This window comes from Onychostruthus taczanowskii, unplaced genomic scaffold (genome assembly GCF_017590055.1).
Source record: "Onychostruthus taczanowskii isolate IOZ18803 unplaced genomic scaffold, ASM1759005v1 scaffold110, whole genome shotgun sequence".
Taxonomy (NCBI): domain Eukaryota; kingdom Metazoa; phylum Chordata; class Aves; order Passeriformes; family Passeridae; genus Onychostruthus; species Onychostruthus taczanowskii.
The window spans coordinates 217,100-341,020 of NW_024497630.1; the positions used below are offsets into that span (position 1 = coordinate 217,100).

General features: G+C 49.4%; 3 protein-coding genes and 1 pseudogene across 16 annotated transcripts in view; 3 read left to right on the top strand and 1 right to left on the bottom strand.

The window, feature by feature from the left end:
• Nucleotides 1–43,710, bottom strand: part of DOT1L (DOT1 like histone lysine methyltransferase) — a 76,320-nt gene extending 32,610 nt beyond the window's left edge. For 6 of the 9 annotated variants that reach the window (XM_041423342.1, XM_041423287.1, XM_041423325.1 and 3 more), the window contains exons 1-10: nt 43,521–43,710; nt 26,492–26,535; nt 24,043–24,117; nt 21,742–21,805; nt 19,250–19,478; nt 17,552–17,646; nt 14,829–14,891; nt 6,352–6,407; nt 3,599–3,678; nt 2,010–2,078 (exon numbers count right to left, since the gene is read on the bottom strand). In XM_041423342.1, the coding sequence (XP_041279276.1) occupies nt 2,010–2,078; nt 3,599–3,678; nt 6,352–6,407; nt 14,829–14,891; nt 17,552–17,646; nt 19,250–19,478; nt 21,742–21,805; nt 24,043–24,117; nt 26,492–26,535; nt 43,521–43,601 (856 nt within the window). In that variant the 5' untranslated portion in view covers nt 43,602–43,710. Of the gene's footprint in view, nt 1–2,009; nt 2,079–3,598; nt 3,679–6,351; nt 6,408–14,828; nt 14,892–17,551; nt 17,647–19,249; nt 19,479–21,741; nt 21,806–24,042; nt 24,118–26,491; nt 26,536–40,602; nt 41,306–43,520 lie in introns of those variants that run through there. The other 3 variants (XM_041423315.1, XM_041423296.1, XM_041423352.1) reach the window with 3 other exon arrangements.
• An 11,340-nt stretch (nt 43,711–55,050) lies between these two features.
• AP3D1 (adaptor related protein complex 3 subunit delta 1) lies at nt 55,051–97,762 on the top strand. 3 transcript variants are annotated; one of them, XR_005954038.1, is made up of 33 exons: nt 55,055–55,531; nt 68,740–68,835; nt 69,648–69,728; nt 70,310–70,390; nt 72,244–72,351; nt 72,697–72,826; nt 74,140–74,279; nt 74,531–74,604; nt 76,311–76,360; nt 77,878–77,927; nt 78,319–78,367; nt 78,811–78,956; nt 79,683–79,831; nt 79,917–80,147; nt 81,548–81,779; nt 82,166–82,311; nt 82,437–82,578; nt 83,323–83,394; nt 84,168–84,243; nt 84,974–85,173; nt 85,821–85,894; nt 88,146–88,356; nt 89,583–89,645; nt 90,273–90,371; nt 91,126–91,275; nt 91,395–91,442; nt 91,779–91,968; nt 93,026–93,114; nt 94,067–94,152; nt 94,572–94,693; nt 95,424–95,503; nt 95,656–95,909; nt 97,348–97,762. XR_005954038.1 is itself a non-coding variant. In XM_041423457.1 (32 exons), the coding sequence occupies exons 1-32, from the start codon at nt 55,436–55,438 to the stop codon at nt 95,749–95,751; spliced, it is 3,657 nt and encodes a 1,218-aa protein (XP_041279391.1). In that variant the 5' UTR covers nt 55,055–55,435; the 3' UTR covers nt 95,752–97,762. The 3 variants fall into 3 exon arrangements, 1 of the variants encoding a protein (XP_041279391.1); XM_041423457.1 differs by having other exon boundaries at nt 95,656–97,762; XR_005954040.1 differs by lacking the exons at nt 93,026–93,114; nt 94,067–94,152; nt 94,572–94,693; ... (1 more) ...; nt 95,656–95,909; nt 97,348–97,762 and having other exon boundaries at nt 55,051–55,531; nt 91,106–91,275; nt 91,779–91,871.
• A 3,083-nt stretch (nt 97,763–100,845) lies between these two features.
• On the top strand, nt 100,846–115,064 carry MOB3A (MOB kinase activator 3A). Of its 4 annotated transcripts, none has more exons than XM_041423491.1 (4): nt 100,846–100,908; nt 110,876–111,418; nt 112,997–113,199; nt 114,059–115,064. In XM_041423491.1, exons 2-4 carry the CDS (start codon nt 111,001–111,003, stop codon nt 114,086–114,088), a joined length of 651 nt encoding a protein of 216 aa, XP_041279425.1. In that variant the 5' UTR covers nt 100,846–100,908; nt 110,876–111,000; the 3' UTR covers nt 114,089–115,064. The 4 variants fall into 4 exon arrangements, with proteins under 4 accessions (XP_041279425.1, XP_041279434.1, XP_041279414.1 ...); XM_041423500.1 differs by lacking the exon at nt 100,846–100,908 and adding an exon at nt 105,653–105,765; XM_041423480.1 differs by lacking the exon at nt 100,846–100,908 and adding an exon at nt 106,247–106,711.
• On the top strand, nt 114,396–115,063 carry LOC121346058 (annotated as a pseudogene).
• Nucleotides 115,065–123,921: the final 8,857 nt, after the last annotated feature.

Here is a 123,921-nt window from a genome sequence, read left to right on the forward strand (position 1 = left end):
GCTCAACTGGCAGAGGTAGCCAGGGCTGCTCTGAGGTGAAAGAGCAGCACATGCTGGCCTCAGTCTTCCAAATGCAGCAGAGAGAGAAGGAAATGGGAAAAATACAGGAAAGAAAAGGTGTGAGAGGCCAAAGCCCTGTATTTTTGTGGGCAGGTCTAATCGAAACCTCTCCAAGGCATTTTTGGATTTCCTCAGGGTCTGGTGGGCTCTGCAAGAGGGCCCAAGCTTCACTCAGGCTCTCTTTGCCTCATGAGCAAACTGACAGCCTGGCCCCAGCTGTGGCTTGAGGAGTTCCAGGAGCATCATTCCACCCTTTTTCCCTTTGATTTTCAAATCCATACCTCCAAAGAACTGGCAGTCCAGCACCTAAGGTTCAACAAGGTTCCAAACCACATGGGGTCCAAAAACAGAATTTCAAACAGGGAAGAAAAGTGCAGGTTTGGGTGCCTGATGTGTGGGACAACCACAAGAATTTCAGCTTAAAAATAACTCCCAAGGGCACAATTTACTTCACGACAGTCCAAAAATTACTATTCTTCAAAAGCAGCTTAGGCCAAAATTAGACAGCACAGCTTGAGATTTGGAACTCAGTGTGTTGCTCCCCATGTTTGCACAGGGAGGGAATGAGGGGGGTTTGATTTAAGGGAAATTTAGCACTGACACAGTAAATACATGCAAAGCCCAGCTTGGACTGCCCATCTGCTTGAGAAATTTCATTTAAAACCCTGAACTGGAAGGGACCCACAAAGAACATCAGTCCAGCTTCTGCACAGACACCCCACTTTCGACAGTGGAAGTCTGAAAAGGTCAAAACCAACCACATGGAATGTCCCAAAACCTCCTTAAACTGCAGCTCAGGACAAGGCTGCCAAACACAGAGTCTGGCCTGTTCAGAAGAAGGAAACCACGACCCTGTGCTGGCAATGAACCAAACCCAGGGCCTGGGTGTGTCTGGGAGAGGTTTGTTTGCTCAATACACAGCACAGGAGATGTTCAAAGTTGAACATTTCACACAATCCTGGAATGGTTTGGGTTGGGAAGAACCTCAAAGCCCATCCAGTGCCATGGCAGGGACACCTCCCACTGTCCCAGGCTGCTCCCAGCCCTGTCCAGCCTGGCCTTGGGCACTGCCAGGGATCCAGGGGCAGCCACAGCTGCTCTGGGCACCCTGTGCCAGGGCCTGCCCACCCTGCCAGGGAACAATTCCTGCCCAAGATCCCATCCAGCCCTGCCCTCTGGCAGTGGCAGCCATTCCCTGTGTCCTGTCCCTGCAGGCCTTGTCCCCAGTCCCTCTGCAGCTCTCCTGGAGCCCCTTCAGGCCCTGCAAGGGGCTCTGAGCTCTGCCTGGAGCCTTCTCTTGTCCAGGTGAGCACCTAGAGCTCTGGCTCCAGTGCAGAGATGCAAAGCAGATTATTTCAATTCCCAGTTCCTGCTTCCAGCCCTGGTTCCCCAAGGATTGAGCACATCTGAACACATTTCTGTCCTCACTGAAATCAAGGGCACTGCTCAAATACCTTGGCTTGGGATCTGCAAAGGGCTCTGAGCACTCCCCAGGGCCTTTTCTTGTCCAGGTGAGTACCCCCAGCTCTCCCAGCCTGGCTCCATACCCTCTGAGCCTTAGGAATCCTGCCTGGTGGGATTGACCTGCCTGGATTTAGGGTGTAGGGAACTCCCCTGTGAGTCAGGGCTGCTTTTTGTGGCTGAAGGAATGAATCACACCCTTGAACTCCTGATTTCTCTGCAGCTCAGGGACACGTTGATGGAACCAACACCAAAACACAGCAGCACAAAGCCCATCAAAAATGTCTGCTCCTCTCTTTAAATAAATTCTAAATTGATTTTAAATTGTCCTCTTCTCTTTTTAAATTGATTTTAAGTACCTGTCACTTAGCGTGCCCTAACAATAGCATTTTCTACTTAAACAGCTCTAAAAAGCAGTAACACCCCCCAGACATTTTCAGATAATGAACATCCACAACTGTAATGAACAATAAAAAGGGCAATCATACCACTCAAGTTTCGACTGTTAATTCTAAAATTTAGAGGTGCAAAAGGTTTTGAGGACACAATTCTCCCACCTGGAAAAAGGAAAAAAAAAAAGAACAAAAACAAAGAGCACAGTCAGCTCCATTATTTGTTCTAGAAGTAACTACTTATTAAATATAACCCAGTACAGAGCCCTAAAGAGCAGTCCTATAAAACTGCACCTTGTATGGCATTAAAAAATAAATAAATTCCTTAATTCTCATTCTGAAAGCCCCAAGAAAGCCAATCCATGATTCCTGCCAGGTGACACCTCAAGGATCTTTTAAAATGACAGATTTGAAACACTTAGAATAAAAAAAGCATGTTAATTCTCTGTGGCAATCTAAAGAAATTTCAATTATCTCCATCCTACTTGGGATCTTTTATACACAAGCCCCCAAAGCCCTTTAATTTAGAGGCCACTAATCTCCATTTCATGGGTATTTGGGGTCATTCAGCAGAGCCTGAAGCATACTCTGGGAAGAGAAATCAGGTTTCATCATTTTAAAGGGTTCTTGAAACATCTCCACCTTCCCACTGCTCTCAAGCCACCATTAAACAAGTTTGAAAACTAAAAAACAATCCAGTTAAATTAAAGAAAACAGCTTAAGTTTGGGGGTTTTATGGTTTGCAGCAGAGCCCAAAAGTCACATTATTTATTTCAGCACGAAGCTGTGCCATGGGAAGCCACAGCTGCTTTGTTCACACCACATATTTTTCTTTTCAGAAATTGTTATTTCTGTCATTTCTGCCACAACCAAGCAAATTGTTACTTTTCCCAGCGGTTAAGAGCAAAGGAAAGACACTCAGGGCAATGGAGAGGCCACGATGGGGTTTGGGGGTGTCCCCAGGCTGCAGTGTGGCTTCTCAGGAGCACCCAGTAACACTGTCCCAGTTTTTATGGAATTGTGGAACCATTAAGGTTGGAAAAGACCTTTAAGATCATCAAGTCCAACCATCAAAGTGCGTCCCACCAAACCCTATCCCCAGGTGCCACCTCCCCACAGGTTTGGAGCTTTTCCAAAATCAGGAGTTAACACCCAGCTCTAAATGAGCCACCTCGGAACAGGAGAAGTGAATTCTGTATGGAATTACAGATTAGCTTTCCAAAGCTGTGCCTGTGCAGCCAAGAATCATGGAATGGGTTGTATTGGAAGGACTTTAAAGCTCATCCAGTGCCCCCCCCTGCCATGGCAGGGACACCTCCCACTGTCCCAGGCTGCTCCAAGCCCTGTCCAACCTGGCCTTGGGCACTTCCAGGGATGCAGAAAGTTTGGCCTTGGCTGCTGGGTGTTTTGTGGGCTCCCAAAAGAGGGAAGGATGGACCAGCAGCTGCTCCCACCCCAACCCTGCTCCAGAGCTTTCCCAGCAGAGGGGATGCTCCAAGGAGCCAGGGAGGTGTGGGCAGACACAAAGGGGGAAGAACAAATCCCACTGTGGTGCAGCCACTTGGCCCCAAGGCACAGAACAAACCCCAAGGCCTGGTTTTGCCAGCTGGAACTGAGCCCCTCTCCCACCCCAGCTCCCACAGGAATCAGGAAAGAAGGGGAAAATCATTTCCAGTTGGATTTACCTTCCTTCATGTTCGCAAAGCGCTCCTTCAGCTGATGATCCACCTCGGGCCCGAAGGCAAAATTATTCACAAAAATAACACTGCAAAACAATGATCCAGGTAAAGATCAGGGAGCCAGGAACAACCCATAAGGACCCCCAGTCACACCACAGCCACTTGGAGCCCTCCAAGCCACTCCTGCCGTGGACAAACCTGCTTGTCCCCAACTCTACAGCTCCCATCACCCAAAACATGGAGAGCAACACTCAGGCTTCATCCTGCTGCTTCTTGGTAGGGACTTAAAATCTTACAGCAAAATATCAAAATGTATTTTAGAATGAAAAAATTAGGTTGGAAGGGACCTTAAAGCTCATCCAGAGCTTTAAGGTCCCTTCATGGCAGAGACACCTCCCACTGTCCCAGGCTGCTCCCAGCCCTGTCCAGCCTGGCCTTGGGCATTTCCAGTGATCTGGGGCAGCCACAGCTGCTCTGGGCACTCTGTTTCTCTTCTAGCTCCAAATTCCCCATAATGCCAGAAGACAGTGACATCTTAGCACATTTCCCCTGTCCTAACCCCAGCACTTCAGCCCTACCCACAACAGAGGAGTTACATCTTTGCTTCTGGGTTAAGAAATTCAGTGAGGGGAGGGGTTGTTCCTGGAAAAAAAAACCAATCATATGGAAACAAAGAAATCTGCACAGAGGTAGAATCCCACAAATGATAAAAGGGCTTGGGAAAGCAACAGAACATGCCACAGATTAGAAAAGAAATACCCCTTTAGTTAATAAAGTCTAATCTGGCCTAATTGTCACTGGTGCCCATTTGGTGCCCAGGCTGCAACAAGAGTCCTCAACACCTCTTGGAAGTGGTTGAGCTCCCTGCTGAATGAACATGCAGGGCTTGGCATGGAGCTCAGGGAAAGGTTCTTGCCCCCGAGGGTGCTGGCACTGCCCAGGCTGCCCAGGGAATGGTCCCAAGGCTCCCAGAGCTCCAGGGATGCTCAGGGCGGGGTTGTTGGGGTGGCTGTGCAGGGACAGGGGCTGGGCTGAGCATCCCTGGGGGTTCCTTCCAGCTCAGGATACTCCAGGATTCTGTGAAGTGTAAAAGCCATCCTGGCCTATTGTTCCCACAAGAAGAACTGATTTCTTTGCAGGAAAACTCCCTTCCCAGTGCCTCCACACATGAAACGTGTTCAACAAGGACACAGGGAATTTAAGAGCAGCACTCAAAGCTATTAAAAACCACGAATGAAAAAAATGTTTATGCACCAAGGGAAAAAAAGTTATTCTTGCTACGCCTTGCTCTTGGAAATTTGGGAAACCCTGCCTGGCAAGTAAAACTAGCAGGGGTTTCTTCCTCCTCCTTCCCATGTGCCAAAAAAAAAAAAAAGGCCTTGCAAAAGAGCCAAACATATTAATGGGACTAGAAAACATCCAGGAGAGGAAGGGAAGAAGCCAGAGCCTGCAGATGTGTTTTTATAGTGCTCACTCTGGCACAGGATTCTGTGTGTGCGTGCAGGGCACAGGAACCCCGAATCCCCTTGGGCTCAGCCCTCCTTCCAGGAGGTTTTGCCAAGCCACAGGAACAGGGATCCCCTGGAACACACAGGGAACCATGTCTGGTAGCAGCCCCATCCCTGGAAGTGTCCAAGGCCAGACTGAAGAGAGCCTGAGGTACAGGAAGCTGTCCCTGCCCATGGCAGAGGTGGCACTGATTGGAATTTAAGGTCCCTTCCAACCCAAAGCATTCCAGAATTCCCTGATCCTGCAGCAGAACGAAGTGGAGCAGCACTGAGACACACAGTGAGTGCCATGCCACACAAACCAAACATCTCCCAGCACTTCTGGGTGCAGCCAGAGCTCCTGCAGCCAAAAATTTCTCTAAAAAATTTAAATTAATTCAGAGGAAAGTTGCCCGGGCAGCAGAGGATCGTGCACTTGGAATAACAAGCAACAAAGCCAAACCCAAGTGTGCTGCAAGGCTGGGACAAGCCTGTCCACAAATTAAAAGGCACCTCCAGAAGAAAGTGAAGGGCAGAATCTGCAGGAGTCACCAGCCTGGCAGACGCCTCCTCCAGGCTCTGACAACCAGAGCTTTGGGAGCAATCCAGAAATTGCCACAACTCTGAAGGCTTTCAGAGCTCTCTTTGACAACTGCCTCCCATTCCCCCACATAACAGGGTGGCCCAGAAGGTCATATAAAAATAAAGAGGTTTTTTCTACCCATAAGGCTGAAAGAATGCAAAGCTTTAAAAATACAGACTACTTTTATTGCTTTTAACAAATTTACTCCCTTTCTGCTCCCTCAGAAAGGAGCCCAACCCTCTGCATTTAGTTCTCCACATAAATAAATCTTCAAGACAATTAGTTTAAATGAACTTTCAATTTAAGTTGAAACAAACTCACTTGGGTCTTTTCCTTTTTATTAGAGGGAAAGTGAGCCTGTGTGCCCCAATAGCCAAGAGAAGAAGTGTTTTGCCAGAATCCCTGACATGAACTACAGGGATATGCAAAACAAATGGAGGTTTGTGCTCCTCTTATAAGCAGAATTTATCTTGGATACACCCTTGTATGGAATATCATGGGACGTGCACTCCAAGCCATTCTTCTAGTCAGAAAACAGGATCTAAAGAGGCCAGTGTAAGAGTTGGCAGATAGACTTTGGGTATTTGCTATGGAAATTCTATATAAAAAGCTGGCCAGCCTCCCAATTTCCATTATACAAACTCCCAAATATCCAGCTCAGAAAGCAGCATTCAAGTGCTGTACTGTACCTTGTGTTTGCAATCCTCTCCCTCCATTCTTCTGAAAGGAAGTCACCTCTTTCCAGCTGAAAACAAGACAAAGAACAGAAACACAGAGGGGTTAACAGGGCTCCCTCCTGCTCCTTCCAGAAAGGCACAAACAGGCTGACCCCACAACAACCAGGCACAAGTGAAACCTTTTGGAAAGCCAGAGGTGGAGCAGGAAAGGCTGCCCCTGAGGTTTCTCCCTCCCTGCTCCCACCTCGTCCCCTCTCCTGCGTGGGAAGAACAGGGAAGGGTTCTGCTCTGTGGAGAAGCCAGAAGTGCTGGCACTCACTGTAAAACTGATCAGCAAATGCCTCCTGAGGGCCCCCAGGGCTGGTGATCCCCCCTCAGCCCAGGGAGCTGAGCATGGCCTGGGAGCAGCTCCTGCTGGGAGCCCTGCTCCCAATTCAGGCTCTTGCTGCACTGCATAAACAACAATCTGATTTTTGCGCTGCTAAATATAAACCCTGAGTACTTCTAACACTTTCAAGTTGGAAATGAAGTAACATAAAGGCCTTGTTTGAAAATCAGTACAGTTATGACTTCAGTGGTTGTGGAGCTCTGTGGAGCTCTCTGGTGACACCACATGCAGCCCCAGGTGAGCACAGAGCTCTGGCACAGACTGATGCTTCCTCAGTCATGTTCTGGAAACGAGAGAGGAGCCCATGGGCCACGCTTCTGCTGTGCCACAAGCCAGGCAGGAGGAGGGCTGGGGGAGGAAGATAAGAGGAGGAGAGAAAAAATGAAGTGCAAGTCTAATTAATGCTGATGACACCCTTTGAAGATGATGGTTTGTGCCAGAACCTCAGGAACATCAAAGCAGCTGCTGAGGATCCTTTTCCTGCACTGATTTCTCTGTCTGGGAAGGAGTGAGAAGGATTTCACATGGCAGCACTAATTCTCATTAGTGACAACTCCAAAGTGCCAGCACTGCAATGCAGACACTGGGACAACTTCCATCCCTCAGGGCTGGGAACATCCAAAGAGAGCTCCTGGTGCCACACGGGGACACAGAGGGGGTGACAAACCTGCCTGAGCCACAGTGAAGGACAAAGCCACAGGTGCCAACAGGAATGGGGCTGCTTCCAGGAGGAAAGGAAGGGGGAAACCACCAAAATCTCCTGCTGCTACACAAGTGGGCTGAGAAAAGTGGACATCCAGGGTTCTCAGGAAAGAAATCAAGAACTTTGTCAAGAGCCTGAAGTGCTAGAAACTCAACAGAGCAGGTTAGATTAGCTGAAGTTATTCAGAAATACCTGTTCCACCAGCTGGGCTGAAATCAGAGTTAAACCAGAATTGCTCCCTGTGATCTCCCACCTGCAGGGAGGGGAAGCACCTTGGACATCCCTGCTGTAATAAAACCAAAGGAGGAGCTGGAAGCTGAACTCAAAGATCCAACCCAAGGACATCTTGTTGGGTACTGTCAGAATCTAAACCAGAGACTCAACATGAAAAAAGTCCTAAGAAGAATTTTTCTCATCTATGGAAAGATTTTTTTTTTCTGGATGTCTCTATGTGGACACCACCTCTAGATTGATTTTAAGAGATAATTTTGTCTCAGCCTTATCTACTCTTATAGTAAACAGCTCCATGGTTGAGTAACCAAGACAAAGTCAAGGAAAAGTTTATTTTCTAACAACTTTTGCAAGTCAGCTTCTCAATGGCGTCCTCCACACCACCAGTTTCTAAAGTCTCTACACTAACAGGGAAAGAAAAACATTGGGAAAACCAGGAACCACAAATGTCACAGTCTGCAAGAGAACAGAGAAGCAGAGTAACATGTAACAATTTTGTTTTCTAAAGTCTCCACAGGGTTTTCCTACACTAACAGGGAAAGAAAAACATTGGGAAAACCAGGAACCACAAATGTCACAGTCTGCAAGAGAACAGAGAAGCAGAGTAACATGAAACAATTTTGAAATGCTAAACTTCATAAAAGGTCTTGAAATTCAACCTATGTGGCTGTTAGGCCTCACTTGGGTCCAGTTTCATTGTGTGTTTGCCCTGTCTGTGTGGTTAGAAGAGCACTTACAACCAAAATCTCCAGGTTTTAACCTGATATCACCCATGGAGGATGAACACTTTGCAAGCCAGAGCCATTTAACAATTCAAATGAAGCACAGCCCAGCCTAAACACATCTATTTTTGTGTGGCACTGCTTCCCCAGCTCATGCTTAGCCAAGAGTCAAGGGAAGAACTTCACCAGGGAAAACACTGGAGTACAGAAATAATCAGATGAGCAACTATGGCTGGGAGAAAATGGGTTATTTTTCCCTCTGGAAGCAAGGCAGTGATTCCTGGATGCTCCTCTGCAGTAGGGACTGAGCTGCCTGACCTTGTAACCAGCTCCTTACCCACTGTGCTGGGGCACTGATCAATAATTGATACCCTAAAAGAAGGAAAGGAACTCTTTACCCATCAACTGACACAGAGAATCCCCAAAAATTTCCTTAAAATCCCACTCAGTTTGGTGGTTTGTAGTAATTTTGAGAGTGAAACAAGAACTGGGAAGGAAAATCCAGCTGATTAAAAGCCTGCTGAAGCAGCAGAACTGCTCCATGCTGGTGACTCAGGAGGAAGGGGACACATCCACACGGTGACAGCCACAGGGCCACACTCAATCTCTTCCTGCACTGTCCCCTCCCTCACCCTGCTCCTCCTCTCTCTCAGAAACTTAATCTCCTTAGTGAATAATGAATGGAAGGGACCATCTGTAACACAGATATTTTCATCTGATTAGACAATGCAGGAGATGCTTTATCTAACAGGATAATTAGCTCAGAGAAATCGCCTCCAGAGCTGCTGCCTGCATTGCTTCTAAATTTAGAAGCCAGGCCAGGTTTTTATTCAGGTTTTTCAAACAGCCACTGCAGGAATACACTCAGCAGCATCTGATTCCTGTAACTCTTCCTGCAACTGGATGGAAAGCAGCAGGTCCCAGCCTGGGGGAGGCAGCCAGAGGTACACAGAGGGTGTGAGTTCAAGTGACTGCAGAACAAATGAGACTCCAATTTTGTGTGGAAACCTGGCTCAGGAGGTTTTTTTTTTTTATATATATATAATTGTGGAAAAATCTGGAAAGTACAGTGGAAATACACCTGGATAATTGGGGTTTGTTTTAAATGTGGCACTGGGCCTTGCTCCCCAGAATTCATGTCCAAGCTCAGAACTTCCAACAAACACTAACAAGAACAATCCAGTGGGGAAGGCCAGAAGCTGAACTTGAAGGCTGCAGAACAATTTGGTGAGGTGACAGTGACTGCCCTTCTCTCCAAGGGAGCTCAAACACAACTTCATTGTTTGCAGAGTTTTGGGGGTCCTGGGGTTTTCTGTGTTTACATTCCTAGCAACTTTCTTTTAATGGAAATCTGAAAAAATCCTGCTGGATTTGAGGCAGGTTACAAAAGCATCCTGAGGTTCTGAGTCCCTTGGACTGCTGCAACAGGCAAAAAGGACAGAAAATATTTCTCAGCAAGATTCTACCAGGTGGGAAGACAGAGATGGTGGAAAATCTACAGAGATAACAATTTCCCAAGCAAGAGGAGCAGAGCAGGAATTTGGGAAGGTCAGGCCCCTGTGCTGGGGAGGAGGGCTGGGTTCTCAGCCCAGTGCTGGCCAGGGAAGCTCTCAGCTGCTGGAGCCATAAATTCACAAATTCAGGATGCCTCACTGCAGCCGCCTCCGTGCAAACACTTGGCTCCCAAAAACCCAGCATTTCTGCCTGGAAAAGTACACATGGTTATTTTTAGGTACTTGTTCTTTTCAAAAATAACCAGAGGCACGAATCCAAACCTCCAAAATGTGGCATCATTTCAAAGCCACAGGGGACGTTTGGAGGGATTTTCAAATGCCAAAACAGCAAATTTCCTGCTGAAATGGGGAGGTCAAAAATACCAGGAGCAAACAGCTGGCTCATCCTGCCCTGAGAGCAGCTCCTAGAGCAGGAGGTTTTCAGCTGCAGGTGATGTCAGTCATCACCACAAAGCAGCTCCTGGGCACTGGAACTCCCACACAGCTCCCTGCTTCTGCTCAGAACAGGAGAAATATTAAATAAAGCAGGCAGAAAAGCAACCCAAACTTAGCACTGATGCCAAAACTCACCCCTGATCCTCAGGGCTGAACCACCTGCAGCCACCAGAAACTCCTGGGGTTTCCTGGGAGCACACAGGCATCCATCCAGCCCAAATCCCACCTTTAGGAATGCTGAGTTTGATAGCCACTGCCACCCCCTAAAGAAGCTTTTCTGGAGCAGGGCAGGAATTCTGTTATAACAACCCTGAGTAAATAAACACAAAACTAAGCCTGGTTCTCAGCAGAGTCCAACAAGGGACTGCACCAACTCCCAACTGCTCTGAGCTCAGCCTGGGATCCTTCAAGTTGTGCTTATTTTGTCTCTAACATTTGGAATTTTGGGACTTCATGAAGTATTTTGCAGGGACAAAGTTTTCAGAAAGACAAAGATGCTGGGCTTTCCATTCCACTTCTTCCTGTGTCCTCCAGCAAGTCTGCTCTGTGTTTTCTTCTCTCAGGAAAAGGCAACAACAGGTCACAGGCATTGAGAACTCAACAAAAACCAAAAAACCACCAAAAACTTTCTCCAAGGGGAGCCCAGGAACAGAAGAACTTTGTGCTACTCAGCAATCTCAGCCTCCTGCCCCAGATACCTGAGATGGCTCTGATTCTGAGGCCACATGAGGATATTTACAGTTAGAAACCATGAAAACCCATCTGCCTCTTAATTGCCATGCAGGGTTTTAATTGGATGTCTGCATATATGCAGGAATTCCCCCAGAAAGACTCGCTAATTAGCCAGGCCTAATGACCTTCCCAAAGTCTCCAGCTTCCTTCAGACAAGTTTACTTGGAAAGAGTGGGATAAAGTTAATCTTGGAAACTTCTCAGATCCATGGGAAGAGAAAGGAGAAGATAAAAGGAGTTGGAACAACAGGACATGTAGTGGAAGTGGGGCATTCTAGTCCAAAAAGCTGAAGGAGATGATGATGAAAAGCTCTGGAGGAGGAGGATCCTCCCCTTGGGATGCAGGAGAGAAGAGCAGCAAAGAATCTGATTTTCCCTAAATGAACAGGAATTGCACATTCCAAAGAGCAGGGCATGTAAATATTCATTTAAGAGGATTATGAGACTCAGTGACCAAAAAGAGAGACCAGCTGGAGATCAGGAGCCTCCCAAGGCAATGCATGAGGAGCAAATCCCTCCCACTCCTCTCATGCCCCACATGGATCTTCTCCCTCTCCAGCTGTGGCTCTGCAGCCTTGGGCATCCAACATCCCCAGGACACTTTGTCATCTGCAGCTGGGGAAGTTTAATGTGCTTTTATCACCAAGTGACTACAGAACAAATGAGACTCCAATTTTGTGTGGAAACATGACTGAAGAAGGGGTTTTTTTATACATAATTGTGGGAAAAATAGAGTGGAAATACACCTGGACAATTGGGGTTTGTTTTAAATGTGGCACTGGGCCTTGCTCCCCAGAATTATTTTTTTATATATATATATATAATCGTGGAAAAATCTGGAAAGTACAGTGGAAATACACCTGGATAATTGGGGTTTGTTTTAAATGTGGCACTGGGCCTTGCTCCCCAGAATTCATGTCCAAGCTCAGAACTTCCAACAAACACTAACAAGAACAATCCAGTGGGGAAGGCCAGAAGCTGAACTTGAAGGCTGCAGAACAATTTGGTGAGGTGACAGTGACTGCCCTTCTCTCCAAGGGAGCTCAAACACAACTTCATTGTTTGCAGAGTTTTGGGGGTCCTGGGGTTTTCTGTGTTTACATTCCTAGCAACTTTCTTTTAATGGAAATCTGAAAAAATCCTGCTGGATTTGAGGCAGGTTACAAAAGCATCCTGAGGTTCTGCTGAGTCCCTTGGACTGCAACAGGCAAAAAGGACAGAAAATATTTCTCAGCAAGACTCTACCAGGTGGGAAGGCTGGAGATGGTGAAAAGCTACAGAGATAATAATTTCCCAAGTAAGAAGGAACTGTTGAGATGCACAAACCCCAACAAGCATGGGACACTCTGCAAAACTCAACTTTTCAGCAGATCACTTTTCAGGAAGAACCCAAAATCCATTGGAATTGGAAATCTCTAACTGTGCTGAGATCTTGACTGTTAAAATAACCTAAAAACCCAGCATGGCCCTGCAGGGCATCTCCAGGATTAATTGCTGCCTTATGCATCTCAGTTTTTACTTTTACAGCAAGAGGGAAACACCATCCACAAAGTTCAGCCAGAGCTGCAGGTGGGATCCAAAATTCTCCCATTGAACTCCCACCACGCCTTCCCCTCCCCTCCAGCACTTGATTCTTCTCAAAACACTGATTTTTCATATGACTGCCTCTAACACTGGAGTGAAATTCACAAACTGAGCTCTGCTGATGACAAATTATTTCAATTTGTGCTTATTTTGTCTCCAACATTTTGAATTTTGGGACCTCACAAAGCATTTTGCAGGAACAAAGCTGTTTTTCAGAAAGACAAAAATGCCAGGCTTTCAATTCCACATCTCCCTGTGTCCTCCAGCTGCATCATGAGCAAGTTTGCTCTGTGTTTAACAGTCACCTATAGCAGATGCTGCTAAGGAGTTCCTAAAGAACATAAACTGCCTGGCAAGTGTCTGTTTGATGAATAAAAACTAAATAAAATCTGCCCTGTGTGCCTCCTGTAAAAGTCCAAAATCTGTGTTCAAGCATCACTCCAAGGTGACAGGAAACCAACTTTCCTTCAGACAAAAAGTGCTGCAAGTGTTTAACTCTTCCCAAAAAAACCCTCAGATTGCATATTCAGGGAAATTTTACTCTAAACACTGCAGAAAACAGAGTTATAAAAGCCAAAGAACCTGGCAAAAATAAATAGCTTTGTTTCAATATAGCACCAGACTCTGTCACTTGGAATGCTCAATATGGAAATGCTGCCTAAGGCAAGCAATATGCTTCCAATATTTTAGTCCAAGTTCCTCTCCTATTCCTTAAATTACCCAGCCCAGAAGCACAGCATCCTCAGGAACAATTCTTTTCAAGTCATGCCAGCTGGGTGACACAATGGAAAAATGCCATATGGCCACTTCAGGAAAAGTAAAGCACTCCCAGTGCTTCCACAGCAGGAAGGAATTATCAATCCTGCTGCAGAGCAGGCCCAGCATCCCTGGAAGGGAATCCCTCTTTCCAGAACAGGAATTGCAGGAGGGAGCTGCTAGGGGCAGGTGGGACCATCACCTTCCCAACCTGCTTCCCAAGGGAGAGCTGGAGCAGCTTCTCTGCAAGATGAGGGCAACAAGGGTCCCAGCAGACAGAAAATTGGGAAATAAAGGCTAGTCAGCTCCAATTGATCCCACAGTGCTGGGATCCACATGGATCACAGCATCCCAGGGACATGGCAGGAAGAGGAGAAGGGAAGGGAGAAGGGAAGGGAGAAGGGAAGGAGAAAAAGGCAGTTCCCCATTCCTTGCTCACACCTGGATGCAGGACACATGGCCAGCTGCAACCTCTGAGCAGTGACATAGCTTCCCTGGGATATTTGGGGATATCCCTGATCCACCCAGACTCTTCCCTGACCATAGGAAAGTGACAGAAACAGAAATAGAGGTGTTTTCAAAACTCCCAGTGGGTTCCTATTGTACATCCATTTTCTGACTGTGAAGTGATTAAGCAGAGAGTAGATTTTCTTATAGACAGTTACAAAGGGGAAGAAAGAGAAAAGGGAATGAATGGACAGGACAGTGCATGGATTTGCACATTCCTCACATCATCCTTGGAGGGCAAAACATCCTCAGACATAAAGAAACATCAAATTTCAACACAACCCTTGCCCCAGGCAGGAAGACTCCCCATAATGATCCTCCTGCTCCAGCTCCACCTTCAGAGCATCCTATTCCAAACCTTTCCAAACCAGAACCACCACCCCCTGAGAACCATCCAGCCTGTAACCTGTTCCTGGAGCTTCCTGCTCCAATCTCCAGCCACCCAGAACCTCCCCCCTGCCACCCCATCCCCTCCAGAACTGGGCCCAGGTGGCCAAACCTTCCCCTGCCTGCAGAACCAAAGCTTCAGCTTTTATTTCCAGCAGGAGAGTTCAGAACCCCAAGGAGGAGCTGCTATAACTGGCAAAAACCCCAATCCATGGAGAGAGGGAAGGGAAAGGGGATTTAACACAAACAGAAGACTCACAGAAGCCCCAATCAGAACAATATTTTAGAAGAAAAAAATCTTCCAAGAGTTTCTGGAAAGACCTGGAAGTGCTCCCAATAACACCATGCCCCACATCAGGCAAGACAAACAGAGGGTCTGGAAGGATATATTGGAAACACCATGGCCAGGATCAATACAAGAACCAGGGAGCAGCTGTGCCTCAGCTGCTGGTGCCTGTGGAAAGGCTGGAGGGGACTCTACAAACTCTGCATGAGGGTGTGGATCCCAATCTGCAGCTGAGTGTCACTCACTGTGTATTCTGCATGTTTCTTCCCATACCATTTCATCCATTTTCTGAACTCTCTGTCCATCGTCTGCAAGAGGGAAGAAAACCAAAACCAGCCATTAGGACATCTCACATTTCCAGTTCCATCACAGCAATGGAGACACAGCTCTGAAGCACTCATTGATCCCCAGGAATTCTGTCTGGTTGGAGGTTTTTTGCCATTAACATTCCAAGGACAGGCAGACACAGAGCTCCTGCTGTTCAGTTTCCTTAAAAAACCAAACCCTCACTTCCTTAGGGCCAAGGCAAAGCTGGCATTTTCACCCCCCCTTTTCATGGAAGTTCCATGCTCTAAGAAAAGCCCTTACACTGCCCAGCACTAAAAATAGCCCAGCCTTAAATTGTGGTGCATAATCCTACCAGGAGAAGGGGGGTGAGCCCAGCCTAAGCCCAGGGAGCAAAGGGACAACCAGGACAAAGCCAGGTCTGCTGGGGTCACTGAGGAGGCAGAAAGCAGCAGGAAAAGCATCCCAGCAGCAAACAGGGAGAATCCTGCAGCAAATCTGCTTCCCATGGCAACTGGGAGTGCTTCAAACTGCACCCAAACACACAAGGGCTGCAGAGCAGGGAGGGCTCTGCTGGTTTTTATTGTGCAAAGAAGGGAGAAAGGAACAAAATCCCATACCCAGACAGGTCAGTGCCCCACACACTCCCACACCACCCTGCCAGCAGCCTGCCCCCAGCTGATCTTTAGGATTTGGGCCAAACTGGGAGGTGAGCCTCCCTGGAGACATTCCAAAGCCACCTGAACACATTCCTGTGTCACCTGACCCAGGTGACCCTGCCAGAGATCCCTTCCAACACCAACTGCTCTGTGATTCTGTGTGAGAAGCCCAGCAGAAATTCTGATCCCACTGACAACTCAAGCTGATGGTTGATCAGCTGCCCCATCAGCAGCTCAACAAAACTCTGTGTGTGGACAGGCATGTCTCATGCTCAAAGGCACTCCAAAGCTGAGCAGGAAAACTCAAAAATCCTCAGTATTTTTATGTAGAAACTTACATTTAAATTTATTAAGGCAACGTCACTAAAATAAGTCTGTAACATCCTTCCTCTTCAGGTGAAGCTTTCCAAATTTTATTATCCATCTATTATCATGGTACCCATAGATGTGGTGCCATAGCCAGTTTAACTGGAAACTCAACCCAACTTCTTCTACAAATATGTGGAGGAAAACTGGGCCCTAAGCAGAGGCCCAAGGCAACTCCACACAGTCTGACACTGCAGCAGCTCCTTGGTTGTTAAATCTGACAGGATTTAACCAGGGAAGTAACACAGAACATTTTGTTCACCCAGTAATCTCATGGAAGACTGAAGGTACCTCAGCAGTGATTACCCCAAATTCTCCATTTGTAGGTCATTCTTTTGTTTGCTGTTTTCACCAAAGCCTTGTGTTTGCACAGTGAGAGGAAGGGGCATTAGTGAAAGAAAGAATTTCACTTTTCCTTACAAAGCTGATCTCTAATTTAATGGTAAACACAGAGGGGATTCCTGGTCTTGTAAATGCCCCAAATCAAAACCAGGATGTTCACACAGAGGGACTGCAGAGCCCTCCAGGTAAAAACTTGCACTCAGTCCTGGCAGGGAAAACAAAGTGGATTTGTAGGTCCTTGACTGATGGTCCTCACCACTGTGTTTATGCATTTTTGCCCAGATCACTGAAAAAAAGGACCAAGGAGTTTTATTTATTCCCTCCCTCCACGATGGATAATTTTCTAGCCTGTTCAGGCTGAATCTATGTTTTGACAATTCAAAGGGATCAGTTTCTGTTCAGGCTACTGAAGGAAGTAAACTTCTTGTAGCAAGCCATGACTGACCTTCCCTGTTTGCTTGTGGCCTCCCAGGTTTGCCTTGAACTCATCATCTGTCTGTGTCTCATTGGCACAGAATTAGAAATGTAAAAAAACCTCACTAAAGAATCCTTAACATAAATACTAAAATATACTAAAGAAGCCTGACTAAACATTATCAAACAATCATGGACTGGTTGGGTTGCAAGGGACCTTAAATATTTAGTCCCACCTGCCATGGGACACCTCCACTGTCCCAGGCTGCTCCAAGCCCTGTCCAACCTGGCCTTGGACACTTCCAGGGATCCAGGGGCAGCCCCAGCTGCTCTGGGCACCCTGTGCCACCCTCACATCCAAGAATTCCTCACTAAACTCTAATCTAAATTGCCCCTCTTTCAGCTTCAGGCCATTTTATGGTTTTCCTCACTAAGGTGCCTCATAAGCAGTTGCACACCCAGCAGAGGCCTCAGGAGGAATTCTGGTGGCTTCATCACTGAAAAAGGGGCATCACCACCACAGGCAGAGACATGGCCTTTAAAATACTTAACAGCTAATTGTTTGGTGAATTTACTCCAGGATTTGCTGCAAGCTGTGGCCTCTGGGAGCTGCATTAGGGCCATTCCAGCCATGGAATGACTGCAGGCATTTGGGTGAAGCTTACGCTGCACTCCCTTTTGAACAGGCCCTGGCAGTACTGTTAAAAGAGCTTTCAGGGCCTGAAATCACTCCAGAAAGATGCTTCTGGACACTCCAGACTGGACACACAAGCACACCCTTGCATGGCTGATATTCCCCAGCTCCAGGACTGGCTGAGCTGAGCAGCAGACACCAGCAGAGATGGAATTCTGCTGTTCCTGCAGCAGTGAGTTCTGCCCCCGGCAGCCCCCAGCTCACTCACCTCGGCGTACTTGGCTGGGATATCGGCTTTCTCCACTCCGTAGTGATGTTTGCAGTTTGTGGCTGCAGCCACTTGAAGCACCACCTGCCCCACACCTGCAGGGAAGGAACAAAAACCCCAGAGCTGAGAGTTCAGGGAAAGCACTGCCAGGGGAGAAAGGCTTTTAGAGCACACAAAACCAGCAGGGGAACTGGGGGACTGGGCAGGGCTCTGACATTCCCACTGCCCTGGAGCTGCTCAGCCCCAAGACAGAGTGAGAGAAACAGCTGATTTATTTCTGGGGATAGCACATTGAAATATCTGCCATGGGCCTGAGACCCAGCCTGCAGCACTCCCAGATATGATCTTCTTTAACCTTCCTGGACAAACAATTGTGAGAATCTGTGGAGGTTTTGTTTCCCTCCAGATGGAAAAGAGTTTCTCAGCTCTGATGTCTTTCTAAAGGTCTCATCTGAGCATCAGTCCCTGACAGAAAATTTCAGTCAGTCCCACTGAGAGAGGAAGCAGAGGTAAGAAAATCACTGAAGAGCCTGTATATATATATATAAATATCAATAGATTTCTGTGTATATATATATATATATATATATATATAATACATAGATATTTAAATTTTTATAAATATATATTTATATATTTTATTTGTTTATATATTATGCTTATATATTATTAATATAGTGCATATCTTATGGGAAATATACCTAATATAATATAGTTTATATTATATATTACATATATTATGTACATTTTATCTCATATATAAACTATATTCTTATATTACATAATAGTATACTATTTAATATTTAATTATTCTACCATCTATTGTTTTACTATGTATAACATAGATAAATATTTACTATTTATATACAACTGGTTCATGTTTAAAATATACTTTCAAATTTAAAATGCAAATTTTAAAAATCTATTTTTCTTCAGAAGTCCTGTGTGACACATACTTGTTTGGGTTTAAATGTGTTAAAAACTTCAGAACACATCAAGCAAGAGGGGAAATTCTTATTACTCCTTTCCTGTTCTGAACCAGATTTACCAAGAAAAAGAACATTTTCTTACTCAGTGTCTTTGTTGCACATGTGCTTGAGTCATACCTGGTTTCCTCACCAACTAGACACATCAATTTCCTTTTAAAACTCTACTCTGTTGCAGATGTGGGTTAGATTTTGTGGGGTTTCACAACTGTTCAAATAAACTATAAAAGCTTTTTTGACACACTGACGAGTCAGAGGCAAAAAAATCCTTCATTTTCAGATTCCACACAAAGTGTTTCACTTGGGAAGGGTCAAGAAATCCAATTTTCAGATATGAAGGGCATAAAGCAAATACAATGAAAACAGATGAATCCTTAGGAATGCAACATGATGGGTCAAACATCATTTTTAACATTGCTTCTTCTTCACAAGAGTATCCAACAATACCAACACAAACAAAGGGGTTTGTAACAAGGGTTTATTGCATTCAGGCTGATATTTCCCTGCCACCAGAAAAGAGGTCTGGGGTGTTTGTCTGGTCCATTTAATCCTGGCATAAAAAGCAGGAGCATCTTTGGGGATTATCTAGAAAAGATGTTTATCCTGTAACACAACCCCCAGCCCTCCTTGGCTTCCCAAATATGGAGTTTTTAAAGTATAAAGAAAAAGAGAAAGCAAAGCAAAGGAGAAAAAGGAATTACTGGTCACTTACCACTGCCCAAGTCAACGAACAAATCATCCTCTGTCATTTTAATCTCATCAATCATTTGGGCCACCAAGTCAAAGGAGGTTTCTCCGTAGACCTCGGGGGAGAAGGGCTCGTAGTTGTTGAGTTTCTCAGGGTCGGTGACTGAGTGGTTGTAGACCTGCTGCAGGATGTGCCTCAGGAGCCCGTTGGAGGGACGAGTGTTCAGCTTCATGGGCTGTGTCGTCCCCTTCCACTGCAGGGGACAGGGGGACAGGGGTGAGCCCACCACGGGGACAAGGACCTGGCACCAAACCCACTGAGGAATGAGGGACAGGCCCCTCCCAGCCCCTCGGCCTCAGCTTGGGCTGCAGGTGCTGCTTAAAAGACAAAAAGAGTGAATAGAACTGGAGCCAGGCTGGGGGAGCTGGGAGTGCCCACCTGCACAAGAAAAGGCCCTGAGGAGAGCTCAGAGCCCCTTGCAGATCCCAAGCCCTGTGACTTGAAGCCAAGGTATTTGAGCAGTGACCTTTATTTCAGTGAGGACAGGAATGTGTTCAGATGTGCTCAGTCCTTGGGGAACCAGGGCTGGAAGCAGGAACTGGGAACTGAAATAATCTGCTTTGCTTCTCTGCTCTGGAGCCAGGCTGGCAGAGCTGGGGGTGCTCACCTGGACAAGAGAAGGCTCCAGGGAGAGCTCAGAGCCCCTTGCAGGGCCTGAAGGGGCTCCAGGAGAGCTGCAGAGGGACTGGGGACAAGGCCTGGAGGGACAGGACACAGGGAATGGCTGCCACTGCCAGAGGGCAGGGCTGGATGGGATCTTGGGCAGGAATTGTTCCCTGTGAGGGTGGGCAGGCCCTGGCACAGGGTGCCCAGAGCAGCTGTGGCTGCCCCTGGATCCCTGGCAGTGCCCAAGGCCAGGCTGGACAGGGCTGGGAGCAGCCTGGGACAGTGGGAGGTGTCCCTGCCATGGCAGGGCTGGCACTGGATGGGCTATAAATCCACCCCAACCCAAGCCATTCTGGGATTCTGCAGAAATTGCACACCAGCAGTTGCTCTGCACTTTGTCACACCTGAGTTAACAGGTAATTTCACAGGTGATAAAGGAGAATTTAAAGAAATGCCAGAAACAATTGTCAATGCAAAGCACAACACTTTGGAGCGGGTGTAAAGGTTTGTTCACTACTTTTTTCTTTGCTATCCCCACTGAACTGATGTTGACAACACAAGAACAGGTTAATTTTGCTCCAGGAGCTGTCACATGGGAGGGATCAGATGCACTCAGACAGGGAATGGCAGGAAAGAGATGGAAATCAAGCTTCCTTTCTTCTTCAGAAAAAAACCCATCCTAAGCAGAAAAGTTGTTAAGTTTTAAAAATGTCTATCTCTCCCTTTGATAAAAACAAACCAAAAAAGGGCAATTCCAGTACCCCTCCTAAACTTTCCTGTGAGATTCAGATGGGAAGGAAAAAATTAAACCCATCAGGTTTGCCAGTTCAGATAGCAACTGCAAATGCTGAATAATATTTAGCTATTAACCAACGCAGACATGAAGGTGCCTGAATCCAAATAAACACAAGTTTTTATGGCCCAAAATATTAAGAAAATCCCAGCAAAAAAGGCTTGTTGCCATAATACTGCATATTTCAAATAATTCCCACAAGCACAGCAGAGGAAAAAATCCACCTATGCTTTCAAATTAAGCAGAATAGTAACATTATTCATTGTTCAGGTTTTGCTTCCTCCAGTTCAACCTTTTTTGGGGGTAAGAGAACCAAAGGGCTCATTAAATGGGCCTGAAAAGAGATTACATTCTACTTTAGCCAGTGATCCCACAGGCCAGAGCAGCTGAACTGTGGCAAGGAAATTCCTAAGCCATGGATCACTTCCACAACACACAGGAGAGTTCATATGGATTATTTAAGTACCCATAAGTCACAGATTTCCCTGTGCAAAAGTCAATCTTTATGAGAAATCCCTGTGTTAAATGTAGATAAACCTTTCCTTCCCCCTGAAGGTATGTCAGTTGTTTCCAAGTGCCAAAATAACAGTGCCAGAAATGCACAAGGAAGAGCAGCAGCTCTGAATTTGGGAACAAAAAGTGGTGTTCAATTCCCTTTCTTTCTGTAGGAATATCCCTCCAATACTAACTCCTTGACTGTCCAGGTGTGATCAAGAAAATAAATTTAACACCAAGCTCGAGCCCCCCAAAAAGCTGGATATTGCTGGAACATCACATTTGTCACACCTCAATTGACAGGTAATTTCACAGCTGATAAAGGGGAATTTAAAGAGACACAAAAAAAAATTGGCAATGTAAAGCACAGGACTGAATAGAGTTGGGGTAGGTGTAAAGGTTTGTTCACTCCTTTTTTCTTTGCTATCCCCATTGAAGTGATGTTGAACTGAGTAATGATGCAGAACTGAGTCAGTCACAGCTTTCTGCTGTTGTTCACTAGCTGAATTCAGAGGTGGCACACAAAAACCATGGCAGGTTTTTTGCCAAATTCAATACTTACCAACTGGTGGATGCTGTCAATGGCTCGGTTGTACTTGTCACACAGTCTCTGCATGCTCTCAAAGCTGGGGGGAGAACACAGGGGCAGCTCAAAACAGGCAGGTTTGAAGGTAAAACCTTGGGCTTTTCCATCCTCTTGGCTAGTAGGCATTTAGGGCTTGCTTCTCTCAGGATATGTAATTACATACATAGATCTAAGACTTCTTTTCCTTTAAACAAAATCCCCAGTAGACCAGGAGTACATGACAAGTAATATTAGTTCCTTTATTGTAAATCATACTTTGAGTACAGCCCTTTTCCTGGTAAAGTTCTGTATTCTCAGAACCTCTTCTCCATATTTTCAGCTACACAGAAATTTAAGAGCTCTGTATATTTTTCTCCTTTTTGCTATCATCTCTCCACAATAATCAGTCCTGAGAAAAGCAGATGCTTTTCCAGAAATTCACCCTGAAACTGAAAATGCAGACAGAGCCAGAGCCAGCACACAGCCTAAACCATCACCCATCAGGAAAGCCTGGGGATTGCTGCAAGGGCTGCCTGGGATTATGGTCAGCCCAGGCAGATGCCCTAATGACACAAACTGAGAGGATTAAATCAATTCCTCTCAGGCCAGGAAAGAAAGTATATTCCTGGGAACATCAATGGTTATGTAACCAGACCCACAGAGCAGCAGCAAAAACAACACAAGGGGTTACAGGAGTGACATCTTTAATCCATGGGCATTCCCAAAGCTGGGAAGGGATGGGGGGCCAGGGGACATCAGAAGGGACACTTGAGTCTCTTGTGATCCTCAGGGTCACCACACCAGCCAGGACACCTCTCCCATGAGTTCTCCCAGCTGCCTGTGCTTGTTCCCATGCTGGGAAAAGAAAGAGGCTGCAATGGGTTTGTCTGAATTTCCATAACCTGCTGCTTCTTTTTCACATCCCTGGCTCAGTCCACCTGCTGCCAGGGATTTTTCCAACAAATTTTTTTTCAAAGGAAGAAAAAATACTGAAATCATTACCAGAATTCCAGTTCATGACTTTCCTGAAAAGCTTCAGGAAGACAGTGGGGAGCGACTTGGGGCAATAGAGGGATTTCACTTTTATTCAGGATTGCTGCCAACCACACTGATGGTCCCCAGTGAAACACACCCAGTGAGGATGCCAGAAGCACAAAAATACAGTAATGCAGTTGCTGGGTGTAATCCACAAACCCAAATTAATGGATTTTAATGACAAGGGATGCTTGACCTTGATTACTCCTGAATTTTCCAGGAGGAAGGCAGGGACTAACAAGTCTTTCAATGAAACAATTGAAAATGGAGAGAAGAGGAAGCAATACCTTAAGCAGATCATGACAGAAGTATCTAGTGATGGGGAGGGTTAGGTTGGGAAAGGTTCTTGCCCCCAAGGGTGCTGGCACTGCCCAGGCTCCCCAGGGAATGGTCCCTGCCCCAAGGCTGCCAGAGCTCCAGGAGCTCTCAGGGTGGGATTGTTGGGGTGTCTGTGCAGGGACAGGGGCTGCACTGATGATCCCTGTGGGATCCAGCTCAGGATATTCTGGGATTCTACTCACAGCAATGCAGTTTCATCAGTAAACTTTCTTCTAACAGTTTAATCATTCTGTGGACTTGGATAAATTCAGTTTTTCCCATGAAGGCAACCAGGGAGGGTTTTGTAAACTGCAGCTTGAGCATCCTCCCTTTTCCCAGTGTCAGTGGAGCTAAGTCCAAGCACAGAACCTCAGAAGTCACCACAGACACACCACAAGTCAGGATCTGCCTCTCCCAGCCAGGAGGGGAATATCCCATAAGAGACATTCATTCTGAACTGCTTGTGGGTATGAACTCCATGGAACTGAGGCACCCCTCCAACTGCCCACAACACTCCTGGGAATTCCACCTTTGAATTCAGCCCCCAGCCAGCAGGAAGGGGAGGAGGGGAAGGTGCAGCTCCCTCTGGCACCCAGCTCTGCCATGGCCTGCTGAGAACAGGAATTCCTGGTTACTACAGGAGCAGGAACCATTGAGATTCCCAGGCTGGCCCTGCTCCAAGGGCGCAGATACCGATCATTGTTTCACAGTGAGTAATTCAACGTACAGCAGAGCTGCACTGGAGCTCGTGGAGTTTCCAATTATGTCCTTAATCCAACTGCCTTTGCCAATGTTGCTGTTACACATTTCCTACCAAAATAACTCCAGCAGAGCCTGAAGCCAGTTCTGAGAGAAAACTTCAGTTGGTAGTGTCTAAGAATAACCAGTTACACACTGGTTCACTACACCCTGAACTCCTGCTGGGAACAAAAACATTCCTCTCACCTTTTTGTATCATAGTCAATTAAAACATAGTTTTCCATGGCAAGCTTGAGATCTGGGATTTCTTCACAGACCCACCTAGAAGGAGAGAAGAAATAATGAATAGAGGTATTGCCAATTAAGTGTAATAAGGTCGTTTGTCTCAATTCGGACTGCTTTACATGAAGAGAGGACACTGCAGCAGCCCTGGGAACTCAGTATTGTTAGGAATAAGGCAGGCATCATGGGAAACTGCAACAGTTCACATTTGTACTGAATAAACAGCAAGATGCCTGCAGACACTGGCAGGAGCATAAAGCTTCAAAATGAGGTGATAAATGTATTCCACGTGTCTAAAAATACTCAAAGTCATGGCTGATGTTAATCTAACATAAAATGCAGAAGTGCAGCATTTCCAAAGAATTCTGATGCTGCAGGAAGCTTTGACAAGGCTGAATGTGGAGAAGACATTTCCCACAGCAGCCCAAAAACCCTGTCATCAACCACTCAGTGTCAGGATATTCACCTCTGGGGGGTGTCTAAACTGCTCTTACACCCTACACACCCAACAAAACCAGATTTTTAGACGTTCTTTTGATAAAAGACTCCTTTGGTCTGCATCTAAATTAACACAGCCCTGTGTGTTGTGGCCAAAAGAAAGGGGAAGCACATGCCCACTTGCAGTGCATCCAACAATGGCAGCTCACAGGAGAGAGCTTCACTTGTGGAATGGAGGAAGATTAATTTCCTTTAAAGGCAATTTAAAAGCCACAGAAGCTTTGCACACAAATTTCCTCCACAAATATCAAATTGAAAAGCACTGTCAGCATCAGAAAAACCCACATCACAGGATGAATTCCAATCACAGAATTTCTTCGTCATGAAGTTTGCTCCATTCTTCACTACTAAAATGGTGGGAAAAAAAATACTGAAGATCCAACAGTTCTGTTCCTTCTGGCTGATTCACATATGGTTAATAACTACACAGGCCAATAAAAACCAGAAATTGGACATGTATGACTGGCCTTCCTCTGGTATCTCACATCTCCCCTAAAAGCACCAGGACTCTCCCTGCAAACTTCTTAAATCCCAGGAACAGGCAGTCAGCAGCTGGATCCTTGTGCCCATTCCAGCCTGGGATATTCCATGACTCCACTGCCTGATGAGATAAAGGCTTCCCTGCATTCTCTCACCACCACTTTCACAACACTGTGGGCATTTTGCACAAGGCAAAGGCAGCATGAGAGCTTCTGACACCGAGTTCACTGCAGCCTTGCTGAAAACAGTTGTGAAACATTACTTGGCCCAACTGCTTCCTCAGGCAGCTTCCCTTTGCCTCCAGCACAGAAAGCACCAACCACTCCCCAGCCACCCCCTCTGAGCCCCTTGCAAAGGGCCTTCTCCACACCCCAAAAATGATGCCACAAAACCCCAAAACACAGGATCTTATCCCCACCAGTCCAAGCAAACTGGCAGCACCAGTGGCAGTGTTTTGTAGACAGAAAAAGAAAATCATTTGGGAGAAAAATGTTCAGCTCCAGCCTCATTCCACATCCTCTGCCACCCCAGCCCATGGGAAATGCTCTGATTTCATGCATGTGAGTGATGTTATCAAGCACTTGGCTCTCTCACACTCACACTGGGAGCACACAAGGCTCACTGCTACCTTTTGCTTTGCCATCTGTGACCAGATTTTGAGCTCAGGTGGTTCTGCAGGTAAAACACCTCCTCCCTCACCTGTATCTGCATCACCCAAGCACTGAAAGCTGCTGCAGACACAGCCCCGAGCTGAGCCAAGGGCAGCCTGTGAGGATCTAAAACAGTTAACAAGAGCAGCTTTGTAATGGGGATAACTCATCCTCATCCCTCAGGTGTTTGGGGAATTCGTGTAGCATTTATTAAAAGTTGTTCTTTGGCAAGTCCCCTCCTAATCCTGCTGAAATAACAGCAAGTCACGTCCTGAGAGCCTGTGTTGGGAAATCCTCTGACTTCCTGCTCCTCACAGTTGTCTTTCACCTTTATCCTCCCATTTTCCCCACGCTGTTCCAACTCTATCAGCAGGATTAGGAGCAACGCTACAGGGAGATCATTGCCAAACAATCCAAATGCTGCAAAATCACAGCAACAGGGGAAACAGAGAGGGTGGGCAGAGGCAAGATCAGGACATAACACACCAAGCCAAGGATGCTCCCTTAACCTTGCCTGTCCACAGCTCAAATACCCACTGCCACAAGTATTAAAGCTGAACACCCATTTTTAACTCTGTTCACAACAGAATGGAATATGGCAAGATTAAAAAAAAAAACCTCTTTGGCAGGGAGCTCTGTATTGCAGCAAATTCAGCTTAGAAAAATAACTCAGAGCTGCTAAATGGTAACTGCTGCCCTCCTGTGTGCCCTGACTCCAGCCATCCCTTCCCAGAGCTGCAGTGAGGCACAGGAAGGGTCCCAGGCAGGCTGCACTGAGCACTTACCGAATTGTCTCAATAATTTCATGAGCAGCATCGTGGTGTTTGTCCTGAAATTAAACAAAAAAAAAAGACACATCAGGTGCTGCTTATCAGAGGTTTACAAGAATCATAGTTTGTTTAGTATACAGGTGCCAAGCATATAGAAAAAGGAGTCTTTGAATTCCACCCATTAAAGGCATCAAAATGAGCCCTCCAAGAAAAATAAGGCTTAAGGAAATAAATTTCTCAAGTGTCTGTGACTGATATGAAGGAAGTGTCATTCTACTTATTTCTCTGTCATTCCCTGCAGTCAGGGGCTGTTTGGCTGAGGATCATGGGACTGAAGCCTTTGGGATTGCTAGGATGCAGCAGGTACTTGCCTGCAAGTTCCCAATGAACAGCTGATTCCCTTGGCCCAGCATCTGGCACAGGCTCCCAGCTCCAGATGGGCAGTGAGATTCTTGCACAGGGAATGGCTTTCCAAAATAAAGCATCCAATAAACAGTGGGAGCAGATGTCAGTGCAAGAAAAACAGCCTCAGAGCACACAGAAAAAGGCCTGGATATGCAGCCCTGCTCATGAACTGAAAGCCAAAACACACCAAACCCTGAGCATCACACATCCACACCAGGGTGAGACATGGAGGTTTGCTGATTTCATTTGGGAGTTTATTCAGGAGCAACAGAAGCACAAGTGGATTTAGCAAATTATTACAATTCCATGCTAAAAAGAGCTCTAGAAGCTGCATTTATATGCACCACTGTACAAAAAAGAGTTCTATTTTAGGGAAGCCACAGGAGTTCCTCATACACATTGATGTATCCAGTCTTAGTTACCACAGCCCATCTGGACAAAGCTGGGGTTATATTTAGACATTTGTTTCTGCAAGTGGCTTTGACCTTTCAATTAGGAGTCTTGTATCTACAGCCCTTCCAGAAACACAAGTGCAAAGGCTCCCTTAAATAATTTCCCTTGCTTTGTGCTGCAGAAATGTCATTTCTGTAGTTACCAGGAGAAATTCTGTAGCAAAGGGCAGAGACAGGTAACAAAGCAGAGGACTGGGGGCAGGGGAAGGAAGGGAAGGCAAGAAGAAAACCACTGATGGTTGATAACAGAAAATGCTTGGATTATCTCATTTTAAGACATTGAAGGACATGATCTGAGTCAAATGGAAGCATTTTCCATCATTATCTCAGCTTTCCTATTTTCAGGAGGAAACACATTTTCCCTTGTATAGCCAGTTCATGCACGTGGGATCAGCCAGGCCTGCAGAAGTTCTCATTCCAATAAATTTGTACACAGCCCTTTCAATGCCTAGTTAAAAATTTCAGGACAGATGGACAGACAGGCAAGAATTTCTGAGGTCTGCCATTCTTCCAGTGCCTTAAAGGGGCTCATAAACAGAAGGGAGAGGAAATTTTAATATGGGGAGTTAGTGACAGGACACAGGGAATGGCTGCCACTGCCAGAGGGCAGGGCTGGATGGGATATTGGGCAGGAATTGTTCCCTGGCAGGGTGGGCAGGCCCTGGCACAGGGTGCCCAGAGTAACCTGGATCAGAGGTGTCACCCTGTGGCTACCCCTGCATCCCTGGCAGTGTCCAAGGTCAGGTTGGATGGGGCTTGGAGCACCCTGGGATGGTGGAAAATTGAACTAAATGATATTTTATGTCTTTCCAACCCAAACCAGTCTGGGATTCTGTACTAAAGCGATGAGAGAACATCGCCAGGAAAAAAGGTCTTGTTTTCAGATGACAAAAAGTTAACCCCAAATCTAGAAGTCACAAGGAAGGTTAATCCAAGAAAACCAAATTATTCCAGTTGCAACATGGAGAAGGAGAAAAAAACCAGCCAACAGCAGTAGACAGGACACTTGGGATGGATCACACAGAGCCTGGAGCTGAGCACTGCCCTGGCCACCTTTAACAAGCTGCTGGTGCCACAGCAGCAGCCCAAACACCACAGAACAGATTTGGGGCTGTGCTTCCTCCAGTCTCCTGGGCTGGGACAGCCCAAAACCTACAGAAAACAGCAGCATCCATAATCCAGTCTCCCAGGAATGTCAGGTAATTCTTTTGATAAATGTTGGCCTAGAAACCAGGGAAGCAACCAAACTGAAACCTGTTCCTGCCTCTCAGTGCACAAATAAAAGAGAATGTGTTCTCTCCTCTTTTCTCTGTGCACTGAAAGGAGGGGACAAGGAGGGAGGAGAACTTCTCTTTATTCTCATTTCTTATCTGCCAAGGGTAAGAATAACCCAGGACAGCAGCTCATCCATAAACATCTCCCAGAAATGTTCATGTTTCACTCCATGCAGAATTATCCCAGCAGAGACCCCTGGGCTGATGCAGCTCTCCCAGTAAACTGTGTTCCTGCAGAGTCACAATTTGCTTTATCAACATAAGCACATTATACCAGAAAAGTGAATTCAGGCTTATTCTGGCATAACCATTTCCTGGGAGGAAGTTCTATTCCCCACTGCTGGGCTGGACACTTGCAGTGTGAGCAGAGCACACGACAGCCCCCTTGTCCTACAGCCCTCTAAGTGACTAAAACTGTCTATTAACAGATTCTTCTGTCTTGGCTTTAAAAAGCAAAAAAATCAACTAAAAATAGTAATATTATATCAGAATTCACATCTACAACTACGGATCATCCAATTTAAGTGACTGCACAACCTCATGTGGAAACTCCAGGCACAAGGGGCTTTTGAGCTTAGTTTGTGACATTATCTAGGAATAAAGAAATCCAAACCAGTTCCACATCTACTGCTGCTGAACTCCCCGTGCTGAAACACTTCCCAAGTTTACTTCACTCTCTAACAGACTTTGGCTGAGCAGAGAAGCTCCCAAGGTCTCAAGCAAGTCTTGCAAAAAAAAAGTCATAATTAAAAATCCAGTAGGATCTTCTGCATTTCTTCAAAGCAGAGCTGGCTGTGGAAAATTGAGGGAAGGGGGAAACATATCTGAAGGGGGAAACATATCTGAAGGGTGTACAGAGCAGCTTCTCTTTTCTTAGAGAAACTCCCAGCCCCGTTTCATCATTATGGTTGTATGATTTAATCAGAAAAGACATTGAACAGCAACAGGTATCACATCTGTGTTCAAGCAACTGGTTATGGCACTGACAGGGAGTCTGAGGCAACCAAAAGGGAAATGGAATAGAAACTGTTGGATTATGCTCTTTTCTGACCCAGAGATGAGACAACTGAGAGGTGCTTTAAAAACTTTTATTCTATTTTTAGTCTCATGTGAAAGGTGAGACAATACAAATGTTATAATTCATCACATTTAAGAAACCAACTATTTCCTAATTACAATACATTATAAACATTTCTTATCAGTTTTTGCCACACCATGCTGTAAATGCCTCAAAGCCAATAATCTAAAATTACCCCTTGTGGGTCCTAATACAATACATCTTTCATGATTCTATTTCTCCAAAGTATCTAATCTTACTTGCAAGGCCATCCTCTGAAACTTATTTCTAGTTCCATTTTTCTCTCAACATTGTCTGTCTTATTCCATGGCATTTCTAAGTCAGCATTTCTTATCTCAAAGTTTACATACAAACACATCCTATATAAACCTTCTATCACACTTTTAAAATCCTCTACAAATCCACCCCCCCAAATCCTGACCCTGCTCCATCAGCACCCCAAGTAGATGCAGTGGTGCAGGGCAGACACTCAGCAGAGCTGGGAGCAGCAGCTTTATCCCAGATAGCTCCAGGGGATGGATGAACACTGAACCCAGCAGCCTGGGAGGATGGATGGTGATTGCTGCTCTGCTGATCAACCTCACCCTCCAGCCCCAAAGGTGGCCTGAAGCTTCTCCTGCTCAGCCAGGGGTCTGAGTTTGGGGTTTTTGGCTCAGTTCAGGGGGTTGATATTATTTTTCCCAGCTGCAGTGCCCACGACTCAGGTTGCAGGCAGGTTGTGCTCGTGTGTCATGCTGGACCCTGACACCCACAGGGCTTTGGCAGCGGCAGCTCCTGGGGAAGAGCCTCCCACACACTCCATCAATGCTGGAATCCCGTGTGCAGGAGCCTTTTGGCCGAGGCTCAGGCAGCCTCTGTGTTCTGTTCCCAGTCACGAGATGAGATGATGCCACCACGGTGCTCCCTGTCACAAAGGGCAGCTCCATTCACCCTCCTCCTGCTCCAGGCTGCTCTCCCTCCCTCCCTCCCTCCCTCCTCCCTGCACTGGAGGGGATGGAGCACACTACGTGCTGCTCCTGGCCTGCATGTACTTTCCAATGTTCCTGTACTTATGTTGTCTGAGAGGCCCTTGGAATATTCTGAGCCACATAAATGGAAGCTTTTCACAATCAGCCTTATCTCTTTAATGTGGAAAGTATTTAAAGTAAAGAGTTGCAGTCTGCAGTAATTACTGAGACTGCCCAAAGCTCTTCACAAGTTTTAAACAAACCAAGCTTAAACACACATTGAGTTACTGCAGCCAACTCTCTCCAGATGAACTTTTCACAGAGTTCTGGTCTCCAACCTAAAGGCTGAATTTTAAATTGAAACGTGAGTTCCCAGAGAAAGTTTGATAGTTTTTGCCAAGACATTTCATTGGAAAAAATAACAGAAAGAAAGCAGACACTTTGTCAAAAGTCATGTCGAAGAGCATCCAATATATTCTATGGAAAAGTGGAGCACAGTTTCAGCCAGCAGGACTGAACAGCTTCACCCTTCTGATTCTTACAACCAGTTTCTCCAGCCACACGTTCCTACAACTCCGAGCACAGAGTTTGAAGCCAGAAACAGCCCCACACCAGTGGCCCCAGCACACAGAGCTCCTGTCACACACACACACAGAGCTGAGTCCTCCTACAGACACCAACTCCTGTCACCCTTTAGGCCATGGAGGTTGGACCACAGAGCAATTTTTAAGAGTTCAATCTTTCCCTTCACCTCCTCATAAAAAGACTTTTTGTATCTTGCAGATATGAGAAAACCTAACATGTCATTTGAAAGCCAAATAAGACAGTGCCCAAAAGCTCTTTCCAAATACATATATTGAAGAAATCATTCTCATTTTCTATAATCATATTCTTTTTTTGTTAAATCAAATTTTACAATCACCAATACGACCAGAACTCAGTGTGCTGGGCACTGCCCAGGCTGCCAGAGCTGCAGGAGCGTTTGGACAGCGCTGCCAGGGGTGCTCAGGGTGGGCTTGTTGGGGTGGCTGGGCAGGGACAGGGGCTGGGCTGAGCATCCCTGAGGGTCCCTCCCAGCTCAGGATATTCCAGAACTCAGCAGCACTCACAGCTCTTCCTCTGCCACCAGAGTGAGAAAACTAAAGCAGCCCCAATAACACATTTTATATAGACAGAGATCACAGTGTGCATGGCATGATCAACCCCAGCCACAGCTCAGTAATCTGTGCACAATTTTCTTCTACAAAGCACCAAATTCCTACTAAAAAACCAAATCAAACACTTCTACAGGACACTCTTTAAGAGCAAGGTAAGGTACAAATTAGAGTTGGCAACATTTTTGCCACAAGTTAGCTGCTGGAACAGTTTGTAAATCCCCCTGAACACAAAGCCCAATACTCCTCCTCCTGGTATGGCTGCTTTGGTTACATCAAATTTTCAAACTAACATCCCTTAAGATACTTAAATGGCAAGATTTTGATTTAATTCTGCTTTCCAATACCATATCCCAGACTCCTGGGTGTGTTTGCACAGAACAGTTAACCCTCCAGTGCAACAATCCATAGTCTAAAGTGAATCTGTAACCTAAAGCAACAGTTTTAAATGCTCTGGTTTCCATCCTCAGACACAAAGAATTTGTTCAGTTAAATTGGGCAGCCAGCACTACCTGGAGGCAAGAAACACCACTCCAGTGCCCTTCCAAATTTACATCTTTTTTTATTTGAGTTCTTCTTATGAAACTGTGCTTAGCCTTGGGGTAAGCCTAAATTGGGGCTCGAAGGTGAACACCATATTTTTCTAAATTTTATTTCTCCACATGCCAAGCTATGCCTCATCCAGGCTGGACAGGGCTTGGAGCAGCCTGGGACAGTGGAAGGTGTCCCTGCCCATGGCATGGGTGGCACTGGATGAGCTTTAAGGTCCCTTCTAACTCAAACCTGGGATTCCATGATTCTCTGAAAGAGGGATCTTTGTGAGATCTGATCATCTACACAGCATGGGGGGTGAAAAGGCAGCCCAAAAGGCTTGCAGACCTGAGCAGCAAACAAATGGTTTGAAAACCTGGGTAAGTTTTGGCTGACCAGACTAAACTGTCCCACAGCAAAGCAACCCTTGCCCTTTCAGAGCCATTTCTGGCTCACCACACCATGCTTCCTCCCCTAAAAACAGGCCAGGTGACCAAAGCAGCTCTTCAGAAATGTGAAAAGCAGCTGTGGTCAAGCAGGGGCAGAGCAGGAGGGACAGAGCTCCTGCAGCTCTCCCCTGTCCACCAGATGTGTGAAAACCAAAGCTGAAACAAGCCAGTTACAAATAATTCAATGGCAACCTTGCATACCTTTTAATGACCTGTCTGGATACAATTCTAGCCCTCCAATGTAACACCAGCTCCTCCCAAATCCTGGACACTGACCCCACTCATGGATTAACAAAAGTCATAGGGATTTGCCAAATTCTGATCTCCACATGACCCATTTAACTTGCAAAACAAAAGAGGTCAGTCCCACCAGCCCCTGGATTTAAACAACAGCTTGGTTGCCTGCAGTGGCAGCTCTCTCTCCCCAGGCAGCAGTCCATAAATCCAAAGGAGAGGATGTTACAGCTGCAGACAAGATGGTTAGCAGAGATCAAAAAGATGGATTAGGAAAAGCCAATCAATCTTGCAGAAGGCTGGTGGGACAAGTGCCTCTTTCAAGCCCCTTGCTTCCTTCCATCTGGGGAGGATGATAAGGGTTTCTCTGGACACCAGGAAAAGCAAAAGGAGCCACTGCAGCTGCAGCTTTCCTGGGAGCCAGGAAAGATCCAGCATCCTGCACCGCACACGGATGCCCTCACAAACCAGGGATTTCAGCCTGTCACAAGTTTGTGTTCCTCCTCCCACGGGGTTTAATTTCATTTAACCCACCAGCACAGTCCCCTGCCCAGGGCACTTCCATGGCCAACACACCTGAACACAAGAGGGTCACAAGAGTCTTTGAAAAGCCAAAGCACCTCCAGCCACTGCAGCAGCCAGGAGCTGCTCAGTGAAGGGAGGATCTCAGGCTCCATGTCCTGCCAGCTCTGCCTTGTGTTCAAATGCCAGTTAAACCCTGGGTAAGGGAAAGGAAAGCCTGCTCCATGCTGTATTCCACACTGGATAGCAGGTCTTGTTTTAATGTTACCAGATTTTATCCCAAATCAAGATTGTGCCATTTTAGCTTCCTTAGCGACAACCATAGCGCTATTTTTCTTACCAAGAGAGACAAGAACCAAAAGTCTCCTCTGAACCACCCAATTACTGTCATTCCCTTAATCAAGAAAGCACAGGGACATTCACAAGAATACATTTTTATTAGAATGTATAAAAAGAGATCTCCTGCAGAGAACACCTTGTAACCATCTTTCCCACCCAGTTCCAGGGAAGAAAAGACAAGGGAAGGAAGAACTCCCAAGACTGCATTTGGAAGCCCATCTCCCACACAGCAAGAAGCAGACAAGCCTGAGGTAGTTTCAGTAGTTTCTAGGTTACTGTCACACAAAACCAACTGGAAAACATGGTGGTCACTATGGCCTCCTTAATGGCTACATAAGGACATTTAAATAAAAAGAAAAGGTTGGTCCAAGGTCCAAAATAAACTAACAAAGGAAACAGACATTGAGAAAGAAGATCCAAACTGCTCTGGATAATCATTTAGCATGGTTGCAATAGGGATTGCACTTTCACTGCTGCTGCTTCAAGCACAGTAACAGTTTTGCCTTTGCACACAGCAATCCCAACTGTTGCTACGGACACTGCACAGATGCAGGAGGGAATGGTTCCCCTGGTAGTGCAGGAGGGGCTGGGTCAATCCATTAACATGCAAGCAGCCTGCAGGAGTGTTGGAGGCACACAGGACAACCATAGCAGGATGAGCCAGACAAAAGAAGTCATTCCACTATGCAAAACAACAGCTTAAAACAATGTTTATGTTAGAATACATAACATAATGGATTCTAACATAAACAGAATTTATAGGGGAATGCAATGATTCTGGTAAAACAGCAAGTCACTGGTGCGTCCTACTGCCCTCCCAGGTGAGTTTCAGGCAGTGGCACACCCTGCTCACACCAAGGCAGCTGCAGGCAGGGGGCAGATGCTGCAGTGATCCCACATGCACATGCACAAGAACCCAGCACTGCTTGTCTGGGACAGGGAACTGCTGGGCTTTCACTCCCTGGAGCAGAGGAAGGCAGCCCTGCCACCATTTCACAGCCAGTTTAACCCCACCCAGCCACCTGCCCTGCCAGCACTTCCCCAAAGTCACCTCTTGCTCTGGGCCAGCAGTGCCTGTGCTCACATGCAGCAAAGGCAGGGGAGGTCTGAACTAAAACCAAACCTTCATGGGGTTTTGGCTCAGTTCCCTTTCAACCAGCCCAGTTCACAAACACTGCTCCAAGGGTGAGAGCAGCTCAGCACAAGGGAACAGAGATGACAAGAGTTATTTCTACCTGCAGATGTCCCAGCTGCAAAGCTGCACCCCCCCAGGAGCCACAGCTGTGCTGGCAGGGAAATACCCACCCTGCAGTACAGGAGAGCACAAGGCATCTCTGATCACCCACACTGCCAGAAACAACCCTGCACACAGAACCCAAGGGAAGGAATCAACACACAGCCCCAAAACTGTTGGTGATGAAAGCAGCCACATCTCCTTCTCAAGCCCAGGGTCTTCCCACAGCCTCGGAGGAAGCTCATGGCACAGCCTGAGCCCCATCTCCTGCAGGGAAAACTGATGAGACAACAGCTTAAATAACCACTTTATATTCTGTAAAGATAACTCAGTCTTGGACAGCTCAGAAATTCTGCTCCTACTTAACACACATAAATATTCCACATAACAGAAATTAGCAGTAAAATCCTGTACTCTTTCTGAAGCTCACTGGGCGTGGAGTTTTGTTAGGTACAAAAAAAAAAAAAAAAACAAGAATATATATGGGTTTTCCTTTATAAGATTCAACTTGTGGAGCAGAGCAGTGATCCAGTGGAGGCTCTGAACAGCAGACATCAACTTCCAGCCAATCATTTCCACAAGCCATTTTACTTTAAAGACTTATAAATGACCCTACAATATTACAATGCTTTCTTCACAGATTGCAGAATTTCAAATTTGCTGTAATGATCAGGGATGGAAGCCCAATCATTTTACTTTAAAGACACAAGCCATTTTACTTTAAAGACTTATAAATGACCCTACAATATTACAATGCTTTCTTCACAGATTGCAGAATTTCAAATTTGCTGTAATGATCAGGGATGGAAGCCAAGATCCACAAAGACTCCAAACCCAGCTCTGGAGGTCAGAGGCCACCCTGAGGCAGCACCTGATCTCCCTGGTCTTGTTGCCAACAGATGTGGGAACCAGAGGGAACCACCTGCAGCCCAGTGGGAATCCCACTGACGAATGAATGAGAAGCCTCAAAAGCTCACAGTTTTTAGAATTCTATAAGTATCAAATATTAATAATATTGCTGAGCTCCAAAAAGTAAATGACACATTAATGACATAACCTCAGGAAACTGGCCTTCACAGTACACAGAAAATAACAAACACCATTAAAATCCATTCATTTTTACTAAGAAACTTAGTTCAGAACTTTCTGTAGGATTTGGTCCAGAAAAGTTTTCCAATGCTTCTTTTATCTGTCTTCAGTAGTTCCTTAGACTTTTCATCAAACACTACAAAGTCCTTTCAGTGTAAATTTTTAGAAAACTCTCATTCACTCGTGAAATGAAATAAACCAAAATACTCTGAACAGGAACTTTTTCGTTATTCGCTGATCTGCTCCTATCTATGAAACCATCATTTCCTGCTGTAAAATATACTCACCCTCTTCCTATGCTCTAAAAATAGTCCCTACTTGATTCGATAGCTCTAGCAGCATGTGGCCAACTTTTCTATTCAGTTTTATTTCTCGTTCCTCTTCAGAGTTAGTTTTGTCTTTAATAATTACCATGAAAGTAAATATGTGCACAATCCCTAACGTGAACTTTTCCTCCTTCTGTGGATCCTTCTGTTAGGAAGGAGAAAATAACTGAAGCAAAAATATGTTGAGACACTTTATGATTATCAATCTGTGATAAAAGACACTGCAAGGGACAAAAAAAAATTCACCCCACCCCTGATCCTTGTGTTGATCAGTGCAAAATCTTAATCAGACAGTTAAAGGTTAACTCAAAGCAGGAAGAAAAAAAAAAGCAAATCAATGAGAAAGGGGGAAAAGAAAGAAGGAAGAGTACAAAAGTAGACATATGGATGTCTGGGGAGAAGGGTGATTAAATCCCCCATAAATCTCACATACCAAGAGGTAAGATATTTTGCTTAAATTCCCAGAGGCAACACAATTCAGTCCTGTATCTGAGACTTGAAAAGATAATCATCTCCATATATAATAAGGCTGCCACGAAGGACAAGAGCTGGAGCTGCATGTGGGGGCATGGATTTCCCTTGGCACACTGAAAGCTTTCAGTGCTGTGTCCAACTGGAGCTGATGGGTGAATTTTTAGGTAGATAAATTTGAATTGCCTGGGCTGGAACTTTGGCCTGGACAGGAACATTAATCCTCACTCATCTGTTGATGAATGAAAGGGGGAAAACAAGCAATCTTGGACAGCTACTCTGTCTTTCAACAGTTGCCTTTCAGATAAATCAGTTATATAAAAAAATAAATACTAGTATGGTCTTTAAGATGCAAGACAAGAGACCAACTTTCACTTTTCAAACTGGGCAAAAAAAAAGTCTGTTAACTGAACTCATGATTTATCTTGTATCCAACGGGTCAGGGCTTGGAACAAAGGAGTTTGAGAACTGAACAAGCACGGATTGTCACTCAGGGCAAGTCCTACTTCAAAGGGTAAAGCCCAGAAGGAAACTGCTCTTCTGCGCTGCCCACGTGCTGCACAATTAACGCTGTAGGGCTCTTGTGCCCCCCAAGAGCACATCCCTGAGTCCCTCTGGCACTGGGCAAAAGGGCAGGAAAAATGATCTAACTGTGCCAGCTCTGTGATCTGCTGGGCAGCAGAGAAACCCGAGTGCTTTTGAAATGACTGAGTCAATATTTCCCAGCTTCACGGTGCTCTCCCCACTCCAGGTGTTTTTACAACGGGGGAGGGCAGGCAGAGAGAGAGAGGTGCTGAGAAATCGGAACTGTGCTCAAGTGTTCAAACCTTTCCTTCACCAGACAAGCTTGTTCTAAGTGATTAGTCATCCCCACAAGCATTTCCCAACGAGCTGCAGCAACAGGGAAAACCCCCCGGACTCAGCCACGGCTGCCGAATTTCTGGGCGATTACTCAGGGGGTGAGGAGGCTTTTGCCTGGCAAAGGCAGAGCAACAGTTTCCTCCTCTGCCTCCTTTGTAGGGCCGGCTGCCCCGGCAGAACCTGACTCACATTTCACAGAGCAGGGCGGGGGGCCGCCTCTGAAAACACTGCAACATTTTTTTCCAGCCCAGATATTTTCAGCGATCCCGTTCCCAGAGCCGCCCCACACACAGCTCCACGGGCACCGACGCTCCCAACCGCAGGGAGGATCAGGGGGCTTCACCTTCCCCCTCCCGCACAGGCTGGTCCCATGGAAAAGCCAGGAGCACGAGCGAAACCTGTTTTCCATCAGCTCATCCCACAGGAGGGCAGCGGGGTATGGAATAAGGACCCCAGGGGATGGATCTGTGGCAGAGGGAAGCATCACAGGACCACCCTCAGCAGCAGGACAGCTCCAGCCCCAAGGGAACAATTTAGCTCCTCTTTAGGTCCTTACCAAAATCATCTACAGCACCCTTCTATGGCACTCTCACACCTGCCTCGATGCCTGGGAAGTCAAAGCCAGGCATCACAGAAACTCTTCCCAGGAAAGCTGAGTGACATGCACAAAAAAAAGAAAATTAAATTCTCAGACAAGGTTTGTTATTAATCTCCACCGTTGATCTTTAATTTCAAAGGTGACAATCCCCCCTGGGCTGTGATTTTCATTAACACTCCCTGCCCTTGAGGTCTCCCTGCACAGCACATTCCTTTGGTGACAGAATGGTATCAGCTGGATCTCGACAGTAGAGGAAAAAAAAAAAAAAACAAAACCCACACCCTGCGCCCTCCCACCTGTACAAAATCTAGTAGTAAGAAGCTTGTATCCCATTACTCCCAGTAGCAGCCACACACATACACCTCCAGGTGCAGAGTGATCCTCTGACAACATTCAATTAGACAATGAGAATCTTCTTGCCATCACAGCTGAGTGGAAAGTCAGCTGTAACAAGGAGGAACACAAACAAATAAATTAATTATTCAAGCCAGACTTCTCATCACAGGTGCCGATTTAGAGGTTTAAGATCCAGCAGCTCAGGACAGAGGTACCTCACCCTGGTAAGATGTGCACAGTGGCACAACCAGGACTGTCCCCTCCTGGGACAGAGTCAAAGGCTGGAAGAAGGGAATAAAATTCACAGATTTTAAAAAAATTGTATTATCATGTGGTAACTAGGGCAGAAGATTAATTGATCTCTGCGAGAGGGGGAAGGCCCTGGCACAGGTTGTCCAGAGAAGTTGTGTCTGTCCCATCCCTGGAAGTGTCCAAGGCCAGCTTGGACAGGGCTTGGAACAACAACCTGGGACAGTGGAAGGCGGTGGAACAAGATGGGCATTAAGCTCCCTTCCCAGCCAAACCAGTCCATGATTCTGTGATCCTATACCCAGAGTGCAGCCTTACTGGGATCCCCAGGGGCTGCAGGAGTTCCCAGGTGCTGTCACAACTCAGTCCCTTGGCCCTTGCAAGTCCAACAGGGAGAGGGGAACACAACCCACAACAACCTGATGCACACGAACACTTGCAGGGCCTTCCATGGGAATGCCACCCAGCAGGCATCACAGCACAACAGGCAGATGGCTCACTCTGGACCTGGAAGGGACTTGCACCCCATTGAACGCCTGCAGCCAGCGGGGCCAAGGACACGGTGGCACAAGAGCCCTGCACAGGCAGGGCCTCCCTCAGCAGCTGGCTGTGCCTCCTGTGCCCACTCACAGTGACACTGAGCACTGCCAACCTGCAGGGCAGGCCGCCTTAAGGAGAGCAAATGAGTGAAGCACAGTGTCCTTCCACTCTTTGACACACTGCAAACAGGCTTTTCCACATTCACCAACTCTCTGCTGCAATAGGGCACAGCCCAGCAGATATGGATTTTGGGGACAATTATCAGCTCCAGCAGCTCTGAACCTCTTGTTACTCAGCTCTCTATGCAAGCAATCCCTCTCTGGTGCCACAGACATATCAGCAGAACCCTGCCAGACCAGACTGTAGAGCTGATCCACCCCACAACACCCCCACCCCTTTCTCCCTCCTGCACACACAACAGCAGCCTGCCATTCTAGACAGGAACTTGTCAGGAGTTCAAAGTACAACCTGAGACACCTCACAGATCAGGCAGGCCTTACTGTGGTATAAAACGAAAAATCTCCACATGCCTAATCCATATTCAAACTTAACTACAGCAGAAGTCAGAGACAAGAGAATGAACCATTTTAGGAAAAATTCTCAGGGAAAAAAAACTAAAGCTAAAAACTGCAAGTCTTAAAACTACACAAGGGGACTTCACTCCTCATACCCTTCAGATCTAAATGATGAGTACCAAGTTATGCTTAGCAACACGAAGTATGACTGAAAATGCCATCCTCCACCAGCAGTAGCCTATTTAAGACTAGTTATATCCATTAACTCTAGGCTTTCACCCAAACACTCCCTTTATCCAGGCCTGTATCTTTCGTAGTGTTAAAATCAAAATTTTAACACCATATCCCTGGGTCTCTTGACAACCTGGCACCAGCAAAAAGTGGGGCAGATACGTGGGAGCCGAGGAGTTAACCAGCACACAAAAGAGTACACTCACTTCAGCTCTGATTAAGCGGGGCAGTCACAAAAACAGAGGTCAACATCAGAAAATATTTTGTGAGTCATGAGGAGAGATTACTCACCATGCACTATTCAACTTACTCATCACAGTGTGGCACGGCCAGCACGGCTCACCACGGCTTCATTAGGGCACCGTGGCCTTTCCTTTGAGGCGGCGGAAGGCGGGGGAAGGAGCCGCACTTTCAGTTTTGTGTGGAAGCCAGTGGGAGGCTGGAGCTGCACCACCGCCGCCGCTCTCTCTCCTCCCACGGCCCTAATTAGACTCGGAGGGAAATACATGTTTCACATCAGCCTCCCCGGCTCTTTTAGCATCCCAACAAGCGCCGGGTTGTCAGCCGGGCTATTATCCGGACTCGGCAGTCTGGAGAGACCCCCACTTTTCCTATTACACACGAAATAAGCAGCAGCCCAGCAATAAAGAGACACGGTATTAACCCAGGCGTCCATTAATAGGAGAGACCAGCCTTCAACGCACCAACACTGACGCCGCTAATTTAAGATGTAGTAAGAGCATAAAAATAGCCAAGTTACTCAAGGCAGGGTTACATCACACCACGGAGCCCGGGCACACAGCAGGTTCACACTACAGAGCCTCGGATGTTGGGAAAGATGACTCCCTGCCACTGCTGCTGCTCTCACCAAAAATAACCTGCCGGGACCGTGAGTTTCCCGTTCCCTTTCCCTACAGCCCTCCTCGGAAAACACATCTCACAGAGTACAACAGGAAGCAACCAGAACACTGCTAAATAAAACTCCCTGAATCAGCGTGGCGTGTTGTTTTTTTTTTTTTCCCTCCCCTCAGCTATCCCACCTTGCTTCCTCGGAACCACGGGCGGTGAAACTAAGAAATGTTCTGCTTACGTCAAAGCGAGCCGAGCTCTCCCGGCAGCTCGGGCCGCGCCAGCGCGGGGAAAGCGCGGCTGCAGTTCAGCAGAGCACGATGTCAGCAGGCCAAGCGCTGCCACGGACACAGGGATTTGTTTGCAGAGCCCCAGGGTTCAGCCGGAGCCGCGGCCAGCGCCGGGGCGTGCGTGTGTGCCAGCACGCCTCGGCCGCGCCGCAGCGCTGCGCTCCCCGGAGCTCCCCGGGCCGCGATGCTGCTCGGCTCCGGTGCAACATCCACTCGGGAATCACTCTGGAAAGGCTGGCGATGCCAAGCAGACGGTTTAAGGGCAGGATGTTTGGGGTTTGTGGTATTTCTCAGTACATGGGGGATCACAAACCGCCCCCCCCCCCCCCGCCCACCACCACTACCCGCATTTCTGATTAACTGAGAAGAAATTCTATTTATTCTGTCATCCTCAAAAACAGCTGCTCAAGTTCTCCCAAATCAAGTAAATTCTTTATTTCCCATGCTGCAAAACACACGTTTCACCCTTTCACCCTTAAAATAAAGGGGTGGGGGGGGGTAGTTTTTACCCGCATTTCTGATTAACTGAGAAGAAATTCTATTTATTCTGTCATCCTCAAAAACAGCTGCTCAAGTTCTCCCAAATCAAGTAAATTCTTTATTTCCCATGCTGCAAAACACACGTTTCACCCTTCACCCTTAAAATAAAGGAGGGGGGGGGGGGGAGGTTTTTCGGTTTTTAAGCCCGTAAGAATCTCTGTGAACAGACATAAAACCATCTCTCCCTCCCAGAACAATCCCTATCCCGCGTAATCTTTAACCTCCGCTTCGCACAACCCGCTCGGAGAGGGGGGTGGAGAGGGGGGACACGAGTTAATATTTGGCGAGGAAAACCAAACCCGGTCATCGCTTGTACTTTCAGTTTCTGACAATTTGAGCAGAGCGCGCGCCCGCCAACACTGACAGAGCTGCCCAAACAGGAAAGGCTGCGTTTAACCAGTGTGCGCTGGGAGACACGCCGGGAACAGCACTGCATGGAGGATGTTTTGGAAAAGCACGGCTACAGCAGCAGCCCCGAAAGGCAGGCGGCAGATAGGAGCAGGCAGCCGTCCCCCCCTGCCACGAGCGATATATTCCTAATCACTCACACACCAGCGATTGCCAAAGCGAGCAACAACATCAGCAGTATCAGCTGCCCCAGTCTGTGCGTCCCAGCGTGTTCTCGCCGGGAAACAGCTCACGTACAACAGCACAGCCTGGAACGCAGCATAATCAACAGTGCCTGCGCCAAGTAAACATATAGAGAGACGTTTTGCCTTTGCTAACTGTGCTCCGAGGGGCTACACGCAGTCTGGGAGAGAAATTGCTCAGGGGTTGATAGGAAACCTACACACATCCAAAAATACCCTCCCCGGAGCCTTTGGCCTCTCGTGGGATTGTCACTAATTTGAACATGGACATTGTTATCAAGGTCACACATCGCTCGTCCGGGCTCGGGAGAAAGTCAGGCAAGTTAAGGAAAAACGCCGCTCGGTAGCTAAGCAAGGACAAGTGACATTTTATTTGGAAGCACGAGGATTGCGGCTGGCAGGAATTCTACTCGGGATAAATAAAAGGGGAGCTCCAAGGGCACGGCTGGAGGGGAACTGGCGGCAGCCCCAGACACCAGCGCTGCCTCCAGACCCACAAGCGCTGCTGGCCGCTGTTTATTCCCACTGTGCGGCTGGTCCTGGCGTCCCCGCGACCACCCGAGGCCATCCATAATTTAAGCGATATTCCCCCATCCAGAATCTCTGGATTCCACCCCGCTCGCGGCAGCACCGGTTATTAACCAGTTACACGAGCCCAGCGCGAGGAAAACACGAAAACTTTTCATTAACCAGTCCTCCTCCTCCCCGCCCTTCGGTTTAGTCAACCAATTATAAAATGAAATTGGGGATTTGACTTCCAGGCGAGCAGCGGCGGCACCCGGGGCCGGGGCTCCGGGAGGGTTCCCGCACGGGGGGCGATCATCCCGACGGATCCCGGGAAGGGCCGGCGCTGAGGGATCGCCCGGCGGGTGCCAGGGCCGGGGCAGGGCCGGGGGCGCTGACAGGGCGCGGGGCAGGTGCGGGGCCGGGCCATACTCACGTAGACGGGAAGCGGCCAGGGGTACACGGCGGGCTCGGCTCCCACGGGCGACTTCAGCCGCAGCTCCAGCCTCTCGCCCATGTCGGCAGCCGGAGGACGAGGCGGCGGCGGCCCCGCACCATGCTAGAGGGGCCGGCCGGGGCGGGGTGCGGCGGCCGGGCCGGGCCGGGGGCGTGGGCGCGGTGCGGCGGGCGGGCCCCCGCACCGCGCGCGCTCCCGCGGCCCTCTCGCGCGCGCGCGCCCGCAGCCCCCTCCCCCCATCCCGCGCGGGGGTCGCGGGCGGGGGTCGCGCGCGGACGAAGGGGGGGTCGCGCGGGGACGGGACCCCCGGACAGGACGGTGTGACACAGGGGTGGCACCCGGCGCGAGAGCAGGACGGGCTGCGGCGGCAGACACGTGTGACAGGGCCGGGGTGGCACACGAGCGCAGGATGGGCTGCAGTGACACGCGTGTGACAAGGACGAGGGTGGCACCTGGCACACGGGAGCAGGATGGACTGCAGTGACACGCGTGTGACAAGGACGAGGGTGGCACCTGGCACAAGGGAGCAGGACAGGCCATGGTGTCACACGCATGTGACAGGGCCAGGGCAGGACATGGCACAAGAGAGCAGGATGGGCTGCAGTGTCACATGTGTGTGATGGCATGAAGGTGGCACATGGGCACAGGAAGGGACAGGCCACATTGTCACACATGTGTGACAGGGTAAGGGTGGCACATGGGAGCAGGAGGGTCTGTGGTGTGACATATGTGACAAGGCAAGTGTGGCACATGCAAGCAGAACAGGTTGTGGCACAAAGTGTGACACACATGGCCGAGGTTGGCACATGGGCACAGGAGTAGGACAGGCCATGTTGTCACGTGTGTGATGGAGAGAGGGTGGCACATGGGAGCAGGATGGGCTGTGGTGTGACACAGGTGACAGGGTGAGGGTGGCACATGGCACATGGGAGCAGGATGGGCCACATTGTCACATGTCAAACGGGGCGAGGGTGGCCATGGCACTCAGGGTCTGTGTGAGGGTGGAGCACCCATGTGACAGCACAAGGCTGGGACCCTCCATGTGACAGCGTGGAGCTGGCACAAGGCACTCAGGGCGTGCCAGGCTGGGACCCCATCATGACACAGCAAGGGTGGCATATGGGACCCAGTGGTGCCACACACGTGTGGCAAGGCAAGGGTGGGACCCGCTGTGTGACAGCACCAGGCTGGTATGGGACATTCATGTGGCCTTTCAGGGCTGGGTCACTCGTATGGCAGTGCAAGGCTGGCACTCTTGTGATGGCACGGGGCTGTCACTCATGTGAGGGCACAGGGTTGTGGCACACATGATGGCACACAGCTGGCACACACATAAGAGGACACAGGGCTGTCACACATGATGGCACAGGGCTGGCACACTCGTGATGGCACAGGGCTGGCACACATGATGGCACACAGCTGACACACCTGTAAGAGGACACAAGGCTGGCACACTCGTGATGGCACAGGGCTGGCACACATACGATGGCACAGGGCTGGCACACTCGTGATGGCACACAGCTGACACACCTGTAAGAGGACACAAGGCTGGCACACTCCTGATGGCACAGGGCTGGCACACTCGTGTGAGGCCAGGCTGTGCTCATGGGTCACTGGAGCCCCCAAAGCTCCTGGTGCAAAGTCTGCACACAAGTGACTTGTGAGCCTTGCCCGGTGCCACGCGGTCACAGTCACAATCGTGGGGGTGTGTCACGCGTGGGGGCACAGACGGGGCATCCCCATTGCACGCGGGTGTGTGTGCCAGGCTGGGCAGGGGGCTCCGCAGCTCCGAGGAGGAGCTTTACGGCACGGGGGAGCAGAGCTGAGCCCTGTGCGCAGCAGTGTCCAGTGGGGACAAGGGGACAACGGGACAGGGGGACACGGGGATGGAGGGACATGGGCACGGGGTCCATCAGCCACAGACACCAAGCACTGTGTGCCGAGAGCTGCATCGGGAGCTCTGTGGCGGCGGCTACAGCCTTACAACACGGTGTAACCTGGGAGTAGGGCTGAGTGCACCCCAGCTGGGCAGCGACAGGAGCGGGAAGTGTCCTGGGTGGGGGCTGGGAGCTGCATCTCTACAGAGGCCGGTGATGGGCTCAGTGGCATCGTTTTCCATGTCTATAGGTGGCCGCAGGGCAGGGTGACACCGTTTGCATGTCTATAGGTGCCCAACTGGGCGATAAAATCGGGCCGGAGCTTCCTCCTTCACAGCCTTTCGGGTGATAATTTCCCTCTTCCCGGGACATGCGCATGCCCTGGGGTGCAGGGACATCTGGGGGCCCTGCCACCCGGTCCTGCACTCCAAGAGAAGAGCACCCAGCACCACTACAGCACCCACACCCTCTGCTCACACCGCACTGCCGAGGGGCCCAGGGGACAATGACATCGTGCCGGGTGCCATGCTCCATCTGAGGGCTGGAAGAGCAGCTGGGAGCCAGGGTCTGCTGGGGATGAGCATCCCTGCGGGACAGGAGCAGCCTGAGGACTGCCATAACCCAGCTGGGCATGGCTGAGCCCAGGCTCTGACCTGCAGCCGGGTCCAGCAGAGCCAGTTGGCACCTGGGAGGAAAACCAGTCCTTCCCCATCAAACTGGTGGTGGAATTTCTGCTGGCAGCTGCTGCCCTGCCATGCCAGTGTGGGCTGGGACCTTTTCCCCCTGCGGTTCCTCGCTTTCTCAGCCAAAGACAAGTAAACACAGCTCAGGGCAGGATGCTTTTGCCATCTGGCTCTCCTGGCTGTTGTCCCCAATTTATTAATCCCATCATTCTTTTATGGTGCTGCAGAGGATGTGGCTCAGCCATGCTGGGGAGCTTGGGGGCCACGGAGTTCAGCGTTGGTGCCCCTGTGCCAGTGCCATCACATCCACTCTGCTCCTGCTCTGGGATGTGGCTCCAGGGCCTGGCAAAGCCTCCTGTATTCAGTGAACCTCTGCAGATCCTTTGGGATTAAGATGTGGCATGGAGACATCCAGTGTCTGGGCTGCAAACTGGTGTCCTGGATGGGGTCACTGCCTGTGGCCCTGTGCTCCTCAGGAAGGCAGGGAATGCACCATGCCTGAAATGCATCCAGAGCCAGCGAATGCCAGAGCAGGATATTCCCTGCACAGGGATTTTGTACATTATTTAACACCTGTATTTCCTGACAGGTCTCTGCCTTCAGCAGAGACAGGAGCTGTTTATTTGGGGCAGCTGCACAGTTCTGTGGTGGGGGCTGGGATGTGCCCCAGCTCCTGTCCCCATGGCTGCTCCCTTATCCAGAAACTGCTCCAAGGCTGGCTCCAAACCCATCCACTCCCCTCTTTGTATCCTTTTTCTCCCCCTTAAATGTCTGTACGTGCAGAAAGCTCCATTGCTAGGAACGCTTTTCTAAGGAAAACACTAAAATCATCAAGTCAGCAGTGCTTAAACTGCTCTGACTGCCTCTTAAATAATCAATTCATTTTTAATTAGCTTACCACAAAAATTCCATTAAATTTAAATAAATAGACATGGCAGGAGTTCTCCAAGGCACAGCAGGCTCCATTTAAAGAATTCTCTTTGAGTTCGTTAGGTTGGTCTTTAATCAGTTTGTCGTCCAAGTCCTTGTGTGGCCCAAGCAGGCTCCTGGGCTGCTAATAAATAGTAATGGAAGCTTCCAGGATCTCCCAGATGAATCCCAACCATCTGGCCACCATGCAGGGGTTCAATGCTGGAGCTGATGTCTCCTGGCAGGTAGCGGGGAGTGGGTCATTTTTGAAGCACCTGCCTGAATCAGGACATCTTTTCACTGATTTCTCTGAGTTTTACATCTGGAAGAAGAGAGGGAAGCAAGGAAGGGCAATGCCCTGTTTTCTGCTGGTTCAGTGAGCTGAACTGACCCCTGAGAGATGTGAGAATCCCTGAGAGCTGGGAGCCACTCCGTTCCCTTGGACAGCTCTAGATTTTTGCTTTCTTAGGTGCCTTGGGGGTTTATAAGAAATCTCAGGAGGGACTTCTGACCAGAGCATGCAGTGACAGTTCAGGGGAATGACTTCCAAGTGCCAGAGGGCAGAGTTAGAAGGGATTTTGGGAAAGAATTCCTCCATGTGAGGGTGATGAGGCCCTGACACAGGGTGCCCAGAGCAGCTGGGGCTGCCCCTGGATCCCTGGCAGTGCCGAAGGCCAGGCTGGACAGGGCTTGGAGCAGCCTGGGACAGTGGGAGGTGTCCCTGTCATGGCAAGGGGTAGGACTGGATGGCTTTAAGGCTCCTCCCAACCCAAACCATTCCCTGCTTCTCTGCCCACTCACCCTGTGCTCTCCTGCACCTCTTCTCTGCTCTGCACCAGGACACACCAGGTCCTGCCAGGGTTCCACAGGCTGATGATTTTCCAGGGACTCCAGACAGTGACCTGCAGCATTAGCCCTTCCAGAGAATCAAGAATCCAAATCGGCAGCAGTTGAATTTTTCCAGTGTGGGGGTTTGTGGGGTAGAGGTCCCCATCTCCTCCCCAGGTGTGCTGGTCCTGCTGCATCCCCTGGCTGCAGCTCCTGGCTCCAGGCTGGCTGAATTTTTTTTTTTGCCACCACCAGATGAACCAGTTTGGATAGGGAGGAATGGGGAAGATCTGCACAGCTCTGTGCACACAACTCTACTCCTGTAGCACTGGAAAAGAGATTTTTCCCTGTCAAGAGGGTACAGTGGGCAGCTGGTGCCCACAGGCAGCTGACACAGCTCCTCCTGCCCTGCTGTTCCCACATCCCACCTCTGCTCCCCCAAGCCGCAGCCAGGGATCCCCTAGATCCTTGGAGCTCATCCCACACTGGGGTTACCCCCCTTGGACCATGGGGTCAGCTTCTATCATGTTATGGGGGTCCCGACTGTGCAGGTGTGGGGGGACACAGGGAGGGCATTAATGCACCAAGGACACTTTGCACAAGCAGTGCTCTGACCCTCGGTGCACAAACCACGTGCAAAGGCACCTTTGGAGCTCATCCCACACTGGGGTTACCCCCCTTGGACCATGGGGTCAGCTTCTATCATGTTCATGTGGCCATAGACCTTCAGGCAGGGCCAGTGCTTGGCACAGGGGCTTGATGTGCACATCAGCTCCTCTGATGTGAACCTGCCTTCCAGCAAGAGCTCCTCTTCAGTCTTGACCCAATTTAGCTGACAATAACAAGCTGGATCACGAGGCAGGTGTTACTGCAGGCAACTTTGTTCCTATCAGATGAAACATCCCAAGGGGAGCCAAGGTAGTGGCAGGGCAGGATACTGGTGATCCATAGCCCCAGGGATGGAGTCAGCTCTGATGGCCATGCACAACTTGCCTTTCCCTTGTGCAAAATGCCCCACGTGCAATTTTCCAAGCCCCACTTTAATTTCTTGGGGTTAATCCTGCATGGCACCAGGGAGTTCCCTTCCACATGAAGGAGCAACATCTGTCCTTTCCATCTGTCCTGCCAGCTCTCTGGGCCAAAGCTCTCCAGGGATGCTCTGGCTGCAGTTGCCACAACAACAGTGATGCAACAGTTTCCTCTGCACTGGGAGTCCTGTTGATATTGAGGACCTGGGGTGGGTGAGGCACCAAAGCTGTGCTGGTGCCAGTGGAGGTCCAGGCAGGATAAAGTCACTTGTGGTTGTCAGTGTCTCCCTTTTGCTCCTGGAACTGGTCTCAAACTGGATCTGAGCCCAGTTTGGGAGCTTTTTCTCCCTATGGAGACATGGCTGACACTGCTGGAGCCTCCCTCACACAGTGATGGAAGCACTGTACATGAGCAGCCAGATTCAGAAAGGAACGAGATGGACAAAACCAGGGGCACTGCCTGTGCCAGGCACTGCTGATGGCAGAAGAGTCACCCACTCAGCCTCCCGGAGCAGCCCTGAATGCCAGTGAAGGTACCAAGAATGTTTTCACTGGAACACAGTAGCCCTCCCACCCGGCCCTTGGGAGTTCCCATCAACTCTGCTTTGCCAGGGGAAAACAAATCCAGCTTGGTCCTTTTAGGCTCTGCTGGAGCTTGAATCGGCCAGTGCTGCAGTCCTGGCTGTGTCTAACCCCACTCTGCCAGAGAGCTTCTGGAGAGCCCTTGGTGCCATCCAGGGAGCCTCTGCCCTGCCCTGGCCCCTGGCCCAGGTACCATGGGTGGGCTGGGGTGTCTCTGCTGCTGCCTCCCACCTCTCTCGCTATTTTTTTGCCCCCTTCTTTGGGGGCAGCCGGGGCTGGGGACATCCTGGCTCCATTTCACAGGCAGAGGGAGGCAGTGCCCAGCTTTCCCCTGGCTCCGGGCTCTGCCCAGCCTCCACCTTGCCGGCCCGGCCCGCTCCAATGTGCCATCGTTTGGGACAGATTCCAAGCATTTTATCAGATGTGGAATTTGTGAGCACGAGGCGGATGTTTAACCCTCGGGCTCCATCCCCGCTGCGTCCAACCCCTATTTCAGCTGGGAATGTGGGGGAACAAAGGCTCTGGCTGGGTGGGGGCGAGGGGACCGTGCCAGCTGCACGTGCAGCGGTGCCAGACCCGAGTCACCCGCCTGGGACCCGGAGCACCCGAAGGCAGCCGCGGCACACGGAGCCTCCTGAATGGGTCCCTTGTCCCCGCAGCGCCGGCTGGCCACGTGTGCCACCCTGTGCCTGGCCCGCGGGGACACCGGCTGCCCCCGCGCCCCACCCCAGAGCTCACCCGTCACCCACGCCCTAATGTGGGGTGGGACCATATGTGGGTCACCCTTAATCTAAATGTCAGCGCCCATCACCTCCACCCGAATGTGGGGCGCCCATCACCCCCAAACCAGACACCACAGACGCGTCACCCCAGCACCACACGTGGGGCACCCGTCACCCACACTGGGTGCCCGATGGGGAACCCACCGCCCCCATCCAGCCACAGTTCACCCATCACCCAAACTCGGGACATCCATCGCCCCCCGCACGCCCTAAGGCGACAGCCCTGCCCCCGACACAGGTCCCCCACGCGTGTCCCCCGGCCCGGCAGGTCCCGCCGTGTCCCCCCGGTTCTCCCGGGCCGCAGGCGCCACCTCGCGGGGACGAGCAGGGACCGGCGGAGCGGGGTCGGGGCAAGGCGGACACCCCGATACCGGCACCCCCATGGGGGACCCCAAAACGGGCACCCCGGCATGGGGCATCTGGACATGGGACCCCAATAAGGGCACAGCACCACGGGCACCCCGGTAAAGACATTCCAACACAGGCACCCCAATATGGACGCTGGGGCATGGGGCACCCCAATGTGATTCACGCCAAAACGGGCACCCCAAAATGGGCATCCTGCCGCGGACACCTTGGCATAGGGACTGCAACATGAGGCAGCCCAATATGGGCACTCCAGAACGGGCACCCCAAAACGGGCATCTTGTCACGGACACCTCTGCATGGGGACTGCAATATGGGAGCACCCCAATATGGGCGTTCCAGAACGGGCACCCCAAAACGGGCATCTTGTCACGGACACCTTGGCATGGGCACTGCAATATGGGAGCACCATAATATGGACACTCCAGAATGGTCACCCCAAAACGGGCATCTTGTCACGGACACCTTGGCATGGGGACTGCAATATGGGCCCAGTTTGGGCACTCCACTATTGTCACCAGGGGCAGAACACCCTGGCACAGTCATCCCATGCTGAGCATCAAGGACAACCCTACATGGGACACCCCAAAAAAGGGAATTCTGACATGGGCTTCCCAGCAAAGACATGCCAGCACAGGTGTGCCAATATGGGCACCCAGGCATGGGGCACCCCAATGTAAGCACCCCAAAATTGGCATCCCAAAACGGGCATCATGTCACAGACACCTCAGCCTGGGGACTGCAACATGGGGAACCTCAATATGGGCACCCCAAAACAGGCACCCCAGTGTTGTCACCTGGGGACAGGGCACCCTGGCTCAGTCACCCCATCCTGAGTGTCCCATAAAGGACACCCCAAAAAGGGCATCCTGGCAAGGACACTCCGACACAGGCACCCCAATATGGGTACCCAGGCATGGGACACCCCAAAACAACACTCCAAAATGGATATCCTCTCATGGGAACACTGGCTGGACCCTTGGAGGCTGAACAGCCCCAATTTCATGTTTCTTTCCTTCAATTTCATGTGTCTTTCCTTGTGATTTACATAAAAATCACAATTAACATAACCAAGTACAACCACTTTAAACATCGTTGGGATGTGAAACCCACAGAGTGCTTTGAGTGCCAGGAATGGGGAGAAAGCTCTTGGAAGCACTGCCACGGGGGCAAACCAAAAAAAGCAGCTCAGACTCAGATCCATCGGGATGTGATGGCCGGGATTGTGTTTTCCCACTGACACTGGGACTCAGCAGCTCCTCACAGAGCTCTCCCAAGGCACAGCATTCCATAGGGATACTCTGTCAGTGGCTGGAGAGGGAAAGTTACTTTCCTGGGAATGCTGCCCGTGTAAGTGCAACAGGAAAAACAGGAGGTGGCGTAATTTATTTTAAAAAAAAATAAAAAATATCTGAGCTGCAAAAGCCAGCAAGGACGAAAGCTAGGAATTTTAAGATTTAGGTATCACCGATGGTAGCAATTAGGTTTAAAGCAATGCTCTTAATTAAAGGTGATCATAAGGGGATTCCAAACCCTTCAGTATTTGCAGGAAGAAGAGTGAAAAAGTCAATTGTGTCCCAAATTCAATTTTTAAGGCTGAACTAAGTCAGGCTGCCTCAGGAGGAGAAATCCTTGGAAATTCAGTCGGGATGGATCAAGTCTTGAGTCCAAATCCATCTGTAGGAGGTGTTCCCCACACCTCGGGGTGCTGCATCTCCCAGCCTGGGCTTCCCTGCCTGGCGGTGTGAGGGTGTGACAATGTGATAGTGTGACAAAGTGACGGTGTGACAGTGGCTGAGCTCCGCTGCGGAGGGCTGGGTTAAAACAAGGGATTTTCACAAGGTTTTTGGGGATCCCCTCGGAGAGCAGCTCAGTCAGAGGCAGGGGGACAGTGTGGGGACAGTGACAGCACAGGTGGGCACAGCCAGCCCTTCCCAGCCACAGCCTCATCCTGGTAGCTGGATGTTCTCCATACCATGAGGACTCCAGCAAACACAACTCTTCCCTTTGACTTTTTCCCTTAAAAAGGGAAACCTCCTGCCTAGGGGCTGATGTGTGCAGCTATTTCTGAACAAAACCAACAAAACCCCCGAGCTGGGCTCCTCTCTCTGCCCTGGGGCCAACACAAACAGGCTGCAAAGCCCAGGCTGAAGGAAGAGAACAAAGGGAAAAACACTGGGAGCAAGAGAAATCCTTTTCCTTCCCCTGTTGTGCAGCGGCTCAGAATCCCAGGTGGATCTTGGCAAGGTCATGTCTCCTTTTTGTTTGCAAGCTCCTTTCTCTTTAGTTTCCTCCTTTCCCTGATGCTGGAATCCTGCTCTGGGGATGAAGATGGGGTGGGAAAGCAGCTCCTGTACATTTTGTTTTCCCTCTGCTGTTTCCTGTCACCACCCACCTGCAGTGGGGACATAGCACCCACGGGTAGGGGCTCGTTCAGGGGCACGTGGATAGAGGACAAGCTGTGGTCACAGGGACACCAAACCACTGCCCACTCTGTGCCCACGTGTGTGAGGACACTCACAAAGTTCCATGTTCACCTGGTTATCACCTGTCACCTGTCACAGCCCTCCCACACCGACACTGGTCACCTGGGGCAGTGGGTGATGGTGTTTAGTGGGTGCTCAGGTGCGGCAGCCTGTGGAGCTGCATCCCCAATACAGACATGGCCCAAAATTTGGCTCTATTGACTGTGCAGCCACTGCTGACACCCACGGGCAGAGGGGAGAGGTGCAGCTCTGCCAGCCCCACTCTGTGGGATCCCCATCCCGTGGAGGGACCTGCAGCCCCACGGTGGGATCCCCATCCCCATGAAGGTACCCTTGAACCCACGGGGGAGCTGTCAGCCCCAGAACGGACCTGCAGACCCATGGAGGTGTCTCCATCCTTACGGAGAGTTCCCCAGCCCCAGGAGAGACCCCCGGGCCCATGCAGGAACTCTCAGCCTCAGAAAGAACCCGCAGGTCCCCGATGGGACCCCCATCCCCATGGAGGGACCCCCATCCCCAGTGACGGCTCCCCGTCCCCACGGAGGGATCCCGTCCCCACGGGAGGACCCCAATCCCCATGAAGGAGCCCCAGCCTCACGGAGGGAGCCCCATGCCCACGGGGGACCCCCATTCCCACGGAAGGATCCCTGTCCCGCCCGCGCTGCCACGTGGGACCCGCGGGAGTGCCCAGCGGGGGGTGTGGCCAAGAGGGGGCGTGGCCCCGGAGGGGCGTGGTCAGCGCTGGGACAGTGACAGCAGTGGCAGCAGCGACGCGGCTGCGCCACGTGGGACCCGCGGGAGCGCCCAGCGGGGGGTGTGGCCAATAGGGGGCGTGGCCCCGGCGGGGGCGTGGCCAGCGCTGGGACAGTGACAGCAGTGGCAGCAGCGACGCGGCTGTCGCGGGGCGGGGGGGATGAACCCCAGAATAGTTCAAGTTTGAGTGACCACACCGGGCCATCAGCTCCCACCTTCCTGCTCCGGCAGGGCCATCCCGGAGCACAGGGCACAGCATTGTGTCCAGACGGTTCTGGAATGTCCCCAGTGAGGGAGACCCCACACTTTCCCTGGGCAGCAGTGCTTGGTCACCTGCACAGCAAAGTTCTGCCTCACGTCCAGGTGGAAGCTCCTGGGCATCGGCTGCTGCCCGTTGCTCTGGTGCCGATGCTGGGCCCCACGGGGCAGAGGCTGGGCCCTGCTCTGAGCCGCCCTGCAGGCACACAGGGCTCAGGGCCCCTCTCACCTCGCTCTGCTCTGGAGGCTGAGCAGCCCCAGCCCCCAGCGTTCCTCGTACGAGAAGTGCTCCAGTCCCTTCATCATGTCCACAGCCCCCACGGGCCCACTCCACGTCTCGCTGATCCCGAGGAGCCCAGAGCTGGACACAGCACTCCAGCTGAGCCCCAGCAGGGTTGGGGAAGGGGCAGAAGCAGCTGCCATGTCCTACCACCGATGCTTCTCCTAACACAGCCCGGGATCCCACCGGCCTCTTGGCCCCTAGTTCAGGTCTAGCAGCTCATTAAATACTCAGTATTTGCTCCAAGCGCTTCCAGGGCTGGGGTTTTCTGTCCTGCGTGTGCAGGTTTGTTGTTTCCATCCCAAGGGATGAGAGCAGCAGGACTCCCCTCCCGGGCCTGAATCCTCCCGAGGGGGCGAGTGAGCGTGGCTTGGGAAGAGTGGGCGGGGCCGGCACGAATAGTGGGCGGGGCTTTGCTGAAGGGGTGGGGCGGGGCGGGCTCGGGGCGCGGTCAGACACCTCGAGGGGCGTGGTCTGGGCGGAGTAGGCGGGGCTGGAGAGCGGCAGTGAGATGGGTAAGAGGCGTGGTCAGAGAGGGAAGGGGCGTGTCTGGAGAGCAAAGAGGCGGGCAGACAGGGCAGGGGCGTGGTAAGAGGGCGTGTCCAGACAGTTGGAGGCGTGACCAATGTGACTGGGCGTGGCTGGAGAGCGGCGAGGCGGGCGGGGGAGCCAGGACCGTTCCGGGGGCGTGGCCAGACGGAGGCGCGGCCCGGACGGAGTGGGCGGGGCTGGAGAGCAGCCCGGCGGACGGCGTTGGCCCGGGGGCGTGGTCGGTCGGTCGGGGCGTGGCCATGACGGGGGCGTGGTCGAGCCCTCAGCTGACCGGCCGCCATTTTGTCGGTGCCGGAGCCTCAGCGCCGCCTGGAGCAGTGCCCGCGGCCGGGGTCGCCTGTGCCCGCCCGTCCGCCAGGGCAGCTCCGCCCGTGCCCTCCCGCTCCCCTCGGCATGTGAGCGCCCCGGCACCGCTGCTCTCACCCGGCTCGAGCGGCAGCAGCACCGCGGCGGCCCCCTCGGCCGGGCCCGGCCCCTCAGCCCGGCGCAGGCCCCGCCGCCGCCGCCGCCATGGCGCTGAAGATGGTGAAGGGCAGCATCGACCGTATGTTTGACAAGAACCTGCAGGACCTGGTGCGCGGCATCCGCAATCACAAGGAGGATGAGGTGAGGGGACCCTTCCCCGCGCTCCGGCCCGGGGATGTCACCGCTGGCCGCTGGGGCCGTGTCTGGGAAGGGAATGTTGGCTTGGGAAGGGGGAAGCGGGAGTCAGAACGAGGAAGGTGACGCTGGGGTGTGGGGCAGGAGGGACAGGCTGGGTGAGAGCAGGAGAGCTCATAAGGGAGGGTCATGCTTGGTGCTCACCTTTGCATTCAGTGTGTTGTGGTGTTGAGATCTGTGATACACATACGGAAATGTATATGCACACGCAAATGTATACATGATTATTATGGAGGAATAATGTAGAGGAATTCCTTCCTCTCCAGCCCTACAGTCACGTGCTGTACTCAGCTATGTATTCTTCACCCTGAAGCTGTTATGCAGGAGAAGTAAGCTCCTAATTCAGCTTTCAGACCATTCATGTTTAGGATCTCCTGACTGAAACGTCCTTCTCTCAGAGCTTTTCTAGGCAGCAATCAGTTCTCCGTGTTGGCCTGTTATCCACTCTTGTGTGAGAAGCACGTGATCAGGAAATTAGTATAGGTGAAATAATTAGTCATCAAGAACGTGTTATGTGAGACTCCACAGTGAAGTGTCACATGGTAATTGAGAAGTAACGGGCCCCAATGTCATTTATGTTCATCTTCAAGTAACTCCTGAAGCCTGAGAAGCTTTCTTAATGTTGGTCTAACAGCTGGGCTTTGCTGGTGTGGTGGGGGGTGGCTGTGGAGCCAGTATCAGCTATCAAAAGCTGAAAAGTTGTAAACATGTAACTAGATGAAGAACTTTACTCGGAAAACTGTTCTTACTTGCTGCTGCTATTGAACTGAAACAAAAAATACAACTTCTAAAATCTCTGTGAAGCTGCTTGTGCGCATGACAAGGGTTTGTTTGGTAGTGAGAATACCTGGAAAATTTCTGTTTTTAACAGAATATGCTGAGTTGGAAGTGACCCACCAGGATGATTGAATTTATTTCAGTATATGTTAAATTTGTGGTATTGGTTTGTTGGCAGAGGAAGGCAGGGCTGCTTGCAGTGCCCTGAAAAATGTGGGAAACACCATGAAGTGGCAACAGCAAATTTGTATGGAATTTATGAGCCTAGTGTGTTCTGCCAGAGCAGGACCTGGTGAGCAGTATTCTTATGGTGCTCCTCCAATGTGTTGTGCTGCTTTTAGTAAATCTGCTTTATTCCTTTGTGCATAGGACAGAGAGTGTTTCATCAGCTGTCAAAGCCCTGAGGATCCTCCTGGTGAAGGTCCAGGCCTTTGTGGCACCAGTTCTTTGAGAAGAATTGAATGGTTTTTCTAAAATAATTTTGTGACAAACAGCTTCATAAAGAGAATTGCGAGCCACACCGAGCTTGTGTTCAGTCTGTGAGAAGAAATGGTTAAAATGCATTGGCTTTGGTGCCCTTTGGAGTTAGGGAAAAACATTCCTTGGACAATTTTGTAGGGCTCTGTGTACTTGTAGGAAGCTGTTACTGGGGTATGTGCACACTCTGGGATTCAGTGAGGTCAGAGCAATCTGTTGTCTCAGAACAGTTGGGCTGCACCATGATGGGAGTTTAAACTCTTCAGTTTGGAGTACAAAAGGTGAGATTTTGAGATAGATAACTATAGGCATAATTCCTTTTTATAGCCTCATGAGCACACAAAAATTAAAGCCCATACCAGGATGCGTTCAGCTGATTAAGACATTGCACTGGTAAAACCTGTGTGTTTGGGAATCCTTCAAGCATTTATCTTAATTCCAGAGAGTGGCTGTAAATCCAGGAAAGGACTGTGCCTTTTCCTGGCTCAGCTGGAGAGAGCTGTAAACCTGCTGTTGAACTGTTGGGTGTGGATTCAGTGCTTTCCAGGCAGTGGCCAGGGACATTGGCTAATTTTCAGGTGATGTTACAAAATCAGAATGCTGTTTTAGAGGAACTAGCTGCAGAAATTCTTCCTCTTTTCCCTACAGTGTTTCCATTGTTCATTGTATCTGTTGAATGTTGCTCCAGTGCTGTAGTTCAACCAACATTTGTGTGTCTCAAGATAAGTGTCTAGGCCTAAGACAGGCACTCTATCCTGTTCAGAAAAACAAATTTGTTTAAAACAAACAGTGTGCTTTAGTGGGGAGGATATTGGCTATTGGTCTTGGCTCAACAGGAGTTTCTCCAGGAAGAGTTGTCTCTGGAAAGTAGCTACTGTGGTTGTTAAATAGCAATGATATGAAGAGAAATGAAGGCAAGATTGTTGTTTTGACTTCTGATTTACTTGTACTTTTTGCAGTAGGTTAGTTTATTTACATGTCTTGGGTTTTGTGTTTTGGAATTTAATCACATGGAAAAATCTGCCATCACTTATTCCCTCATCTCTCTGGGCAGTCTCTCTTGGTAGATCTGAGATGGAAAGTTTTATTCCTTTTTACTTCTTACACAGGTATCACATGAGCATGTCTGGTATTTCACAGCCCATCGAGGCCGTAGGAGTGCTTGACACCCCAGTTCACAGTGGGTTTCTCAGTGCAGTTCTTTGACAGCCCCACTGTCTTCTTGCTTGGTGGGTTTGTGTTCTTCCTATGTTGCTGTGACCCTAAATCTCACACCTCAAGGTGTGTCCTGAAGTCAGAGCAGGCCACATCTCTTCATTGATGATATTTGTGTGCTCCTCAGCTCCTTAGAGGAGCTGAGAGTGCTGGAGGCTGCCTGGCCCTCAAGCTCACAGCCTCTGCAGTGTGTTAATTCCCTGTCAGAGGCATTTCGTTGTGTGACCCGTTTATTTTGCGTTTAAAAACTGAAGGGATGGACTCCCCCAAGGATGCGAGGCGGGAGAGAGGAGGTGGTAACAGAGGCACTGCCCTGTGCAGGCTCAGTGCCCGTTTCCGGTGTTCTGGGGAGCTGGAGCTGCCCGGTCCTTCTGCAGGGAAGTGCTGTGTGCAAGGAGTGAGGTGGCAGAGCAGCATTCGCTCCCTCCCAGCTCTGACACCTTGTGTTTACTTTCCAACAGATGCTTTCGTTCCTGTGGTGTTTCCCAGCACCAGCTCAAAGCCAGACTTGATCCTACTGCGTTTTCCTGACTTTTCACTTCCAATACCTCATTCTCTCCCTTTCATTTGGAAAAGGGATGCTTTTGCTAATGGAAGTGGTGTTTTTCAGCAGTTATTAGATGATTTTATATACTGTGGAGTAACTTCTACTTTGTGCCTACTGCCTCGGGATCTGCTCCACAGCATGCTCAGGAGAGGAAGGCCTTGTACCACAGGCTGTTAAAATACACTGGATTTTTGCCAAGATAGTCCAAACTGATAAATTATATCTGTTCTCCTAAATGTGCAGTAAGGGACAGGATATTTCTCTGATGCTGTTTGGCCCTTGCACAGTGTTTTTCATTCACAGGTAAAAGTTTATTTTTCCCCAACAAGGAAGCTCCTGTCAGATGCTGATGTGAGATGTTCCTTTAGAAAACTGAAATGATTAAGTAACAGAAACAGGTATTAATGAGTATGCTTAGGCTCCTTCAGGCAGTAGCTGTCTGTTTCAGGTGTCTTTGATTTACTGCAGAACACTTAAGGAGAGAGAAGGGATTTTAAAAAGTCCTGTACTAAATATCTTTGCACCTCACTTATAATGTGAGAAGATTGTCCCCCTCTTTTCTCAGAGACTCTGCTGTGTGTGCCTTTGTGTTTTTGGTAATTGATACTTGCAGGAAAAATCATATTGAAAAATTCACATTTTCCTGTCTTTGGTGTTGGGTGATAAGTATTTCATTGCTGGTTTGCACCCTAAACTGTTTCAGAAGAGTGAAAGGAGCAATCAGTGCTGCTGGCTGGGAAAAAACTTAACTTCAGTTACTAATATAATGCTAAATGGGAGGAGTGTTGTGTGTCATGCTGTGCAATGTGTGGTTTACTGTCAGCTCGGGCTTTCCAACCTGCCAGTGGCTTCTTGCCACTTACTGAGTGTTACCTGAGGACAGGGTATTTGTAGTGTTAAAAAAGATTTTTCCCCCTAAATAAAGGGCTGCTGTGTTCCATGCTGATTTCCAGCTTCTTCTGACACATTTTCAGGTGAAACCATGTGGAGAGTTTTGAGGAATCTTTTCATATCACAAAACTCTTCTGGGCTCAGCCTGCCCTCAGTGAGGCTGAAGGCCTCCTTATGATGGCCTGGCCTCAACCACTGGTGCAGTATTAGTATTTGATGGCAAAGGATATGGGATGGAACATAATCAGGGAATTTTGAGGAATGCTGAGCAGCTTGTTGGTGCCTGACAGAACAGACCGACTGCTGGGCAGTGCAGTTCATTGGTGACAGACAGCTCTTTCAGGCACTGCTGCTCGATCAGTTACTGTGTGTCATATACGTGTTGGTATCTTTGAAGGCAGCTCATTATTCCACCCACTTCCAAGTGGATCTAGAGTTGCTATTGTTAATTCTTCCCGCGTGTGAATCACTGCAAAAGACAGAAGCAGAAACAATACACAAAGGGTTGGATAAGGACCTCACAGCACTTGGTGAGAAACCAGTCTGGGACTGGCCTGCAAGGCCCAGTGTGACCTGTCCTGTGTTACCTGCTGTGTCACGGCCACAAAGGGCCTGGAGCGTGGCACATGAGCCAAGATGCGGGCTTGTTCTCCTGTGATTACAGGCAGGAGCAGCTGAGGCTTTGCATTAGTGCTGCCTTTCATTAGCTTCTTGCTTTCCCCTGTATTAAATATTACTTAATTGACTGTGGCATAAGTGGGGATAATAGCTTTGTTCCCAGTCCTGATCGTTTTATAGCTGCCTCTGCTGAGGGTTTGAAATGCTCCAGGCAGATCTGTGCTGGCACATTTGGAAGTAAATATTGTGTCCAGGGGATAGGAAGAGCTGTCTGGTACCTAAGAAATGGAGTGACCATCCACTGTTCTTTTGGTGAGGCCAGGGGAAAAGCAGCCAGAGAAATCAAAGTAAAATATGGATACAGATTACATTTCTGCACTGTGATCAACTGCAAAGAGCTGTTTATTTGGTGCTTTTTGTGGCAGATCTTTGTCCAGGTGCTAAGTGCAGAAAATGGGATTTTTTTGTGGTTTCTTTCCATCAGTGTCATTGAAAGTGACTGAAAACCTCTTCCTCCACAGTGTGAGTTAGTGATGGCATTTGTGTACAGACAGCACCTTTAGGTTTTTCACTTGGGAGAGTTCTTGGGAGTACATCCTGCTCCTGGTGCCCTATGAAGGGCAGTGTTACATGACAGGCACCAGAAAGAACCAAGTCATGGGACCAATTACAAGGAAGCATTTGTGTTCATTGGGTTATTAAAAACTGCTGATCATTCACACTGAGAAATTGAAATGCTTTGTTATCTAAGGGGTAGTCTGCTAAAATCCAGGTGTCAGGAGGCATAAGAATATCTGAATAGGGTAAAAGTTGCAGAAAATAACATTGGTGGTAGTAGTTTTAGTAGCTCAGAAAGATGATTGAGTGGATTTTTTTAAATAAGAAGCAAATGTTGAAAGTAACTGAAATAAGTGAGCCCTGTTGAATCCTGAATGTAAGTGGGTATTAGAAATGTTTGGGTCCTGCCAGCCCCCCCTCAGTCACTGCCAAGCACAGTCAGTTTGTAAACCTCATAGTTGAGTGCTGGTTTTTGTATTAGCTGGGGTTTTTTTGTTGTTATTTCCATGATGACTGAGGTGTTCAAACCTGACAACTTCTGCTGAGAAATCCCTGTGTTGGAAGCTGTATAAATGGAGGGAGGTGTCAGTGTGGGAATGTTGAAACTTCTGGTTGGCTCAGTCTGTGGCAGAGCTGTATAAAATATATTACTCCAAATGGATCACTGTGTTAATCAGCTTCAGCCTTGAGAGTGGATGTTTGTTTAGTGTGAGTGGTGTGATTGTACAGCAGGGAGGAGGTGACCAAACTTACTTTAATTACACAAATATTTGTGCTGAATTTAAGAAGTCAGGAATGGCCATGAACAGTCTTTTTCATTGTCCTCCTTACCTTTCCATAACTGCACAGTATTCACAGCTGTGCATGAATCAGTGTTAGAGCTTTGTAGTCCTTTCAGTGTTACATTTGTATTTGGTATTAATACGTCATTAAGCATCTTTTTTTGGTTTCTCCCTGAACTACTTCAGTCATCTGAGTCTCAGCAACAATAGCTACTTTAGTTTCCCTGGAGGAAGTGACTGCTTCCTATGCATCCAACAAAGCACGTGCTTTGATGAAGCCTGCCTTTATCAGAGCCTGAAACTGCACAGAGATGTCTGGAACAAGCAAGTTGAAAAATCTACTGTAAAAACACTTGCATAGCTTTTTACATAGTAATGTAAAAATAAAACTTTGGGTACATCTTGTATTTGCAAGGATGAGCACTTTTATCTGACACATCTCTCCAGGCTTAAAAGTTGTCTGCTCGGATATGGCTTAGACAGCACAAATCCCTGAGGATTGTTTAATTGCTGTGCAATTAAATTAACAAATACTGTGATCAGACTGGAGATGTGCTTATATTAAGTGACTGATCAGACTGGAGATAATTAAGGGACATCTCTAGACCCTTGCTGCTGCTGCCTCTTACTGATTTACCGGTGTTTGGGGCTTGCTGATTGCCACTTTCCTCATTCCTTAGGTGCCAGCAGTGATCTTGGCCTTGCCCACCTGGGAGGGCAAGGTTGGCTCATGTAAAATCCTGAATTGTCTTTGAGTAAACCACCAAAGAGGGGCTGTCCATGGGAGACTGCCAGAACACCCCAGTGCTTGGAGGGGTGCTGCAGATGCCTGGAGTCACTTTGGACAAGCAGCTGCAACTCTACACCTGTTCCTTTCCTGCAGCCCAATCTTTGTGTTACAAACCTGTTCAGAAGATCCTGTGTGTTTTTCTGCCATGCCTTAAGGGGCTGTAGTGGTTGGTCTGGGGTTGGATATCTGCCCTGAAATTGGTGCACAGTACTTGCATAGATAGCATTTCTCTTTTTTAGAATAAGGTTCAAAGGTTTTAATTGGCTTATGAGTCACTTTAGGATGGATGTGTGCATGCATCATTCCAGACTTCAGTTGGTAAGTGTGTAACTTCAGCAAACATTAACAAAAGGAAAAACTGTAAACCTACTTTTTGCATTCCTTCCTTTGTGTTGCTTGGCCAAGGAGTCTTGTGACCTCACTGTGCTTGTACCAGACAAGGGGGCAGTGGGTAATGCATCATGTTTCTAATAAATAATATAAAAGTCTGCTGCAAATGAACCAGCAGAACCTCGTGCCTCTGGTGTTGTCACTCAGAACATTGGGCTGGGATCTTAAGCCTTCCTCAGGATGAGCCAGTAAATCCCTGGAAAGCTGGGTACCAAGGACAAAACTAAGGCATGTTAAAACATGTACAGCAATGCTGTTTATCAACAGCTGAATGAAAGATAAGCTTGGCTTTCTGAAAATGCCTTTCAGTTTCCTGAGCCCTTTGTTGCAGCTGAGTGCCCTGTGTGCTGCTGGACTCAGGCTGTGTAAACCCATCAAGATGAACATTGTGCAGCTTCCCACTCAGTGCTGATCCTCTCTTCTGCTCTCAGCTGCTTTGCCACGGTTTTCGTGAAGTTACTTGTGAGGAGCATGTGTGAGAGCACATGCCTTGGAATTCTTTCTATCCAGCCGTGGAGTAGCTTTAACAAAAGATCCTGTTATTTATCTCAAATAGCTTTTTCTGCGGTAGTTAATACGGTATTTTAATGGAAATTAATAGGTTGATCTCTACTGCTGAGTCCAAGTCAGTAGGAAGCAGCACATTTTGCTTTTTAATGCCCTTGTCTGTTACTTCAGTTGATTCATTCAGTACAACGTGGTACAGGTACTGCAAAAGCCAGACGTGTTCTCTGACTGGTTCAGTGCTCTTTGATACCAAGTGCTGCCTTTGGGGGTTTGAGAGAATCCTGGCAAGTGATAAATATTTCTTCCCAGCCTTCTTTCCGAGGCAGCTGATCTGTGCTGTGAATGGGATCTGCTGCCTGAAGCATGAACAGGTCTGGAAGTTCCTTCTCCTCCGCAAGGTGTTTTGGGGTGTGAGTGCCTTTGGTGCTGAGCATCGTGGTCGTGTTAGGAAGTTTCAGCAGTGGGCATCTTCCTCTCATGTGAGACCATCATGTGCTTGTGCTCGGCTGATCTCATGGAGTTCATCTCAAAGTCCTACCAAAAATTGATAAATCCTATAGTGCTTAAAACAGAATAAATGTTATATTTTGTGCTTATTTATTTTTATGTTCTAAGTATTCCAAACATTTGTTTTACCATGGTGTAGTTCAGACATATCAGAAAATGTCTTGCTTCTTGTGGCATTCACCGTTAATAATTCTTTCCTTAAAACACTGTATTTAACCCTGGAAGTGCAAGAGAAATAACAACTAATGTTCACTGACATTTTGCTTTTTCATGTGGATGGAAGCACTTGGATGTTGCAGTGACAGGTTGAATCTCAAATCAAGTGCATTTGGTTTGCTGGACTGCAATCTGAAGTGGTGGGAATGTGAGTTTGCCTTCTCTTGAGTTTAGAAGGTGGTTTATGGCTGAGATGAAAATACAGCTTCTTAAAGAGTACTGGAAATTAGTAGTTTGCGTGATTGAATTTAATGTAAAGGTTCTGCAGTGATCTCCATCCCAATTATTGGTGTGTTCCTGTCAAGTAATGACAGAAAGTACAGCATGGAGAATCACATTTCTTAGGAATGTAATTGTTGTACAGATTTTAACTTCACATACTGCTTGCTTGAGAAAGATAAGTCTTTTGTGAGCATCTTTGAAATTGTCAGCAAACCCCAAGTTCTGTCTTGGCTTGGAATAAAGCTTTAGTGTTTTTCAAAGTTAAGTCAAAAAACATGGCTGGAAAATGAAAAATCCTATAAAATGGCATTTTTGGCTTCTTACCATGACCCACTCTCCCCTTCCTTCTTCCATTTCAAGGAGACTGTGTCTTTGATTCATGATTCCTTCTTTCTTATTTTAGCCACTCACAATCATTTAAATGCACATATTTTCTAGGTGAGATCTTGGAATTCTTGAGGAATTTGGGCTTGTTTTAAAAAACAGCTTGTGTATTTTGTTAATGGGTATAAAATATTCCATCCTCTCGTTGGTGGCATACTTAGAGAAATGCAGTTGTGACTGTGCTGTTCTCACAGCTCTGTTGGGTGTTCTCTGCGCACATCTGCAGGCTGCACTTGGGTTTCAGCTGGGCTGCTCCGGGCGTGTTCCTGTAACGCTCCTTGGGAGAGAAACAATTACCAGAGTGGTTGCTATAGCACTTCATTAAGGACCCTTTCCACCGAAGCAGGGAAGGCTCCTTTCCCATTTGGCAGCCTAGCAGGAATAAAAGAGAGCCTCAGCTCCTTGCCTGCTGCTCTCAGAGCCTTCAGCTCTGCTGCTGGCAGGCAGCTCTGCCCCTGCTCCCACCCTTCCTCCTGGGTGGGTTCCTGTGCCTCATGGGGCTGCCTGAGCATTGCCTGGCTCCCTCAGAGCCATCTGGCTGGGCACATCCACAGGTCTGTAAATGTTGGGGCTTAGAAATGCTCCTCAGTCAACTGGCCAGGATGTGAGCCATCAACACAGAACTGCAAATTGTACTGTCACAGAATTAGTAAGGAATTAATAGCTAAGAAATATATTGATATTGTAATGAATACTGGGAGCATAAATGAACCCTGGGCACTGTCTTGAATCCTGGGGTCAGGTTTGGGCCCATCCTGGTAAGAAGGACAGTGGAGGGCTGGAGTGTGTCCAGAACAGGGACTGGAGCACAAGTGTGATGAGGAGCAGCTGAGAGAGCTGGGGGTCTCAGCCTGGAGAAGAGGAGGCTCAGGGGGAACCTTGTGGCTCTGCACAACTCCTGATAGGAGGGGACAGCCAGGGGGGGTTGGGCTCCGAGGCAACAAAGGGACAGGACAGGAGGAAACTGCTTCAAGCTGTACCAGGTGAGGTTTAGATTGGGTATTAGGAAAAATTGCTCCATGGAAGGGATGGTCAGGCATTGGAAGGGGCTGCCCAGGGGCAGTAGTGAAGTCACTGTCCCTGGAAGTGTTAAAAAAATATGTGTGGATGTGGCATTTGGGGCATGTCCTAGTGATGAGCATGGCAGTGCTGGATTAACAGCTGTTGAACTTGTTGGTCCTAGAAGGCTTTTCCAACCTCAGTGATGCTGTGATTCATGGGACCTCAAAAGCGTAAAGGAAAAGCATTTAAGGAAAAACAGAGCTACTTCTATCCTGGGAAATATTTGGTTTTAATTACCACACTAGGAAATTCCTATAGTAGAAGGATTTATGCAAAGACATAATCGGTGCTGGGCAAGATACCCATATTTTTTTTGCTGTGTCAGTATGTAAATGTTAAGGGGTTTTTTTCTTCCAAATATTTAGGCCTTGCTGAGTGACTAGAATTTTTTTTCATTGCATCAAGTGGTTGTTGTCCCTTTTGCTGTGTGGTGTGACCCCACTGAGCAGCTGTGGGCTGCAGTGGGGGCTGTGGGTGTGGGTCAGTGGGAAGGGCTTTGGTGCAGGTCGCTGTGCCCAGGTCAGGGTTGCACAGCCACAGCCTCTCTAAGGATCTGCTCCCACCTCCGGGTTCCCTCCCGGTTCTGTGGGTGTGAGATGTGGCAGTAGATCCAGCTGGGCGTGGTGCTTGACTTTCAGATTTAGGAGGGAGGCTGAATAGATCAGTTTTCCTCATATTGCTCATTCATGGCAGTGCCGCTCCACAGGATTAACAAAAAGTTAATACCTGCTGATCCTGTAAAGCTTTCTATATATAGTGCCTACCGTTCCTTGGAGTGTTTTGGGATTTGAAGTACAGCTGTTTCAGAAGGACTTCTTTCTGCTCTCTCTAATCCCTTTTTTCAGTTGCAGATCTGATTCTGAGTTCTGTAATTTGCTTTTCCAGAAGCTGGACTAACTGGTAGGCAGGGATTTTCCTGTGGGATGCTGGGGCTGGTGGCTCTGGAGCCTGTGTTCAGCTGTGCCAGGCTGGGCACTACTGAACTTCTCTGTACTCTTATTTTTTCCACCTCTCCTGCTCATACAGTGGTTTGTGCTCAGCTCTGAAGAGGTTGCCAGGAAGATGAAGCTAATGTTTGAATAGTGTGGGGATAGATGCAGTGGGAAATAAGTGAGGCTTTTGGTTATGGATGTAAAGACTGAGAACCTGTGTGTCAGTGTCCTTCTGCCCTGAGAACCATCACTGGCCTCGCTGCCCAGGATGTGGCAACAAGATACACACGTGAAGGATTCTGTGACACTGTTCCAGTGTGCTCTTCTGTGAGCATAAAATATTCAAGGCCAAGTACAATATATTTGTGGATCAGTTGCATGTTGTGTAAGTCATTCTTTCAGAATTTTTAATGAAGTATTTTCTACCCTCAGAAATTATTTTTTGGTTTATACTCAAGAGTTTGAACTTCCCATGTGAGTTGTCAGGACCTGAATAGCTCTCAGGTGAAGGGTTTACAATCCCAGAGCTGCTCTTGGGTAAAGTCACCTGGTCACTGTGTTGTTAAGTGTTTGGGGGTGATGGCATCTCCAGTTTTGGCAGTTGTGATCCACTCACCTGTATCCAAGGAGAACAGAAGGGATCTGCTTACAGGAAAGGGTTGTTTGGTGTTTACAGTGCCCTTCTTTAACAGGAGAATTCCCACTGTAAGGATAGTATGTCTATCCCAAACACAGGCATTTAGGAATAGCCTAAATTCCCTCAAGTTCATTCATGTGTCTTCTAAACACCCCCAGCTCTGCCAGCCTGGCTCCAGAGCAGAGGGGCTCCAGCCCTGGCAGCATCTCCGTGGCCTCCTCTGGCCTGGCTCCAGCAGCTCCACGTCCTCCTGCTGCTGTTCCCCAGGGCTGGGGCAGCTCTGCAGCTGGGCTCTCACCTGAGCACAGGGGCAGAGGGGCAGAATCCCCCCCTGCCCTGCTGCCCACGCTGGGGGCTCAGCCCAGCACAGGGGGGGTTTCTGGGTCAGTGCCCATGGCCGGGGCAGGCTGAGCCTCTCACCCACCAACACCCCAAGTCCTTCACCCCAGGGCTGATTTCCATCCATTCTGCACCTGCTGGTTCTAGCAGCAAGCTTTTGTGACGTGAATAGTGTCACTCCAGGATATTTGTAAAAGACTAAAAAATGGTTGTATCAATGCACAAAAATTAGTGTAAAGGGGAAAAATGTTGATTAAAGTCAGGCCACTAGGTGCTTCTATGCTGAAAATATAATTTTGGAGGAAGGTGGTGGTATTCAGGCAGGGATTAGGTAATCTGGTTCTGACCTGGTTCCTCTGGCAGTTAGGAATGTGAAATACCCTGGTGCATGAATGGCTTTGAAAAGAGAGATTATTTATTTGCATTTAGATTTTCATGATTCCTGTAGCAGATGCCTTCAGTACTTAATTGTGAACTGGAAGAATCTTTGGCTGAGCAAGTTCTGCTTATAAAGTAAAATCTGTACAGATAATTTTAAATCACATGTTTGCCACATCCTTCCCACAAGCACAGATGTGATTGCTTGGAAAGATGTGAAGCACCAATATTTAAATGTAAACATTGTGACATTTGGCTCTTTGAATTGCTGAGAGATTCATAGAAATAACTGTTATTTATCAAAATGTGTAAATGGCAAAAGGGCTCCTGGAAGCTGAGAACCAGAGAAGGGGTTCATGACTTTCCATGGAGGTTTCCATGGCTGGGGGATCCAGGAAGCACCTGTGTCCCATCCAAGCCTCGTGTTGTGTCCCTGTGTTGTGGGTGCACACCCACAGTGTCATCATTGGCAGCATGTCCAAAAATGGGGTGTTCTCATCAGTCACCTTTCATTTGTGGGCTGTTAGCAGTGCTTGACAGTTTCTTCTTGTCACGTAATGAGCGGGTGTTCTCTGACGTCCCTCCGGGGGCAGTGAGTTTTCCAGCAATGGTGAACTCTGTTTTTGTTCAGACCTCTGCCTACTCAGTCTTCAGATTTTTGAATCTAGAGCTTTGGAGTGAGTGGTGTAATTGTGAGGGAGAGGCAGAAGGGACAACCACCAAAGAAACATCTCCTACTTTTGGTTTTATAAGGAAATTGTGGTGGCTCTTTTTAATAAGTAATTTTGTCAGAATTAAGTACTTACTAAATAGTGTGTGTGTGAGATTGGTGCTTGCAAATGGAGTTCTGCTGCTTCTCCCCACCAACATGCTGGAAACTTCAGAAACTGGTGGAGGAGCTCAAATTTTTGTTTGTTTTCCTCAGGCAAAATACATCTCGCAGTGCATCGATGAGATCAAGCAGGAGCTGAAGCAGGACAACATCGCAGTGAAGGCAAACGCAGTCTGCAAACTGACCTATGTAAGTGCCTTGCTGGGATCCCGTGGAATTGCAGCTGCATTTTGTTCTTTTCAGCTGATTTGGAGCCAGCCTTGGGTCTGGGTGCCTGCTCTGCCTCGACTGCTCCAAGTGCAGGCTGTGGGGACAACGCTCCCCCAGCTCTGACGTCAGAGGCTGCACTGCACGTTCCTGCTCAGTTTGGTACCACTGGATTTAATTGTGATGGGTCAGGAAGTGAGTCTCATTTAAAGCAAACAAGTTAAAAGAAATTGTTTTCAACTGGATTGGTTCTTATGGCATACTGACATGAGCACTTGAAACTGGGTTTGTTTCTCTTTGCTCAGTCCTTTGTTGACAAGAAGGATACAGAAATTTTGGTAAAGAATTCTTTTTGTGGCTCTTATTATTATGGTTTTTATTAAAAAAAAATCAGGAAGAAAACCCTTCACACCAGTGCTTATATAACTGCATATCATAGAATCACAGAATGATTTGAATTTGAAGAGACCTTAAAGCTCATCCTCCTGCCATGGGCAGGGGCACGTTCCACTGTCCCAGGCTGCACCAAGCCCCATCCAGCCTGACCTTGGGCACTTCCAGGGATCCAGGGGCAGCCACAGCTGCTCTGGGCAGCCTGGAACAAATGCAAACTGTTTAAAACTTACGTTGTCTTTCACTTACTGTGAGTGGTGAGTAGTACATTGCTCATAAACCTCTGATGCCTTACAGTATCATTTTCAGACTCCTGTTGCATCTTCAATTTTGGGACATGTCTTGACCTATTTTCTTGAGTCTCTTACTTGACAAGTTTATCTTGGCTTCTCTGCTAACAGTTACAGATGCTGGGCTATGACATCAGTTGGGCTGCTTTCAACATTATTGAAGTTATGAGTGCTTCCAAGTTTACATTCAAGGTGAGTTCTCTGTAAATGCAGCTGTCCTGGTCAAGCTGTCAGATACCTTCTGTGAAAAGCCAGGGTATTTTTATGTGAAGACCACCTGAGATTCTTAGTACCAGGCATTTTTTATTTTGTAATAGCTTTTTAATTTTTCTTGAAAGATGTATTTTATGTTCTATTGCAGTCCTTTTTCACCAGACAGGTGGAATGTTGCTTCCTAAGGAATGATTTCCAAATGGGGCTTTATACCTGAAACTCAGGAGTCAACACAGACAAAATAATTGTAGTAGATAATCCTACCTTATTTCTGCAGCTTCTTGGTCACTGAACTGTGTTGTAACATAATTAGAGAAGGTGAAGGTGGTTTTATTACCCCTAAGACAGATAAATTATCAGTAGACCATTACTTGTCTGAACTTACTCTTTTTTGATATAAACCCCCTTTTCTAGGGGACCCCTCTCATTCTTCTTCTGTTATACAAACCTACTCATTCATCTTTTTAATATTGCTTATAAAACCACCAGCTGTCTTCCACTTAACATTGTCTAAATTGACTTAAAAAACAAACCTTGTTTTCCTCCTTGCCTTTTCCCAGCGCATTGGTTACCTGGCTGCCTCCCAGTGCTTTCATGAAGGGACTGATGTCATTATGCTGACAACTAATCAGATCCGAAAGGTAAATGTTCAGTTCTTCATTTCTTCTTGCACTCTCTCCCTACTTGTACTTTCACATCTGTACTGAATATTTCTCCATGAGGAATACAGAAGTGTTTAAGTAGAAGTCTTGATTTGCAGTCTCCTGTCATTCCACAAGCAGAGGGATTAATGAAACACTCAGGAGCTGTGCACATCTCTCCCTGTGCTGTCTCATACCAGCTCTGTGTTTGTTCAGCACAGAGAATGGTGACAGAAATAACTTTGCTGGTCTCTAGGCAGTGCTTGTAAGAATGTAGCAGGCAGGAAAACTGTCCCCATTCCTGAAGTAAAATGAGCAGTGGCTCAGGAGTGACATGGCTCCACAACACTTCTACTTGTGAGGGATCTTTTTGTCTGTAATTCCACATCAGACTTTGACTTCTCTGGTAGAATTGGGTGTAAAAATGGTGAAGAGTATATGGAAAGTTTTATTCTGTGTTCATGTACCCACGTGTGTATTCATTTTCATAGAGCTAGATGACTTAGAGTTACTGCTGTGCAGCATAGTTTTCCCATTCTTGAAGCTACAGATATTTTTTTAAAGCTTTTAATTTTCATTTTTTTAAGTATCACTGCTTTAAAACTTGACTGATCAAGTACAAGATGTGCCTACATTTTTACCATCTGAGAAACTGAAATGTGTTTTCCTTGCTTGAAAAGAGCAGTGGGATGTTATCCTGTATCTTCCCTAAAGAACTAGTGCTTTTCCCATTATCTTTTGAACTATTCTGGGCTCATGTGAATATCTATTGTCTTTATTATGGACTCTTTATTTTACTGAATTTCAATCACTTACTGGCTACTTCCACTTAGTACCCAAGTTTTTATGTAAAAGATAAAAATCTCTGTTTATGCCTTTTCATGTTTAATTGATCCAACACCTTGAGATTTGAAGGATTTATCAGTTCTCAAAATACATTAGAGCCAGGATGAATTGCAGTTTTTTGCTCCTTTAAGAAGTAGATTGCATTATTCTTAAAGTAGACTCTAATTTCCCACCACCTGCAGCAGGTTTTTAAATGAGATGTAAATGGCACAGAACCCCAAAGGCCTGACTGTGTTTAGCTCTCTTGAAGCAGCTTCAGTATCCATGTGAATCTGGACTCTTAATTCAGCAGTCCATGTGGGAATGCTCTATGCAGCTTCTTCAGTTTGTGTTTCCTGATACACAGTTTATAGTTTCTACTTGAACACACACTTGAACACATAAATTAATTTTACTATGGGTGAGTGACTTAAGCTTAGAAAGACCTGAAAGACTCTGGAGGGCTGGGTAGGATACTGACTACAAGTAGATCCAAGGGAACTTGGCCAATGAACGTGTTCCACACACATAACTTGTGTCCTGTCTTTGTGGACTGGTAGTTGTGGTGCTGCCAGCAGCTCGGGAGAAGAATAATCTTATTTCTCTGCTAGATTAAGGTGGAACACCACTCACCAAGAGTGCTTGTTCCCAGTGAAATTGATGACACTTGGAATTGGACTTAGCAGGGTTAGTGTTTAATACCAGGTTTTTAGGGCTTCAAATATGTTTGTGGTCCTGTAATGAGTGTTTAAAAACTATTTCTATTCCCAAAACACCACCAAGGTATGATCTCTCTGATTACTTTAATGTTGCAGTCATCCATCTCTTGTTTAATTATGGTTCTTTGTGCCCAGTATTAAACCCCAGGCTGGCTGTAGTTTAGCAGGTGTTAGTAGTTGATATATAAATATTCCCATGAAGCAGAAGCTCTGCTTCATTTATGTTGATTGAATAAAATCAGTCTGAGGAAGTTGTTTCTTGACATTCTGTGTGATCTTAAATTTTTGAGCGTGTTTCTCTTTTTTCAGGATCTGAGTAGCCCTAACCAGTATGATACTGGAGTTGCACTGACTGGCTTGTCCTGTTTTGTTACTCCAGATCTTGCCAGGGACTTGGCAAATGACATCATGACATTGGTGAGTTGATAAGGTTGAAATAACTTTACTCTATAATTACAGAATGTTATGTTATTCAAATCTGGTAAATATCTTAAATTTAGAACTGATACATGTGAAACCTGCTGCTTCATTCATGTGGGGGTTCTGGGAAGCTTTTACAGACCTTAGTTAGATCAAGAGGATCACTTTGAAATACATTCATTAGTTTTGGTGATAAACAACAGTATTTTGCTTTTGCCTCAAAGCTGAGTTTTCAAACAGCAGTTGAGTCTCCCAGGAAGAGCTTTGGTGACAGCAGTGTGAGCGCAGGAGCTCTGGAAACACAGATGTGCTCAGAACCTGACTGCAGTTGTTTATTCACAGATGTCTCACACAAAGCCTTACATCAGGAAGAAGGCAGTGTTAATCATGTACAAAGTTTTTTTGAAGTACCCAGAGTCCCTCCGTCCTGCATTTCCTCGCCTTAAAGAGAAACTTGAAGATCCAGATCCCGGTGAGTGGATTTGAGTGAATTCCTTCTACCCTCACACATGGAGGTCCTTGTGCTTGTAGAGCTTGTGGGGAAAAGTGTGCATGAAAAATGCTGTAATCATCTTTTGGGCACTGACTCACCTGTTTCAGGGTAGATGAGCATAGGAGAGTTTTGACAGGTGTTGCCATATTAAAAATACACTCTTTAAAATGTCCATTTCTTCAAACCCAAAGCTACTGAAAATGTATCAGTGAGTTAAATCTTAATGGACAAAGCAGCTTAAAGTTTCCTGATTTGTTGCTTACTGAACTTTGCTATTGAAAATATTTCAGTTGATTTCAGGGTTTGGGGTTCTGGTTTTGTTACTACTTGTGCTTTTTTAGCAAGCTGCAGCTGTTGACTTGCCATGGACACACTTAAAATTATTTAACATTCCTCAGTGTATTTTTTATTTATTTGATTCCAAACTCCTCTTTGAGCCCCTCAGGACTGTGTCAGTGCAGGTCAGCAGCAGCACAGGAAATGTGCAATTGCTGAGTATCATATTCACAACTTTGCTCAGTCTTTAGGAGGTGCTGGTGTTCCCTCACTGCACCAAAACACTTGTTTTAGCAATTCTGTGTGTGGTGTGTCTCTGATCTCCACTTGACTTGTATCTGCAATTACAGGGAGAAATTTAATTGCATTTCCTGATTTATTGCGGGCATGGAATATTCATCTTCCAGGGACAATGTTATTAAGGAAAGAAAAATCCCTCACCTGCAGAGAGAGGAAGAAATTGCCTGTTAAGCTTTGTGGAGTGAAGGATTGCTCTCTGCTATCAGACCCAGCCTGTCTAGACTAAAACATTCCAAACTGACAACAACCCATGTCAGAGGCTGAGCAGTGAGAAGGGAGTGAACGTGTCCAGTCAGACTGCTTAAGGAATTGTTATTTTTGTTTTGTATTTAAACATTTTTGAGTAATACATCTCAGAAGTCAAGAGTGATTGGAAACTTTCTGGTGGGTGATTGATTGTGTTGTCTGTGTCCCACAACCAGCTCTCCACAGTCCAGAGCAGGGATGTGGCAGTGTGCTGTTCTTTCTCATGCTGGACCCCAAGCAGATACCTGGCGTGCTGCTATATTAGAAAATAGCCAGAATTAAATAAAACCCTTTCTCAGTTTGCTTTTGCATCCCTGTATTTACTGCCTCAGGGTTGGGAATGACGCCAAACCATTGGACACACAGGTCTGAAGCTTCAGCTGCTTTTGCTGTGGGGGTTCTGCACCAGAAACTTCAATTATAATGAAGGCATTGATGAGATTTGTGCTTCTCCCACTTGTTTTGCCCAGGTGTGCAGTCTGCTGCAGTAAATGTTATTTGTGAGCTGGCTCGACGCAATCCCAAAAATTACCTTTCCCTTGCTCCGCTTTTCTTCAAGTTGATGACGTCGTCAACCAATAATTGGGTTCTCATTAAAATTATAAAACTGGCAAGTATTCTGCTTTTTGTTTACAGGATTAGGGTTCTCATTAAATTACCTTGGGTGTGAAAATGGATTTCTTGCTGGGAGGCATAGTTACCATTCAATCTGAATAAAAAGAAACCAGGACTATCTTTTAATGTTTGTGAATGTAACCAAAGAGAAAAATATGTTAATATAGCTTGGTTTAAATACAGTGAGCTGTAATTTACATAATGTTGAAAAGCAGCTATTAACTCACTTTTCTTCTCTTTGAATAGTTTGGTGCTCTTACTCCATTAGAACCAAGACTGGGAAAGAAACTGATTGAGCCCCTGACCAACCTCATCCACAGGTTTGTGTGACAGATCCTGCCTTGTTCAGTCAGGACTGGGGAAGGGCCTGGTGGGTGGGTCAGTACCTGTGGTGAGGATGCATTTTATAATTTTTATTGGCTTTTGGTATTCTGGCTTCAAGTATCAAAAGATAATTTTAGATCAGGGTTGTTTCTGGAAAAACCTGAGTGAGGTAAAATACCTTAAAGGAAAATCTCTGGGTGTCTGACTGTCAGCATGAATTCTTCCAAAGGATGGATGAAAATTGGAGCAATTTGCTTTCCTTTCACTGCTTTTCAAGCCAGAAATGACTGTAGAGGATGTATAAAAAGGCTCAGCTGTGTATTTGCCTCTCCTGTTCACCTCACACATTTGATTCCTGAGTTTTGGGAGTGCCTTACCCACCAAAGCAGTGTGACAAGGAATATATTAAAGCCCTTTTGCATTTGGCAGCTCAGATGTGTTTTGAAAGAGGTTATTACAACAGATATGTTCTAAATGTAGATTAAATAAAATTGAAGTTATTTCCTTGTCCCTTGTCTGTTGCTGGTATGTGATGGTGTAGTAGTTCTAATTCTGAGCTGAAATCAGGAAATAGATGCCTTGGAGGGAATACATGGATTCTCCCTGTTATGAAGAGGAAGTGTGATCTTATGGAAGAGTTGTTGAGTGAAAAAGTTTATTTCTTTTCATGTGACAGAACAAGGTTTTAAGCCTTGAGAGCAGCTCTAGCCAGATGATTTTTGTCCATCCTCATATTCCTTTAAGGCCAGGGTCAGGACAAACTGGCATCCAGGTACCTCCAGGGAGTTGTCAGCAGTAACAAATAGGTACAACCCACCAGAAAAAGCAGGAGGATGGACAATCCCACCTCCTCTCCCCAGCTCACACATTAGTAATTGAGTTGTGGGGACTGAATCCTCTTTGGCTTGGTCTCCATTCAGTCATTTTGGGTCTCATAATGAGTCACAGCACCCTGAGATGTCCCACCACACGGCCAGGGAGCAGAAGTGTTGGTCTTGGTTCTCAGCATCCCAGGCTGACCCTCAGGGGATCACTGTGCCACGGGAGCTGTGCTCCTTCCCTGTGTGCCCTGCTCTTGGAGCCTGCTCCTTTGGGGCTTGAGAGGTTCCTGGTTCCCTCTTGTACAGACTGGGCTTTGTAAGGACCTCTGCAATCCTCAGAACAGCACTATCTGTCTGTTCAGCTGGCACAAGCAGCCTTGAATTTGAGTTTTGGGGGAAATCAGGCTCTGGAAATGGGTTGATGATTTCCAGGGATGGGAAGTGTGTTCCTGCATCCCAAATCTCTGCTGCTGGGGCGTGACTCACTCGCTTGGAGAGAGACTTGAGCTTCTCCATCTGCCTTGTCATGAATTTTTGACCTTGGGCAGAGGATTTAATTTGATTCTTGGACAAGATTGCTTCAGTATTGTGTGACTGGTGCTGGAGTTTGAGTAACCACTTCCTTCCGTATTCCTTGTGTCACAGTGCTCTTACTTGCTGCTTTTCCAGAAAGATTTTTGAGTCTTTAAACATTTGTTTAAAAATTCCTCCCCCCAACAGTTTTTAAGTGAGAATCATTTCATCTGTTTGAAGGGATATGGAGCAGAATATTGACAATGTCTTGTGAAGTTCAAGGTGCTAACTAGCTCCAAGATAGTGCTGACAACTCTTCAAAATGTGCTGGTTCATTCCTTATTTAATATACCTGATTTCTTTTTCAGCACCTCAGCCATGTCTCTCTTATATGAATGTGTGAACACAGTAATAGCAGGTGAGAACTGAAACTTGGAACCTAGAAAAAAAAAACGTGATGAACTTTGTCATCAACTGACACCATCTGTAAACCTTTTTTTCTTTAACTTAATGTATTCTAAAATGCAATGAGTCTCCTGGCAAACTTTGTGTTACTGTGGGGCTGAAATCCTTTGTTGTCAGTGGGTGAGGCACAGTCGCTGCAGCTGTGTTGTGTTTGCTGAAGGCAGGTACAGACAATGAGATTATTTATATGCCAGATCCTAAATGTTGCTACAACTACAAAATGTACCAGCAGCAATAGAATTAAAACAAGTGATGTGTCTTGCCAAGTTTTCTTATGTGATGATGGATCAGACTTTTTTTTTTTTTTTTTAAATTTTGCAACTTTGCAGTTTAAGAATGGGGTGTAATTCCTTAGAGGAGGCAATTGGAATTACTGATTGGCAGTTTCAGTTTCTGGGGAAGGGAGATGAACTCCATAACTGGAAGGGTGAGAGAAAACAAAGGCAGAAAAGGATAACACAGTATTGCAGCTCAGGCTTGGCTGCAATATCAAAGTGTGGAGCAGAGGGTTATTGACATTCACAGTTGGTCTGTCTGTCTCCTGTGGGTTCTTGGGATAATGGTGCAGAACTTGCTGTGCTGGGTCAGTTCAGAGAGGGAAGAGAGATCTGTCACTCACTGTGTATTCCTTCAGGGAAATGAGGTGTCATGATGGGAGGCAGAATAACACAGAGGGGAATTCCATTGTGTGGTGAGAGTGGCCTTCACTGAGATCCAGTGGGGTCATCCTGTGGGTGGAAGGGGAATTCACCCACCCAGGATACCTCAGGGATGGTGATGTCAAACTCAGAGCCAGCAAACGAGCCCTGAAACACCAGAGGAGCACCTGGCACCTGCCAGCTCTGGAGGTGACAGTGTCCAGCTCAGCTTACCTGCAGGGTCTGAGGGCAGCACATGGCACCTGCTCAGGCACAGCTGGGCTTGGCTTGGCTGTGCTGTGCCAGCAGCAGCTCCCAGGTGAGCCCACCTTTCCTGCACTGGGGCTGTGTGCTGCCAGAGCTTTCAAGTGTCCCATGTAATCAACAATGGCTGGCTTGATTAAAGCTGCAGTCTAATCACATTAAACTCCAGGATCTGTTGCTGCATCCCATTGCATTAGGAAAGTGCACAATTAAAAATTCAGCTGTACAGTAGCTGCTGACATATTAACAGCCTTGACTGCTGTGTGATGTCAGTGAAATAAACCCTAGTGAGAACAAAAAAGAGCAGCTTTGACCTGGCTGTTGCAGCTTTTTCCACCTTTATGCTTTTTTTCGTGCCCTCTTATTATTACTGTTACAGTATATGAAATTATAAGTTTATGTCACAACCTTCTCTTCTTCCCCCAGACCCCCAAAAGTCCAGGCAAACAGACAAACAATAATCTAGCACCTTTCCCTGAGAGCTGAGCTGGCTGTGGGCTGTTGGGTGTTGTTGTTGCAGTCACTCCCAGCACAGAAATACTGACTGGAATTTGTGCTTCTGTTTCAGTTCTGATCTCTCTGTCCTCGGGGATGCCCAACCACAGCGCCAGCATCCAGGTGGGACCCTGGGTTTAGGGCTTGTTTGTTCTGCTCTGCTGTGGGATCCCAAGGGCCAGGGAAAATGGGATTGTGTTCCTTTGCCAGAATTTACAGCAGTAGCTCCCTGAAGTGCTCTCACTGTGCAATCCTGCAGATTGAAGCATTCCCTATATAAATTCTCCTACTTAATTCTAAAATGCAGAGTTTGAGAGTTTTCCCAACTCTTTATTCCTCTCCTGCTATCAATACAGTCATACAGAGGTTCCTTTTGTTTGGAAGCCTCTTAATGCAACAAAACCCTGGAGACCTCAGGTCTTGGTCAGATACTTCCTTGTGTATTGAGTAAACTTCATGAGGACTTACTTTTAATTAAGACCTGTAATAAACAGGGTGTGGTCATTTTTTCCAGCTTTGTGTGCAGAAGTTGAGGATATTGATAGAAGATTCTGACCAGAACTGTAAGTATGGTGCTTGTCTTCATGGAGCTGTTGGCCCCCAAGCACTGGGGAGATGCTGCAGCAGCCTCAGAGGGGTTGTAGTGCCTGATGTGCTGTGAACAGTTGCCAGGGGGTTTAAAAATATGGAAATAATTTTTGATGGTGAGCAGTTCTTTATAATAATATTTTTAAGAACAAATGACAGCAATTATTACTGCTCTTTGTGGTCTTGTAAATCTAAAACAGTTCTTTCCGTGCTCTGGGATTTCCCTTTTTATAGATTGGCTGCTTGGAAAGCAGTGACAGCTATTTTCAGCAGAGTGAGCATAATAGTAAAATGCAAGAGTGTTGACTTACTTTAGTGACTGAAAAGAATACTGGGGAATTTTTAGCTTTAAGATTTCATGCTCAGCCCAAAACAGTGTTTCTATATTTGGAAAGAAGTTTTATTTTGTCTTTCACAGTGAAGTACCTGGGCCTCTTAGCTATGTCCAAAATCCTGAAAACGCACCCTAAGTCAGTTCAGTCTCACAAGGATCTCATTCTCCAATGTTTGGATGACAAAGATGAGTCCATCCGACTCAGAGCTCTAGATCTCCTCTATGGCATGGTACGTTCCTGCATTTATTTCCTCAGCAGCCCCACTGACTCTTTAGGAAGGTGATGTGTAAGGAGAACATGCAACTTTCTCTGCCCACTCCACAGCAGACTTTTGATAACAGCTCCCATATCTTTTCTGGCACTTAGGACAAGTAAAATATCTGGCTCAGCATGAGGGCTTTAAAAATTCTGATTTAGACTGGATGGAGTTTCTCAGTTCAGGCTCTGTTGGAAATCACCTGTTTTGAAATCAATTCCATTGGATGTCAATGACTCCTAAATTTGTTTCCTTTATAAGCAAAGATGTTTTAAACTCTTAAACTTTGTAATCTGGCAGTAGAAGATTGGCTTTCTCTTGGATTTCAGTATTGCTGATAGTAATTCTGATGCTCAGCTTTCCCACAGAAAGGTCATCACAGAATTAGCTGGGTTGGAAAAAGCCTTGGAGATCACCAAATCCAACTTAGGGCCTAACACCCCTTGCCAGGCCATGGCACTAAGTGCCACATCCAGTCTTTTCTTAAACACCTTGTAACTTGTGCTGGCTCTTCTTCAACAAAAACACTGAACAGTATTAAACAATATTATTCATTTTTGAATTGGGGCCCACAGAAATGGTTCTAGTTTCTTGTGAACATGCTATGAGTCCAGCAAAGAGCCAGCAGCAGCTTTACTGGGACTGGAAGGCCTTGGCTGTGTAGGAAAGTGGATGAACCCTTCACCACCTCTTTAACAGGTCTCCAAGAAGAACTTGATGGAGATTGTGAAGAAACTGATGATTCACGTGGATAAAGCCGAAGGGACGACATACCGAGATGAGCTGCTGACCAAAATCATAGACATCTGCAGCCAGTCCAATTATCAGTACATCACCAACTTCGAATGGTCAGTGCTTTCAGCTGCCAGCTTGGGGCTCATCACAGAGGTAGTGCAGGGCTGTGCTCTGATTCCCAGCCATCCCTTCCCATAGGTACATAAGCATCCTGGTGGAGCTGACCCGGCTGGAGGGCACGAGGCACGGGCACCTGATCGCAGCGCAGATGTTGGATGTGGCCATCAGGGTGAAAGCCATCCGCAAGTTCGCGGTGTCCCAGATGGCCATGCTGCTGGACAACGCCCACCTCATCGCCAGCAACACCCAGAGGAACGGCATCTGTGAGGTGCTCTATGCTGCTGCCTGGATCTGCGGGGAGTTCTCTGAGTAAGTGCACACAGAGTCTGGTGGGCTCTGAGGGGCAGCTTTTGGGCAAAGCTTTTGGTCACTGAAATGTGGTTTTGAGAGAGGGTTCAGAGTATGTACCTTAATGCCACCGAAGTGATTGTTTGTCTCTTGTTCCATCACACTATTGACTCCTCAGCTCTTTCTAGCCAAGACATTTTTAACTATCTGATAATTTTTTTCTGTCTCTCCAGTCTTGCCCACTCACAAAGCCGTAGTAGTGAATCATAAATCCTGGAATATCCTGAGTCAGAAGGGACCCACAGGGATCATGGAGTTTAACCCCTGTCCCTGCCCAGCCACCCCAACAAGCCCACCCTGAGCACCCTGGCAGCGCTGTCCAAACGCTCCTGCAGCTCTGGCAGCCTTGGGGCCGGGACCATTCCCTGGGCAGCCTGGGCAGTGCCAGCACCCTCGGGGGCAAGAACCTTTCCCTGAGCTCCATGCCAAGCCCTGGCACAGCTCCAGCCCTTCCTGGCCTCCTGTCCCTGTCCCAGAGCAGAGCTCAGCCCCTGCCCCTCTGCCTCCCCTGGGGAGGAGCTGCAGCCCCCGAGGAGCCTCCCCTCAGTCTCCTGTGCTCCAGCTGAACGAGCCAAGTGCCCTCAGCCGCTCCTCAGAGCCTTCCCCAGCTCCGTGTCCCTCCTTTGGGCACTCTCCAACAGCTTTGGATCCTTCTGATATTGTAGGTATAAGCTGTTGCATCTTAAGACATTGAAGGAACTCCTTAATCATGAACATGTGCAACCACCATGTTTGAATTAGTTCTTTCTCTCCTCCCTATTTTGCCATTGTTGAAAGGTTTTTGCAGAGCACTATCTTCCTGGAAATTAAAAGTTGTCATCTTTTTGCACAAAATTTTTCGGTGCCCACAGTAGCACAATTTTCAGTGTTCTTGTACCAGTATGTTTTTTTAGCTTCAGCAGGTGTTCTTGTCTCTTGCTTGTGCAGATATAGCTGTTACCCAGCTTTTATTCTGGTAGATTGGACAGGTGTGCTACTGGAGTCTCCTCTTACTGGCTAGTTTGGTGTATCCTTCTAATTGCCATTCTGAACACTGGCTCCAGTTTAAATTCACACTGTAGATGTGATACAGCTCAGTCTTTATTTCCTTTAAAAAAGAAAAAAAGTATTACAAAGAAAACTGCATGTGAAGAAGTAAGAAAATATACTCTTCTCTTTTCCAGTGTTATCACATTTTTACTTAGAAACAACTTAGCTTTCAGTTTGTAATAGTCCAGTCCCTTTTTTGTGAGCAGATAATTTTGAGTAAGAGCATGAGGTCTTAAAACCAAGTGCTGTCATCTATATTCCTTTGTGTACTAAGCACTGCCTGTTGGATTTTATTTTTGCTTGCCTTTCACCTGTGTATTCTGCCCTTACAGACACCTTGAGGAAGCAAACCAAACCCTGGAAGCAATGCTGAGGCCCAAAGTTACAACCCTGCCAGGCCACATCCAGGCTGTTTACGTGCAGAACATGGTGAAGCTCTATGCATCCATCCTGCAGCAGAAGGAGCAGGCTGGGGAAAAGGAAGCAGCTCAGGAAATTACACAGCTGATGATCGAGCGCCTGCCTCAGTTTGTGCAGAGTGCAGATCTGGAGGTTCAGGAGAGGGTAAGAGAATGAAATGACTTTGGGATTTATCATGGGGAGCCTTGGAACAGGGCTGTGGTTCTCTGTAGCTGTGCACATTTTCTGTAAGCTGTTATCAGTGACAAAGCCCAGATCTTATTGCAGTTTGATGTCATGTCTGAAGGTTGCCAGCAAGATCTTCACTCAAAACAATTTAATTTTAAGATTATTCAGGCACTTAAGGGCACAAAAAGGACCCAGCTAAAAGAGAAGCTTAATATGTTTTTTTTACATTTGCTCTAAACCTGCAGTTTATGCTGCTCCTCTTAAGTCCCTTAATGGAGTAAAACACCTTCTGTTGACTTCAGTTGATTTGTTTGGTTCAGCTTGTTAAATATTACTCTGAAACCACTTTGCATTTTTTTTAGGCTTCTTGCATCTTGCAGCTGATAAAATACATTCAGAAGCTACAAGTAAAAGAAGTTCCTGTAGCTGAGGAAGTGATAGCCCTGTTTGCTGGTGAGCTGAACCCTGTGGCTCCTAAAGCACAGAAGAAAGTCCCTGTTCCAGAGGGGTAAAGTTCCTTCTCTCTCCCAAACCTTTATTTAAACTTTGAATAACAAAGCAAAGTGTATGATGAGGTACTGAAATATTTGGGGTTAGTGAGTCAAGCTGTTTATTTGTTGCAATTCTTCCCAGCCTGGACCTTGATGCCTGGATCAATGAGCCTCCATCAGACAGCGAGTCTGAAGATGAAAAGCCCAAAACAATATTTCATGAGGAGGAACAAAGGCATTCCAGACACAGACAGCCAGAAATAGATGAAGAGGAACTGGCCAGAGTGAGTGAATGTTAAAATACTTTTCCCTACATAATTTGGTAGTAATCTAAATGATACTGGAGCAGTGGGGGGTTGCTGTGGAATCTCCATGTAGCCAGGGAGCCTTTCTGCCCTCCATAGCTCAGGAAAGCTGAGCACTGATGTGAGCTGATGCTTATGGCCTTGAGCAGCTTCTGTCAATGACTGTAACATATTGTGCTCAGCAGTGATCCCACCTTTCCTGCCTCTCACCTCTTTGCTATCACAGAGAGAACTTGCTGTTATGTGAATCTTCACTTCTTCCTCTCCTTGCAGAAATGAAAACAGAAGCATTCCAATTGCCATCAAAAAGTGATGTCTGGGAAGGTTTTATCTCTAATCTATAATTAAAAAGGAAAGAAGGGTGTTCTAAGGAATATTAGTTATAGTATCATATACAGTGGCTTGGGACAGGGGAGACCTTAAAGCTCATCCTATTCCACCTTCTGATGGGGGTAGTGGACACCTTCCACTATCCCTGATTGCTCCAAGCCCTTTCCAACCTGGCCTTGAACTCTTCCAGGGTGGGAAGAACCTGCAGTTCTATTCTAGTATGTCTGGTTACTCAGAACTGCTTTATCATACACAAGCTGCTGAGCTCTAGTCTTTTCACAGTACTTATGTATTGTTCCAAAAATGCAGGGAGCTTTTGTTTTGCACTTCAGTGTCTTTTGTCTCTTTGCTTACAAACAAACATTGTAACTGCAAATCCTCTTTTGCTTTTAGCGTCGAGAAGCCCGGAAACAAGAACAGGCAAACAACCCATTTTATATTAAAAGCTCTCCTTCCCCTCAGAAGGTGAGTCTGCATTGCAATATCTCACTGGACTGTGCTGTCACTGTGTGAAGGATCCCTGAATATCAGAGCTGCAACCTCCTCTGGGACCTTCTGATATTTCCCCTGCAGTTCTGGCTACTTCATAATGCCTGGACTGGAGTGGCTGCCTACAACTGTTTTTATAACTCCTGTTTGTGCTGAGAATCTCCTGAGTGACCTGGTACCCCCAGGGCAGCCTGTGAGAGAGGGCAGCCTATGAGAGAGTCTGTGCAGTTTGTCCCAGCCCTGAGTGATGGCAGCATTCACATCCCCAGGCCCCTCACTCAGAGCCCTGCAGAGGGTGACCCTGGAACACACACTGTGTTTTGTGGATCAGAAAGTTGTTGTGGTCTCTGAACACCTTTTTCAGGGAAAGAACTTCCTTTATTCCCTCTGTATCTCTCTATATCTGAAGGACTGCCCCATGTTCCTCAACTCCAGTCTCCAAATTTATTTTCTGAAGTGGCAAGTTATTAGCAATAAAACAAACCAAAAATTCTTCAGAGAGCTGCAATAATTATTCAGGGCAGTAGTGGGGTTAAAAAATTGTAGCTAAGAGAAGGATCTTTTATAATGGTTATCATCTGGCTTTAAAACACACTCTGCTACCACACAGAATTATTAACAAGCTGTTCTATTCCTATATTTTAAAATGTTCACTTAAGGGATTGAGCTGCTTGATGTTTTGCAATATGCCTATTTACAGAAATTTGTGCTGGCAGTGCTCAGAAAGTAACAAATCTTTCTTTTCCCAGCGATACCAAGACACTCCAGGGGTGGAACATATTCCTGTGGTCCAGATCGACCTTTCTGTCCCATTAAAAGTTCCAGGTAAGCACAGCAAATCTTTTAAAATTAATTAAATTCAGTTTAGCAAAAGTCATAATTCCTTCTTAGGTCTTCCACCTGAGATTTTGAAGGGCAAGGAACACACTTTCATTAGAGTCTCAAATATATCTCCTTAATTTACATTTGAAAATAGTACTTTGCTGTCTGAGGTCCTTTTAAGATAATATTAGAAATAGTTCTGTGATTAGGAATGTCATGCATCCAGGTCTGTAACATGTAGAGGAACCACTGTTCTGTGTGGGAGCAGTCACCTTGAAAATGTCTTAGAGGTCTGATGGAGGAGACTTGAAATAGAATCTAATGGTAGAGATACTGTTTGAATATCTTGTTTTGAATTATCAAAAGTAGTTGTGTATCTAAGGAGTGGTTGGATACAGCACTGAAAAGCTGTTGATAACGTGCCTTTCATTGCAAGTTCAGCAGCAGTGTCACCAATTCTCTTTAAAATCTCAATGTTTGGATGCTCCTTGTAATGCAATAATGTAGCCAGGAATCAGAGAGCAGGATTGAACTCTGTCCTGTTTCTGGCAAGATGGAGTGGACAGTAAAGCTGGTGCTTGGGGGGCTGTGTGGGGTGATGTGGAAGCACAGAGAGGTGTGGATCTGGCTGCCTCTGGGAAGCTGGAAGCAGGAGCAGGGCACACTCCTGATGTGGTGTTTCAGTGCTCAGTCCACGTGCTCTGTACCTGAAAGCAGCTTGGTTTTCCCCCAGGAATGCCCATGTCAGACCAGTATGTGAAATTGGAAGAAGAGCGAAGGCATAAACAGAAACTGGAGAAAGACAAGAAAAAGAAAAAACAGAAAAAGGAGAAGAGAGGGAAACACCATCGCCACAACTCCCTGCACACAGAGAGTGAGGAGGACATTGCTCCAGCTCACCACGTCGACATCATCACAGAGGAGATGCCAGAGGTCAGTTCCTGTGCTTGGGGTCTGGGATTTATCTGTGTGCAGCTCTTGAGAGATTTTTGCCCCACAACTGCAGCCAGTCTGTGATGTGGCAGTTCCAGAACTGTTTCAGAAATGACTGAGATCATCTCAGGCTATTCTTTGCAGGGGAAGAAATTACTGTCTTTTTTTTTTTTTAAACAAAAAGACAAAAATTGCCACCGAAGCTATTAAAAAAGTCAAAACCAACAAAACAATGTTCATCCCTGCTCTAAAAGTAACACTGTCCAAATTGCATTTATTATGCTCTGCTGCTTCACTTTGACAGTAACTTGCTGTCTAGTCAGCAGCTTTGCAGCTGATGATAATTAATTGCAGATGCTAATGATGTCATCTGTATTTGTTTCTAAAATTTCCTTTAATCAAAACCAAACAGCAGCAATTCAAATCCTGCTGTTTATGAAGAAGGGGTTTCTGTTCCAAATTAATCTTGAAACTGGATGCTGCATTGAAGTGCATTGTTCCCATAACTTACTGTGCCTGACTGCAGCTGGCCTGCTGCAGGGCTCACAGACTCAAAAAAAAACTTTAATTTGGATGGTGTTAAGCTTGAGTTTGAAAACTGCCAGTGGTTTGCTGCCTCAGTGGATGTCTCTGTGTCTCTCCTGCAGAATGCTTTGCCCAGTGATGAAGATGACAAAGATCCCAATGATCCCTATAAGGCACTTGACATAGACCTGGATAAGTAAGTGCAGTTTTCTGTGTGAGTTCACTGAGTTGATGACAGAGTGCCTGAGGACAGGGCTGGGGCTGAGCAGGCAAAGGCAGTCCAGGCCACGAGGGGAAAAGGCTGAAGTCTCTCCCCATGGCTTTGATGAAACCTCAGGTGCTCATCCAGCTTTGGCTCCCACTGCAGCTGGATGATAAAATCTCAGCTCCTGAGTATGAGAGAGGTTTGGGAGGGGCAGGAGAGTCACTAAATGTAGTATGAGTGTGACTGAAGGAGTCTGGAAGCACAGACAGTGTCACTGGATCAGGTGTGGGTTACTCTGAGGTGTCCCACTGTCTCTGCTGTCACCTGTTTTGGCACTGAGTGTGACCTGTGTCCATCTGTCCCTCTCAGAAGCTCTGTGTCCATGGCAAGCCTGCGTTGTGCTCACTGACCAGAAACATCCGGTCTGTCCCACCCCTCTGCCCTGTGGCCCTTCAGTGTGGTCCCCCTGTTGTGAAGTGTTGTTCTGATGTGACTGAGCTGCATGTCACACCTGTGACCAGGCTGGTCCCCACCCAGCTCTGGGGCTGTGCCAGTGCCAGCACTGAGCCCCTGCATCCACATGGCCATGAGCCCTGGGCTGTGCAGTATTGCACATGGAGATTGGGTTGGATTTTTTTTTTTTTAGTTGCTCTTTTACAAAATCACCATGCCAAAAATAACTGCTGATTTATGGTCCAGGGATGCCTCCTGTAAAGTTTAGAAGACTGTGCAGGCCCATGTGGGTGTGTGTAGGATCTCTCTCTTCCTCTGGTACTTGAGTCTCTGCCTTTCTTTGCAGTTCCAATTCATAGCACTTTGGCCCCTCAGTACCTTGTGAAAAAGTGTCATAGCATTTTTGAAAAGTGAATAAAACAGTTTCTGAGGAAGTTCCTTTTTTGGGAGGCCAGTTAAAGTCTACAGGAACAAATGTATAAGAGGAAGTTAATTTCTGACTGTAGCCTCTGTATTTGCATAGTGATTCCTAGCAGTGCTGGGCACACCCAGCAGAGCAGATCCTGGGTGCTGTGCTCCAGGAGGCATCCAGGGCTGGTGGATTGTTCCATCCATTCCCTCCCCTGTGCCATGAGTGCTGTGCTCTCCTGTCATGGTTTCTCATGTCTGTGTCCTCTCTCTTTCTTTCTGTGCTTGCACTGCTCTGTCTGTCACGCTCACACGCAGTCTGGTTTCAGGGAAGCCTTCCAGGTAAGAATATCTCCTGAGTGTTGATCTTTGTCAGGTTAGTTGATTTTGGACAGTGCAAGTCCTTGAAGGGTGGTGGAACTGTTAAATCAGCAACTTTCACATTTGTGAGTCTGTTTTGTCACTGGCTTTCAGCACCAATGCTGTTCCTGTACAGGTGTATCTGAAGTAGTAAAACATGGGGCCTGTTTGCTGTTCAGTCTTCCCTTAGTGTCTGAAAGTGAAAAATTAATTGGTTCTGGGTCTTAATGCAATATAAGCTTAAAAATTGAGGCAGTTAAGGCCATTAGAAATTTTCCTGAAGTGATGTTTGCTGTGCAAATGTGAATATTAACATTAAATAAAAGTTAATAAATAGAAAAATATGCAGTTAGTGAAATTCTTGCTGGTTTCTGGAAATGTTTGACAAGAATGAGAGGAATTTTTGTGGGGTTTTTTTTCCCAAGTAGTGGATTTAGGATGCAGTGTAAGTATGACCTGCTATTGGTGCTTTTTGGAAATGGATGTCTGAAGTTACATTTCACTTACAAAATGTGGTAGTAGAGTAGAAATTCATAGTGCAAACTTCCAAAATATAAATTATTAGAACAATTCCCAATTCGACCGATCTGTTCATCAAAGAACAAACCCCACACCCTTCAAGGGCTGCTGGAGCCATGCTGGCATTCCACTGCTCAAATTTCCACTCTGCTGGAAATGCTGTTCCACATCCTTGCTTTTCCCTGGAGAGGGATTCCATGGAAACACAGCGTAACATGGAACTGTTCCTCTGTGGGTGTTCCTCAGCCTGCAGGCCTCTAGCTGGCACCTGTAAGGGATAAACAGCAAGACCTTGGCTCTCAGTCACCTTCCAGTTGTTTCCTCTGCCTCCTAACCCACAAGGGCAATGTCTGCAGTGCATAAGTAAACCCCAGGTATAGAAGTATGCACTGATTTTAGCCTTGGGGCCCAGCTCCCTAAGAACAAAGCATACCTTGTCTTGGACAGGTTATCTGGCTGAGGGAGGCTGTTTGCAGCAGGTAATGGGCTCTTTTTTTCCAAGACCCTTAGCAGACAGTGAGAAGCTGCCAGTGCAGAGACACAGGAATGTCGAGACCTTGAAGTCACCAGACTCGGAAGCTCCCCTAGTAGAGAAGAAGAGCAAGAAACCCAAAAAGAAGGAAAAGAAACATAAAGATAAAGAGAGAGATAAAGGAAAGAAGAAAGAGAAAGAGAAAAAGGTGGTAGAGGAGGAGGAAGAAGAAGTAAAAAAGGTAATTCTCCAAGATTTGCATTATTTTAGCTCCTGCTGTTATTTATTGCTGAGTTTGCTTTGTTGCCTAGGAACAGTCACATTTGACAGTTCAAACAGCTCAATGCATTCACCCTCTATTTCCTTCAATTTTTACTACTGTAGCAGCAGGTATTTAAAGATTTCTGTTAATAAAAATAATACTTACTTAGCCTCCTAAGTTAGCAGAATTCAGCTTACTGTAGCCTACACAGCAGATCTGCCAGAGCTCACGTGGAAGCTGAGTTTGCTGATATTTTGTCTGTTCTCCAAGTGGGGAACTCCTTAGCAAAATATCTGGAACTAGTTTTGTGAGTGTCATTTGTTGTGTATCCTGTCTCCCATGTGCTCCAGAACCTTTCAATTGTAAACCCTGCCAATAGCTGTCATTTGGTCTCAGGATTTGAAGCAGCCTCCTGTTAACCCCCTGCAGAGCTGCACATTCCCTCTGCACTGCAGTCCTTGGAATGCCAGGGATGCCCTGGTGTGGGGGTGCTGGCCAGGTGCTGTCAGCTGGGCCTGGCTTTGGAAGTGCTCAAAGTGAAGCTTCTTGGTGTGTTTGCTCCTGAATGTGTTACAGCATCTGTGCATGAGGAGCACTCTGGAGTGCTGCATTTCCATGGGAACTTAAAGTTTTGATTTAATTGTTGTAGAGTCACAGAATCCCAGACTGGTTTGGGTTCAAAGGAACCTTAAAGCTCATCCAGTCCCACCCCTCTCAAGGCAGCGACCCCTTCCCCTATCCCAGGGTGCTCCAAGCCCTATCCAACCTGAACCCTGGCCTTGGGCACTGCCAGGGATCCAGGGGTAGCCACAACTGCTCTGGGCATCCTGTGCCAGGGTCTCCCCACCCTGACAGGGAAGAATCCCTTCCCAGTGTCCCACCTCTCAGTATCCCTCTGTCAGTGGGAAGCCATTGCCCTTTGTCCTGTCCCTCTATCCCTTGTCCCCAGGTTTTTCTCTAGGTTTTTTGGAGCCCCTTCAGGCCCTGCAAGGGGCTCTGAGCTCTCCCTGGAGGCTTCTCTTCTCCAGGTGAACACCCCCAGCTCTCCCAGCCCTTCCTCATAAGGCAGATGTTCCATTCTTGTGATCTTTTTGTTTTGGTTTTCTTTTGTTGCTATTGTTGTTAGGGGATGTTGGGTTTTTAATTTGATTTTTACGAAAGATATAAAAACAATGATAATGGAGTTTTTTTCTCCTGAAATTCAGGGGGAAGACTTGGATTTCTGGCTCTCCACTGCTCCACCAGCTGCTCCCACGCCCCAGCCACAGGTAGGAATCTTCCCCCATCAGAAGAAACTTCTCTGGTTATTCCTTGCCTGTGAGCTGTGCAGGAGTGCTGTGTCATGCTGCAGCACAGAGGGGAACATCAGCTTCATCTCCTCAACTTCCTGCTGGGAGCAGAGATACTGTGTCTGCCCAGTTCAGGGGAGCTGTAATGGGAGACTTGAGGCTCATTCTGTGCAGATCAAGGAAGAGAAATAGAAATACAGATGCAGCTCCAGGCTTGGTTGATTTTGTTATTGATGAGTATAATGTTATACAGTTGTATGGTTTTATTTCCCAGTATGAGGTAGACTCTAGCAATATTAATAGACATGAGAGACAGAGTGTGAAAGAAAAAAATTCTCATGAATTTTGATGGGAAATTCTAGAGGAAGAGACAAAGATAAAAGGGGATGGATTCCTTGAAGGGAATCTTCTGAATCGTGTCCTCAGGTGATCATATTTGCTGGGTTTCAGAGGCATAAAATGAAAGCCTTGATACCATGTTAGCCTCATGTCATTTCTGAAATAACAGTTGTGAGGAGTTGTCACTGTTGAGTTGCTTTTGGTGTGGATTTGGGTTGTTCCAGCTGCTTTCCATTAGTGTCAGAATCCTTCTGCTCATCTCCTCAGAGCGAGCCTGGAATGGGCACTGCTGTGGTGGCTGAATCTCAAGTGGTAAAAAAAGAAGAAAGGGAAGAACAAGATGAGGAGGAGGAGGATGAAGGAAAGGTAAGTGGTTCAAGTGAAGAGGAGGTTGCCTCAAGTTACACCAGGGGAGGCTTAGATTAGATATTGGGAAAGATTTTGTTACTGTTTTTTAATGGAAAGGATTGTCAGGCATTGGAACAGGCTGCCCGGGGCAGTGGTGGAGTCACTGTCCCTGGAAATGTTCAGAAAACCTGTGGATGTGGCACTTGTGGACATACTTTAGTGGTGGATGTGGTGGCACTGGGCTGATGGTTGGACGTGATGATCTTAAAGTTCTTTTCCAATCTTCTCAGTTCTCTGGTTCTATGAAGTTGCTGTCACCTTTCAGCCATATTCTCCTGCTGTCTCAAACTCCTTAAAAAGCAGCACACAGGATTCACCAGCAGCATCTGTTCAGTGCAGTGACTGCCTGAAAGCATTGCATCCTTGAGGAGCTGTGACCACCTCATGCTCAGAGCTTTGGCTGTTCCCTGAGCCAAGGGACAGGGCCCAGTTAAAGCTGGAGAGATTCAGCCTTGTGCTGTTCCCAGGTTACTTTGGGATAAGGTGTGGGCAGCTGGGTGAGGAGCAGGGTTTGCTGGGACTCCACAAAGAGTTAGTTTTGGGATTTAAGGAATGGTAGCTCTGGTTTGGGTTCTGCTGTAAAGGGAAACTTTGTGCACTCCAGGAAGTGCAGAGAGCAAGAGTCTAGAGTTGGAAGTGTGGTAGAGAGGTCATAGCTAGAAATCAAGGGTTTCTTTAAGGGTTTGTTGTAGTTTCTTATTCTTCTTGGTAGAAATCCTCCAAGCATAAGAAAAAAAAGCACAAGAAAGAGAAAGAAGAGAAATCAAAGGATAAAAAGAAATCCAAAAAGAAGAGTCATCACAGCGAGGAGGAGCCCCCGGAGTCGGTGCAGAATGGAACACTAGAGGATGAGCCACTGCCAGTGAGTAGCTGTGCCCAGGCCTGGGGACAAGGAGAGCTCAGCTCCTTGGGAGGGAGGACAGTGACAGCTCTTTTCAAGCCATCAGTTCTGGTGTGACTGTGACTTCTCTTGTTTTTCAGCCCATGTCCAGTTACCGCCTTCTTGCTGAAAACCCCTACATTAAAATGGTGAGTTTGGACTGTTCCTTCTGAACGTTGTCTCTGTGTTCCCTGAGAGAGGGGTGCCCTGGGATGGTGGAGTGACTTTATGTAGTCATCACATAACTGAAGAACTGTTTCAGTCCCAGAAGGTAGAACTATAACCAAGCTCTATTTCCTTCCTTTGGGTGGCCCACTTTAATTTCTAAGTTGATATTTTCCCAATCTTTAGCTGATCACCAGTGTGTTTCCGTAATCTTCTAGCTATACCAAATTACCTGCCTTTTGAGCCTGGTTTTATCCCCATGCTGTGTTCTGTTTCTTGAAGTTTGACTCTTCCTATGACATTTTCCCCTTCATTTGCAGACCTATGATATTCAAGGAAACCTCCAGAATGACAGCCAAGTTACTGTGTCTGTTATCTTTGAGAACAAAAGCACTAGCTTCCTTAAGAGCATGGAACTGAATGTCCTGGACTCTCTCAACACTAAAATGCTCCGACCAGAAGGATCATCAGTACACGATGGGATACCTGTGCCCTTCCAGCTCCCCCCTGGTATGCACAGCTTTGCACAGGGCTCTTGGAATGTGGCTGGCCCTGCACTGCCCTCCTGTGGAAAGAGCTGCTTGAACATCTTGCTGTTTTCCAGAAAAAACGTCTCTGCCTGGTGTTGCTGGGCTTTCCCACAGTTCCCTGGAGAGGATAAGCCTTCTCCCAGTATGGCTGTAATGCAGGTGGTTCTGCACAGCAAGAGCAAAGCCTTAATATAGGGCTGGGAGTCCAAATGTCTGAGTTCCTTTTCCAGGTGCCTGCAGCCTGGCACACCTTTGACTACAGAAATCCAAAATTCATTGTGTGTTTGGTATGAGATTTAAAAGAAAACCAGGTAGTAGGTTTGTGAAGCATTAGAATCCACTCTGGATTTATTCTGGAGCTCTTGTCCCACTGTTTGAATGGCAGAGGCCTTTTGCAGTGAAGGTTTTCGATAAGGATGTGCAAGGAGAGCAGCTGAGCCCTCCAGAAGTATTAAGCAATGAAATGAAGGATAATGGTTTTGTACAGAGCACAGTAGTACAGTCAAATCAGTGAACTTCCCTGAATTTCCCTTCCTTCACCAAGGAGTTAATTTGAATCCTGGAACAGCTCAGAGGGCTGGAGTGGCCTCAGGGTGCTTTTCAATCCCCCGTGGAGAGCAGTGGGGTATTTGATTTGGTTTTAAATCTGTATATGGCAGTTCTTAACACAGACTTGTATATTAAAAGCAAAACATAGAAACATTAGAATTCAAATTAGCTCTGAAAGCTACTCTGAAATGTTTATAATATAATTCCAGTTATGCAAATAGTTTAAATATGTGACACTGTGACATTTTGCCCAGGCACTTGCTCAATAACCTCCATCAAATGTCAGCTCCCATTGCTGCTTCTGAGAGACCCAAGTGCTGTAACATTGTTGACTCATCACAGCAGTTGTGTGTAGAACTCTCTTCCAACTCAAAGAATTTCAACTTGGTTCAAAAATAGGCTGCACATAAGTCATTTTATTCTAACCATTACTTAGATCTGGAAACCATTGTCTGACCTGACTTTTTCCTCTCATCTCTTCACACTAGGAATCTCTAATGAAGCCCAGTTTGTGTTTACACTTCAGAGTATTGTTATGGCTCAGAAGTTAAAAGGAACACTGTCCTTTATAGTCAAAGTAAGTGCAGCTCTCAACTGCCTCTGCTTCCTTGGGAACTGCGTCAGGGAGCCGGACTCGGGTGGGAAGCTCTGCTCTCGAGCTTTTTTTAGGCATCATTTCATCCCTGCTGCACCAGCCCTTTCTGTGAGGAACATTTTCACATGACATCTTGTGCAAAGAGTGCCCCCAATCCTGCGTCAGCACGTCCTAGATTGTCATTCCTGTCAGCGTGTGAGCAAGGCAGCCTGGAACATGTGCCACATTGTCAGCTAGATCATCACACTGATCTGCTGGGGAGGGCAGAGAGGGAACCAGGGTCTGCTCCCTCTGATCTCAGCTGGACGCTGCAGCCTGGTACAAGGCTGCAAAACAAAACTGAGAATTAGATGCAGTTATTAGGAGTGGAAACCCTGACCAAGAGTGAGGTCAGCGGAAGGCATTGTTTAATAGGTATTGAGCTGGATAAGACTGTGTGGGTCTCTGATGTTATTTCAGTACAGTTATTAATGAAGAGCTGCACGAGCAGCTCAAAGGAAATGAATGGAGACAGTTGTGGCTACTCGTGAGTCAGCCATTATCTCTATTTTAAGGGTTTCTTAAAAATAGCATGCTAGTCCTATTTTAGTACCTAAGAATCTGGGAACTATTAATTTATTATTTTGCTCAGAAAATAATGAACTACATATCCAAGTGTTAGTTTAAACTCAGTCTGCTTAGTTTATTTCAGCAGAGTGCAGGCAGAACTGCAGCCCAGTGTGTCCCTTACCTGTTGTAGGTGCATGTATCAACGCAGCTGCCCAAATCTTTGAGTGGGCTGATGTGGTGGGATGGTTCTCACACTGATCCTTCAGGCCCAGCCAGGCTATTTCAGAGGGGGCTCAGCCCTCAGCTCCTCACTGGTGCCTGTGTGGTGGGTGGGGGTGGCTGCCCCAGGGCTCCCACTCACCTGCTCTCCTTTGCTCTGTTGCAGAATGATGAAGGTTCAACCCATGAAAAACTAGATTTCAAATTGCACTTCAGTTGTGCTTCATACTTGATCACGACGCCTTGCTACAGGTGAGTGCCCGCACCGCCGCCCCCGGCAGGCCGAGCCGAGCCGTGCCCGCACCACCGCCCCCGGCGGGCCGAGCCGTGCCCGCGCCGCTGCCCCCGGCGGGCCGAGCCCTGCCTGCTCCCGAGGGCTTGGGCAGTGTCTCTGTAGGGGGTGACTGTTCAGATATGTCCAGTGGCTGATTTCAAGTGGCTCTGCAGAGGGAGCTCTGTGCCCTGCAGGCTGGCAGAGGCAGCTCTGGCAGCAAGAGGGCACAAGTTGTTCCAGTGGACTCTGGAGTGTGGTTTCCATATTTGCTGTAAACCCATTTTCCTCGAGCTTGGTAGCACTTAAGCTTCTGTATCCTGACGTGTTTCAGGGGGCTGATGGGACAGATTTCACTTGCATTTCTAATAAAACGTTAACTTTCCTTCCTGCTCTGCAGTGATGCTTTTGCCAAGCTCCTAGAGTCTGGAGATCTGCACATGAGTTCTATTAAAGTAGATGGAATTAGCATTTCTTTCCAACATCTACTGGCAAAGATCTGTTTTCATCATCATTTTTCAGGTGAGTCTTCCTTGGTGCAGAACCTTCTGCAGAATTTCATATTCTAAAATCTCTGCTGTGCTTGGTGAGCATAATACTCCATGGGCTCAGCAACCACAGGAGCAGGTGATGTCCAGATTAAATACATTTGGGAGAGTTTTCTCCAGTTTTGCAACACTCAAAGCATGCAGTATTCTTCAAAATGAATTCTCCTTGTGTCCCTGTGGAATTCCTGCAGCCCAGTGAGGCATGTGACAGCTATCATGGGAGCAGCTGCTGTGGAGTTCAGGCTGTAACTGTTCTCTGGAGGGTGGGTTTGAACTGCAGGGCTTCAGACTCCTTCCCCAGTGCTTCCTTTCAGTGATGGAGAGCCCCAGCTATTCAGGTTTGGGTTTATTAATTAAAACACAAGTACAGGCTGAAGCAAAACAACTGGCTGTTTCATCATGCTCTGGTGTTTGCATTAGACATTGCCTCACTGGAAGTATTTCTGGGGAAGAAATCTACGTTCTGAGCAGTGTTTTTGCCACAGAACATTTGTGGCTTAGGAGACAAATGACTCACCTCATTATTGTGAAACGTCCCAGAGAGAAGCCAGGAGGAGGCAGGCACATCTTAACCCTGACTTCCTCCTCCCCTCTGTAGAAGCCTCTGTTCCTCAAGGCCAGGCAGAGCAAGGGCTGCTCTGCAGGGGAAGCAGGGCTTGAATTAAAATGGAGTGGAATGAAATGAAATTGCTGTTTCTCTGCAGTTGTGGAACGCGTTGATTCGTGTGCATCCATGTACAGCCGTTCTATCCAAGGCCATCATGTCTGCCTACTGGTAAAAAAGGTGAGAGCACTGTAACCCCTGAGAAGCTAAACCTGGAGCCTTCCCTGCCTTCCTCTGCCTTCTTCCAGTCCCTGAGTTTGGCTGGGAGCACATTTATCCCCACTTGGAAGAGGAGCTAATGATTTTTTTCTTTTTTTTTCTTCTTTCCCAAGGGAGAGAACTCTGTATCCATAGATGGGAAATGTAATGATTCTACCCTGCTTAGCAACTTGTTGGATGAGATGAAAGAGACATTGTCCAAGTGCTGAATATTCCTTATAAAATATTCCAACGACCAGAAACACACCCAACGTGTAAAGACGAGCAGACCCAAGTGTTAAGTTTCTCCCTCGTACGCATGTACTACCCTGGGGCACGTGCTTTCAGTTAACTCCACCATTGGTTGCAGTTTAGACATTTTAAGGCTGTATGTTACCTTTTTATTTTCAGAACTTTTTACAAACTGTGGTGTTAACCCTTTCTAGCCCAAAGAGATCCTGGTGACATGACTGGAGGAGGGAGGGAGGGAGGGGTGGGCACTATTTATTCAGCAGCTCATGATGATCCCATGACCTTCATCTGTGTGGGACGGCGACTGAGCAGGACTTTATCAACAGTAGCACAGTTTGTTGTTTGTGCTTATGCCAGGGAAGGTTGACTTAATCCTTAGCCATGAAATATGTCTTCAGGGCTGCTGTAGTTGATGTATATTTCTAGCAGAGGCTGGTGCTGGACCAGAAGGCCTCTTTTTGTTTTGTTTTTTTTTATATATATATGATTTATTATTATCTCAAGATCTATTGTGATCAGCATATAAATATCCTCCATCTCCTTGAGCTAATCCAAAGGAGCCCTGTGGGAACTGGGATGTTTGAGTTTGTGTTTATAGTAGTTGCCTTGAGCCTTAACCTTCTTTTAGTGACAGCTGGAAGAGTTGAGTGTGAAAGCATGAAATGGGCTGGAAGTGTTATTGTTTGGGTCTGTGCTCCCCTCACTGCCCCACACACAGAGTCTGTCAGGCCTCTCCCCTTTGAGCTGTCTCTGCTGATGTGTTTTATGAGTCCACTTCAATTTCACATTCCTGAACAGTTAAGCTGTAGCAAGAAACTGGAAATCCAAAGGGGTCTGTTCCTGCTTTTTTATCCTTTTGCTCACCAGCTGAGGTTGACCATTACCAGATTAGAGAAACAGTCATGGGTGCAGCCCTTTGTGTGCAGGTCCATGTCCTCCCTCTGGGCTCTGAAACCAGCAGGGTCATTCTGTCTCTGTGTCCCCTCAGTGTCCCTCAGCCCTGCCCTTGCAGCAGTGAGAGCAGATTTGGCAGCACAAGTGCCCCTTTGGCAGAGCACTCCCTGCCAGGGTGCAGGAGAGGGGTCATGAGGAGCTGCTCTCCCTGCTGGGGTGCAGGATGGGGAGGGGGCTGAGGAGCTGCAGATTTGGGACTGTAGCAGTTACTTTAGAGGGAAGAAGGGAGAGTCTGGGAAGTGCCCATTCTGCACTATTGGAATCTCGTGGAGTCACTGACAGGAAAGAGATGTCATGATGTCCTGCAGAGATGCTCAGTTGATGTCCTTCTCCAAAATCCCTTATTTTTTATTCCCCTGCTCCAATTTTTTCCTTGCAGTTCAGCACCCAGTGAGCAAAACTCCGTGGAAGGGTTTTGCTTGGGGCACAGGTCAGGAGCAGTTGATTGCTCCAAAACAGTGCCCAGGGAGGAGCTGGCTGGGTCTGCACATCTCCAGCACCACCACCACTCCTAAAACACCACACCCCCATGCAGGGAGCAGGATGAAGTGTTGATCTTATTTGTTGGGTGATGTCCTGTACTTTACGCGTGTCTCGTGCTCTTTACACTCTTCCCACAGGAGGTGTTTTGGCAAAGGCTCTGCTCTGGTGCTCTGGGTTCCTTGCCAGGCCCAGTTCCGTGTCCGACCATGCTGCCACGACGTGGAGGGTTTGGTTTTGGTCAGCCTCCCTTGGTTAGCCAGTTGTGTATTAGAAACTGAACATATTAAAATTGTCTTAAAGGATAATGTTCCTCAATTAGTGTTTGGGTTTTTTAATTCATGGATGAAAACTGTCACTTTAGCATGTAGAGTCTCTTACAGAATCCTGTGCAGTGATTCTAGAATTTTGAAACTGTATGATGTGTTACATTCACAAATTTATTTGCTATCAACATTCCCTGGAAAAAAAAAAAAAAAAGAAAAAGAAAACAACATACCACAAGCTGCTGTAATGATTTTGTGTCAAGATGATCCAATAAACTTTCAAAACAAAGTTAAATTTTTGGCTTTATAAATGGTCCTTTCATAAGACCGTTCTGGTTTGGATGGACCCAAAACCAAGGCAGGGATTTACCCCAGGGCTGAATAATGTATCTTCAGTGGAGGTAAGAGGAATCTCCTTACTAAAGGAGGTAGGGAATTCCTAATGCCACCCCCTTGAAAGGCAGCTCTGCAACAGCAGCTGTCACTAACACTGAAATTACAGGAAAAAATAATTCAGACTATCTCAGTTAAATCTCCATTAATTGTTTCATTTTTTGGATCATGATTGCAGCTAAAATTCAACACTTGGAAGAATGGGAGCTCTGGTCTGAATGAGGCCGGAATCAGCCCCTGCTGTTGCTTCCTCTTGGCCTCCAGTGAGATTTGTGACCAACGTGGTGACATTGATATGAGGATTAAGGCCCTGTCCTGCCACAGCAGGAGTGAGGCCTTGGCTTGGCTGATGCCCCAGTGGTTTCCAGTCACATCAGAACTTGTGAGACTCATCTTGGGATAGAAAATCCCTGGGGGCTGAGAGTCAGGAGCCACCCATTCTGCACTGGGGATTGCCAGTAGCTTGTTGGCTCCATTGCTGCAGGAAGGATCCAGGTCCTCTGTTCCCAGTACTGCAATCTCACATGGACCTGCCATGGGCTGGGACTGCACAAATCTGATGGAATGGGATGGAAACAAAAACAAACCTCAACCCAGAAAGTGCCTGGAGCAAACCTCAAGTGTTAAATGAGCTGAAGTGCAGGGGCAGGATCAGCTAGCTCCTGCCCCTTCCTCAGCCCTGGCGTGCTGTGTCCATTTCTGGGCTCCTCTGGAGCAGAACTGGAGCTCCTGGCGTGGGGTCTGTGCAGGGCTGTGAGGATGATGAGGGGATGGAGGATCTCCTGTGGGGAAAGGCTGTGGGAGCTGGGTCATGGGGAAGAGCAGAGATGAATATAAAGACAGACAACATAGTATAGCATATATCCATAATAATAGATAGATCTAAGTGCCAGAGGCTGGGGCCATGCAATGGGACCAGAGGTAATGGGAAGAAACTGAACACAGGAAATTCCACCTGAGCAGGGGAAGGACTTTGCCCTGCGTGTGACAGAGCTGCCCAGAGAGGTGGTGGAGTCACCTCCCTGGAGATCCTCAGAAGCCATCTGGCCACAATCCTGCTGTGCTCAGGGGCCCCTCTGCTGAGCCAGGCGAGCTTCAGTGGTGCCTCCCAACCTCGCTTCTGTGACCGGGAGTTGCCCACGAGCCTGGCACACAGGCTCCTGCCCTGGGCACAGCATCATCTGCTCATGGAGGAATCCAGCCAGAGGGGCCCTGGAGCAGGGCCCGGCCGTTCCCGGGAGCAGGAGGGGATCAGCTGCTCTGCAGGAGCAGCCGAGCTGCTGCCGTGGGCCGGGGCCAGCCCGGGCAGCCAGAGCCCCCCGAGGAGCTGAGGCTGCACTCCAGCTTCTGCGGCTCAGCTGGGCTGGGAGGGGCTGTGAACACCCTGGGGTTGCTCAGCCTGGAGAAAAGGAGACTCAGAGGTGACCTTATCACTCTGGAGAAAAGGAGACTCAGGGGTGACCTTATCACTCTGGAGAAAAGGAGACTCAGGGGTGACCTCATCACTCTGGAGAAAAGGAGATTCAGGGGTGACCTTATCACTCTCCACAGCTCCTGGAAGGTGCCTGTGCTCAGCTGGGGTTGGGCTCTTTCTCCAGGCAGCACGGACAGAACCAGAGGATGCAGCCTCCAACTGCACCAAGGGAAATACAGGTTGGGTATTAGGAAAAAGTTTTTTACAGAAAGGGTGATACAGTTCTGCAATGGCTGCCCGGGGACGTGCTGCAGTCACCATCCCTGGGTGTGTTTAACAAAGCCTGGATGTGGCACTGGGGGCCAGGGTTGAGTTGAGGTGTTGGGGCTGGGCTGGACTCGATGAGCTCGAAGGTCTCTCCCAACCCAGCGATTCTGGGAGTCTGTGAGTTGGGGTGTGGGCTGTGAACCCCTCAGGGACTGAGCCGGGGTCTGCACAGGCTCGGGGCAGCTGGGCTGCAGAACTGCCGGCTCCAGCCAGGCGTGTTGGAAAACCCCTCGTGGGGCAGGAGCTCCCAGCCCTGGTTCGGCTTTTGGCACCCTCTGATTTTGGGCTTCCCAGGGATTTCCCAGCGGGGTTTGACTTTCCCCATCCTGACCTTGTGAGCAGTTCCCTTTGAAGCAGGGGCTGGTTCCGGCCACTTCTCCTTTTTATGACCTTAAAGTTGAGGTCTGGGCAGGTCCCTGCAGCTGCCCCCGTTGGACCAATGCCCTGCTCGGAGCCCCCTGAGCATCCCTGCCTTGTCCCTGCTGCCAAAACCACAAACACTGAATAAATGGGAAAAAAGGAAAACAAAAGGAACAGAATAAAATGGAAAAATAGATTTTAAAAAATAAAATAAAGCAGAATAGAAGAAAAGAAATAAAAGGGAAGAGAGGGAAATAACTGGATTGGAATAAAATAAAAAATAAATACAATTACAAAAATAATTGTAATAAAGAATTAAAATATAGAATAAAATAAATACAAAATAAAAATAGAATAAAAATAAAATAAAGATAAAAATAAAAAATAGAATTAAAGAAAATAAATAACAAATAGAATTAAATAAAAGAAATAATAGAAGAAAATATAAAAATAAAATGGAAAAAAGTGAATAGAAAATTAAAATATAATAAAATAAAAGAGAAAATAAAATAAAATATAAAAAGATGAGATATAAAATAAAATTAAGATAAAATAGAAAATAAAATAAGGATAAAATAGAAAACAAAAGTAGAAAATAAAATTAAAATAGAAAATGAAAGAAAATAGAATGAAAGAAAAAAGTAAAAGGAATTCGGATAAGTAGGATAAAATATTGAAATAGAATGAAAGAACATAGAGTAAAATAGAATAAAATTTTTTAAATGCCACAAAACACGAACCGTCCCCACACCAGCAGCCGCTGCGCCTCTCGCCCTCCCCCTCCCGTCCCTCCCTTGGGCGGGGCCGGCGCAGGCGGGGGCGGCCCCTTTAAGAGGAAGTAGCGCCGGCCGCGAGCGGCGCGCGGGAGGGCGCGGGAGCGGCGGGAGCGCGGCGGCCGGGGAGCTGTGCGCGTCCGCCGGCGAGGGACCGCGGCCCGGCAGGTGCGGGGGCTCGGGGGCTGTGGGGGGCTCGGGGCGGTGTAAGGGACACGGGAGAGCCTGTGAGGGAGGAGGGCCTTGCGGGACGGGCTCGGAGGGGCCTCCGGGGAAAAGGCCTGGAGGGGGCCGCGTGTCCCCAGCCCTGCCCACGTGTCCCCCGTCCCCGGTGGCCGCGTTCCCCCGGCGGGGCCGGGCCGGGCTCTCCCCGGCCTTGGCGGGACGGGACGGGACCTGTTGATCCGCGGCCACCGCGTCCCCGCTCTGGGCGTTAATTGTGTTTGCCTGGGCGGGGGGCGATGGCGGCCGCGGGCCGGCCTGAGCCCCCTCAGGAGGGCCCGGGGCCCCTGGGGCGGGGATCAGGGCATGGATCTGCCTGCGCTGGCCCGGCACGGAGGAGAAACCCCTTGGATGGGACATCCCCGAGCAGAGCCCTGGCTGCTGGGCGCAGCCCCCTCCCTTCAGAGGGGTCGGATCGTGCTGCAGGATTCGTGAGCAACCGAAAAATTCGTAATGAAGAAAAAAAAAATCGCAGAGAGTAAGGGGGTTGGTGGCACAACTGTGAAGTTACAGCTTTCAACTTCCCTATTTTATCCCACCTCTCAATCCCGACTTTCTCCAGCCCATCTGCTATAGGTAAAGGCATAGCTCTGAGGTGCCAACCTTTCAGTGTCCAAACTGGTCGGGGAATGGGGAATTTTCCATTTTTTTTCAGGTCACGGTGAGCCACGGCTCAGCTGTCATGAGGGAGAATGTGTCAGGAGAACTTGAAAGCAAACTCTTGCTCTGCTTCTGTCTCTTGCTGCGGGCTCAGGAATCCTGATCTTACAGAGCTGCCTCTGCTCTGATCTGGGCACAGTGAGCTCAGCTCCTTCAAAGAAACCTGTGTGAGAAGGACAGGCAAAAGGAAGGGGCAGGAAGCCCTCTGGAGGGAAAGGACAGGGGATCTGGAGTTGTCCAGTGTCCAGCACAGATGTTTGGGGAAAGCTTTTCTGTTAGTGCTAGTGAAAGGCAGGATTCCCTCCTCTTAGAGCTTGGAGCTGCAGAGTGGCCACACTTTCTGGATTTCCATCCCTTTGTTAAAAGTCCCTTTCCGGTCTGGAAATCTTTTGCCAAGTTGCAGGGCAGGGAGGGATTTTGCTGGGAGATGTGAAACTTCCCCAGCCACCTGTTTATCACAGTCCCCAGGGCTTTGTCCTTGCACTCTGCTTCCTTTCCCAACTTCAGGCTCACTTCCAGCTCCCTGTCTGTCGCTGTTCCCTGGACTGTGTATCCCATGTTTCAGATTCACTTTCTGTCTTAGTCACTTCCTGTGAGGTGAACCTGGGTTGAGTTTGTGACTCTTCAAAATCCCCAGAAAGAGGGAGCAGCATTGGGAATTCTTTCCAATGGTGGCAAAACCTGGAGCTGTTGGTTTATAGCAAGGATCTGAGCAGGTTCCCTGTGCCTGGCTCACCTTGCAGCTCCTGGGATGCTCTCTTGCTCTGTCACCTGTGCCATCATCAGACATGGAAATGGGCTCTCCCATGTTCTTGGCCAAGGCTTGGGAAGCTTGGAGTAGACTCAGCATCCTGAGCAAAGTTGTCCAACTTCACTTCAGCTGCCTCTGGAGCTGTTTGCCAGCTGCTTCCTTGTCCACATCTAACATGGCCCTTCTACTGATGGGGTGAAAAGTGCCCCCACACTGGAAAGGGGTGATTTAGTCCCATTTTGGAGATTGGGCTGTCCAGATCTGTGCTGTGCTTGGTCACTCTTGCTCCTCTGTGAGGGCCAGAGGTCTCCATGGCCACACTAATGGAGAAGATGTCCCCTGTGAGTAGTGAAAGTGTCTGGGTCAGAACACAGAGATTGCAAAACCTTTCCAGTCCTGTCCACAGGTCTGGGAAGGGAGTTGCTTTCAATTTCTGAGTTTTAATTTCTAGTAAGACAATGCAGTATTTTCTGGTTCTTGAGCCATAAATGCTGCTGTAAGTGGATCCAGAACCAGCTTTACTGGAGGTTTACCAGCTTATCTTTAGGAATATGTGATACCAGCTAATGCTGTCAATAAAGACTGCACCGTAGGCTGCACCTTTATCCTCCTTTTTCCAGATGCCCCTGGGAGACAGAGGTATCTCTGAGGCCTGGTTTGGTCTGCTGCCTGCTTCCCTGTGGAGCTGGTGCTGTGGTAGAGGTGCTGCTCTGCTCCTGGTGTATTTGGGTGGGTTTTTGCTCTGGGTATATGAAGCAGAAGGGAGGGCAGAGGAAGGGATGGAGGCAGCGAAGGCCAGAAAAAAATCCCAGCAAAATAGCAACTTTTGCAGTTGGGCAAAGCCAGAGCAAAGCAATACATCACACTCTTGACAGCTTTGACTTCCTCCAGAAAACCTGGCTGAGGTTCCAAAGGGCTGGTGCTGGGTCAGTGTGAGTGAGATGAGGCCACCGTGGTGATGCTGCAGACACTCCCCTGTGTGACCCTGTGCTGATTCCCGGGAACTCGTGGGACAGAAGATGAGCTGGAGCCACCCAGGCCATGGCTGAGGTTGCAACAGGAGCTGAGCTGGCCCTGTGGCTGCACTGAAAGGCCCTGTATTTTCTGCAGGCCTCTCTTGGGGCTGTTGTCTGGCTGCCTTTGCTTCCTTCTCTCTTTCCTCTGGCTGTGTGATGTGGTTGGTGTCGAGGGGGTCTTCAGCTCCACTTCCATGAGCTCGTTCTGTGCCTGGAGCTGTGCTAAGGGATTGAGTTATTCCCATATCTCCTGCCAGGGCAGGAGAGGCCTCGTGGGCCTCTGCTGTCAGCAAGAGACAATCCTGCCATTCATCCCAACGTGTGACATTAACATAGGGAAAAGGGATGTTTGTCCCTGGGATTATCCATGCTCTGAGAAAGGCTGGTTGTGTGGCCAGCTCGTGCTCCAGCTCTGCCCTGCAGTGTGATCCCACACTTCCTGGGATCCCAGCCCACTGTTAAAATGGTGCCATAGTCATTTTTTCATCCTAATGCAAATTTCATGCTGCAAACTGATATTAGCTTTGACTTGGGTGGGGGCAGATCCCAAAGTTAGAGGAAATGGAACTGCTGTGGGCCCAGAAATATCCCTGTCCAGTGAGGACAGTACAGAGCCTGCACAAGCAGGGAGAGACGAGCAGCTCAGCTGGGACTTAATAAACACCACCCTGCCCTTCCAGCCCTGTAGTGGGGACAGCAAGAGGCCTTCCCAAAGGACAGGCTGCTCTGGGACCTGGAAAAGTGGGAGCTGCTCCTACTGTGCCGTCACTGGCTGTGCTCTTCCCTGTAAATACTTGTGTGTGCAGTTAACGTGTGTGCTGGAGTCGTGACCCAGCTTGTCAGCTTAGCACAGCCCTGCAAAGCCCGCAGCAGATTAGCTCTGCCTGCACACGCAGCCCCATCCCGCCTGGGTCTGTGGAGACCTTCCAGCAGCGGGCTCTGACATTGCCGTGGATGCAGATGTCACGTAAGAGCAGCAGGGCTGGCCCTGAGTCAGTAACACCCGGGGCTCCGTGGGGCTCCCTGCAGTCACTGCTGTTCCACGGGAACACTTGGAGATTGCAGCATCTGCTGCCTGACCTTTCCCTCTGGGGAGGGAAGCAGGAGGGGACCTTTTACAGAACTTACTTTCTCGTGTGGGTTTTCTCCCTCTGTGGCTGTGGGGCGGAAGGCCAGGGGGACAAACCACGCTGGAAATTTCTTGCCTTCCCTCTCCCTTACCAGACTGGGTTTTCCAGCCTCCCCAGCACTCACTGCCTCACCTGCCCTTGCTCAGCATCCCTGTGCAGTGTGAGCAGTGTCACCTGTAACATCCCTCCTGTCATTGTCTGAATGTCAATCCTGATCTTGAAGCCAAGCAATAAACTCCCTGCTCATCCATCTGCCTGGGATGGATGCTGGTGTCTCACTGCTGGCTGAGCTGGGCTCTCTGCTCCAAGCAGCAGCATTCCCACTTGCAGCTCTTGATGGGTTCTGCCAGAGCTCCCCTCACCTCTGGTGGGTCCTCTGCTATACCAGATACTGCTTAATTTAACAGGGCTTTTCCCTTTATTCCATAAACTAACTCAACTTTAGGATTGTCTGGAATGCTTGGCATTGCAGGGGTGAAGGAGATGCTAGTTAAAGCCCAGGATAACTATTTCTGGTCTTTTATTATGCTTATATTATGCTTATAGCCTTGTCCTGCTCCTAAACCAACCTCTTCGCCTAAGCCACGCTCTTTCCAGGAAGGGCCTGGAGATGTGGGAAGTCCCAGGAGAGCTGTACCATTTCTTCCTCGGGAATTTCCAAATTGTGCAGCAGATTGGAATAGCGGGGCCTGGGGGTGGCTGGCAACAGGCAGGACCTTCTTAAAGCTGACTCTGGTGAAAGACAAAAGGCTCTTTGTTTGCCCAAACCTTCGGAATTCAGCATTTCCAGTGTGCCCCTGTTCAGATTTGGTTGCAAAGGCTGCTGCTAAAGCACTTTCTAAAAGAAAAATGTGGATGTTGTCCTGCAGAGCAGCAGAATGAAGTGGGGTTAGGGTTGGAGGTGCAGCTGGGCTGGGTCAAGCTGCTCCTTGTCCAGAAACTTCTGAGCAGCTTCAGCTGCTGGGGCTGAGCACAGGGGACGGATGGGGAAGGCAATGCTGAAGGGAAAGGTGGCTCAGCTCTCCTGCAGCAGCGTGGAGTGATCCTGCGGGAGCAAAGACAGAGCTTGCAGAGGGGAGGGATTAGCTTTTGGGAAAACATTGGCAGCTCCCTGGGCCGGGAGGCTGGAGGCAGTGCCAGACAGGAAGCGGCTGACGTGGAAGTGCCGGCTGGCTGGGATTATGAATGGCCAGGGGTGCCTTCCAGCCACACTGAGCCCTCCTCGCCCTGCCCTGCCCTGCCCGAGGTAAGCGCGGGGCAGACCTTTGCTCCTCGTATCACAAATCCATTCGAAAGAGCAGCTGGAAGTCTTGTCCCAGGAAGACAAGCCCTCGTTTGTTGCTAGACTGGCTCTGGAGGCGCAGAAACTGGCTGCCATTAGTGTAGGGTGGCTGCCAGGATTGTTCCGGTCCCTGCTCTCTGTAGTAAAATCTCTCCTTTGATCGGAGAAAACCAGGATCATCCTGTCCCGAGACACTGAACTAGTGCAGAGTGGCCATGGAAAGGGATTTGTGAAAGGAGGGGGGTGGAATTGTGGAAAAAATGTACGTGTGCATCCATCTTGGCTGTTTTGTGCAAGTTGCCTGTTTGAAACTGCTTTTCTTCTCTTCCTCATTCTGTAAATTCAGGTTTTTACTTGAAATGCTCATTGCATCCAAAATACCTTTATCAGGGCTGTTTATCAGTCGGGGGTTTTGTGTCCTGTGTTGGGAATTCTGGCCTGGCATTGAGGGCCCCGGGAGTGGCTCAGGGGGAAGCAGGATCGTGACTCCCCTCTCCTGGTGAGCTCTGGGGACACAGTGGCTGTCACAGGCTCCCTACCCACGGGATACAGGCATCTGGACTCGGTGGCATGTGAGGACAGCAGCCTGGCTTCCCGGTCAGGAAACTGGACAAATCCCTGATTTGAAGAGCTGCCTTGCTCCCTGGGCTGTGCTGAAGGGCTGTTTTACCAGAGGCAGCAGGATGTGGCCGGCCCGGCGCTGGGGTCACGGAGGAGGGAGGCGGCCTCGTGTCTGACCCCTCCCCAGCTGCGGAGCCGCTGGGTTGTGGCCGCCCATGAAGCAAACGGGGAGTTTTTTTCCCCTCTTTTGAAAAAGGAAGCTTGGCCTCGGCGCCTGCCAGCGCTGACAGAGGGTGCAGAGCAGGGCTGAGCCCTCTGCAGGAGTGACCTGCTGAGGCCAGGAACACAGGTAGGAGCTTGCTGACTGCTGCCTTGCTGGTTTTCCCTGGCTGTTGTTAAACCCCGTGCAGTGTTGGCAGCAGAGGGGAGCATGGAGTGCTGCTGGGGCTGGCACTGCTGGAGCAGTCATGGGACTCCTGGAGTCCTTTTTGGGCCATTCTGCCTCTGTAGGGAGGGCAGGATCTGTCGGGAACTCTGCTGGCTTCTGGAAAACCTCGGGATGGCTCAGTAGGGTGCAAGGGGAGGCAGTTTCCTGGTGTTTTGGGGAGGTGACTCCTCCCTTTTTCAGACTCTGAGCTGCTTTTACAAGTGATCAGGAGTTGGGGAGCAGCTGCCTGGGATTCCTTCCTCTGCCCAGAGCCTGGTGTTAGAGCAAGGCAGCTCCTCATGATCCACCATTCCTGGCAAGGGAAGTGGAATGGCAGGACAGTGCCAACAGCCCTGGCAGCAAAACCAGCACAGAACTGGAGCTGCACAAGCAGGGAGTCAGAGAAGAGGAGCTTTTGGGATGGGGGGAAGGGAGGGCCAGGCCTTGAGACCCCTGGGCAGACAAGTCCAGCATGGTAGGGAGCTGCTCCTCCCGTGTCCTTGGGATAAGCTGGAGGTGTGTTTGTGCCCTGGACAGCCCACGGGGGTCATGGGCTCTGATCCTGAGCGCTGGCCAAGGTCCTCCCAGAGCACCGGTGACGTCTGCTGTGATCTTGGCTGGCTGAAGGGAGGAGGCAACAAAATGTACTGAGGTTTGTTTAGTGGGGGGAGTGGTTTTTCCCCTCACCTTTAAAGCTTGCAGATACCATCCAGGTGCTTTGCATGTCCCATTTCCCAATTGTCTCTAACCTTTCCTTTCCCTTGTGTGTGGGGGCGGTGTCAGCTGTGACTCCTGCCTGTGGAAGTAGGTGTTGTACAGATGATATCATCTCTGAGCAATGTCAGGGATGCTTTGGTCTCTGTGCCTCTTTATTTTTATTTTTTTCCTAGAGCTAAATGTTTCTTTTAGCTCACTGCAGTCAGAGACCGTAATTAAATAGGCTGCATCTGCTTGATGTCTCAGCTACTCATTTTGCTAATGTTTCACACAGATGCTGAATCGTCTGAGAGACAATTGCTCTGTGTTGAGCTCCCCTGTTCTCAGGGCTGATGTCTCCATAGGATCAGGAATTGGTTTCTAGGACCAGTACTGCCTCAACACCAAGTGAACTGCCCTGCACAGAGACCCTGACAAATGTGGGGGCTGGGAAATCCCCAGCCATGTGACAAGTGACAAGGGCAAGTGTCAGATCCTGCCCAGAGATGGGGCAGCCCTGGATGCAGGGACAGACTGGGAGTGAGGCTGGAGAGCAGCGCCGTGGGAAGGGCCCTGGGCGTCCTGGTCAGTGGCAAGTTGGATCTGAGTCACCGCTGTGTCCTGGCAGCCCAAAGGCCCCCCCTGTCCTGGGGGGCCCCAGGCCAGGGAGGGACTGTCCCACTCTGCTCTGCACTGGGGCAGCCTCACCTCCAGGGCTGGGGGCACTTTGGGCACCACGAGATCAGAAGGATCCAAAGCTGTTGGAGAGTGCCCAAAGGAGGGACACGGAGCTGGGGAAGGCTCTGAGGAGCGGCTGAGGGCACTTGGCTCGTTCAGCTGGAGCACAGGAGACTGAGGGGAGGCTCCTCGGGGGCTGCAGCTCCTCCCCAGGGGAGGCAGAGGGGCAGGGGCTGAGCTCTGCTCTGGGACAGGGACAGGAGGCCAGCAAGGGCTGGAGCTGTGCCAGGGCTTGGCATGGAGCTCAGGGAAAGGTTCTTGCCCCCGAGGGTGCTGGCACTGCCCAGGCTGCCCAGGGAATGGTCCCGGCCCCAAGGCTGCCAGAGCTGCAGGAGCGTTTGGACAGCGCTGCCAGGGGTGCTCAGGGTGGGCTTGTTGGGGTGGCTGGGCAGGGACAGGGGCTGGACTGGATTGTCCCTGTGGATCCCTTCTGACTCAGAATATTCTGTAATTCTATGAAAAATCTCTCCATCCCGCTCAGATGAGCAAAATGGTTGGTGTTTGTTTCTTGATGTGTGGTGCCAAAGCCAGGGGATGTTTGGTTTTACCATTAGGTTTTACTCCATCCACATCCATGCCAGGCCCTGCAGTGCAGATCCTCCAGAAAAGAAGCAGGGATGGAGTCACACTGCTAGGGGTGATCCAGGGAGCCACATGGAGGGTGGTGCTGCTGTTGCTTTGTGGTTTCTTGTGTGAGAGGATGTGTTTTCCTCCATCTCCAGTGCAGGGAACTCATCACAAGTGCTTCCCTGGACTTTCTGCTGGAAGTAGCAGCAGCCTCAGCACCTGCTGCCCACATTGCTGGTTCTGTGGGGGCCGTGCCTCAGTTCCGGGGTGGGTGCAGTCCCTGGAGCTTCCGACTCTGCCACAGGATGTGGCCAGGCTGTGACACAGCTCCTGCTAACCAGCACTGCTCAGCTGTCTCTCCACACCCTTCACTTCTTCCTCTGCCACGTCTGGGGCTGGATCATGCTCCAAAGGACACATCTGTCAGGGGTTTGTGCTGGGTTTGTCTCCCCTGAGTGGCTCACGGTGTCACAGCAGCTGTTTTGGCAGCAGGAAGGCCAGGTTGGATGGGGCTTGGAGCAGCCTGATCTAGTGGAAGGTGTCCCTGCCCATGGCAGGGAGTGGCAACTGGATGGTCTTTAAGGTTCCTTCCAGCCTAATCCGTTCCATGATGACATATCTGCTCTGGATTCACCTCTCAGCCCATGGTGTATCTCACTGAACCACATTAAAATGCTTTTAGGGTTTCTCCCAACACATCATAGCTCAAGTTGGGGTTTGGATCTCTCAGCTCCTGCATGGAAGAGGTTACTGAGCCCATTCCCACAGGAAATGTTGAGCCTGTTCTTAGTGAGGTGAACTGGAGTGGTTTGGGGTTTCTTCCTCACTGTAATTAAATAAGGAAACAAGAGGCCTTGGCTTTAAAGCTTTTTAATCTTTCTTCAGAGAAGAACTGCTGATTAGCACTGCAGCATCTGTTAGAGATGGGCTCGATTGCAGCCATGGTAGTCATGACCTTGAGTTTGGGATGTGCTTGCCAGCATTTGATGACACTATTTACCTATTGGAACAACACCCATGTAAACCTGAGGCCTCATGTAAATCTAAATAGATTCTGCTTGGGGAAAAGGGATTTTTTTGCTTGCTTGCTTATGAAATTATGGAAACTTATTTCTGCTATTTAAGGCATCAGCTTAGTTTCTATTACTTTATTCATTTCTCTGTCCAGCACATGTAAAATATTTTTGGTACACAAAGCTTTCTGCCTTAAGCTTTCATCAAAGAGCAGCCTGGCACAAATTCTGTGAGGGGCTGGATGTGGGAACAAAGGAGGTATAATTAGCTACAGATAAACAGAGCTGTGTTTCTCGTCAGCATCCCTTCAGATCTCAACTTGTGTCTCTCCCTTGGAGCTGATTTTCTACAGTCTGGTAGAGGAAGATGAACTTCCCCTCATCTTCCAGTTTTCAGCTTGTAAATGCAGCTAAACTGAAATGGGAAGTATGTTTATGGTCTGTATGCACCTGCAGAAAAGGCTGTGGCTGCTCTCAGGGCTGATGTTATTTCAGGATATTTGCTTTCTGGGTGCCTGAGCTGTGACTTCTTCTTCTCATTGTCCTCCACCCCTTGGTTCCTGTCTCTCACTTTCAGTGGCTGGCTTGGTGGGGGCTGTCTGGCAGCAGCTCTGGGCTGTCTTGTAGGCTGGCATGACCTGGCCTGGCCTTGTTCCCAAAGCGGGGATGCAGAGATGAAAATGGGATCTGGGTGAAACCCAGCTGCTTTTACCCTTCTTTGTTAGTGCATGTGAGCCAAGCAGGCATTTCTGCAGGCTTGGGGTCTTGTGGTGTGGCACTGTTGGGGTGAGTGGCAGCCCTCTCCCATGGCTGTGGGGCCTGTTCCCTCATTCCCACATGGAACAGGTCAGGAGGTGACTCTGTTCAGCCCAGGTCACCCCTCTGCCTCCCCTCCCCTCTGCTCCAGCCGCGGAGGGAAGGGGGAGGAAGGAAAGCTGCCGTGGGCTCCCCCCCTTCTCAGATGTGGGGCGAGGGCCCAGATGGCATCCCAGATCTCTTCCTACGGGATTTAGACGAGGTTTCCTGTTGAGAAAGCTGCTCCTAATCGCTGCCCTTCTGTGCTGTGTTGCAGATCAGGACCAGATGAGCAGAGGGAGGTTTCTGTGAAGATCAGAGTCGCCCCAGCCGTGCCCCGGGAAGTGGCCGCGCCTCCGGCTGTCACCGCTGCGGGCCTGGAAGACACGCAAGAGAAGGAAAATGTCCCACGCTTTAAAGCAAGTGTTCAATAAAGACAAAACCTTCCGGCCCAAGCGCAAGTTCGAGCCGGGCACTCAGCGGTTTGAGCTGCACAAGAAGGCCCAGGCCTCGCTCAACGCCGGCCTGGACTTGAAGGTGGCCGTGCAGCTGCCGCCGGGCGAGGAGCAGAACGACTGGGTGGCCGTGCACGTCGTGGACTTCTTCAACCGCATCAACCTCATCTACGGCACCATCAGTGACTATTGCACGGAGCAGTCCTGCCCCGTCATGTCGGGGGGCCCCAAGTACGAGTACCGGTGGCAGGACGAGCACAAGTACCGCAAACCCACGGCCCTGTCCGCACCCCAGTACATGAACCTGCTCATGGACTGGATCGAGGTGCAGATCAACAACGAGGACATCTTCCCCACCAATGTCGGTGAGTTTGGGTCCCAGCTGGGGCTGGAGGGAGGGAGGGGGTGTGGAGCCTTCTCATGAAGCCCCTGTTGCTGTTCCAGGAGTTGCTGAAGCACAGCTGACGCTTGTAGCAGTGCGGTGAGCTCTTCCCAGCTCTTCTGCAGTGCTGAAATACCCAGAGCTGTACCAGATCTCACTGGGAGTCATGGATACCCTGAGGCGGTGAAACAGGAGGCTGCCCTTAGAGCAGTCAGTCTCTGGAGTGGCTCATGCTGGATGCAGGATTGCTCTCTGGGAGCTGATGGCCAGCCCAGCTCTGAGGCACAGCTCTGTGTCACCTGGTAATGGTGTCACAAGCCATAATCACCCCCTCTGTTATTAGAGGCCACAGTGGCTGTCTCTGCCCCTCCAGAGGGTGGGATGCTAGCACAGGCCTGGAGGGAAGGGCCATGTTTCATCTACTGCCAGGACCATGGAAACAGGAGTTTGGCCTAAGACACCTCAATCTTCATATCCAAACGCAGCTTTGGGACAGAGATTGTTAGGTTTTATTTTGTGATGAAGATGGAAGAATTTAGTCTCTAAGTTATCAGGTAAATACAGCTGAGCCTATGCAGAGCTTCCGTCTCCTGGGAGGGAGGAGATGAGGTGCAGCAGAGCTCACTCCCTCCCTCCTGCCCTGGTGTTCATCCCTTTGGAGCTCTGATGGGATGCAGTTGGTCCCTATTTGGGGCACATCTGCCACTTGAGCATCCACAGTGATCCTCCACTGTGCCAAAATGCTGCTTAAACCTGATGTGGAGTGGGCAGAGAGGGGAGGGGGGCCATAAACAGCCAGTTTTGAGACAGCTGCAGCACCAAACCCTCCGCAGGTTCTCGCGCTGCACGGGCTCTGCTGCAGCTCTCTGGGGACCTCACTGGGGGTGTTGGTTCTGTTCTGGGCTGCAGGACGAGCTTCCGACAGCACGAGGTTGTGGTTTGGGGTTTTTTAGTTGTTACTGTCTTCAGCTCAGCTTTAACCAGATCCTTCAATGCTGACTGAAATGCTGCAGAGCAAGGGAAAGGGTTTAACTCATCCTTATTCCTCCAGAAACAGTGTGAACTTTACACCCATGGAGGTGGCTGTATGGCCACACTGCTCTGCTGCAGGGGCCCAGCCAAACAGTTCTGGAGCCTTCAAAGAGGACCTTAACAGCTTTAATTTTTAACCAAAGAGCTACAGATGTACCAAAACAAGAGATAACTGTGGGGAGTTAACAGCACCAGGCCCTTCCTTTGGGAAGTTGCTTGGTTGTATCTGGTGTTCTGCACTGTTTATATAAATACATCAAACAGTAGTAGAAGAAAACTCTTGTCTGACTGAAAGAACTGCTGGGAATGTGGGCTCTGCTTTCAGTCACAGCAGTGCATCACTCTGTCACTTAAAAAATCTCTGCTTGGAAAATGTGATCCAAAGGAAAGGAAAAAGGAGAGGGGAGCTGGAAATTACCAGGGACAGAACTTGTGCCTCAATCTGTCCATTTTACCAATTAATTTTAGCCCTAAGCAACCAGCTTTAACTTGACCAAAGGTTTTTTATGTCCACTCTTCCCCTCCCAAGGTACTCCCTTCCCCAAGAACTTCCTCCCAGTGGTGAAGAAGATTCTCTCCAGGCTCTTCCGGGTGTTTGTCCACGTCTACATCCACCACTTCGACAGGATCACCCAGATGGGCTCAGAGGCCCACGTGAACACCTGCTACAAGCACTTTTACTACTTTGTGAAAGAGTTCAATCTCATAGACACCAAGGAGCTGGAGCCCCTGGTGAGTGTCTGGTGGGGCTCTCAGGGTCTGTGGCCAGCACAGGGCTGGGGCAGGCACAGAGGGCTCTGGAACCTTCTCAGAAGGCCCCACCTCAGATCCTGGGGTCAGTTTTGGGTCCCTCACTCCAGCAAAGACATTGAGGGGCTGGAGCATGTCCAGATACAGGAACAGAGCTGGGGAAGAGTCTGCAGCACCAGAAGGAACTGAGGGAGCTGGGAAAGGGGCTCAGCCTGGAGAAGAGGAGGCTCAGGGGGAACCTTCTGGCTCTGCACAACTCCTGACAGGAGGGGACAGCCAGGGGGGCTCAGTCTTGTCCCATGTAACAAGTGACAGGACAGGAGGGAACCCTCTCAAGCTGTGCCAGTGGAGGTTTAGATTGGATTTAAGGGAAATTTTTTTCACTGAAGGGGTGGGACAAGCATTGGAAAGGTCTGCCCAGGGCAGTGTTGGAGTCATCATCCCTAGAAGTGCTCAAGAAACGTGTGGCTGTGACACTTGGGGACATGGTTTAGTGGTGACACAGCAGTGGTGGGGTAATAGTTGGACTTAATGATCTTGGGAGTGTTTCCAAACCTTAAGGATTTCATGATTCTCTTCTAAAGCTCGTTGCCCAAATTCAGGACCGGTTTCCTTGCAGTGTAACTGTCAGGAACCTGGGAGTCAGGATGTGATAGGATGTGCTGGGAATGGGAATGGTGGGGGGAACACGGCCCTGCCCAAACTGGAGCTGTGGGCAGCAGGGTCACCCCGTGCCTAGGAGTAATACTGACAGCTAAACACAGGGGGTTTTTATCTACACCCTCACCTGGGAACCTGGATCCTCCTTCACAGTCCCTTGTCTTCTCTGTCCCTTCAACAGAAGGAAATGACCTCCCGGATGTGCCACTGAGCTCAGACCCTCCTGCTCCCACCTCTTCCGAGGACTCCGAGCCCCAATCCCACATTGGAGACGTGATTCAAGGGGAGAACAGAGACGTTTCGTTTAAGAAATTATATATTTTTAATGAGTTTCAATGTAAAACTGTGATACTGCAGGAATATTTTTTTAAAGATGCTCTAGATTAACTAATTTTTTATAGTAATTTCTATAAAAAGGAAAGAAAATATTTTGTGGGCCACTTGATGGGAATGTTTGCTCTTGGAGTGGGGAAGAGCTGCCTGAGCTGCCTCCTCCATGTGCCCTCTGAGTGAGCTGAGCCAGACACTTCACACAGAGCTGTGTTGTGGGGCTGGTGCTGCCATGGAAGCGGTACCTCCCTTGGGATACACATTTCCCACCCCTGGAGGCAGGGTACAGGACTGGTGTACATGGATCCCCCAGGTGTGGATCCCCCAGCACCTCTTCCACTGGCTGTGAGTCCAGGTTTGGGGCAGAGCTGCTCTGTGCCCACCTGTCCCCAAGGCCTGGGTCTCGTGATCTCCCTCTGAGTGAGCTGGGACTGGGCTTCATCCCATGGCTGCCACAGCTGGAGCCAGTGCTGTTGGAGTGGAAATCTGCCCTCGTGTGTCAGCCCAGCCCTGAGCTGAGCTCTGCACACAGCCCAGCTGTGGCTCTGCACTGTCTCCATGGGGACACAGATCCACACTGGCAGCTCCTCGCGGGAGCCACCAGAGGGAAGGTGCTGAGACAGGCACCAGGAATTCTCCTCCATCCCCTCCCTCCCTGTCCCTTGTGGTACGCTGACCCTGCCACTTCCGCTGGGGTACGGAGCCTTCTCCCTGTTCCTCAGCATCCCCACCCCACCCAGCTCTGCACATCTGGGACCAAAATCTCTGCTGTGCAGCCAGAGCCCCCCCGGCCTCGCCTGCTGCTTGCACGAGGAGAGCTTGGCAGCGCCCCCCAGTAGGTAGTGGGTCTACCTAGGATTTGGGGACCAGTAGGTGACCAAACTGCACCACTAACCACTTCTTCCTTACAAAGCATTCCTGTGCCCTGGAATCTCTGTACATATGTGACTCTGTCATTTCTCATCCTGCCGTTAGGACACTCGTACAAATACCACTCGTGCTCTGAAATGGAACCAATAAATTATGTTGTATTTACACAGCACACGCCGCCGCCGAGCGTCTCGTGACTGCACGTTCGTCAGAACCTTCCCATCAGCAAAACAAACACAGGGTGTTTGGGCTCCTTGGGGATTGTGCTGGGGAGCTGGGAGCTCGTGGGTGTGTGCTCCTGGCACAGCTCCTGGGGGGGTGGTTGGGTTCCTCCTGCTCTCCACATGCCCGGTGCAGGCTGCTCTGAGCCCTGCACTGGGGCCCAAGGCCATGGGACCTGAGCAGCAGCCAGGGGGTGTCCTGAGTTGTGTCTGCAGTGTCTCTGTACCCAAGGGTTGAGCTGTTCTCCCAGCCCTGAAACTCAGGTGGAAGTGGGCAGGGGAGGGAATTCCAGCTCACCAACTTGCCAAGAGGCTCCTCTACAATGGGAAGGAGCCAGGGGTGCAGTCATGGAGGCTGGTGGACTAAATTGGGAAAAACTGCATTTGGGGGATGCACGTTGTTTTCCTGGCCAGGAGGGGAGTGAGGGGCTCCCCAGCTGTAGCTCCTCTTGTTCACTGCATGCAGCACTGGCTCTTGCCTGTTTCCCTGCCCAGTGGAGGTGCTGGGACCACCCTCCAGCCCCTCTCCCAGTGTTTTGTGGGTGCAGCTCAGCTGGAGAACATGCTGTTCCTTGGTGTGGAATATCTCTTTGGCCAGCCTGGGTCAGCTGTCCCAGCCCTGCTTCCCCCAGTTGTTGTGCCCCTCCTTGCTGGCAGAGCACGGGACACACAAAGTCCTTGGCTTAGAGTAAGCACTGCTCAGCAACACCAAAACATCGGTGTGTTATCAGCATTATTCTCATCCCAGATCCCAAACACGGCCCCGTACCAGCTACTGGGGAGAGAACTGGCTCTGTCTCAGCTGAAACCAGGACACCTGCAAGGCCCCGAGTGCTGAGCTGTGGTGGGGCTGCAGGTGGGTGGAGAGCGGTGCTGGGTCAGCCCTCGGAGCCAGGGCAGCTCCTGCCGCTGTTCCTCAGCTTCCCCTTTCACACCCACCTGGAGTGCTGCGGGTGCTGAGTCCGTGCGTGTGTGGCACCCAACCAGCTGTGACCCACAGGGCTGCAGGGACTTGCCTTCCTCAGCCCCTCTTTCTTTTTGGGGGAAAGACCCTCCCATGCCAGACCAGCTCGGCCAAGGGAGTGGGAGGAAAAGCTTCTTTGTAGGAAAAGATGTGGCAGGGCTGGAGGTGGCTGAGCCCAGCCCCACGCCCGGCAGTGCAGGATGTTGCCCAGACAGGTCTGTGGAGCCACAGCTCAGCCTCGCTCTGCCTCTGCCCCAGCAGCCCCAGCCCCACTTTCATCTCCCTGGGCTTTCATCTCGTGTTTACTTGCTCCTGAGCTGCAGCTGCAGTGCTGCAGGGAGCAGGCAGCTGTGAGCCCCTGGGGCTGAGCCCCCAGGGCTGAGTTCATAGTGCTGAGCCCTCCGGGCTGAGCACCCCAAACTGTGGCCACAGTACTGAGCATCACAAGCTGAGGCCCCAGGGCTGAGCCCACCCAAACTGAGCCCCCCAAGCTGAGCCCAGCCTGGCCAGGGGGTTTAGCCTTGACCAGGACCTCTCGGTACTTTCACTGCTCATCCACCTGGCACAGGTTGGGTGCAGAGGCATCACAAAGGCTGTGCTGAGAACCCAGAGAACAGCTTTGCAGATCTGCACTGCAGGGGCTGGGCTGAGCAGGTACAGTGCCCAGGGCTCCAGCAGCCTCCCCTCTGCGGTGCTGATCCCTTCCCAAAAAGCACAGATGGCATCTGCCCTGGAGCTGGAGCGGGCACGGGCTGGCAGCACGGAGGGGGCTGTGGCTGCCGTATGTTCCGAGGGAAATGCTCCTTTCCTGTGCTTCAGAGCAGGGTCTCCTGCTGCTCCCAGGAAGCCGTAGCTCATCCTCATCCTCCCCTGCTGGGGACCCTGAACCCTCAGGAGCTCAGGAGCTTCAGGGCCTCAGTTCTGCCATGAATCTGGATTTAGGATCCTACCAACAATATCAGTTTGTCACAGATGAGTGATTTAGGGTCACTCAAAGAGTCACTATCAATGCTGTTAGCAAAAGTTATTTTAATATGAATCTATGAAAGTGAGATTTAATAGAGTACAATGATGAGGTTCCCTCTGGTACTTTCTACATGGATGTAAAAGACTAAGGAAAATCAAGTTGGAATTGAGCTGGAATGATTTACACTGACACTGAAGATGTAAAAGGGTAAGAGAGACCCTTTTGTTGAATGCAAGGTTCAGACAAGACCCCCCCCCCCCGCTTCCTAAACTCCTGATGGACCTTAGGTACAGCCCAGACCCAGTCTTAGTCTCAGATTTGGACAGTGGTTCACATATGAAGACATTAAATACATGGATTTAATTGGTATTAATTCAGGGTGTTGTCAGGAACTCACCGAGGAGCTGTTGCAAGTTAAGGGTCTCTCAGTCTCATCCCAAACTCTGAGATGTGTCCCACCTCCAGAGGAGATCACAGATGTTCAGTCCAGCTGCAGATTAGGGGGAACTCAAACTGGACTGATCCAAAGATCTGGTGGTGGTGGGAAGGTCTCTCTGTTCCTTCAGGCACAGGTCGGAAGGTGTCCCCCCTCCAGGACACCACAGCACAGTGACACTGCCAGGCAGGGACAGCTGGAGGCACTCACTGGTGCCTTGCTGGCAGGGTGATGGGGTGAAGCAGCTGGCTCACAGGGAAAAGTGCAGGGAGCTCCTTGTACCCACAACTTTCATTGTTCCTTGATAAATAACTCTTGGAAAAGCCACCTGCTCTCCATGTGTTAATCCCACAGTTGGTTCTGAGCTCACAAGCATCAATGCTCCCTGGGGCACTCTGCTCCTTCATGGGTTTCCTGGACTTCTTGGCCTGGCTCTGGCCTTTTCCTCCTCTGGATCCCAGACCAGACCATTGCTGGGTTGCTGGAAGAGTCGAGCACATCCCTGTGAGTCCCATCAGGGTTTGCTTAAAGTGAGAAACTGGGGAGTGAGGGCAGCCTTTGCACAGAGCCTTGGAAAACAGCCAAGGGGGAGCAGGGGCTGGGGGTCTCCTGTGGCACCTGTGGCTGCGTGTCTGTGGGGTCTGTGCCAGAGCCATGTCCTGCTGGGTGAGGACAGGGATGTCCCCTGCCACCACCTCCCTGGGCAGCAGCTCCTGCTCAGAACGTTGCTGGGGCTGTGCTGTGACAGATGTCCTTACACTGCCCTGCCCTGCCCCTCCAGCCCTGGGCACTGTCCCAAAGACAGCAGGGGGACCCCTCCAAGGGGGCCATGGGGCCCATGGACCGTGCTCCCATCCCCACGAGGTGCTGCCTCATTCCATGCACCTTTTGAGTTGTGGAAACAGGAGCACAGATGGCACAGGACATGTCCCTGCACAGCTCTGCTGTCACACTCAGCCCCCCAGACCCTGGGAGCTCCTCCATCCCTCATCCCTGCACGGGCAGTGGACACTTTCCAAGCTTTTTGTTTGTTCTGTGTTCCCTGGACAGCTGATGCCTCTGGAGCCAGATTCCTCAGGGTCCCTGGCAGCCCTCCAGCCCTGATCTGTGCCCGCCTCCTCCCAGGCAGGGCTCTGGATTTGCTCTGCTCCAGTTTTGGGCTCCATGGAGGAGGTGACAGCCGTTCCTGGGACAAGGGAACAGTCACCAGCATGGCACGTGCTCCTTCTCCCTTGTATGGCACAGGCCAGGCCGGGAGCCAGCAGCTCCAGGAACATGGGCAGGACCTGGAATGCTTCTGGGAAAATGCTGGAGCAGGGAGGACATGTCCCATCCCTGCGGGTGACGCTGATACCGAGGGCAACTGCTGCTCCAACCCCACGGGGACAGCAGGTCCCTCCTCACCCGCTGCCTCACCAGGAGAAGGGGCCCCAGGATCATTTTTGGTCCTGGTGAACAAATCCCTGCTAACCCCAGAGGCTGCCAGCACCGACAGAGGCTGCTAGCACCCCAGAGGCTGCCAGTCCTCCAGCACGGGCTGTACAGGCCCTGCTGTGGTTTCAGTGCCCTTTCCAAGGGAGCAGGGGGAATTTTTTGATGATTTGGGAGTTTTTCTTCTCCTTCTAAGAAAATGTGCAACGTGCCAGCCTGCACCTCTTCCTGCCACGTCCCTGGGCTTCCCTGGAGTGACCCAGCTGCAGGGGGTCAGGGCTGCTGCTGCAGATTTCCCCCTTCCCAGGGAACTGGGAGTGAGGAGGAGGGTGAAAAGAGCCTGGGGTGTTTGAAGTCCTCCTGGAAATGCTTTTCCCATTTGCTGCTCTCTGCTAAGACAGTACTCCCACTATGGCACAGCATGAGCCCTCTCCCTGCCCTTCTCCCAGACACCCCAAAACCACAGCTCCTGCAGCTCCTGCCGCTTGTTTTGGGGGCTGCAGAGATTTCCTTCCTGGAGGAACTTGCTCCATCTTTCCAGTAGATCCCAGGGCCAAGCCCCATCCCAATCTCACCATCTCCATGTCCTTGTCCCCTGGGTTTTGGCTGGTGTGGGGTGTCAGGGTATGGGGGAGGGAGGATGCTGCCCACTGAACTGGCACCTCCCTTGAAGGACTTTTTGGGGGTGAAACCAGGGTGTGATTGTACCCTCCCTCAGGACACACTTCCCTGCAGCTTCCATGTTGGGTTCCAGCTACTCTCTCCCCTTATGGTGCCTCTTCCAGCTGGGGAAACTGAGGAACAGACACCACCATCCCCCTCCTTGTGACCCCTCTCACTCTGTCCCCCAGCTGTGCCTGGGACACACTGGGCAGCTCTGCTGGGGGCTCCTGGGCAAGGGGGCAGTCCTGAAACGTGGGGGTAAAGCAGGAGCTGGGAAAGCCAAGCAGGGCTGGGGGGACCAGGGCCGTGTCCCTGGGAGAGCCCCACGGTGGCAGGGTGGGGACTTGGGGTGCACTGAGGCCTGGCAGGAGCTGCCAAAAACCCCCCAGTGGCTTCAAGGTAAGGAGGAAATCAAGGATTCACCAGCACAACAGCCAGCTCGGCTGTGAGCCCGTGTGTGCCCTGGGCATGGGGGAGGGGTGTCCCCTGTGTCCCTCCTGTTCCCGGTGTCCCTCCCATCCCTCCTGTCCCACCCCAGCGCCAGGAGTGTCAAACCTCCCCGTTTCTGCCCAGCAGGAAATTCCAGGTTTTTTGCAGGATTTTTTCATTTGACACACAGCCAGGGATCCAAATCTCTTGCTTCCAGGGGCGGGAAGCTGGGTCCTCCTTGGGCCGGGGAAGTAACACACGGGGAAAAAAAAAAAAAGAAAAAAAAAAAGTTTATTTATTTTCCCTTCCAAAGCAGAGCAGTGGGGTGGGAGGGGAAGCCCTGGACAGCCCCGAGCAGCGCCTGCCCGCACTGGGGCACATCCAGGGGTTGTGGGCAGCCACGAGTGGGCACAGAGGGGTGACAGGGTGGCCACGATGCCTCCGGCCCCTGACGCTCCTCTGCTCCCTGGCCAACAATAGCCGCCTTCCGGCACAGCCCCGCTCACTTTCCTGTTTTCTCTCGGCCGCTCTTGGAGTGTGGGGCTGCAACAGCTCCTGGAGACCCCAGAAGATTGTGGGTCCTGCCGGAACGCGGAGGTGTGGGGACAGGTGACACCTTGGGGACACAGCAGGGGGCTCAGCATGAGTGGATCCTGGTGTGGGACATGGGGAATTCGCTGCTGCCGGCCCCACCTTATACCCCTGGGACGCTGGATGTGGTCAGGAGCAGAGAGGGGGCTCAGATGTATTGAAATTCGTGTTTCCCTGAAAAAAAACATTAGGAAGGCCTGAGTTGTGGTCTGTGAGCTGCCAGCCCTGCCGGGGGCCCTTTCCACTGTCCATGGGCACGTGTGTCCCCACAGCTGGAGACACCAGTGATGGGACCTGGGGCCAGGCTGGGCCCCAGCCGGGGATTTTGGCTGCACCCTGTGCCCAGCAGGAGAGGGGGAGAGCCCTGGTCCTGTGGGGGAAACACGGGTGGTGCACTGGGATGAACACGTGTGCAGGCACAAAAACAGCACACGGTCACATGTACGTGTGTGTGTGCTCGTGCAAACACCCCCTGGGCCCATGCTCTGGCCTTGCACACACGTGTGTGGTTTTGTGCACATTCCCTGGCAGCCAATTCCACAGGGACCAGCACCAGCCTTGGGAACAGGAGCCTGTCCCGGTGTCCCTGTGCCCAACGCTGTTGCAAATTCCACGGGGACCAGCACCAGCAAGGGAAACCTTGGGAACAGGAGCCTGTCCCGGTGTCCCTGTGCCCAACGCTGTTGCCACACCCGGCTGGAAACCTCCCCTTGAGTGTGCACTGAGCGTGTGTGACCAGCACAGGGGACAAACATGCCAAGGTCACGCCAGGGCCACACGGGGAGCAGGGGTGGGCACTGAACACACACTGGGTGTGCACAGAGGGCATGGTGATATGTGGGGACACACAGGGGACACACGGGACACGCGGGTGACGCCGCACGCAGCCAGCACACAGCACACGTGGCACACACGGTGAACACGCTGCCCCAGCCTCACACGGTGACAGGGACCCCCATGGGCCGGGCGAGCCCCCAGCCCAGCCCTGGGCAGCCCCCACGCCAGGCACCCCTGGGTGGGCCCAGGGCTGTGGGCCCCGCCTGTGCTGCCCTGTCACTCCCGGCTCCATGGCCTACACGGTGGTGGGCACGTTTGGGAATGTGTGGCTCCTCAGGAGCCCCAGGAGGGGAGGGGAACGTCCCTGTCCCCTGCGGACCCCCCAACAGTGAGGGCACCACCGCTCACCCCCCCAGTCCTGATTAAGTGGGGAGCCCTCATTAGCAGCACCAACAAACAAAGGCCCGGGCAGGCCCGGCCTGCGGGACGCAGGAGGAGCCGGGAGGGCCCGGAAAAGCAGGAATTTCGGTGGGTTTTTGGGGGGGGGGTGGCCAGGAGCCCACCCTGGGGACCCCACAGCGGGCTGGCACCGGGGTTTGGGGCGATGCACATCCCCCCCCAAACACCCCCAGCAGCAGGGGAGAGCGGGTGGGGGGCAGAGCAGGGCCGGGGGCTGCGGCGCTGGGGGGGGTGGCGGTGCCGATGGGTGAGGGGGGTCCAGGGGTGCTGATGGCGGTGAGGGGGGGTCTGGGAGTGCCGTGGCAGTGATGGGGGTGTCCGGGGGGCTATATCGGCGAGGGGGCGTCCGGGGGTACCGATGGCAGTGACAAGGGGGGTCTGGAGGTGCCGATGGCAATGATCGGGGGTTCCAGGGGTGGTGATGGCCGCGACGGGGGGTTCTGGGGGTGCCGAGAGTGTTAGAGGGGGCTGCTGGGGCTGCCGATGGTTGTGATAGGGGGTCTGGGGGTGCTGTGTCGGTGACCGTGTGTGCCGTGGCGGCGGCGGGCGCAGCCAATGCGCGGGGCGGGCGGTGAAGTCACCGCGGTGCCGCAGCCATCGGCCCCGGCGCAGCCGCTGCGCGCAACGAGCGCGTCTGCTCTGAGCCCCCGCTGGCGTCACACGCGCGGGGGGGACAGTCGCGCACACGCGTGGGGAGGGGCTCCCACGGGATCACCGCGCCGGGAGGGGGGCCCAGATCCCGACCCTGCTCCCCATGGCCACTGGCGGCCCGCGGGGACAGAGGGACGTGACCCCTGCTCTGCCCCCCCCCCCAGTGCAGGCCGGGCTGAGCTCTGCCCCACTCGTGACCTGAGTGGGTGGGGGGCTCAGGGGGCCCCCCCTCCCCTGCCACCAGCGTCCAGAACACGGAGCCGGAGTGTCCTTGTCCCAGTGCAGGGGGGTGGGTCCCCAAGAGGTGTCCCTGTCCCCATCCCTGTGCCCAATGTGTCTGAAGAGGGAGGGGGGAATTGGGGTGCCTGGGGGGGACATTGTCTCCTAAAATAGTGCAGGGGGGTCTGAGGGGTGCGGGGGTTGCCCTCCCCCACCCCTTCACCTCAGTGGGTGCAGTTTGGGAGGGGGACTGGGGGTGTCCCTGTGTCTGGGTGCAGCACAGGGGGGTGACAGGGGGGTGTCCCTGTGTCTGGGTGCAGCACAGGGGGGTGACAGGGGGGTGTTCCTGTCCATGGGTGCAGCACAGAGGGGTGGGAAAGGGGTGCAGCACAGGAGGTGCCAGATATGGGGGTGCAGGGACCCTTCCGAGGAGGGTCCCCAGCCTCCCCCACAGCACAGGAGGGTGCCGGGGGGGGTCGCGGTCCCCGGAGCAGCACGGAGGGTGCCCCGGTGCAGCGAGGGGGGTACCCGAGGGGGGTGCGGTGCCCCAGAGGGAATCCGGGGGGTGATGTCCCGGGTGGGTGCCCGAGAGGGGGTGTGGGTGGCCCCGGGGGGCGTTTGGGGGTCACCTTAGGGAGGCTGTTTCCCCAGTGAGTGCCCGGGGGGGTCTTTGTGTCTCCAGGAGGAATTGGGGTGTTCGGGGAGGGGGGCAGGGGGATCCGGTGCTGCACGGGGAGTGTTTGTGTCCGGGGGGTGCACTGGGGGAGGTGTTGCTGTCCCTGTGCCCGGGCTCTGGGGTGTCCCGGGGGGGGTTGTTTGTGTGCCCGGGGAGGGGGGTCTGTGTCCTCGGGGCGAACGTTTGTGTCCCGGTGGGTGCCCGGGGAGGGGTGTTTGTGTCCCGGGGGGGGGGCCGCGTCCGCGGGGGGGTTTTGTGACCCTGGCCGGCGGTGTTTGTATGCCCGGGGTGGCCGCTTGCGTCCCCGGCGGGGTGTCCCCGTCCCGGGGCGCGGCGGGGGGGTGTCCGCGGGCCGGGGGC

Bases quoted from the DNA above. Each gene is read 5' to 3' on its own strand.
- AP3D1 (XM_041423457.1), top strand. From the start codon at position 55,436: ATGGCGCTGAAGATGGTGAAGGGCAGCATCGACCGTATGTTTGACAAG. The intron at 76,361-77,877 runs GTGAGAACTGAA...CTTCTGTTTCAG, and splicing joins TGTGAACACAGTAATAGCAG to TTCTGATCTCTCTGTCCTCG. The intron at 91,443-91,778 runs GTGAGTTTGGAC...CTTCATTTGCAG, and splicing joins AAAACCCCTACATTAAAATG to ACCTATGATATTCAAGGAAA.
- MOB3A (XM_041423491.1), top strand. From the start codon at position 111,001: ATGTCCCACGCTTTAAAGCAAGTGTTCAATAAAGACAAAACCTTCCGG. The intron at 111,419-112,996 runs GTGAGTTTGGGT...TCCCCTCCCAAG, and splicing joins CATCTTCCCCACCAATGTCG to GTACTCCCTTCCCCAAGAAC. The intron at 113,200-114,058 runs GTGAGTGTCTGG...TCCCTTCAACAG, and splicing joins CCAAGGAGCTGGAGCCCCTG to AAGGAAATGACCTCCCGGAT.